Source organism: Poecilia mexicana, unplaced genomic scaffold, assembly GCF_051168715.1.
Source record: "Poecilia mexicana isolate PSO_F unplaced genomic scaffold, ASM5116871v1 scaffold_9, whole genome shotgun sequence".
NCBI classification, from domain to species: domain Eukaryota; kingdom Metazoa; phylum Chordata; class Actinopteri; order Cyprinodontiformes; family Poeciliidae; genus Poecilia; species Poecilia mexicana.
This window is the reverse complement of record NW_028263378.1, coordinates 18,377,650-18,487,907: the sequence shown is the minus strand read 5'-3', so window position 1 is coordinate 18,487,907 and position 110,258 is coordinate 18,377,650. Positions and strand designations below refer to the sequence as shown.

Sequence of the window (110,258 nt, the reverse complement as noted above, 5' to 3'; positions counted from 1 at the left end):
CTAACCCACCGTCTGGCCCTCTGGCCTTTGGTGCAGCGTGTTCAATAATGCAGGGCTAGGAGTAAGCAGCAGTGCTGTAGAGCTGGAGAGCTGGAGAAGGAATGACCAGGATGAATTCATAATGTTCCCGAACATCATTTGACTCCTGCTTTGCAAAAAGGATGAGGATGAGGGGGCGGGAGAGGACTGAGGAAAAATGAAATCTGAAGCCAAGATGTCCGGAAAAATTAACAAACTGACAGCTGAAAATATGATTTTAAGTAAAAAAGAAACATAACAACAATAACAACACTACTTTCTCTTTTGTGTCGCCCAGTCCGTTGGAGGGAGTTTGTGTGTGGGCTTTTAAAATCAAACCAACCATGTACATTAAATATCATGGCCAAAAAGAAGCAATTTCCTCTTACTGAGGTGAGAGAGGAGGCTTTAGTTGGAGCTCACTGACCTCACAGCTGGGTTGAGCAGCGGGGAGACTTTTGGGTAAAGAATGCCGAGCATCGCCTGATGCTTTTTCAGACTGACCAAAGACCCGCAAGGCCTTAATAACTACCATTATGCAGGAATTTCACAGCAGCAGACTGACTAATGGAATTTGTAATCACCATGTTTTAACACTGTGGTGGGAGACATGTGCTCTTTTAGATACATTTGAATCGGACTGGTTTGCTAGCTCTGAATAAAAGGTTTAATCAACTTTATGTGGATTTAGTAGTTGTGATTGATTTTCATAGGAGTAAAATAGCTCATTTATGAGATCTCAGCTCTATTTAATCACTGAATGGCTGCAGCCACTGGATCCGCCTTGAAATAATTTATATTGCTATAAATATCTAAATTCAGTCTCTGCTGTATTCATCTTATACCTCCATTCGCTCTTCAAACACATATAACTTCTATCCAAATCATTTATTCATGCTCTTTATTCCTCTTGTATTAATTTACTATAAGTCAGTTTTCATTCAGCTTATTATTGCTCTTTTCAAATAAACTCATTAACTGGATCTGTTGTTGAGTAGTCCTTTAGCCAGAACAGCAATGTAACGCAGTCTCAGCACGTGCCACGATATATTTAAAGGTTTTTCCAGTGAAAGAAGGAAAAGTCATCTTCCATCATATGTAAACAGTCAAAATAAGATTTTGCCTCAAAAAGCAAAGATCCAGGTATGTGCTTGGTACTAAAGGTCACCTTCTCTGTTGTCTTCCAAGCAATAAAATGGATTCAGGTAAAAAATATATATATTCTTACAAAATATCTTCTGAGATGTGTTGGTTATTTGTTAACCAACAAACCGTTTACAGTGCACAATATTAATGTTTTACATTATATTTCTTGTTTCCTTTTCTTCACTAGTAATAATAAACTTCAACACCCATTTCCACATTACTATCCATCACTTAGATGAAGACAACTAAAGTATAAAGTGTGTTAAACAGGATAAATTAACAGTCTTTAAAGAACTCTCGTCTGCTGCTTAACTTATATCTCACCTAATGTCTGAAGCTGGTAAGACAGTGTCCTTATCCAGAGTGAGACATGTCCTGTAACAACATGGGCTGACAGGCCACTCAGCAAGGAAGACACCTTTCCTTCAAAAGAAACATAAAAATCCAGGTTGCTGTTTGCAAATGCACACAGTGACAATGACCTCCACTTTTGGAGACATATGGTCTGTTGAAACTAATGTAATACTATTTGTCCATAACAACCATCATTATGTTTGGGGGGAAAATGAGGATGCTACTACCATCCTAACTTTGAAGTATGGGGGTAGCAGCATCATGTTATGGGGATGTTTTCCTGCAGGGGAAACTGGTCCACCTCATAAACAACATTGTGTAAAAAGACATCAGCCAGGGAGTTAAAGCGTGCAGATTGGTCTTACAAATGTACAATAAGCCTAAGGCTGCAGCCAAAGTGGTCATAAAGTGGCTTAATGACAACAAAGTTAATGGTTTGGTGTGGCCATCACAAAGCCCTGACCTCAGTCCTATGGAGAAGTGATGGGAAGACCTGAAAAGGCCTACAAATCTGACTTACGCCAACTTTGCTTGGAGGAATGAACCAAAACTCCAATAAATTATTGTGAGAAGCTTGAGAAAGCTAACCTAAAAATTGTTCTCAATAAGCTTTATAACATTTAGCAAACTGAAATAATTTTGGTAATACTAACTGACCTAAAACGAGCGACGTTTGGTCAGATTTAACTTGAGACGGTGAGAAAAATAGGCATATATGTTATTTTTTTAATTTGTATGTAGACTCCTGGTTTCAACTGCATAAACCCAGGAACCTCTTGTTGCAAGGTGACAGTGCCAACAACTACTCCACTGTTCAGCCCTGATATTCAATAGGTACATTAAAATAACATTTAAGCACAGTACTTGAGCAGAGTACCACTAGGGTAATTTTCATCACTGCCTCTGGAGATAAATATATATATATATATATATATATATATATATATATATATATATATATATATATATATATATATATATATATATGAAAACACTAATCTGCATTTCTGTGCTGCACTATTCAAAACACTGAGCCTCTGTTGAACCAACCAATAAAAAAAAAACATCTGAGGGTTGATTCTTCAGTGTATGCCATCATACTCAGGCTTTCTTGCGGCATTGTTACAGCATGCACGCATCTGTATAATGATACACCCAAGTACAACATTATGCAATGCACCACATACTGGATGTCTTCGGTGCGCTTGATAAGCGTACACCCCCACCCAAAGCCCTTCCCTACCAGCCTCTCTTTTGTTTATCTGCCTCTTTGATGTACTCCAACTTAGATTCCTTTAAAAACAGACACGAGCTGCAGGTGTCAAAGGGAGTGTTAGGAGCGTGGTACACCGTGTTCCTGCTCTTCTTTAGGTTGGGAAAGGTAAATGCATTAAAGTCAGGAGAGAGGCACCGGTATATGCACATAATGAACATCCAGAGAGCACTGATGGCATCCACCTACACCTTCCAATCCACCTCTGCACTCAAGCAAATTTGGAGAGAGGAAAACAAGTGACATGATATGTACAATGGCGCCATCTGCTGTTCACTACATCCTACTGCAAATGTCTACCATCCAACCTTTCATTAGCTAAACACCTTTGTCCTTGCAGGGTGGTGAAGGGGTCTGGTGCTTCTCTCCAGCGGTCATTGGGTAGGAGACAGGCTGAATCCTGGGTAGGGTTATGGTTAGGATACAACTATACCCAGTTGTCCACCACAAAGCATATAATTAAATATATATTTGACCCTTACTATCACTATAGCAAGGGTCATACATACAACTGGTGGTATCAATATTACTCTGCACATTAAACCATACAGTTTTGTCATAACTTATCTTAGAACAGTTTTTGTACATTCAAAATTTATGAAATTATGGCATCAATTTATCACACTGACAACTTTTCATTGGGTTCTGCAAAAATAAAAAAAAGATGCTGTACAGTTTCATGTCAGTAAGTTAGATATAGTTGAGAAGTTATTTTTTTAGTAGTTAAGTTCAAGCAAGAAATTATATGGATTTATCTCAGGTAAAAGGGTATTTTTAACAATTTTCTTTATGCTTTAATGTTGATGATTATGGCACACAGATAAAAAACCCCCTCAAATTTAACTTCTCACAAACTAAATTACATAGGACCAATAAAAAAGGATTATTATTACAGAGTAACTAGCCTCGTCATAAGTGTGTCCAGGTACTGTACTGTATATGCAATCAATATTTAGTCAGATCTCTTTTGCATAAATTATTGCATAATGTACTGTGACAAGGACGGGATCAACTTCTAGCTCTGAGATGTTCAAAAATCATAGATTGCGACAGATTGCTATCTTCAACTCATCTGTTATTGAGTCTTGTGTCTTTAGTCTTTCACTCAAGAACTATGCAAAGGTCAGGCCAGTTTACTGACTGATCAAGCAAAGTTATACGGTGCTTTTTACTTTGTGGATAGTTTTGGAAGAGTGAGTATGTTCCAAGTACTGCTGGAAAATGAAATCAGCATTTCCACAAAGCTTCTTTGTAAAGGGAAGCATGATGTGCTCTAAAATTTCTTGGTAGACAGCACTGCTGACTTTAGACTTGATTTAAAACAGAAGACCAAGTCCAGATGGCATGGCTCTTAAAATGCTTGTGAAAACTTTATGCTGGAACTCAAGCAATTTGGGTTATGCAGTGTTTTCCAGTGCATGTTTACATTGGCCCAGGTGAGACACTTTTGATGTTGCCTCTGGTTCAGATGTGGCTTCCCTCAATAAATGTCACACCATCTTGTGGACTAGTCTGTGTCTGTGTGGTTTTTTTTTGAGTCTGGTGGGGTTGCTTTTGAAGCCCAGCTGCCAAGTGCAGTCCATGGCGTTTGAGTTTGCTTTAAACTCTCACAAATTAACTTTGTTTCAAAATCCTTTTAAGGCATTGACTATCTTGTTGCTTGAGTTACTTTTGAATATTCTTCCTTCAGCATCACTTTCCAAAATTATACTTGGAAACAGAATTATTTAAACAGCCACCTTCTTTAGCAATGCTATTTTCTGATTTAATCCATCACCTGTCAGGTCAACAGTCTAAAACTACAGGTTATGACAAAACAATTCAATATTAAAATCTTTTTGTTATTAGCAGTTTCTGATTTTCAGATTTTTGAGTTTTTAGTAAGTCCTAATCATCAAAATTGACAAAAACAATGTATTGAATGTATAATTCTTTTTATTTAGTTTGTATAATATATACATTTCATAAAACTAATCAACCTCTCTACAATATTCTGATTCATTAGGATCCACCTGTATATTTTGACAAGTTGATATTTTAAGTATGTGTTATTGCTGAAGTAACTATTTCTGAGCACATAAACTGTACAGACAGCTCCACCTGCTGTTTAGACTTTATTTAGAAGTGAGATGTTAGTAAAACTCAATGTACTACTTTTCTTGGAGTCTTTTAATGTGTTATCCCTTTGAAAAGTACTTTAGAGCAGCTGCATGCTTTTATCATTAACAAGGAAAAGTGTATTCTTTGAGAGGTTTGACGAGTATATTGGCTCTTTACACAAACATACACAGATAACTTCACATTCTTGTTTTCTGCCTTCTGTCTATCTTTTTTATTTGGTACATGTGTTTACGAGTAGTCATATTATCTTTCATTATAGTATATGTGACAACAGTCAAGCCCAGTATGAAGACACAAGGAGACATCAACACCTGTACCAGATATGATCATTCAGAGACAAATAAAGTCTGGGCAACAAAAAGAAACAAAATGAAATAAAAGCTCATTAACAGGAGAGAGTGAGGGATGGCTTTCAGAGTTTTACTGTGTCTTCAAATCTTTCCATAAGGCTTGCAATAGGTGTCTAAAGCATCTTTCTGTGTAGGTAAGCAAAGGGGGATGTCCAGGTCTAACAGTTTGACAATTTTCCTAACAAATACTATGCTGTGGGGACCAATTCCTGCTTATGGGGCCCAAAGCCCAGATATCATAGGAAGAATTACTGTTCTTGAGAAAGGGGTTTGGTCTAGGAATAAGCTATGAATTGGGTTTATGTTAAGCTTAGGGTTAGGCATGTACTGATACTGGTTAGGTTTGGGGAAGGGATACAGTTACACTATAGAAATGAATGAAAAATTAATGGAAGTCAATGCAAAGTCTTTGTGTAGCTAGAAATAAATAATATGTGTATGTGCATATGTGTGTGTGTGTGTTGTTTCTGCTTGTTGACGAACAACCCTGAATAATCTTATTTGCAACATTCTTAAATCCACAGTGGACCAGCAAGTCAAAGAAAAAAAATGGTGGTTGCTTCCTGCTGTTATGTAGCTTTGAACCCACCAGATGTCAGTTATTTTCTTTATCTGTCACATTTTCAAAAGCACATGGTAATAATTTGTTTCCACGGAAAACAAATCATGTCTGAATATAAGAGCTGATTTACTCAAACAAAGGAGAGAAAAAAAAAAAGGATTCAGAAACATCAGCTGAAGTTTCCCAGCAGGAAGAATTTATGTGCACAGAGAAGCCAGATATTGACTCAAGTCTGCCGCTTAGTCATCTTCACTCAGTGTCTAATTGTCTGTGAGCTTTGACCCGACTTCCATTTCGTCTGAATGGCCACAAACTCCAATAAATGTGGAATTTAACTCTTTCGGGTGGAGACTATCCCCCTCTGTCTAGTTAGCGAGATGTATAACTAAAAGGTAATAAAGGTTGTACAGTTACTGATTAATGTATATTTTACATTGAGCAAATCTTGAAAAGGACTTTTATGTAATTAAAATCTGAAAACACAGCAGAGAAACAGATTTGTATTCCTGAAATCTCGCGATGTAATATTTCTCCAGCAGAAGCCTTTGATTTCATTCAGATTCTACATCAATAAAAATGGTTGTTTACTAAGCACAGTTAGGTCAAGTCTCTCATCTCTGTTGTCAATATGCAGCACCAAGGTTGAACATGTTTCTGTGTGTGACTTTTGACCTTAAGAATCAACAATATAATGAGGCCTTTCTTGAAAGTGGTTCCACATAATCCCCCTGGTGGTTGTTCTCTGATCTGCCAGATGAAAATACATGCAAGAGCAAATAGTAGAGTGAAAACCAAGCATACAGTTGTAATTGAAATTTTCTCACTCTTGTTCATTTTCTTCTTGAATTGGGCAAGTAAGCTGTGAGGGAGTCATTTATCTAATCTGTTTGAGTATAGTTCTTCATTCCTGGTAAATCTAGTTATTTGTCTGTTATGTCCATATGGTAAAAAATGTGGTAAAGTGGAGTTTACAAATCTCATGATTACAATTTTTGTGAGAGAGTTAGTGAGTTACACTGAAGTGTTTTTTAGATTGATGATATAAAGTTGTAATTGTATTGCACATTTTTGTTTTCAGGGACTACTGTTGTCTTTGATGATAAGAGTTTTCATAGCTCCTGTCTTTGGAAAGAAAAACAAAGCAGTTCTGCACAGTTGACCTGTCAAAGACCTGAAGCATAACCAAAGATAATCCGTGTGAGATTTCACTCAAAATAAAGATAGCACCGCTGTCATCCCCCACTGTCTGAGACTCACGCTGTGTATTCCCTTGTCGTTTTCCACTTTTCTTCCAAACCCTCTACAGAGTAAAGAAAGTGTGCGATGCAAAAGGGCACAGAAGGATGAGAAAAGGCTTTTTCTGCCCAAATCAGCAGAGTATAAATGCAGTTTCTATCTGCTTTTTTTTTTTTTTTTTGCTCATCTTATGAAGTTGTTTTTCCATGTTTCCAGAAAACTCTGGAGCTCCACAGTTCATGTAAATTCTCAAAACATGAGCATATCATCAGGCACACACATGGGAAATCAAATGCTACCCTTCAGTCTCTGCTGCTTCCTTCCTCAGTTTGAAAAATGTGCACAGGAGCCTCTCAACAGTGTGAAATTACTCCCCTGGGTGGGCAGAGAAAAGGCAGTCAGCCAAAGAATGTCACCTGGATTCCTCTCGGTGTTCCCTCATTTGTCATGACTCTGCTGCAGGAGCCAGGCACAAGCCTTCAGAAATGTCATTTCATTTTTTTTGTGGTGAACCATAAACTCTTGTTGCTGATGCCATGTTTTTTTCTCTCTTTTTTTTTGTCATGCTGAGAAACAATCTTGTACCCTTCAGGGTTGCTTTTCAATTATTCTCTTTTATTGCTCAGAACTTAAGAGTTTGTAAGACCAGGTCTTTGCTCAATTGCTTGAATTAACTTTGAAATAGCACCAATTACTTGGGGTTTGTTCTCTGTGTGGCCCAACCGTGAAGTACAGAGTGTGCATATTTTCGCCATTTTGTTTCAGGAAAAAATAACAAAATCTAAATTCAGCCATTTAAGGTTTTAATGATGAGAAAATAAAAATTGATTTTGCGGCTGACAGTCTGATTGCTTTGAATCCTGGCCACACACAGGAAAGATGGTCATTAGATGCACATATGAGCCAGAGGAAGGTCTGTCTTTGAACCATGTGCAATTATTAGGACCTAGGCACTTCCTTAGGGAAGCATTATGTATTCAATGTGAACATGTGTAATACCAGCCACCCATCAAGATGATCTATGGCTGTATTATTATTACTATTACAATATTTGAGTCAATAAACTCTGACTATCACTAACCAGCAACTTTTAACAAGCCTACAAAAGGCAATTATTAAAACACAGCATGGTTCTGTTTGATGTGACAAACAAAATGACAGACAAAATTAGCACAAGGATTTTAAAAAAAGAAAGTTATTCAGGAAAGAACACCTTACCGGATCCTGGACAAAATTTCACATGTTACTTTATATCATAAATATTTTTTTTTCTGCTTATCGAAATGTTCTATTTTTGATGGAATTGTTTTGGGAATGCTTGTCCATTTGTTTTGTTATTTTCTAGAACCCATGTAGTTTGTTTTAATCATTATTACAATCCTATTTCAGTGGATTTTGAGGGGGGGAAAAAAGAAACGTTCAATGCATTCAACACACATTACATCCACTTTTCATAACAATCACTAACATTGGTATGCGCGATATTTATTTGGGTTGACAAACATATGTTAAAGCCATGCAGAAATCTGTTTGCCCCCTCTAAAAACTAGCCCCAGTTTTTGTGAATCGGGGAATGTGTCAGTCTTTAAGCCTAGTCAAGCTTTCTGTGGGTGTTTTGTTGGCTGACACGTCTGCGATCCATCTTCTGTCCTCACCCAGATGCTGATAGGCCACAAGTTACACTGGGAATTTGCTCAAGGAATTACAGGGGCGTTCAGGCCAGAATACTTAACAAAAAAAAAAAAAAATGCCACGTGTCAGCTGTGAGAGATGCATCCAATTTTTTGTTTTTGGTTGAGAACAGAATATTTTATGAAGATAAAAAAGTAAATTTATGATTTTTAACATCTTGAGAATTGTAAGTAATTACTACTATTTGCATAAATGCATCATGTGAGTTTGTCATTTAAACAGACACAGAAGGATGACTAAAGAGAAACAGATTGTTTTGAAGGGAGGGGGAAAAATGTCGAGCCTGTTAAATAAAAAAAAAAGAAAAGTAACTCATGTTTATCCAACAAATAACACAGCGTAGGTTTCCATGACATTGTTTCATAAAGACATAAATCCAATGCACGAGAGCAGACAGCAAATTATCAAATCAAAACAAAAGATTGGTTGTTTGACTAATAAAGTGTAATATTGTTTCCACTACAAAACGTTTGAGTTATAGGTCCGTAAAGACTACAACATACATTATAAGGAACATGGCTGTCTGTGTCATAACTGGAGGGAGGATAATGCATCACCTATTTTGCACCTCAGAACCTTTAAATATGTCACTGGCGCATTTTATTACCATGCAAATGGGGAAAATAAAACATCTGTTCTTATTTTTGTTATACATTATTTGTGGATACTTTGTAGAAAAAGGCTCAGCTACAGTGAATAGATTTAGCATTTTTAGCATTTTGCAGAATATATTAAACAAAAAATGTCCATAATTCCAAACAAATATTTGGGTATTCAGCTGCATAATAAATAGTTCATGAGACCAATGATCTGCTTGGAAGTGTAATGCAGCTTTCATTCCAGCACGAGTGAAAGGACCACTGGCCAGGAACAACACATGAAGTATTTTGCTTTATTCTACATTATTCGCTCAACCGTCGCAGGATGGAAGAGTTTACTGATGGTACTCTGTTTATTAGTGACGGGAAGTTACAGCGCAAAGTCAAAATAAGTCCAAGTAGCCCTGGACGAATTTTAGTCATAATGGGTCGCAAAAAGCACCTTCAAAGGAAAACTCAAAGATTACTGTCAAAATGAAAGTCTTACTCTTTTAATGGGACAGATTGTTAAAGTTGCCACATTTTGATAAAAATGTTGATCTAGTGTCGGCCGCAGAGGTACAACGTTGGGCAACGTTTTGTGTCATGATATTCAAGTTGACCTGGCTGCTTGGGGTCTTGATCAACAGTCAGACAGCTGCAGTATATACATTAGCCATGGATAATAAAATATTCCAAAGGAAATGACACAGCCGTCATGTTGCAATATGTATGAGAAATCCCCCCAAGAGAGGCGAGGGAAAGATTTATGACATATTTTAATGTGTGTCATTTTGGTGGATGCCATACTTGCACTCTCACAGATGATTTACTGGAAAAAACATTTACATGTTGCTAACATTTGACTGAAATAATACTTATTAATACAAATCACATTTACATGGCTACAGTTTTTCTGCTATTAAGCCTTTATACAAATTAAAGTTTGTAGAAACATTCTAACTTTTTAAGATTAATGTTAGACAGTCTGTTGAAATGAAGCGTCAAACTTAAAAGGTCTACAAGTGAGATTGAGTTGAATTTTGGGAAGTCTCGAGTCGTCTCGAGTTGTTTGATGCAATGCATTTTTTATTTTTTGCACTGTTATAGAAGAAAACATTAAAATTTCAAAATCTGTATCACTGTAGTGGCTTAGATGAGAAATGTCTGGTAGCATATCAAGTGTTTAGCATTTCCCTGCTTACTTAAACGATCCTGTTGATAGCTGTCTGGAAGCTGCCACAGTGGGGGTCGGACTGTTTGCTCTGCTCTATTTGTGTGAGAAGTTCCTGTTTGAACTGTGCTGTGTACTCTTTCCTCTGCTTTAGGTTTTTTTTCTACCTTATAATCCACTAAGTAATCACTATTTCTAGCTTCTGTGCTGCTAAGAGTGGCAACAAATCTGTTTGACACATTCTCTTAAAAAAGTCCTTTATGTTACAAAACCAATATGTTCATCTGAGATCTGCAGATGACAAAAGTAGACATTAAGTCAGTATTTATATATGAAAGTGTCTGGGACTTGAAAGGTTCTTTTTTATTTCAGAAAACTAAATAAAGCAATGTTTTCACATTGCTGCATCAGAAAATGTTAAAGAGTAGATCATGATTCATTTATATATCATGCTGGTGCAACAAACAAATCTTATATAGGATTAGTCTTTAAGTTAATTTATTGTACAGAATCAGATGAAGTATAAATTGCACACTTGTGGTTTAGTTATATTTTCCAACAGCTTCAAATGGGAAATGCACCATTTAAGAAAATCCAGAGTATTTAAGGTGAGAGATGAAGAATTGTGGGAGAATACATAGAGTTTTTCATTAGCTTGCATTGTATGTAGTTACATAATGGAAACAAAGGGAGAGCAATGAGCTTGTGAGAGATGCTACTGGATTGTCAGATTCAACTTGCAGATAAATCCTAGAACCACTGGAGACCGCTAATACAGACATGAGAGTTAATTGGTATAAAGTATTTATTTGCAACTCCTCATGCTGATATTGTCAAAAGCTTATCAGACCTAAATCCCCAAGGAGCAACAGCTGAATAAGTATTTCATGTTGCCGTTAGCAGCTTGATGATTTACGAAACATGTGGGACTCCTCGAGGATAAGTGGTAACAAATGTTTTAGTCCTCTAACTTTTGTAACAATGGAACAGTGTTGAGGTGAATCACTTGCAGAAGTGCGGCAGAGCTGTTTCTTTCAATGCCAACACTTTCATTTTTAAAGTATCCTGAAGAAAATGTAAGATTAGTTGCAAAACAGGGTGCTTTTCTTTTTGCCTCAATCCCTCCCAAATCTACATAAAATACCAAACCAATAGCTTCAAGTGATAAGTCCTTAATAACTTGTATGACATTTTCTAACATAAATAATATTTATAATGCATGTTCAAATAAGAAATTGCAAAAGATCCTTGTTTCACATCATCTCTTATCTGAGAAAAGGTGCAAATATCACAACTATAAGGGCAGATGATTATAAAAAGACTCCTAGACTTTACAATTTGACTGAGATTTGCTAAGATCTATTTTACGCAAAGTAAATTGGATGCATCTTGAAGATTATTCAACAAATGCTAATATAGAAGAGACAGACACAAGTGTTGGCTCTGTCTATGCTGAATCATGTGAACGCTCCACAGTACAGGAGGCAAAGTGACCCAGACTCCCCCCTTGGCAGCTGTGAAGACAAGTATCCTTCCTCTCATCGCTGTGGATGTGAAATAAATAAAACACATCTGCTGATTATGTAGACCATTTAAGCTCAACATGCTAAAATCTGTTTGAGTAAGTTTGTTTTGACGAAGTAGTGAAAAAACTAGTGAAAATCAATTAACCATAGACAAAATTATGAGACGGAAAGAAACTGTTACATAAACCTTAATGTTTTGGTTTTTATGGCGTCTGCTATTGATTTTCTGAACAGATTAAATGCCATCAACTAAAATGTTTCCAACAGTCAGGGAAGACATACTTGATTACAAACAACTAATTTGCACTTCCAAAAGTGCCTGTTAGCAGTATTTTAACGATCTTAGCTACTTGGAAAAGGTTAGCAATTAGATTCTGGATGACTTACAAGAGCGAAAGAACTTTACAGAAGAATTGTGCTTCTCAGGTCCAGATTTTATTTAGCCGGTAAGATTGCACCCAAATAGAAAAATGACTGAATTATGACAAGAGAAGTTCAACTGGTGAAGAAAGGTGCAAAGCACCCAAAAAAAGTGGTAGAAATACCTCGTAAAATGGAATTAACTGAGACAATGGGCTGCCACTAGTTTAGTCAGGCTGACCTGGTGTCAAGAAGGGCAGAGAAACAGGCATTTAGGTCCAAGGAAAATATTAAGGACTGTCCAGCTTCAGCAGGATGTTTCAGAATTGCAGAGAACTGGAACAGTTACTGTATTTATTGAAGGCCTATCCAGACTGTTTGGTACATGTGGAAAAAGTCAATTTTCTTTTATCCAAATACTTAATTTAGCCTAAAACAATCAAAAGAATAGACATAAAACGGAAATAAAACTTCCTACAAGAGTAACTTCGTTTAACAGTCCAAGAGCAATTTGGTGATGTTTTCTCCAGCAAAGTGGAAGATCATGTTACAGTCAGAGCAAGACTGAAATCTCATTTTTTGAGCTACTCAGCAAAGACAAATTGCCAAAATACTGATAGGAACATCAAAAAAGCGTTTCAACAACATATGGTTTTAGTTGCTGACAAGGCAGAAAGAATTAATCCATTGATTCATTTGAATCAATGGATTAAATGAAACAATATTTAACATCCCACTTTTTCCAAAAAGGTAAGTAAAATCTTATGAATATCTTTTTTACATTATTACTTGTTTTACACAATTTTATTATATTTTTAAAACACCTATGTCATTTCTAATAGAGAAGAATTTTTTTGTTGAAAGAATTCTATGGAAGCATATTGCTGTCATATAGGAAATACATATTAGAACACTATTGTGTTAAAGCGTGATTGTATGTTGTACAAAGATGATAATATATTGTACAAATGTGATGATGTAAGACTGGAAGACTGAAGACTGAAGTGATTGTTTTCTTCTTTGCAGAACTATTGTGTTTATGATCCTTCTCAGAGTGCACATACTACGTTATTTTATCCACAATGCGCAGCGGCATCAGTATCTCACCATATTTTGACCAAGCATAAAGTAAAACTTGACCACCTCCTGTCATTGTACTACCCTTCGTCATAGATGCACTAAAATCATACTACTGCCACCTACTGGATGAAATGATCACATTTAATCAATATAGTATTTGCGTTTTTGCAATGCAAGAATTATGTTTGTACCATATTAATTTTCGCATTTAAACAATATAACATCACATTTATGTAATACAATTATTAAGTTTGTATAAAATTATTATAATGTTTAAGCAATAACAATATGCTTGTGCAATATACTTATCACATTTGTACAATATATTATTATATTTTAATGTGATAGTGTTCATAAATGTATTTTTCCTCCGTAGAAGCAATACAAATCCCTAAAAATCTAAATCTGCCAAGGGTATGAATAATTTTCTGCTTCAGGACAGTGAAGCAGTAAAGTTTGCATTGAATCAATTATCTGCCAGTTTAAATGAAATGGCCACAACTGTATTTGCTTTCAGAAATATTTTATAAAGACTACAAAACAACATCCCTGTGAACTCAGGGCTGGATTGGGACCAAAACATAAAAAGGTGACAAGTCAATCCAATGTTGAAGGAAATTGCTTGAAGGTATTACATAGTTGAAAGAGTGTCGCGCATCATAGATTGAGGTTGTAGAAGTGCATATGGCTAATGAATATAGCATATAGCTCGGATATGCTCAGGTTCCTCACAGCCAGGAACAGAATAATATGGGTATCAATTTAATTAGTATTAGGTATGAAGGAGGTTTATAATGTATATCAACCACATATTCAAATGTGTGACTAAATGTAACATTGTTATATAACAAATGTTTAATCTTTAAACTTTTTACCTTAAACAATGTATGAAACACTATAGCACTGGGAAACTGCATTGCACAGGAAATGGCTTTAAATGGTAAAAAATGGGGATTAAAATTTCTGCTTGGATAAAGTATAGTCTAAGACGTTAAATTAAATAATTTTGATCTGTGGTGAAGAAAAATCTTCACTAAAGTTGTTTTTAGTAGCCCAAGTAATGCAAAAAACAGACTTCAGTATTTTGAATTTCTCTGCTCTTCTCAAACATTTTTTTCACCTTAAGAGCTTCGATAATGTGCTTGGCATCAAACTAAGACAAATTTGTCATGACAGTGGGTTTTGGTCACGGTACCGAAAGTTGGTGGGAAAGGCTGAGGAACAGACTGGAAACAGATGGATGTTCAATAGCCAATGAGTTTTATTTCTGGCTGGATAGAAACTTTGCATGATGTCCAATCTTTGGGACTTGTGTTTTAATCTTTGGGAGTTTTTCTTTTTAAGCAAAAACCTCAAAGGAGAGAGTAACTACTGACGTTGAGAGTTTGACTCTTTTTGACAGCGACCATCATTGCTCTGGAGGGATTTCTAAATGAATTCTGTCAGACGACTACATGTGATAGCAAGTCCTGAAGACAGTTTATGCAATTATTTATTAGTTTTGCAAATTTTATTTAATCTCATCTAATCTGGAATAAATTTATAGAAAAATACAGGAAAGAATGAAAGCAACACTGCAGTTTTTGATGAGGGTATAACAATGTAATATATTGTAAAGCTCAAAAAAGTTTATTTTACTTAATTAACCCCTGCTCCTTCTTTCAAGCTGCACGGAAAGCTAAAAGTTGAATAATCACAATGATGAAACTATTGAATGATAAGGTTTGTGCAACTGATATACTGAATTTTGGAGTTCTTACAGTTTGAAGTGAGTTGAATAGTAGCACTTTTATTTGCCACAAGTTGATCACAAAGTTCTCTTTGGTAAACCATGATTCCCATAAATCTTGTTGTACAAGATTTGGGCCAAACCGCAAATGTCGGTCACCACTCCTAGAGTCTGGGAGGTTGTTGTACTTGATGGCAAAGAGAATGGTCATTGGGGAAGGCTGGATGGGGCACAGATGGAGGAAAGTTTAAGCGAATGGGCAAGAACAGTATCTAGATGCAACACATAATGACTTGCTTGAATCACAGCTGAGCTGGATTCTGAACTGCTCCATGCTGAACTGTTTTGGACTTGATTGCTGGATAAATCCTGGATCAGAATTTAGTGATGTCAATTGTTACTCTTTGGGACGATGTCCTTTCCTGTCAGAGAGAATAAATTCAAAAACTCTGACAGAACTAGAAATGTGTTTGCTTTAAGCTGGCCACAAACACAGCCTCAACAAATGTTAGAGAAAGGACATCATTTTCATTTGTGCGTTCAAAGGAGACAAAAGCCCGTTGTGCAGTACAGGACTATCGCTGCTGCTGAACATGGGAAAGGAAATAACTGTAACCAATTTAAAGGCTTCCATTAAACCCATATGTTTCTTGTGCTTGAATCCAAGGGGACCTCAGTGGAAAACAGAAGCAGCTGGGCACTGTCCTATGACACAATCACCAAGTCCATTTAAGAGTTAGGGAACAGAGGGCTGGTGGGGGGTTGCCTTCCTGTCTGGGTTGTTTCTTGCCTTAGAAATGTGGGGTGGTCCCGATCCTGAAACCTCGACCCCCATAGCTCTGCACTGTTCTCAGCACTGGGACAAGCTAAATGCTGTTCAGACAATGTTTACACTCTGCATGTAGACAGACAGGAGGTTTATACATAATCTACCGAGACATAAAGACAATTTATGTGGTGATACCCACAAAAACAAATCCCTCCAAACAATGCTTAGTCAGTCATTTGGGAGGATGTATTTAGGATATCCTGCTGAACTTTGAGTCATTATTCTGTCTTTGAACATTAACAAGTCAAAACAGTTTATGAACACTTAGGGTGTTGTCTTCTGTAAAGGGCATCATAGTTTCTGAATCAGTGACCTTCGACCATTATGCTTAACCTCGGAGTGACCACAGCATCATGACTTATACACTGTGGGAAATGTGCTTGTGAAGTATTTCTTTTTTTAAACTTAAAGATAGAAACTTTGCTTTGTGCAGTATGGGGTTTTCGATGTAACGTTAAATTATTTGATTTTTCTTGCTGCTCATGTTGCTGCCATTTAATTCCATTTATTTTCCTTTGTATTGCAAAGTTCTTAAATTCTGTCCAATAAAGAGTGCTCAGTATGTAAAATAGCATGCCTTGCGTGGGAATTTAAATCAACTTGTGGCTTGGAGAAAGAGACAAGTGTGGATGATTACTCAGGCAATGCTGGGGGATTAATAGGGTTTACAACCCTTACTCCATCCAAGGATTATTCCCCGTCAAACAGGGGTCTGTTGAGAGGAGGATGGAACAAATTCATTCTTCTCCCACTTCTTCTCCCTTTCCACACTGCTTACCAACCACACAAAGGACCCTCTGTGGGAGAAGATGGTGTGTGGTAGAGGTAGGGGGTTGGGCAGGGACTTGGTCATAGAGGGGTCCATTTTGGATGGGATTGCACTGCTAAACAAATAAGTTACCAGTAACACACACCTGCTTCTCCAAGGCAAACAACTTCTTAGACAGTTTTTCAATGTTCCATTAGTTGACAATAACCCTTACAGACTTAAAATATAATTAACTGATTACAATGTACAAGCTGGTATTAGTTCTTGCTCCACATGTGTATTTAAATAGCACTTTTCTAGTCAGATGATTTACACCAGTGCCACATTGTATCTACAAACACAACAACACCAACATGGAGACTGGTGGGTTAATCGAATTGACAACTTTGCTAATGCAGGACGACTTCTCTACCTACTGACCCACAGTCATGGGATGACCACTAAAAGTCATTACTTCAAAAGCAACAAAAAAGTTAATTACATTTGCAATTAAAGTAAGGAACAATTCCTTTGATGTTTGATACACATACTGTGGTCTGATTAAACTGAAATTTCATCATGAAACATCTGTAGCTAATAGCTTCGGTTAAAACCCTTCCTAACTTTCTTCTTCAACTACTGTCCAATTTATATTATTTGCTGTTATTTCAACTGCTAACTATATGTTTGTTTATTCCTCTCCATACTACACCTGGCCTGGCATTCTCCTTGGCCGTGATTCCTTCCTGGGGGAGAGCATTGACTGAGATAACGCAGCCAAAAACTAAACATTCTCTCTCCCTCTGCTGCTCTTATTACTTTCATGAAAATAGAAAGTACTTCTGCATAAGTTGATCTGTTTCTTTCAGTGTATCTGCGCGTACTGTACAGGTTCTGCTGGAGGTTTCTTCCTGTTAAAGAGGAGTTTTTCCTCTCCACTGTCACTACGTGTTTCCACTGTGGTGCCACAAGGCAAGCGAATGTCACTGTGTGCTCATCCAGGAGGTGTAAATGTAACCCACATAAAATGGGGATGCCTCTTTAAGAAACGGAGGTTAGGGAAGCTAGGTGGTCTACCTAGCCCAGGGGCCACCAACGCGGTGCCCGCGGGCCCCCTATCGCCCGCGGGCCCCCTATCGCCCGCGGGCCCCCTATCGCCCGCGGGCCCCCTATCGCCCGCGGGCCCCTTGTTAGTTGCCCGCGGGGCAAGTTCTAAAAATAGCCATTGTCATTAGGGAGCATTGCCAAATAAATTATTTAATTTAATATTTTTACATTGAAGTAGTAAAATTTGTTTATATTCAGAATTTTAAAAAAAGCTAATTATTAAAAACATTTAAATGTAAATTTTTATGCATAAATGTTATCGGAGGGCAGCAGCGCCTGCAGTCCTGCTGCTCCCTCTCTGCCGACCTTAGAGCAGAGAGCAGCTCTAATGTTTTTGTTTTTTTTTTACTTGAAGTAAAACAAAAAAAAGAAGAAGAATTTCTGAAAATTTAATTATCGAACCCTCTTTGCAATTAACAAAATTGTGGAGAAAAAAATATATATATTAAGTGTCAAAACATATTGTACGTGGCGCACATCTGAGTCTGTGGGGGTCAAAGGGCACCCAAAGCTTAAATCTTATTGGTCCGTTTGCTATTTGGCGGTTTGGCGCTTTTTCTGTAAGCTAAAACTGAATGAGCGCAGTTTGAACCTCCCGTAGTTCTAGGAGCGGTTCGGATGCCGGTTGAGCTTTTTACCGTGTTCGGTTCTGACGGGTCGCCGGTTCTGAGCTTCTTTGATGTTTCCCGAACCGGAGAGTTAGCGGGTCACCCGTTAGCTGACATCTGCCGCTCCTACTTAGCATCGCGCTAAGACTGCGGGTTAAACAATTTAATCTAGTTAAAACGTTTCCTAAAAGAGTAAAAACTGAACAAACATTGTTGCTTCACCTTCTCCTCCTCTGGACGTCTGACACCAGAACCGGGGATCAACATCCTCCTCTTTCCGTGGATCACAGGTCAGCTTTGCTTCCATGTCTTTATTTGTATTTAGCATCGTTTGTGTTAAAAAAAGGCTTCGCTGCTTTAGTGGTTTAAGTTTGCGCTGGTTTTGTGCGATGCGCACATGATGCGCTCTTACAGGTCAGGTGCAGGGATCGTTTTGTGCTACCTTACAATCTGTCGGACATTTTTTTCTCGACATCTGGTGTCAGCCAGCAGATGTCTCTGCACAATTTGTTAATAGTAAAGAGGGTTGGATAAAAATATACAATAACTTTTCTTTTTTTATTTAAAGGAAAATCTCACAGTGCGTCCAACAGCTGCAATAATCCGGACTGTCAGTCACTTGTGGGAAATTTAGAATCGCACAGAAAAGCTAAGAAAGGGAATCAAACTTAAAACTGAACTAAGAACTTCTGATCACATAATAAATTAACCATAGCTGCCATGGTAATAATTACTGATAACTATTGTGAATACTCCCTAACATTAATATGATTAGACGGCATGTATTATTGTTATAAAGGGTGAGCCAAGGAAAGTAGCCCTTCGTGTTGCTCTGGACCCGTGAAGTAGCTCCCAGGCTGCAAAAGGTTGGTGACCCCTGACCTAGCCAATAGGAAGTTTAGTTTCCAGTGAGTTTAAACCAATCAGAATTCCGACTGCCGCTGCAGGACCCGCCCTTCCGCCGCATTGAGTGTGTAAGCGAGAGAGATCCGGAAACGATTAAGCTGGGCAGCGTGAGAGTCTCTGTTTTAAAACAGGTGTACGACTCTAAACAAACGCTTTCCCAGATCATCCGACTTCTAAGCTGGACGCGTGAAGTGAGAAAAAAAAGAAAAGGAAAGACAAGTTCACTTTTTCTGCTGAACACCGTTAGAGCTGACTCGTTAGCTCTAACGGCCAACGGCTACTAGTTTAGCCCTAACGGCTACTAGGCTAACGGTTTAAGTTCATCTTGTTCTCCGTTCAGTTGAAGGTAAAACCTAATTTATATTATATTTTTACTTTGTTCACAATGAAAGCTCATATTATCAAGGTTAAAGCAAGGAAAATATGCCTTATTACACTATCTAGTGCCTCACGGGTCCGGACTGAGAGCCACCATATTGTTGTCCCTAACGTGTCGCATTGAGATCGGTGAGCATATTCTGTGCCTTTCATTTGGGTTTTTGTTCTGTTTATCACATTTTTGTTGAATAATATTGTTTATCGGAACTATTTGATTATTAAAATGTAAACTTTTACTGATTTTGGATAAAATGTAATGTTTAATATTGTTTGAAGAAATGCTTTTGTAATTTACAGTAATTGATGTCAAATATACAGAAACATGATTTAAGGATTAAAGCTAGAACAGCTTAATAAAATCCTATGATTCTGCTGGTCCTGTCTGTTGACAGGTCAGGTTTTTTTGTTTATGCTGGATTGTTCCTGAGGTTGGATTCCTCCTGTGACTTCGATGGCGAGCCTTCCCACCTGGACTTAGAAAGAACTGGATTCCTGGATTCCTTCTTTTCCATTTGGAGTCCTGCTGCACCCCGCGGTGTGGTAGGCCGGTACCACTCACATCTTCACACACAGTTGGTTATGAGTGAGACCACTGACTGACATTTTTCTTTTTATTGTTTAATCCTGGAATTTCTTATCTCACCTTTTGGACTGGTTTTTATTTGGTACTTTGTAACAAACTGCTGTGTAGGAAATTCTCCTCATGTGAATGGTGTCGAGTTGAACTTAATTGGAACTGGAATTGATTGATCTGTTGCCTATTACGATTTAGAATTCAGATTACCAGGGTGCACCCAAAAGATTCAAAACTGAGAACTAGCACTTGGCCAAGTATTTGTATTATTTTTTTGTATTTTATTGTGTGTAATTTTATTTTCATAATTGTGTGTCTTGTATAACTGTTTGTTAATTTCATGGTTTATGTCACTAAAGCCAGTTGTTTTTTTTAAATTCATTTAACTGCCTTTGTGTGTCATTTAAACAATCCACCATGCTCCGATAGTCGAACCTATTGGCCCATTCATCTAATATATAAAATACCCTTCTCATCTGTGTTACATAAATGCTTAAAGGCAATGGCTTGATGCAATCTGCCGGGTTTCCTTAGACAGAAAACTTTTTAAACCAATTTGAATATTTCACTGATCTTAGTCTACTGTTTGATAACCAAGATTAATTGTATGTGATTTGCAATTGAACTGAAAGGACTGAAAGCCTTCCACACACTCTGCAGTGTGTGGAAGGCTAGCATCAGTTTTACACTCTTCTTGGCTGACTAAAGGGGTTTTATGCCTAATCAAATAAAGATGAAGGAACTGGTTTTGAGTAATTACTGATCTTTAGCAAATACAAGTCTTGAAAAATGTTCCGCAGTTTATTTTGAAGCTTTTTGTCATTCTGCATGTGATTATTCCATCAGTTTTTCACTTGTGGAAATTTAAACTGCCATTTATGTCCCACAGGTCTTCACGTTAATAAAATTCAGTTTTTATAATTTTTCTTTATGAGCGACTTGGGAAACATCTGCCGTATTTTACTTGAAATGAATCTTCATTTGCCTCCTACACAGCCCCCTTTGTAAGGCAGGTTATGGTTCATCTTTCTAATTCACATTACTTCCTGCTTAAGGAACAAAAACATATAATTTTACTTTTTATATATATTTTTTGTTTGCTGCACTTTCAGTAAGGACACCATCTGCTTCAAATCTGCAAACAATTGTAAAAAAAAAAAAAAAGAAAAAGCCTGCTTTCTTTCTGAACTAGAAACAGATATGGCTTCTTAAGACCATGATGTATTAGTTTATTCACTCTCACAAAGGAGCATAATGGTGTTTCTGAGTTGTGTGCCAAATACAAACATCATAGCAGAAATCTAATTTGATTTCTGTTACGCACAATGCCAGGTGGCTGAAGGACTCCACCCATGTCCTTGGAGGAATCTCCTAGTTGGGAGCCTGAAACCTCTCCAAACTGCAAGACTTTCTAACAGAATCTTAAATCAGTCAAATACAACAAAAACTCAAGACTTTTATACTTGCTTCTGGGTTAATCGTTAAACTGTTGAGGGTACAATAATTCACCTCGTGTGTAGCAGTCTTCTCAGTATTTCTTTGGGCTCAATTCTTTAATATCTCAATTGCATTTGGATGTTGCATTTTCTTGTTACCTAGTTTTAAACCACAATCCATCAGCATAAGGTGGCATTTGTTTGTAGACCATGTGTTTTACCTCAACTCTATGTAACTGTTTTTGAGTACAATATCTTACATTATTGTCAATGATTTTGCAAAAAGAAAAAAAGAAAAAAAAGAAGCAGAAAAGTAAAGACAGTGCAAGCTATTAAGAGAGACTGTAATGACTCATTTCAAGTCACTCTATTAAACTTAACAGTTTTTGCGCTTTTACTAGAAGAAAACTCGTTGCAGGTTGGATTCCCATAAATGATCTCCACTGAGCACACTCATTTCTCAGTGCAACTGTAAATTTCTCTTTCTGGGCCAATGTGGGCTATAAAAGCAACCCAAAGGGAAATTTGTGGGCTTTGAACACATACAGTAATTTTGTCAAGTTTCCATGGATCCCTTTTGTTTACCTACATGTACAGTGTCTTGCAAAAGGTATCCATATTTTTTTAATGATTTTTATATTTTTGAATGGATTGCATGTGATAAGCCAACCCAAATTTGGGCAGAAAAACAGAATATGTTATTAGTTCATTTATTTATTAATTTTACAATTAAAACTCAGAGGTCTGGCATACATAGGTATTCAGTTCCATTGGTTATTCTCCTAGTAATAGTTGAAACCGAAGTCATCTGATAAGTAAAAGGAGTCCACCTTTGCGTGTTGTATTTCCCTGAGTTTGTTTTTATTCTTAGAGTGAACAAGTGGTATCACAAAAACCAAGAGTCAAAGAAGACAGGTTTACTTTGAACTCACTATTACCACTGAAACATAGATTAGACATTATCATGGTGTGGGGAAAGTTTTCTTGAGTACGATCAGAGAAGTTGTAATATTTGATGAAAAAATAAGTCGCACGGGGGCGACTGGGGCAACTGGAGCGCAATGGTTAGCCCATAGATAGAGGCTACAGACCTCAACATGTCTCCAGTTTGAGTCCTGTCCTCAGTTTCTTTGCCTCATGTCTTTCCGCATGAGGCAGAAAGTAATATGCCTCTTTCTTGTCAGATTACTTTTGAATAAGTGTCAATAGTGGCAAACATAGTCTTAACAGAGGAAAACATGTTAGAAGTTGCAAAACACTTGAGACAGGGACGATTCACTTCCGTCAACAAAATGACCCCAGAGGTCGTACGCTATTGCAGTTTTCACATTTTTGTCTTTTGTTATACACACTGTTTGTTTTTCTCAATCCCGTGCTATTTCACTTCAAAGTAGTGTGATTTTTGCATAAGCCATAAAATGTCAAGAAGATTTTGTGAGGTTTGTGGTTATATGTGACAAAATCTGATAAAGAAAAATGCATCTAAATACTTTTCTAAGGAACCCTTCAGTCACCCCTACAGTGAACCACCACATTTAAAGCAAAAGAAATTATTATGAAAGTTTTATAAATTGTCCAACTGTTCCAATTGTGTTATGGTGGCATGTCTTTCTGAGCCCCTTGCAGCTGTTGCCGATATGGGAGTTGTATGCCCACGGACCCCCTGGTGATAGCTTGGCAGCAAGCAGCCAGATCAGAGCCAGATGGATGCAGAAGGAAGAAAGTGTGACCCAGAAACACATGTCTGACAGCACAATACATAGTTTGACTTATCTTGTGAAAATATTTAAAGGTCTTCACTAAATATTTAGGCTGACTATAAGTTTACAGGCGTAACTTTTACCGTTTTACTTTCATGTAGAGTTGTAGTCATTGCTAGGATAAAGCTATGATATAATACACTTCATGTGGTTACACAGCTGTCAAAATAATTTTGTTCCAGAAAACATATTTTTCCAGACTTCACATCTATTTGGCCGCAACACAAAACTCGGGCTATTCCTTCTTCTGCTGACGAGAGACTGGTTTGGAGAATCCTGGTTTGTTCAAAACAGGGTGAATAAGAAAAGCAGCAGAATGAAGGAAAATAATCCAGTTTTAGGAAATGCTTACTTCTTGCCCAAGCAGACAAACTGGAGAGTTTTAATAGCAAAGCTAGTGTAGGTAAGTTTTTTGTTCTCAAGGCCATTATTCAAAATGGAGCCTTTGAATAATACATTGCCAAGAGTCTCTAAGCTGCTTTACTGCCTGTCAGTTTTTTTGGATGACCATGTCTCTTAGTTTGCAGTTTTGCCATAACATTTATATTTTCGGATGACTGACTGAATGATACTCTCCTTTATAAGTTGTTGAAAGCTTTGCATATCATGCTTGAACTTTACCCTCCTTCAAACTTCTCGAAAATTTCTGCCTTATTCTGGTGTGAGCCTCGGTATTAATGATGCTGTTGACAGAGTCCTTCACAGAGGAGCTGCAAAATAAAATTGCACACAGATTCGCTTCATTAAATACAAATTTGACTTTTGAAGGGATTCTTTTTTTTTTTTTTTTACGACATGACAGTAGCTTAAATAGAGTTGGATATGTGTCAAACTCTGAATATTGTATTTGTAAATAAATAAAAAGATAAATGAATAAAAGCATGTGTAATTTGTCTACCACCTCACAGTCATGCTCTGAACTGTGTTAGTCTATGACATGAAGCCGCAAAAATCACATTAAGGATTGCAGCTGCAAGATGTCAAAATGTGGACATTTTTAAGAGGTGGGGATAGTTTTGCAAAGCACCATTGATATTCACCTAATATTTCTAATTTTTTTGGCCTGTAAGAAAAAAAAAGTAAATTTTTTTGTGAAAATCATAATCATAGTCTTAATCCAGTGTTTGGCTTTTGTTTTTAAATACAGTTTAATAAGGGTGGTATACATAGACATCCTGTCCTACTAGACTAATGCGCCTAAGATTAAAAACATAGAAAATTGTCAACATAATCATAAAGACACAAATGGTCTGGCCTACTAATCTCTTCTTGTTTCTAATCCCACCAAGACCCTGTAAAGTCCCCTTTGCTAAGCTTGATGCTTAATTACCAGGAGCAAACAGGCCTGTGTCTCTACTTCATCCTCAGAAATGTTTCCAAGTTCATTTACGTGTGGTTCTGTTGCCTTTAACGAGAAACACATGTTTGGCAGTGGCTGAAGTGAAATGTGTTTAACATCTGATGACTTGTGCTCTTTCAGTTCTGACTTTTTCCTGTCCACTGTAATATGGGAGTTTATATATGAGGACTCCCAGTGGCCTTGACAGTCACTTCAGATGCTTCACGGCGTCACAGCCATTCAGCATTCGAGGCCCCAAAGAGCTGATGTATGTTAACAAGAATTATACCACCTGGCCTGAGGCGGGAAACTGAGCCAGCAAGAAAGCCAGCTGTGAATGTGCTCATGTCCTTGAAACTTGGCCCCACCAAAACAAGCAAGACACAAACCCAAGACTCTCACACCCACTAGGACTTCAGACCTGCTTAGATTTGCACAGTCATAACCACACCCTTATCATAACCATATCCTTACGGGTAATGCATACATAATGTTGCTGTTTTGTATTTATAGCTTTATTTTTGCTCCAGCTACATGTTTTATGTTTCTGTATGTTATCTGTTCTAGAGAGAGCTAACATATATAAAAAGTATCAGGGATGATTTCTGCCTTCCTGATGTAGATAATCTGAAGGGCACAGCACAGGAACAATTTAAACATTCTGCAATATTATTTCACAGTAACTGGACATGAATATCTTTCGTCACATGATTTCTAGCTGCTTTAGACTTGGTGTTATGATTGGTTTGGGATTTAAACCTAACCTCTAGGTCAACCATCTGACACACTATCCCAGTTCCTGCCATTGGACTTTCTTTACTTTTTCTTTAGGATAAAAATAGCTGGATCTGTGCTTCTGTATTTAGGCTTCTTAAACCCTCAATAAGTCACAGCAAATAGCTGCTGACACTGAGCTAAGTCCTGCTGGATGCTTTTCCTGTTATAGGAGAGTTCAAAGATCACACTGCAATAGGACAACTTCTTTTGTTTATCTCATTGGGAATCATCAGACCAGGACATCATCAAGGAGATAAGGCCAGGGGGACACTTGGTGGTCAAGCCTTGTGTTCTGGGGCTGGACAGCTCACATCCCTCATGGCAGTGAGAAACACCTCCATATGGCCCTCAATATATATGGTTGACTCCTCAGTGAGGGGTCAAGGTGGGGTTTGTTGCAAACTGAATGTAAGCATAAGGATGGAAATGCTGATTCTAAATGTCTGAATCCAGCTTTTCAGACATGGAAAAGCGCCGCATTCAAACACAAATCTGCCCACCAGCTTGTCTGTCTTTCTCAGGCCCATGGAGTAAAAACAATCTGAGCAGTGTTGTTACATCAGCTTGTTAGCAGTTGGCTGATAATCAGAAGCATTATCTAACATTTCATCACTCACATGCAATCAGAAGAAAACATACATTATGGGATATGGCTGAGCCAAAATCCAACAAAGTTATCAAACTATGAGCACAATGTAGAACTGATTTGACAATTTTTTGTGTGTGTTCAAGTACAATTGACAAATTCTGTCACGTTCAGATACAAGGGTTATCTAATATGTTTTATTGATGGTTCTGCTATACTGAACTCCTTGAAGTGGGACATTGTCTATTTGTCTTTTATTTCTTTTATCAAACCAAAATTGTAAAGCAAGATGTCAATTAATTTCAACACATTTTGGCCAGATTATGTTATTTTAACATGATCAGTTGCTAGAAGGGAAGGAAAAGATAATTTGAACAACACTTACAACAAAACTGCCAAAGGCTGCACTGCTTTCGATATCCCTCAGAAATCCAGATGCAGTAGACAAAGTCTGGCACATTCCCTTCACTGTCAAGCATGAGCGTTGTTCAGCCATGTACACTGTCCATGTGGCAGTCTTGTTGAGCTGTGACATTGATTGGGCCCTTTAGTTTTGCCCCTCTACCCGGAATTTGAGAATCTAACCGCTAAGTGTGGACATACATGTTTATGGAGAATGCACCATGAGTCATGCTGTCATCTGCTCTCGGACCAAAGTACTGACAGATGGGGCAGAGAGAACATAGAGTAAAAGAGAAGAAAAATAATTTAGATTGTCCCAGCCATCATAACTTCAGTATGGTGAAGTGCAGAGAAGCAGAATCAGTACACTGTTCCTTATGCAGCATTGCCCTCTGTCAGAGACCACTGCATGGGCAAAATCTACAGCCAAGACCACACATGCCAAAATGCTCATGCATGGCTGCAAGTCTATGGTCTATATTCCCAGTTCAAGTTTGTCTTTCTTGGCAATTGGTGTCTTTGCTTAGGCTCTACATGGTCAGAGAGAATATAAAAAGAAACATGGTCACATAATTTACTATTAGTGTACTGATTTAATATTGCTACCTTCCTAAAATGACGTCTTAAGTAATTTGTTTTGCCATAAGTAGATCTTTATTTTAGGAAGGTGGTGAATTATGTTCTTGGTCCAAGATGTCCGTGAATGAAGATGGTAGAAGGAGAAAAAAAAAGAAAGGAGAATTAAGTGAAAACAATCAATAAAATAATCATCTTTAAGACAAAAGTACAACTTTCAGGATTAATTTTAATTATCACTTTTATGATGCTCTGACTCTGAAGGGTTTGAGTGTATATTTAAATACTTTTCAATGATACTTTTCAGTTCTATTCACCATAGTTGTTCACACAAACAAGAAACTGGTACCTATCTCCAGAGGTCAAAGGGTGAGAGGCATGGCACGCTCTGTTAAGGTCACCAATCCATTGCAGGTCGACATAGAGATGTCAACATGCAGGCCTCAATGAAGACATTTTAATTATACTGAAAGAATACAAGATCAATAATAAATAGCTACAGCTGATTGTTATATTAATCTTTTGAATCTTAATGTTTTAAGTGCAAGTGTCAATAAATCAATCCTAATTACAGGGTTCTGTGAGCAGATAAGTGTGTTGAAAGTGGGTGAAACTCAAACTGAAAAGAATGGACATCTCTGTTGTGTGTGTTAGCATCTAAACATATGCAGGGATTTCTCTTCTTAAAGCTGTAAATTACCATTTAAAACTGTAGTATGTAGCTTTTATAAGTAGTACGTTTTTTTTATACGTTTTTTAAAAGTGTCGCTATGTCTTGACAGTATAATATGAGACAAAAATCTGTGAAAACAAAAAAGCTCCTCTGCCTCCCTGTCGTTCTCCACCCATCTGCAGAAATACACCTCTCAGTCAAAAAAAAAAACACAATGACAACTATAAAGATAATCAAAAACACAATTAATGGTGCTGTTAGTAATTTAAAACCAATATTGCATTACATGATACTTTTACCTCTGTTCTCTCTCCATATCAGTGGAGTAGGCAAAAGAGTTTAATAGGCTCCTAAATTAAACCTCTCAATTGCGTCGGGTCTTCCTTTTAGAAATTAAGTAACTGATATTGTCACAGTTAACGTGCAAAAGTTGAAATTTCCATATGTTGATATCAATAACTTTTGTGAGAGGCTTTTGGTTTAATAGTAAAAACACTGACCTGGAGGTTGCAAAAAATATTTCATGCAAACTAATTCAGACCAGAGAGCAAAATTTGGTGTGAATAACAGATTGCTTTTATCACCTAACTATATTTACTTTTACGCAAGAACTTTTCAAGGTTTATTATTTTTGCATGCCTATGACTTTGGACCATGTTCAGCTGGTTCACAATGTGTAGCTGTTTCTCTGCTTCTCCAAGGGGGAAAGGAGGGGATTTTTTTCATACAAGACTTGCCAAAAGGGAGCCGGTAAAGAGCTATGCAGGGTGATGGGCTGAGGAGAGGAGGAGTGGTCTCTACCATGCTAGGCTACAATAAAAGGCATTGGTCTGGACCTCCGAGGAGCCCAAAATTTCCAGTAGCAGTACAGACAGCTGCTGCAGAAAAAGAAACAGGTAGATAAAATAGAAAAATTATTTTCAGAAAATTTGATTTTTTTAAAGTACATCTTAAGATTTTTTTTAAAAACTTTTTTTTTTTTTTTTTTACTTTGCAATAACTGAGGACAATAGAGATAAAATGATAAGCCTCCTGTGCATCACAATGATTTCCCTGGCCCTGGCTGGCAGTGCATATGGTCAAACTGCAACTCCTGCCCCCCTTATATCAGGTGAGTTTAACATGACACAGACATTTTGCAAATGCAATGGCTTTGTTTTAATTGTACATATTTCATGTATTTATAGTTGTACTAAAAAGAAAATAAAGAGGAAGTGCAGGCAGATGAGAAATCTCTGTAAAATGGTACCACACTATAAGCTTGTGTAACAACATGGCCATTGTAGCAGCGTGTAACAGATTAGTCTCTGGGGTAACCCACACACCCACACATACTGTGACTCACCATTGACTCACTGACTTGCATACAGACCAGCACGGTACCCAGTGGCTGGTGAATAAATTATCCTGTCATTCAATGCAACAATTGTCATTCTGCTGCATGAGAATTTCTCTGCTAATACCAGGTATTGAACCTTAAGTTGATGTCCGAAACTGAGCTAGTGGAGGTTGTTATTTTTGGTCATAATTTTGTCTATTTTTATTTGACCATATTCACCATATTTTATCATTTGCTGTAGACAAATGATATGGGTAAATAAATAAATAAATATATGTGTTCAAAACAGGTGGCTGGTCATTCTGCCTCTTTGTCACTTTGCACCATGGTAATTTTGGAGCAAATTTATAGGAGAAATTTAGAACTTAGAATCATTTTCAGGGGATTTCTTGTATTGTCTTTGACAATTGATTTTAAATTAAAAAGTCTATAATCTGCTGACCATCCACAGCATGGAAATGTAGATTTGGGACTCCAGTAATTAATACGTATAAGCAATGAGCTCACTTTTATTGTGTTTTGCATGGGAGTCAATTGTCCCAGATGGTGATCAGGACAAAAAATATATATATATATATTCATTTTAAGAAAACAGTATTTAATTAAATTTAATTTTTGAATTAAGACTTGAGCACTGTGTGACCATTTCATCTCATAATACATGCCAGGGTTCATTACATAGGTGAGAGTAGTTTCTTTATGAGTAGATGTGCTAGAGTTAAAATGGCAACATTTATGTTTGTAGTGGAGGAACAAATTGACAGGCGTCGAACTAACTAGGATGCAGAAATGTGTAAATCACTCCTCCTTGCAGGAAGACACCTTGAGTTTACAGATGAAACTCTGAGCTACAAAACTGGGCAACTACTTTTGTTCTGCAAAGAGAAACAGGGGAAGTCAGAAACTCCCTTTTGCTGTATAGGCTGAGTGAAATTCAATGCTTCTTTAGCAGCCAGCAAGCTGACTCAGTAAGTGGGAAACTAAGGATTTCTCAGTTGTCTGTCTTCCAAGCAGTAGCGGAGAAGGCCACCCTGTCGACAGAAGAGTTCCACTCTTTAAGGGGATTAGGCCTTTTTTTTAATCCACTTTAAATTTCTTTCACAGGCCTGTGATGTCATAGCATTTTGTGCATGTGCATACGTCTGCCTAAATATTATTAAATGACTCCTAGTTCTTTATTGTGCAACAGCAGTTGCTCTTCTGAAGCCAGCTCGGTAAGTAATCTGTGGGCCATATTATTCGTAGTAAGAGCTCCCTGTCTGTTCATTGGGGTGTTGTCTGCTTCCTCACACCCTCTGACTCACAGCAGCATTGGGCTTTTTTTTTGGAAAAGAGCCATGGCAACAGGCAGCCTGACAAGAGTAGAGGGAAGATTATCAAACCACAGCCAAATGTATAGAGTCCAGGGCTGAATGCTAGCCAGATGACTATGTCTTTCCCTGTGAGGTAATAGTCTGTTAAGTGTAATGCTTACTGTAGCTTTTGGTTACCGAGCCACGGCCCAGTTGCCGGGACTCGGTGGGAAAAAACGGGCTTGGCTGGAACTGGGCTTTGGGTGGGTTGGATTTTGTGTTTAGGCTCAGAAATGAGACGATGGAGCCACATTTAATGTTCTGCATTTATATTCATTTGATTGCACTGAAATTCTACAACCCACTCCAATAAACGTTGACTGCACATGTGAGCTCATGATCACGCATGTTGTGCACATAGAGACACCATGTTTGCGCTCGCTGTGCAGGACAGAACACAGGAAACACTTTATTGAAATTAGTGGGGAGGAGTTGGCCTTCTGTGTTTGTCCCAGCTGTGCTTGTTAATAATCCTTTCTCCGCTCGAGCACAAATTGGCTGGCAGCAGAGGACAGCAAAGCTCTGGGAAGTTGTAAGTCATCTCATGAGTTGCTCCTCTGACAAAAGGGTGTGGCACACTGCACACATACTCTCATTAACACATAAAGATGTGTGATCTACAAACTTGGATGCTTTTTTTTTTTAAAGGGGGGATTTTGGGCCAGATTTGGTCATTCTTCTCCAAAATGAAAACATTGCAGCTTTAGAATACAGAAAAAAGAGTTTGACTTGGAACTTTGCAATGTCGGTAATATAGAGCTTAGCGTTGCAAAGAAACAGATGGTTCCAATTATGCGCTAATGCAACCTTTTTACAGAGTGAAAGAGAATTGTGCTTGGTAATAAAATGCGAGTAGGTCTTGATTACTTTATTCCTACACACATTAGTTCACTTAGTTCTTTGCTGTGTTTTCATTAGCATCTACATCTTTTTAAAAAAAGGTCTACTGACTACACATTTCTATCTGAAATAAAAACCATTTACGACTGCAATTGACTTTAGAGGGTTAGATCTAAAGTGCGTCGGCGAAAGAACGGCTACACTTCTCCTGCGAGAAGAATGAAGGCAAACCCTACAGGCTGTTGCTCTACAAGCAAAACGTGCCTCGCGTGATCAGAGTAGCATTCTCTGCAGGGGTGACCTTGGTAGCAGCAGAGAGTGTGGAATTACTTTTAACGTCCCAGTCTCTGTCTGCTACCAAAGCCTCAAAGACATAACTCCCCTTCAGCCTGCTTCGACGGTGGGGAAAGTAAGTCCTAAAACACATCGAGTTTTTCTCCGTAAATATAGTTTTAACGGGGACTCCTGACATGAAACTCAAACCAGATGCCAGTGTCAACCACCATAACCACCATACTTATAAAGAAACCACCAGAATTTGATCTATAAATTAAAATACACTATGTGTACAAAAGTGAAAGAATATAAGGAATAATTGTTGAAAACACTTACTGAAATTTCTAAAATACTACAGCTTTAAAATGTCTTGAGAATACCATGTTGAGAAAGCTGCCATATGCATTGTTGAAATTAGATTTATGCCCATTCTTACGAATAAATTTTCCGTGTTAGGTGTTACAAATAGAGTAAGCAATAATGAAAAAAAGCAATAAACATTATATTTGTGAGATGTCATCATCAAACATCATCAAATACATCAAATACATTGATAAGTATTCCAGTTGACATTAATTAAACATGTGGGGTTTTAGCCTCCATTTAAAGGAACTCAGTGTTTCAGCAGTTTCGCAGTTTTCTGGGAGTTTGTTCCAGATTAGTCAAGTATAAACATAGGCTAGAATCAGAAGAGCTGTCTGGAAGGTTAATAATCACAACAATGTATTTTGGTGCTAAGCATTCAGGGATTTACAAACTAACAAAAGTATTTTAAAGTCTCCTCTCTGAACTATGGGGATCCAGTATATACTTTAGAACTGGCGGGATGTGCTCTATTTTCCTAGTTTTACTGAGAAAGCGATCAAAGCCCCATATGGCCTTCGGCAAGCCCCGTTTTAAATCATCATTCTGCCTTGTTTCATTTTCAGATTCTTACCAATAATGTCCTAGCATATTTCTCAATTCATCATTCTTTCAGTTATATTAAGTGTACCAGTAAAATGAGCTTTTTTTTTTTGCCTATTTTTCTTTGCATACAATTATGTTTCCACCTTTATTTCTATTCACATTTGGGAACAATGTTCAATGCCATTAACTCTATAAAGATGTGTGAAACGTTCTGTTTTGGTCTCATCTCACCAGACAGAATTCACCCAGTTCTTTGTTGGGCTGTGCAACTGTTCTGCAACAACATTTAAGCAAGTCTTATCTTGCTCTTTCTTGTGGAGTTTCATGCAATGTGTTTATGTGAAGAAATGCTGGAGTGCATTGCTTATTGTTTACAAAAAAAAAGAGGCCAGACCTTTCTGAGACTCTCTTCAAGTGGTTCTCAGACCTCAGACGACTCTTCTTACTCTTCTTTTGATCCCTCTGCCAGAGGTCTTGCGAGGAACACTGAGTTTTTGGTGGTTTATGTTGAAATTATGTTGTTTAAATTTTCTATTTCCCCAATGTGACTTACTTAGACATTTAGAAATATAATAATACATCTGTAACCAACAGCTAATTAATTGACTAATCTTTTATTATCTTGTGGATTGCTTAGTGTGAAAATGTCACGCTAATAAAAAATCTATTTACTTAGAAATAAGTTAATGAGGGTGTCAATATATTTTTTTTCCAGAATTATGCCTAAAAGGTACTTTTAAACTTGTATGACTGCAGTAGAGTATGTTTTCACTCCAGTCTAAGACTCACATTAGTGGTACTACAATGCTGCTCACATCTCATGTTTCAGACTTATAAACCAGATGTAGAAGCTGGTTTTCTGATCTGGACTGAACAGTGCTTCAACTAACACAGTACAAAGAAGTCCTTTGTCTTCTCTCATTTCATTTCTCTTGGCAGAAAAGTTGGTGGCATCACATTAGGCGAGGTGATGCTAACTAACGTCATTTTTTTCGTAAAGCTTTGATGAGCCAGTTAGTTATTCTGGATTGCTCGGGTCTTCAGTCACTCCACGTGCCACGGCTACCCATGCAGAGAATTTAGGAGGCAGGAGGAGTTGAGTCATTTCTAACTTGCAAAAAGGCCAAAAGCGATCTTCGTCCAGCTTGTAAACATTGGACTTCTTTGAAAAACACCAGTAATAAGCAGCTGCAAGGCTCTTCATAGCTCATAAAATACTTGGCATCTTGCAGACTACTTGGAAGGTCTTGCAGTTTGGTCAAAGAAGCAGCTACTAATTAACACAAGCTTAGAATGAAAAAAAGTTTTAAAATGTGATAAGCTGGATTGCCTGAGATGTATTTTTTTTCATCAGTGCTTTTGCCTGAATCTTGTAAAGTTGCATTTATTACCACAGATCTCAAATGTCACATTTGTATGACTATACTGGAGTAGATTAATTGTATTATGATAGATTATATGTGAGTTTCAATTCAAGAGATGAGACTGAAATTCAGGACAGACATAAAAACAAGAACAAGGAATAAAATTTTGACAAACATGCGATAGGCATACACTTAAGAATGAAAATATGAAAAAGAGAAATATCTTTTTCGCCTAAGAGAGAGAGATAACATGAAGGAAAGCAAGGTTAATGAGACCCATGTGAAACACATCAAGGCTGCCAAACGGTCAGAAAGCTGCAGAAATAAAAACAAACAGTAATACAAAACATAAAAAGCTAGCAAAGTTTGGATGTGGGGTATTTTGGACGTTTATTCCTATAACTTGGTCTGCATGTGTGTGTATGCTGAGAAAAGGTTTTGAATTGAGCAGAGCGTAAGGCAGACAGCCAGTAACTTCTTTTCTTTCCTGTGATACCCAGGAGGACAAGGTTCCTTTCGCTGTGAAGAGCCAGTGAGACAGTATTCCAGCCATGGTTTTGGTACAAAACATCAAGACAGATTCTGGCATCTTCAAGCAGAAACAGAGAACAAAACTAATCAGACACAGACACGATTTGTGTGTGGGTGTATACGTGAATTGGGAGTTTAGGGGTGTAGGTTGGGTTGGGTTGGGTTGGCAGGAGGATCAGGCTGGTAAGAAGAGGGATGTCAAATCATTTTGTAAATGTATTGATGCAGTGAATCCTTTTCCCAGAAAATAATAAAACCTGCCATTTTACAGATAGGTGCTGTTTGTACCAAAGATCAGAAAAACTAGACAAACACAATTATTACAATCAACACAGCATGCACAGATCTAGCATCTTTCTTGGATTTGCAAGACTGAATAACACAGCCTTATGTGCATATAATTGTTTGAGGTGGAGTGGAGTCAGAGGTCCATGACATCCGTTCATCTGTTGTTTGTAATATCTTGGGTTCGGACAACACTTGCTGGCTGGGGTCTTCTTTAGTAAGCAAGCCCTGTGAGGTCTAAACAGCAAGGCCAAGGAGATTATGGGAACCCATGGTGAGACAAAGATGACACATGATTTGGGGTTTAAGGAGTGGCGTTGGTTGGACAGTGAGGATTTGGAAGCAGTGTCCCGAGGAAAGGATTTCTGTTCTTCATTAGATGTTTAATACACTTAACAAAAATCAGATGGAGTGCATGAAAGGAAAGGTTTTCATTTTGAAAGCTAATGCTGAGGAAACAAAAGCTTGCACTTGCCAAAGCCGACAGCCTCGGGAAGGAGAAGGAAGAAGAGGATTGATTCCAGGCACTACAGACTGCCTGAAACCCAATAAAACTTACACTGCAGAATTTGATACTTATGGGCAGGAGAAGTCTTCAAACATGTGCACTGCATGGATCTATATTTTTATCTTTCAACAACTGACAGTGTGTTTGTGAAGTACCAGGCAAAAGCTTTTCTCTCAAACTTTTTCACGTTTTGTGACATTACAATCACAAACTTACTGGGATTTTTACGTGACAGATGAAAGCAAAGTCCATGAAGTGCATGTAAAATGAAAGCAGAATAATACAAGGAAATTCAATGTTATATATCCAATATATATATTCAAAGTTTTGCCTGTATTTGATTTAATATTTTGTATGACCCCTGCAAGTCTTAAGTAGTATAGGTCTCTATCAACTTTAAAGGGTAAATGTATGTAAAAATCAAATTTTCTTAGCTTTACATCATGATATGATGTTATTCTCTCATCAAAAACATATGTGCTGCTTTGCTTTATCAAAGCTTTTATTGAGAAGTCCTCTAATCTCCTGTGGGGGTCTCGGGGGGGAGGGGATCGAGCACCGCCTTCGAGGCACAGCTCCTCCTTTGAGTTACAGTTTCCAAGATTCCAAACTTCTGTATTACAGTGCACACAAATCCACTCAGTTCATTCAGACTAGCCAGCAGCAATTAGCAAACAGCTTGTGGAACTGCGCATCTTGCAAAGATCACTGTACTAGGTTACCTCTCAGTGAAACACTGGTGAAAACGTTGCAAAAAGGGTTACACCTTTTTATCTCTGATTAAAGGTGTCCTTGCACAGCCCTTCAGTTCAGATAGATGATCATGTTTGTGGCTGATTTGGTCATTTGTACCATACACTCTATTTTAAATTATGGTTAAACACAGGCTTGGTGAGATGCTTTAAACTCCTCCACAGATTGGCGTAGTTTTTGATTTAACAGTGTTCACAGTGCAGTTGCATTTACACTTTAAAAGTCATAGTATCATAAACATATATTGGTTTACTTTGTATGTTTTCCTCTTTTTTAGTCACGACTGATTTGGGTGGAAACGTCACCCTGCCCTGCAAGCTTCAGGCAGAGGAAAGCCTTTTCTTTGGAAGTCTGAAAGTCACATGGATCAAAGTGGGAGAAGACCAATCCCAAAATGAGGATGTGCTTGTATACATGGGTTTACTACACAAGAGGACTTATGGAAACTTTGAAAACCGTGCCTTTTTGTCAGACATAGAAAATGGTGACGCCTCCTTGATGTTAATTGACGTCTCTATGGATGACATGGGAAGGTACCGCTGTGAGGTCATGGATGGGATGGAAGACATCATACAAGATGTAATCTTAGAGGTTAAAAATGGTCTCACTGAAGGTAAGTATTGTTTTAATTCACTTAATCACCAGTAAATAAATGGCTATTCTGTTTATGATTTATAATGCACGTCTAGAATACGGACTTAAATCTGACTGTAGGGTTATGTCTCTTTTCTACACCATACATTTGCTCTAGGTTTTAGCTTTAATGTAAAACTGGTGTACATGGAAAAAAAACAAAAAAACAAAGGCAATACACTTAACTTGGATTTTGAGTTCAAAAGTTAGAGGTTCCTGAGAACCACTCACTTTCAACATGGCTGTCTAAAGCATAAACAAAAATTATATCTGCAGTAACTTCCCCCTAGGCTTCTTCCAGTCTTTCATTAAATCAGAGGTGCACATACTGCAGCCTCTACAACTGAACATATTGGTGTAACTTTTATGTATGCATTTTTATGCATAAGATGCAGAGTCATACATTCTCCAATTTACATTTTCAATAGCATTATCACTCCAAGCAAAATAATGAGTAAACCCAATGCAACTCTTGATGTTTCAATTTCAACTCCAAGTTTCTGATTTGCAACTGTAAACTCAAAATCCATTCTGTCTGCACTGCACATAAAAAAGTAAAGGTAAAAAGCTAATACACTTCTATCAGAGTATCTATTTTTTAGAATATTTCTACAAAGTTTGAAGGCATAAAATGAAGAAATACAGTGTAACTGGTTTATGTCATCTGTCATAGTAAGTCTGGCAAGTGGCCACCACATTCTAACCAAATCCCACTGGCTAACTAGCTTCCAATTGGAACATGGCTTTGTGCAACGTAACGTTATTCTCAGATTTAACTCCAACCTCACAAGGACAATGGAACAAAGCAACAGCTAAATGGGGTTTGAAGTCATTCCCAGATTTGAATGAAGACTCCCAAGCCAATTTAAACATAGGACTGCTAACGTAGAGGAACTGATGTCTTTGTCTTTCCTTGATTGTTTTGGACAATTAAAAACAGACTTTTAGACCAAAATAATATCGAAGCAAAACCCATTTTAAATCAACTTACTATTCTTGTACTTTGACCCAGCTGACAAAAGTAATTTAACAAGTATACCTCCAGTGTGCGATGAAGCATGCTAATATTGGGCCAAATAGCCAATCTCATATTTCCCTCAGTAGTATTGTCACTGTGTTGGATGTACAATTATATTGTATATTCTGCTACAGCATTTTCTATGTCTTTTAGGTGTTGTTTTCCCGTACTCTCCCCATCATGGGCGCTACAACCTGAATTTTGATGATGCTGTGCAGACCTGCGAAAGTCAGGATGCTGTAATTGCCTCGTTTGATCAGCTGCTGGCGGCCTGGAAAGGCGGTCTGGACTGGTGTAATGCTGGTTGGCTGAATGACGGCACAGTACAGTATCCAATCACCAAACCCAGACAACCCTGCGGCGGCGTCAACAGCCGACCTGGTCTCAGAAACTATGGCTTCAGAAACAAGCAGATGAGCCGCTTTGATGTGTTCTGTTTTGCTTCCAAACTCCAAGGTAGGCTATTTTTCTCCATTTTATTTTCAAGTTACAGTATAAGCTTTATATATTAAATTTCAGTTCTCATCTTTCCTCTTAAGGCATGCATCTACATTAAAGGAAGTTTTTTTTTGTTCTGCTGTCTCTGCTACCAGGTCGTTTCTATTGGTTGGTCCAGCCAGAAAGGCTGAGCTTTGACGAGGCTGTGCAGGCGTGCCGAGATGACGATGCAGAGATTGCGAAGGTTGGCCAGATGTACGCTGCCTGGAAGCTTGAGGGCTACGATCGCTGTGATGCTGGCTGGTTGGCTGACGGAAGCGTGCGCTACCCTATTTCCAGGCCCCGCAAGAACTGCAGTCCCACAGAGGCTGCAGTGCGCTTTGTTGGATTCCCAGACAAAAAGGTTAAGTCTTATGGTGTCTACTGCTTCAAGGCTGAAAAGTGAGAGAATGTAAAACATGCAGGTAAACCACAGACACCAAAGAGCAGCAACAACAGCCATAAAAAAATAAATTTTAAAGCAGATTAATTTGGATTTTAACTAGTCCAAATTTCTTACCTTTCTGATGCCATAATAGATGCTATGCTAGTGTTATGCAATTTAAATCAATATGCAATAAACAGAACAAAACAAGCAATTAGGGTATATTTTCTGTTTATTTCTATCTGTTCACTCTTCTAAACAGTCTTGACTAAGACTGTTTAGTCAATTGAAAATGTATGTCCTCCACAAAATGTGTAATGTTCAAGGTTTGGCTGCAATTATGCTCAAAGAATGTGTGCTGCTTTCAAGTGTGTCTTGAGCAATGCTATTTTTAATTTTGTATAAGCATACATATCAACAAAATAAATTGATTTCAGTGAGATAAACATAACAAGACTACAGCTGTTGAGCTATTGGTTCACAGATGACTCCAAGAAGGAACCAGTTAGATCCATTGCCAGGTTTGAAGCTGTTTTCTCATATACATTAACATACATGTATTTACAAAACCTCAAAAATGTATCTTTGACCAGAAAAGCTGTGAGCAAGTCAACTGCAAAGAGATTCGATGGATGTTTCTTCTTTTTTATATATATTTTCTGCATTTCAGTTTGATTAGGAAGAAATTACAAATATCCAGATGTTATAATGTTTAACCTCAATGCATTGTTTCCATTATCTAACATAAGGATTTTACCTTTTTTTTAACATTTGTCCTTTTTTTGATAACTTTACACTGTTTCTTGAAAAGAAATAGTACAAATTCTAGACTTACTTGCAGATTTTTCTTTTCTATTATATTAAGATTTTGCTTTTTCCTACTCATTGTGCAAGAAAAGTGCGTATAATCCTCCTTTGATCTGATATAGAAATAAACTTAAAACACCTAACTGTGTGATAAATGTAGCAGTCAGTAGTTATTAAAATATGTAGTTGTCATTAAGAGAAGTGAAAATGTTTATCTTTTTTTTCTTTTTACTTTTTTTTTATAACTTTGATTACTGAAATATACTTATAGCAGATGTTTATTTGCTCACAATTTGACATACAAAATATGAAGGTATTTTTGTATGACACCATGTACCGTTTCACAATGTTGCAATTAAAAATAAAAACACAACTGTTAAAAATGCTTTTTCCTGGGTTTCCTTGACTGAAAAATATATTTACATGTCTTAAGTTGGAATGCAGAAATTAGATGGTTGTACATGTGATGTACATTTTTATTTGCAAAAAGGATTCAGACTTTAAATATTGTCACATTGAAAACACAAAGTCCAATATGAGAAAGAGCAACACAAAGTGGTGTTGAACTGTGAATGGAGGAAAATTGTTCAAATATCACCAATAAAAACACAAAAAGTGGGATAATATTTGTATCTCTCGCCTTTTAGTTTGATAGTTTGATTTGAAAATGTACCACCACCAATTAATTGCATTCTGAAGTTAATTAGCAGTTAGTAGTGAGTCGTAATGAGAGAAGAACCCTAAAGGTCTGTGGCCATTCTGGAGAAGCTGCAGCTCAATTTGTAGAACCTGTTAACAAATAACATTCACACAATAAAATGCATTATGGATTCCTGTGATAAAGTCACAAAATCTGAATATGTTGTAGTGTAAAAAGTGTGCCAAATACTACAGACTTTTAAAAAATGTTTTTAAAAAGTGTTTTGAAAAAGTATTTTGAAATTATTTAGAAAATACTTACAGCTTTTGTATACATGTAAGATTACTGTCATCTAGTTTGAGAAGACGAGTGAATAATGATGAAATGCAAGAGTAAAACAACTTTTTGTTTTTATTTAAATGCGTCCCTTGGAATCGATCAACAAAATGTGTTGCAAGCTTTTCAGCTAGCCTGCTGAAGCAGCACTTCCCAAAATGTAATGATGAATGACACAGTATTGACATGTCAGATGAGGCTTTTATCTGTGTTGCATGAGTGCATTTCCTTTCTAAAAGAAAATCGGAAATCTTGATAAACCCCAAAGAGTCTTGCGCAGGTTAAGGAGTGTAAGATTTTCCACTGTGACATCAGCATTTAATGACACCAATACCAGTCTAATACTCTCTCAGGAACCTTGGAGAAGTTTTTGATCACAAGTCAAGGCTTGTTGGGTAGCAAACTGAGCTTTTAAAGTGATAAACATCTGTTAACTTATGCACAGTTTGCGTCAACCGGTTAAATGTTAATTCAGCAGTAACAGTGTGCTGTGCCAGAAAAGAAACTGAAAACCTAAAAATTGCTTTGTTTATCTTTATTGAAGATAATGCTTTTCTGTCCCACTGAGGTAATTCTAATTCCTCTCTGTATAGAAAAGATCATGGATTTTAACCTTCTTCTGAAATACAATTTGATTTAAATGAGACTGAATTGCTGTAAAAAAAAAAAAACTACAGTTTATGTTCAAATAAAAGTTAAATCCCTATGTGCTGTGCAAGCAGAGAAGAAGCCCAATGATTTCAGTCAAATAGCACCACCTGGTGGTGAAACCTCTGCAGGGCCCGCATATATCTAATTCATATTTCAAGAAGGCAGTAAGACACTGTAAAAAAGTGGATACCATCAATGTTAAAACACAATGTAAATGACCAAACTAAATGTCATACATCCATATATTTATTTGGTTCTTTGGTGAGTTAAAGCAGGAAAAACAGTTTAATCTTTTTTAAAATAAAACTAATTCACAAACATCTCATACATTCACATTGTAAAGTAGAAAACAAAAACAACAAGTTGTTATATAAATATAAAATGATATTATGTGCACAATAGGGCAAAACGCACTTAAACATTCACAGGCAGACCAAATAAAGCAACATTGCTCGAATAGAACTGTTGCAGAGACACAGCCATTCACATGTAAAAGTAGATTTTGTCACTATTTCAGAACAAAAAGTATTGCTTATCATGCCCTCCATGTCTCTTGGTTCACTGTGGTAGTAAGAGATGCTAAAGGACATATGAACTGATTAAACTGCATAAAATGAGTACATTTCTGTCTTTATTGCGTAGACATTGTGAGCATGTCTTGTCTTCTGTTGAACATACACATAAAGAGAGCACTGCTGGGACCAGTGACACCAACACATTTCACTTGTCAGTATAAAACACACGAGGAGATAAAAAGCAGCTTGAAAATAAATTATTTGTATCTCTTCCACCGCAACAGCTTTAGTGTTCAAGTCTCTGAGTGTTTCACAAAAATACATTCTCTCAACGGCTGATTTGATGTGCAGCAAAAGCAGTGAGGCACAGTAAAAAAAAAAAAAAAAAAGTAAAAGAGAACTTTAAAATAAAATAAAAATTTATGGTAAAACACAACCAAAACACATGAAGAAAAAAAAAAGATTATTTTACATGTGTTCCAATTAACAACAGAACAGTAATGTAAACATGCCGTACCAAAGGATTGTGAGCTGAATAGAAATCCAGGCTGCTTGAGCTACACATGGTGGTTTTTCACTCATTTTGAAATAGACTGACATCAGTTTCTGTCTGTGTTTAAAGGTTTTTGTCAATAGGTACTCAGAGAGGAACCTTTCAAAACTATATCATACAAAAGTCAGGCCAGTAATATTTGAAAGATTCTGCTGATACATACGTGTACATAAATGTTGCTTGTAAGAAGAAAGCAGGGAAAGCTGGTAGTTCGAACCTTTGAAAGCTGCCACCAAATAGATTTTCTCTGGTGAGAAAAAGGCTATTTGTTGTTATTACCTGTGAAAATACTTTCAAACAATATTTTTCAAGCCTTTTTAGTCTGTTTGTAAAGAAAAAAAGTTTTTTATATTAAAAAAAAAACAAACAAAAAAAACGTTTGCACTGTACGAATTAATAGCCCTATTTGCAATGTGATTGAGAAAACATATTTATGCATATGCATTCATGCATTCCAGCATTAAACAGGACGACAAAATTAATTATTTTTATGTGACATCAGCTGTATTATGTTCTTTCTATATATGCTGGACACTTGCATTGGCTTCAATTAGCACAGTTTATGCATCAGACAGCAACAATGAATGTTTCATATAATTAGTCAACATAAAATATAAAATAAAGAACATAAAAGAATATCAAAGTAGACAGCTCATTGTGCTTCCAGAAGCCAGCTGAAAGAGTTTGTCCTCACTGTGAATGTAGCAGTCTCTCTTGAAACGAATCATCAGGTAAAATTATTTCAAAGGCACTTTATAAGATATTATCGTCATTGCAAATACAAGAAACTTGCGGTTTATCCTCTCGGTTTCTGTTGATGAGCTTTTTTTTAATGCACTTTTTTGTTTTCTGGTCTTCCTTTCTTACAACCATCAAGCAAGTGTTCTTGATTTCTCTTGGTTGCTTTGTTTTGTCCTCTTTTGTGCTGTCCTGTCTCTCCTTCCCCTGTTGCGCTGAAGGTGGTGGCGCAAGGACTCATCCTGCCATTTTTTGAAATTATTGATACTGTAGAGAGCGTGGGGTTGATGTCTCCTCATGAAGGACCTCTGGTAGCTCGACGCTGAAAGAGAAAATGTTTGAAATTGTCTGAAAATAAGACAATTTTGAAATCTTGAGCAAAATGTTTCATTTGCAGGAATAACAGTTATACATACGGCTTATACAGGAGATTTTAGGTGTATCCCACCGTCCATCGCCACGGCAGCGGATGGTTGGAACATGTCTCTGAATGAACCCATTTCGACACTGGTACCTCACCAGGGTGTTGATTTCATACCTCTCACGCTTTCTACCAAAGGTACGTGCATTTTCAACCACAGGGGGCTGGCTGCAGGCCACTGGAAGAACAAAGGGTGACATGACTTCAACAAGGAAACAATCAAGGAAAATAAGTGTATGTAACATATTTTTAAAAATCCTTGCAGCATAAGGATGTAGTCTGTGCAAATAAATGCACATAGATAACCACACACAGATGGTTATCAGTCCACTGGTGCATCTCAATAAATTAGTAAATGTTTTAGAGGTGCACCTGGAAAGCTGAAAAGAATCAATGTTTTGTTATGTGGGTAGCAAGAAGATTATGTATTACTTTTTTTGCTTTCTGGAAATCAAACTCAATGACATGATACATTATTGTTTTTGTTTGTTAGCAAGTTGTGTGATATAAAAGGTTTTCTTTCATTACCTGTGCCTTTCTTGCATGTGAAGGTTAGGTGATAGTTGCACGGGACATCGTTCCACTGGCCACCCTCGTGCCAAATCATCACCACACAGTCTTCTCCAGACGAGAAGAAGCTGTCAGGCTGGTTGGGCCTCCAGTTTTCATATTGCTGAAAATTGAACATAGAGTCTCACGTTTAACATCCCAGGATCTACAAGCCAGTGCTAAAAATTTTGCTCTGTGATTGCACATTTAATCCCAAATGTCATGTAAAAAGTGTGTTCTCCAAAAGAAAGACAGCATGCTGTCTTTATGTACCTAATGTAACCGTATGAGAAGGAGTAGGTTTGTTTAGTAAAAAACACAGCTTGATACCCACCAAGATTGCAGATATATGATTATAAACAGGCATGCACACTCTTTTCACCAACAAAAACTGTCCTTTCTAAGCAGTAGTGTGTAGCCACTGCAATTTGATCAATGTCCACAAGAGGGGGAAGATGGATCTCTCTGGGTAAACTCAGTGTTAACTTGAGCCTCCTAGACTTAGCACCGCCAGATTGAGGAAAAGGAAACTAAGAACGTCTAAAAAGAACTTTGAGGTTGTTTGCTTTACAAATTTGGCACAATGTATATAAAAAATAAAAAAAAATAAAAATGTTGGACTTACAACCACATTTCATCACATTGTGACTTTATCTCCATGGTATGTTTGGCATCCATGTTATTGCACTATACATGTATTTTTGTGAACACTTTTCATCATGTGTACCCCTGCCAACAAAAAGCACTATGTGTGCATATGAGTGTCCATGCAGTATACACACAGCTGTGAAGCTAAGGGCCATTCAGGCTGCAGTTGATACTAACTGTAGTCTTTCAGCATGTCCAAGGTTCAAACACTTTCTTCAAAGCTGTGACGACCCCCCCACCTTTCACACAATCTCCTGCCATCATCCCTCTAGGCTCTGGTGCTCTGTCATTATGGTTAACAAACATACTCTGACTTCCTGCTCTGCTCACCTCAAACCAACAAATGGTTGACCCGTCAACTGCCTGACAAGACTGTATCTCAATTAAAATATTCAAACTGCACAACCTGATCTAAACATGTATTCTAAGATATTTCAACAAGTATCTTTTCTGTGCTCTTTCTTAGCATTACTAGATTTGCTCTAAGCTTTTCACCAGTAAGTGCAATTTCACAGTTTAAAAATATCCTATTTATTTGGATTCAGTTGAGTTGACCACCCACCTAAACCCTTGGGGTGATTTGAGACAGTTTTTTTTTTTTTCAACCTAAAGTTGAGCACAGGTGCTGTCCATCTGTGTGTCTGTTTGGTGGCCCTTCCCCCATGTGACTGCCTGCTTGCTGGGTTCTCTCAGGAGGGAGAAAGGATAAAGAGGAACCATAAAAGTCCACGCCTGCCAGACCCCTTCACACAACCTCATTCACAGCCTCATCACCTCTAAATTGGTCACTGTTTACCCATTAACCCTTAGGCTTTCTTTCAGCTTCCTCTGCACCTCTACTTTTGTGGGATCATCATAGTAGTCCACACTACATTGATGGAGACAGTAACTAGGTTTTATTCTGTAAAGTATCTGGAACTGCAGCAAAAATGCAATATGCTGAATAATTCCCATACAAAAATTAAAATGTCCACTTATTTTTGATCTGTTTCTATAAAGGAAGCCCAATTTTAGTATAATACATTGTGTGAATTGCAACTCACAAAATGTAAAACATTACAACATGAATACTTTTGTAACACACTGATTAAGCTGTTTTGTAAAACAGTGCTTTCATGAAAGATAAGCAGCCTTCCTTGCCTATAGTATATTTATAACTTACGCTTTCCCAGTTTGCCTTATTGGACCAACTGATTTCCACAGAGTAGACTTACACTCGTTATGTGATTTAGAGGTGCCTTACAGCCTAATCTACATCAGGTTTATTACCAGAATAGTCACAGGGGTGTAGGGATACAAGGTGGAGGAGAGTGAGAGTCACGAGAGGGGAACCAGAGCTCACTTAAAGGAGCAACTCTCCGTAGATCACAGCCTCCGTCATCACTTCCAAATATTTACTCTGCCATGTTTAGGGAGAATGATATATGTCAGAAGGCAGTGTCTTACCACAGGGCTGCCATCAGTCCAGCGGAAGTCGTTGTCAAACATCTTATCATTCAGGCCAACCCACTGGTAATCCTGTCCAAGACCTGCAATTTAGGATGAAAAAACAGCTGATTACAATTTTGTACTTTTTAGTTTTCAGAATGTGCAGTTACAAAATGTAAAAAAGAAAATAAAGATATCACAGGCATTTTTAGAGTCCGTTTTATTTCCTGCACCATACGTTCTTCTACGGTTTGGAGTTTTTTTGTGAACTTGTCAAATACCTGCTGTTGTTTCCCTTTTCTCATGAACAGCAAACATTATGAGGAAGCAAAGCATGTTCTTGGACTTATGGACTTTTGAAAAAAAAAAAAAAAATGTTACTTACGGTTGACAAACTGTTGTTCTTCGTGGGAAAGGATGCTGGTGAGATGAGCTCCCTGAATGCGGCACTCTCGCTCTGCAGAGTCCCAACCTTTCCTCTGGGGGAAGAATTTGTAGCAATGGCCCTGAAACTTGTGCCAACCATAGTCACATGTTTCAGTATCTGATGGCAGAGAAGATGAGATGGAGTTTTCGTGTGCAGGAACCATAGGATTTATAACTTAATTTGCCTTTCAACAAAACACCAATCTCTCTTAGAACTTGAAAACATGAAAACATTTGTAACAATGCATCATTTTACAAAGAGGAAAGTATAGATAAAACCAATTATGGCCATTCAAGAATCAAGTTGTCCCTGATACTGTTTGTAAGTTAAAATAAACTCTGTTAGGCAGTGGTGAAGAGAAATAGGAAGTGAACTATTCAAGCCAAGTGTGAATAACCTCGTATAAACTGAAACAAGCATGCCATGTGATCTCTATCAAAGTATTTCTTTACAAGTCCTATATGAAAAATCACAAATATTGATTACAACTTAGCCTTAAAGATCAGCTCGTGTTGCAAGTGTTGAGTTGTCAATAGAGTTTTGGATAGAGAGAGTTGAAACCAGAAGTTTACATACATCAGTAATAATATTTTTCTTAAAAATTCTGTCTCTCATTGGCATTTAGCAAATTGAACAAATTTAATTAATCCTAATTGACCTAAAACAGGAAAGGCTTATTATGATTTCAATGCATTATTTGTCTTTTTATATAGTGTATGTAAACTTCTGGTTTCAACTGTATAATTAATGTAAACCAAAGACATGATTTGTAAAATATATTCCTGCATCTGTTTTCCTTGGCAAAATCTCTAGCCAGTTTTTGGCATAATTTTTATCCATTTTGGAAAAAAGACAAAACATTACATATTATATTTCACATGATAGAAAATTTGTCACACTTTTTCCTGATAAATTCCTTTTGGAAAATGAGATTGTCTTCTTTATATTTTTTATTTTTATGAGAATATTAAGAACATAAGTATTTTCAGTGAATCTCAGTTTAAATGCAACTGATTGAATCTGTAAATCCAAAATGACCAAAGGCTGAAATTAAATAAAACTGTTTTGAATCAAAACATTAGTTTAATGGTTTCCACAATTCATTCATGCAACCAGGTTATTGCACTCTTTTCAGTTTTTTGTATTTTTTTGTATTACCTCATCCACAGATTAGTTTCTTTTTCACTTAGATTCTACATGATTTATATCACATTACAAATGTAAAAGGCTTGCGAATTAACAATCATGACTTGAATTATTCCTCTCCCAAAAACTTGTAATTTTGACAGAGATTTGTGTACTTTTGCATTACTCTGCACATATTTCTCAATATTTCACTTACTGAAACAACAACAAAACCCCCAAAGGTATTACAAGCATACTTTGTTGTTATTTCATGTTGTTCCATCTTTCATTTGGCAACATATCTCCATACAGCTGAGTCTGGGTACATAATATGGGTGGGAATCAAGGAGGGCCTATCCACACAAAATTTAGGGTGTAGGCTAGTTAGGAGAAATCTGTCATAGACGTTTTCTTCGTTTTTTTCCTTTGTCTGACATCTGTTGTGAAGATTTATATGGAAATCCACCGTGTTGAAAAAGTCAAAATTTTGCTTTCCATGTTTACTAAGTGAGGAAAAATCATACAGTGAGCCTCAAAGTGGTAATTATCTAAAGTAGTCATCACCTACCCTACCAATTGGTACCCGGCCGCACAAGCAACAAATAAATATTTCCGTTTTATGCTTTATCTGAGTCTGGAGGATCTTTTATTTTGAAAATCCTTTTATCGGATTCTCTCGGTTACGTCTTGCGCGCCAACATTGTGCCCACAAGCAGCAAAATGAGTAAGAAACAGATCAGTTGTCTTTTTAAAGGAAAAGGCTCAGAGAAGGGACTGGAGAATGGATTTATCCCTGTAGGTGATTCCCACAGTCCAAGCCCACTCTGGACGATATGCGGCAACAGGTGTTCTGTCTGTCATACCTCGTCAATCCAGCATTCCTCGTGGTAATGTGCATGCGCACATCAATGTTACGTTTCTTATAAATCCGTCATAACTATAGAAGTTTAATTTTGTGTGTTTTAATCCTCAGAAGTTTAAGGTAAAAAAAATAAATAAATAAGAAAAATCTAGTTATTTCCACGCAGTGTCTAGAAAGAGATGTTGTTCTGCTTGTTGACTAACAGCTTCAGTCAGCATCCAACGTTATTCATGTGCTTTTTTTTTAGGACGTATTCAGCATCCAGCGTTATTCATGCTTTTTTTTAGGACGTATTCCATGCAGTTTTCTAAAGAAATATTTAAATATTTAAAAAGCAGATTAGCTATGGGGACAAAATATCCCGCGGGAGACCAACTTTGTAGCCAAACAGTATTTGTAGTAGTGATGCTAAACGGGACTAATGTCTTGTTTACAGTATGGTAACGATATTGGAAACAGCAAAAGTAATTTGTGTTAATATGCTTGATTAACATTGCAGCTTAATTAAATAAAATTTACCGTAAACGTCTTAGAAACATAACTCACAGGTATGACGGATTTATAAGAAATCTGCTGAGTAAGCAGTATGTGACGTAACATCGATGTGCGCATTACCATCAAGTATGCTGGATTGACGGGTATTACAGATAGTCACAACACCGGCTCGCTAATGGGGCAATGAACCATTCAAACTGCTTCGCCACGTAGAGACCAAGCAGGCTGTGCATAAGCAACACTTTGGGTGTCCTTGTCTCCCATCACTCTGAGATGGGACCGTCTCGTTGCAGAGAAACATGCTCAGGGCTCCCATTAATTTGTCGTATCATGAGTTAAAATTTTCATGCAAGTAAAATGTTTGTTTTTGTGGTGCATCTGTATCTTATTTTGAAGGTGTAAAGGTTGAGAGTAGAAGAGTAGAGCTTGTTAGTTTTAAATCTGGTTCACACGGCACAATTTAGGAATTGTCAGCCGATTTCCCAAACCTCTATCACCTCACAGAGCTGATAAAAGTACATCATTTTGTGTAGTAGCAGTTTCAACCTCAGTTTCTGTAGTAGCAAATGCAAACAATATCAACTATCTGACACCGAAGGGAGGTAATAGATTAGCAATCATCATACACAACAAAACATGAGTCGGCATTGTTTACCATTGGTCAGTGGTAGATCTAGAATTAGACTGACTTAATTTCTGGTTCGTTCATATGGTATTAGGTATTAGTTAGTTCATATGGTTTTAGTTTGGTATGACCGTATAAAGAAGCTGTTCAAAAATTAATTAATCCATCATGTCATATAAACCTCAATAAACACAACAATATGAGGAAGTTGCATTTCTAATAAACTGACTTTGTTAGGAAGGGGAAAACCAATACAAAATGAACTTACCTTCCTCACAGTAAAGCCCAGAGTAGCTTGGGAGACACACACATGTAAAGGAAGCCAGCCCATCAACACATGTGCCTCCATTACGGCATGGATTTGACTGGCACTCATCAATGTCTGTGGAACAACACAGTCAAAACAACAAGAGTAAAAATTTCCAGTTTATGTGATAGAAAATTTCTAGTATTGATCAATGTCATACCCGTTTCACACTGATGACCAGTGTACCCCGGAGAACAGCTACATGAATAGATGCTGCCACTCTTGAAGCAAGATCCTCCATTCAGACAAATGTTCTCCTTACATGAATACATTCCTGTTGAGTAAAAATTATAAAGATTTAGGCAAAGTTCTACGAGCATAAATACTTTGCTGTATTGATAAAAAAATAATAATAAAAGGTACCAGAAAAGTCCACAGTCTCGCCAACAACTGTGTGGCCCACATCCAGTCTTATTTGGACAGAGGGGGTTGTTCCTTCTTCTATTGCTGGGTCTCTTCCATTAAGGAATGGAGATGTTGACATTTTCCTGTCATGTTTTTCTTCTTCCTCGGAAAAGGGTGATGGTTGTGTGGCTAAAGATGTACCTAATTGTACCTGGTTTGGTGATTGTGTTGTTGATGTTGTTAATTCTCCATGGGTACTTGTGGTAGTTTCTTCATCACCTGTACTGATATCAGTTGTACTGATTGTTCCCCCTAAGGTGCTTTCAAGGTTAATCAATTCTATCTTTGATATTGTTGTAGCAGTGGCCTTGAATACAGTCTGGGAAGACTCACTTGTAGATGCTTTGGACATTGTGGAAATATCCAGTTCACTAGTGTGTGATTTTGCGGTTTCATTGTACTGAGAAACAGATTCAAGTAGTGTTTGGTTCCCTGCACCACTGACTGGGGCATGATGATCATTGTCAGGGTAAAAGCTATTCTGTGTGGATGGTGGTTTTCCAATGTTTGCATCAGAAATTAGTTTTGGGGGAGCTGTCACATGACTTGCCAAACCATAATCAACCTGACTCACAGAATAATTACCAGGATGAAAACTGGTTGATTCTTCAACCAGAAGTTTTTCATGATTTGTGGACATAGGGTAAACTGTAGCTTGTGATGATTTTTCAGAGAAATTCTCTGGTTTTGGGTGGTGTGTGTTTGTGATCTCTGATCTCACTTGTTCAAATGATTTCTGAGCTGTTACTACAGGGGAAACAGTTGAGTGGAATTTAATTATATAGTCAGATGAAGCTGAAGTATCTTTGAGAGTAGGGTTAGAGGAAACAAGTTTACTTGAAACTCCAGTTACTGAAGATACTTTAGTTTTTGTTGATGAAGTCATTGATCTGTTTTGATCAATTCCAGCAGAAAAAGTAGTAATTTGGGCTGTATGTCCACCAAGGCTTTCTTTAGAATTTGAATGTGCAGACTCAGTAGTAGCTTGAGTTGATAACAAAAAAGATCTTGAGAGGTCAGTGACTGAAACTGGGTCTGGAGTTACTGGTGAAGGAGTAAAAAAAGGAGAATTGACAGTCCCTGAGTTTTCCGGTTCTTCTATTAAGTCCATCTCTTGTGTCATTGTAATTGCTGAATCAACTTCAACTTCCTCTGTCTGGACAGTTGGGTAAAATGGAGAGGAGGAAACTACAGATACAGTATCAAAATTAATGAACATATTATCTTTTGTGCTGACTTTGGAGGTGGAACTTTCTTGCCTCAAATTATATGTGACTCCAGAAAACAGTTTGTCTTCATCTTTTGTGTCCTCCGTGAATTGAATGGATGCACTGCTTGATGGTTCAGATGCATGCAAGACCATAGTAGGCATTTGTTTAGCTTGGTCAGTCTCAGTTTGGTCGTGACTTGGCATAACAATCACAACCTGTTGTTCTTTGTTACTGTGATATATAATACCAGGAGATGGTGTGGATGTTGATTTTTTATTAGTGTCACTGCTAGAACTATTAACTGTGTGATCATTTATAACATACTCTGCTCTGTAAGATGATTGTGTTGCTTTGTCTTCTATTGCCACTCCATCTTTATTTGGACTGTTTGTTCTTGAATTTGGATGTTTTATTGGTTCAAAACTGAGGGGGTTTTCTGTATTTGAGAAATGTTCAACCCCTTTTTGGGAAACTTGCTCATCAAACGTTTTAATTGAAACAAAGGTTTCAGTTTTATCTGACATGTCTCCAAATGTGGGATTGTTGGTTATCGCTGGGTTTGAGGTAAATATATCAAAAGTTTGGTCAGCTATACTCCTATTATCTGTTAAAGTAAAGCCTGAATATGATTTTGATTTTTGAGTTGTTAGTTGTGATGTACTAGACGCCTGTAAAGGAGGAAATGTATTTCCTGGAGATAAGCTTTTAAGAGTCGCTGAGCCATGACTTGAACTGTCTTTTTCCTTATACACTGACACTGAAGAAACTGAGTGAATAGTGCTGCTCAAAGAAAACTCAACTGGTTTTTCAGTCACAGGGATAGAAGATGTTGCCAATTCTAAAACTAATGTTGAGGGAGGGAGGGTAATTGTGACAGAGCCAGTAGAATCAGGGATCTGGGAATGTTTCAAATCAATAATAGATCTGGTATTAAAAAGAGAATTAGAAACTGGTTGAAATGTTGCCTCACTGGGGTTAGCATCAGAAGAAACACTTCCAATGCCCAGATCAGCAAAGTTAGTCTCTCTGTTTGTCATGTGTGGGGCTAAGGTTGAGGAGAACATTTTTTTGTCAGAAAGACTTGTTAATGATCGACTCTCAGTCTCATCTATCTCAGCCTCATCTGTTGCAACAAAAAAATCATTGTGAGATTTTGTGGTCAGTTCGGTGTGCTTTGCATCTGTTAAGTTTACTGGAGTGATTGCCAGGGCAGATGTTTCAACAAAGGGTTGCTGAGCTTCTGTTTGCATTTCAAGAACTGTGTCATCTATGTTCGCAGATCCTTCGAATCCTGAAGACTCTGTATCATTGAAATCATCAGTCTCTGGTGATGTCACCTCTTCATTGGTAAAAGAAAAGTTAGGTTCATTAGTGGACAATCTTGTAGTGACTTCAAATGATGACATGAGTGAAACCACTCCATCAGACTCAGATGCTGTCTGAGGCATGGCATTTTGGCTTTCATCTGTTACTGTAGGCATAGTAGTTTTACTCTGCAAAGGAGTAGAGACACCTAAAGAAACAACTGTTTTAGAAGTATCAATTGTTTCAGCTTTTCTTGATGTCAAAAAGGACATGTTAAAAACAGATGGAGTGATCAGAGAAAGCATTGATGGGCTCATGGGTTTACCGTCAGAGACAGCAGATGTTGGGAATGCAGTAACTATTGTCACATCTGACTTGTCAGGAAAAGCAGTAGAGCCTTCTCCAGAAGTTTCGGGATCTGTGCTTATTTGAATCGTCATAGTTTCAGGAGATTGTGTTGTCTCACTGATGATATCAGATGAAGATAATTCTGTAACAGTAGAGACTGTTGGGGACATGTCAATGGTTTGGCCTCTTGTAAAGCCTCCATCTACTGTAGAAGTAGGAGATGAACTTTCTGTTCTGCCTGTTACTGTGGAAAATGAAGGTCTCGTTGTCTGAACTGTTTGATCACTGTCTTCATCCTTAGGTAGAAGATCTGTTGTCTTCTCGGTGGTGAACATTGAAGAGCCAGTCGAAGATGCAATGTCTCTGCTAGACATTTCACTTGTTGGTTTACTTGTCCTATCTTCTCTTGTAATTGGAGATTTTGAACTTTCCTCTGGAACTGCTGATGTTTCCTGCAACTTCACTGTGGCAAGAGTCTGATATGTTTCAGATGACACTGATGTTGGTTCCTGTGTGCTGTGGAGCGCTGAAGCTGAAGAAACATCTGTTTTGGAAGTATCACTTGTTTCGGTTTTTCTTGATGTTGAGACGGACAGGATATTGAAAGCAGAAGAGCCAGCCGTGGTTGTAGTGATGGTTGTGTCAGTAGACTTAGTGATGTTTTCACCAGAAGTACTTTGTCCTGTTCTCACAGAGGCAGACTCTGATTCAGGAGATATTGTTACTGTTGTTGTGTCAATACTGTAGAGACTTGAAGATACACCAATAACGCGTATAGATGATGAGAACAAGTCTGTGCTCGTAGTTCCAGAACCGTCCATATCTTCTGTAGTAGCACCAGCACTTTTCTCTGCATGTTCAGTGAGTGATGAAACTGAGGGGAAAGTTCTTTGTTCTGTTGAAATGCTACCAACTTGTTCTGTTGTTGTGGTCTCTGGACTAATTAATGAGGTACCTGTTGTAGATGTCATGTATTTGCTGGACATTTCTCCGGGGTGTCCACTAGTAGATGGATTTGTGCTCCCTTTATCTGTAATGGTGGAACTTGACGTTTCAAATGAAGTTGCAGATTTTGCTTGAGAATGGGATGCGGTAAAAGTTTGTTCTGTTTCAGGAGATGCCGGTGTTGGTTTTTCTGTACTACGGAGTAAGACGGCTGGGGTAACAGCAGATTTGGACGCATCACTTGTTTCAGATGTGTATGATACTGAAGGTGACTTTGTGCCGATTGTTGGATAAACTGCTGTTGTCTTCATTGACGCGTCAGTGACATTAGGATGTGTTTGTCCTGCACTTCCTGGATCTGTGACAATGGGCTTTGAAGCTGTGTCAGGTTGAATACTTGATCCACTAATAATAGGAACGGACTCCACCAATGGAAACATCGTATTTATTTCATCATTCTGATCATGTGGAGTTGTGGATGATGAGACAGATGGAGTAATCTGGGAAAGCGTTGATGGGCTCATGGGTTTACCGTCAGAGACAGCAGATGTTGGGAATGCAGTAACTATTGTCACATCTGACTTGTCAGGAAAAGCAGTAGAGCCTTCTCCAGAAGTTTCGGGATCTGTGCTTATTTGAATCGTCATAGTTTCAGGAGATTGTGTTGTCTCACTGATGTTATCGGATGAAGATAATTCTGTAGCAGTAGAGACTGTTGGGGACATGTCAATGGTTTGGCCTCTTGTAAAGCCTCCATCTACAGGAGAAGCAGGAGATGAACTTTCTGTTCTGCCTGTTACTGTGGAAAATGAAGGTCTCGTTGTCTGACCTGTTTGATCACTGTCTTCATCCTTAGGTAGAAGATCTGTTGTCTTCTCGGTGGTGAACATTGAAGAGCCAGTCGAAGATGCAATGTCTCTGCTAGACATTTCACTTGTTGGTTTACTTGTCCTATCTTCTCTTGTAATTGGAGATTTTGAACTTTCCTCTGGAACTGCTGATGTTTCCTGCAACTTCACTGTGGCAAGAGTCTGATATGTTTCAGATGACACTGATGTTGGTTCCTGTGTGCTGTGGAGCGCTGAAGCTGAAGAAACATCTGTTTTGGAAGTATCACTTGTTTCGGTTTTTCTTGATGTTGAGACGGACAGGATATTGAAAGCAGAAGAGCCAGCCGTGGTTGTAGTGATGGTTGTGTCAGTAGACTTAGTGATGTTTTCACCAGAAGTACTTTGTCCTGTTCTCACAGAGGCAGACTCTGATTCAGGAGATATTGTTACTGTTGTTGTGTCAATACTGTAGAGACTTGAAGATACACCAATAACGCGTATAGATGATGAGAACAAGTCTGTGCTCGTAGTTCCAGAACCGTCCATATCTTCTGTAGTAGCACCAGCACTTTTCTCTGCATGTTCAGTGAGTGATGAAACTGAGGGGAAAGTTCTTTGTTCTGTTGAAATGCTACCAACTTGTTCTGTTGTTGTTGTCTCTGGACTAATTAATGAGGTACCTGTTGTAGATGTCATGTATTTGCTGGACATTTCTCCGGGGTGTCCACTAGTAGATGGATTTGTGCTCCCTTTATCTGTAATGGTGGAACTTGACGTTTCAAATGAAGTTGCAGATTTTGCTTGAGAATGGGATGCGGTAAAAGTTTGTTCTGTTTCAGGAGATGCAGGTGTTGGTTTTTCTGTACTACGGAGTAAGACGGCTGGGGTAACAGCAGATTTGGACGCATCACTTGTTTCAGATGTGTATGATACTGAAGGTGACTTTGTGCCGATTGTTGGATAAACTGCTGTTGTCTTCATTGACGCGTCAGTGACATTAGGATGTGTTTGTCCTGCACTTCCTGGATCTGTGACAGTGGGCTTTGAAGCTGTGTCAGGTTGAATACTTGATCCACTAATAATAGGAACGGACTCCACCAATGGAAACATCGTATTTATTTCATCATTCTGATCATGTGGAGTTGTGGATGATGAGACAGATGGAGTAATCTGGGAAAGCGTTGATGGGCTCATGGGTTTACCGTCAGAGACAGCAGATGTTGGGAATGCAGTAACTATTGTCACATCTGACTTGTCAGGAAAAGCAGTAGAGCCTTCTCCAGAAGTTTCGGGATCTGTGCTTATTTGAATCGTCATAGTTTCAGGAGATTGTGTTGTCTCACTGATGTTATCGGATGAAGATAATTCTGTAGCAGTAGAGACTGTTGGGGACATGTCAATGGTTTGGCCTCTTGTAAAGCCTCCATCTACAGGAGAAGCAGGAGATGAACTTTCTGTTCTGCCTGTTACTGTGGAAAATGAAGGTCTCGTTGTCTGACCTGTTTGATCACTGTCTTCATCCTTAGGTAGAAGATCTGTTGTCTTCTCGGTGGTGAACATTGAAGAGCCAGTCGAAGATGCAATGTCTCTGCTAGACATTTCACTTGTTGGTTTACTTGTCCTATCTTCTCTTGTAATTGGAGATTTTGAACTTTCCTCTGGAACTGCTGATGTTTCCTGCAACTTCACTGTGGCAAGAGTCTGATATGTTTCAGATGACACTGATGTTGGTTCCTGTGTGCTGTGGAGCGCTGAAGCTGAAGAAACATCTGTTTTGGAAGTATCACTTGTTTCGGTTTTTCTTGATGTTGAGACGGACAGGATATTGAAAGCAGAAGAGCCAGCCGTGGTTGTAGTGATGGTTGTGTCAGTAGACTTAGTGATGTTTTCACCAGAAGTACTTTGTCCTGTTCTCACAGAGGCAGACTCTGATTCAGGAGATATTGTTACTGTTGTTGTGTCAATACTGTAGAGACTTGAAGATACACCAATAACGCGTATAGATGATGAGAACAAGTCTGTGCTCGTAGTTCCAGAACCGTCCATATCTTCTGTAGTAGCACCAGCACTTTTCTCTGCATGTTCAGTGAGTGATGAAACTGAGGGGAAAGTTCTTTGTTCTGTTGAAATGCTACCAACTTGTTCTGTTGTTGTTGTCTCTGGACTAATTAATGAGGTACCTGTTGTAGATGTCATGTATTTGCTGGACATTTCTCCGGGGTGTCCACTAGTAGATGGATTTGTGCTCCCTTTATCTGTAATGGTGGAACTTGACGTTTCAAATGAAGTTGCAGATTTTGCTTGAGAATGGGATGCGGTAAAAGTTTGTTCTGTTTCAGGAGATGCAGGTGTTGGTTTTTCTGTACTACGGAGTAAGACGGCTGGGGTAACAGCAGATTTGGACGCATCACTTGTTTCAGATGTGTATGATACTGAAGGTGACTTTGTGCCGATTGTTGGATAAACTGCTGTTGTCTTCATTGACGCGTCAGTGACATTAGGATGTGTTTGTCCTGCACTTCCTGGATCTGTGACAGTGGGCTTTGAAGCTGTGTCAGGTTGAATACTTGATCCACTAATAATAGGAACGGACTCCACCAATGGAAACATCGTATTTATTTCATCATTCTGATCATGTGGAGTTGCGGATGATGAGACAGATGGAGTAATCTGGGAAAGCGTTGATGGGCTCATGGGTTTACCGTCAGAGACAGCAGATGTTGGGAATGCAGTAACTATTGTCACATCTGACTTGTCAGGAAAAGCAGTAGAGCCTTCTCCAGAAGTTTCGGGATCTGTGCTTATTTGAATCGTCATAGTTTCAGGAGATTGTGTTGTCTCACTGATGTTATCGGATGAAGATAATTCTGTAGCAGTAGAGACTGTTGGGGACATGTCAATGGTTTGGCCTCTTGTAAAGCCTCCATCTACAGGAGAAGCAGGAGATGAACTTTCTGTTCTGCCTGTTACTGTGGAAAATGAAGGTCTCGTTGTCTGACCTGTTTGATCACTGTCTTCATCCTTAGGTAGAAGATCTGTTGTCTTCTCGGTGGTGAACATTGAAGAGCCAGTCGAAGATGCAATGTCTCTGCTAGACATTTCACTTGTTGGTTTACTTGTCCTATCTTCTCTTGTAATTGGAGATTTTGAACTTTCCTCTGGAACTGCTGATGTTTCCTGCAACTTCACTGTGGCAAGAGTCTGATATGTTTCAGATGACACTGATGTTGGTTCCTGTGTGCTGTGGAGCGCTGAAGCTGAAGAAACATCTGTTTTGGAAGTATCACTTGTTTCGGTTTTTCTTGATGTTGAGACGGACAGGATATTGAAAGCAGAAGAGCCAGCCGTGGTTGTAGTGATGGTTGTGTCAGTAGACTTAGTGATGTTTTCACCAGAAGTACTTTGTCCTGTTCTCACAGAGGCAGACTCTGATTCAGGAGATATTGTTACTGTTGTTGTGTCAATACTGTAGAGACTTGAAGATACACCAATAACGCGTATAGATGATGAGAACAAGTCTGTGCTCGTAGTTCCAGAACCGTCCATATCTTCTGTAGTAGCACCAGCACTTTTCTCTGCATGTTCAGTGAGTGATGAAACTGAGGGGAAAGTTCTTTGTTCTGTTGAAATGCTACCAACTTGTTCTGTTGTTGTTGTCTCTGGACTAATTAATGAGGTACCTGTTGTAGATGTCATGTATTTGCTGGACATTTCTCCGGGGTGTCCACTAGTAGATGGATTTGTGCTCCCTTTATCTGTAATGGTGGAACTTGACGTTTCAAATGAAGTTGCAGATTTTGCTTGAGAATGGGATGCGGTAAAAGTTTGTTCTGTTTCAGGAGATGCAGGTGTTGGTTTTTCTGTACTACGGAGTAAGACGGCTGGGGTAACAGCAGATTTGGACGCATCACTTGTTTCAGATGTGTATGATACTGAAGGTGACTTTGTGCCGATTGTTGGATAAACTGCTGTTGTCTTCATTGACGCGTCAGTGACATTAGGATGTGTTTGTCCTGCACTTCCTGGATCTGTGACAGTGGGCTTTGAAGCTGTGTCAGGTTGAATACTTGATCCACTAATAATAGGAACGGACTCCACCAATGGAAACATCGTATTTATTTCATCATTCTGATCATGTGGAGTTGTGGATGATGAGACAGATGGAGTAATCTGGGAAAGCGTTGATGGGCTCATGGGTTTACCGTCAGAGACAGCAGATGTTGGGAATGCAGTAACTATTGTCACATCTGACTTGTCAGGAAAAGCAGTAGAGCCTTCTCCAGAAGTTTCGGGATCTGTGCTTATTTGAATCGTCATAGTTTCAGGAGATTGTGTTGTCTCACTGATGTTATCGGATGAAGATAATTCTGTAGCAGTAGAGACTGTTGGGGACATGTCAATGGTTTGGCCTCTTGTAAAGCCTCCATCTACAGGAGAAGCAGGAGATGAACTTTCTGTTCTGCCTGTTACTGTGGAAAATGAAGGTCTCGTTGTCTGACCTGTTTGATCACTGTCTTCATCCTTAGGTAGAAGATCTGTTGTCTTCTCGGTGGTGAACATTGAAGAGCCAGTCGAAGATGCAATGTCTCTGCTAGACATTTCACTTGTTGGTTTACTTGTCCTATCTTCTCTTGTAATTGGAGATTTTGAACTTTCCTCTGGAACTGCTGATGTTTCCTGCAACTTCACTGTGGCAAGAGTCTGATATGTTTCAGATGACACTGATGTTGGTTCCTGTGTGCTGTGGAGCGCTGAAGCTGAAGAAACATCTGTTTTGGAAGTATCACTTGTTTCGGTTTTTCTTGATGTTGAGACGGACAGGATATTGAAAGCAGAAGAGCCAGCCGTGGTTGTAGTGATGGTTGTGTCAGTAGACTTAGTGATGTTTTCACCAGAAGTACTTTGTCCTGTTCTCACAGAGGCAGACTCTGATTCAGGAGATATTGTTACTGTTGTTGTGTCAATACTGTAGAGACTTGAAGATACACCAATAACGCGTATAGATGATGAGAACAAGTCTGTGCTCGTAGTTCCAGAACCGTCCATATCTTCTGTAGTAGCACCAGCACTTTTCTCTGCATGTTCAGTGAGTGATGAAACTGAGGGGAAAGTTCTTTGTTCTGTTGAAATGCTACCAACTTGTTCTGTTGTTGTTGTCTCTGGACTAATTAATGAGGTACCTGTTGTAGATGTCATGTATTTGCTGGACATTTCTCCGGGGTGTCCACTAGTAGATGGATTTGTGCTCCCTTTATCTGTAATGGTGGAACTTGACGTTTCAAATGAAGTTGCAGATTTTGCTTGAGAATGGGATGCGGTAAAAGTTTGTTCTGTTTCAGGAGATGCAGGTGTTGGTTTTTCTGTACTACGGAGTAAGACGGCTGGGGTAACAGCAGATTTGGACGCATCACTTGTTTCAGATGTGTATGATACTGAAGGTGACTTTGTGCCGATTGTTGGATAAACTGCTGTTGTCTTCATTGACGCGTCAGTGACATTAGGATGTGTTTGTCCTGCACTTCCTGGATCTGTGACAGTGGGCTTTGAAGCTGTGTCAGGTTGAATACTTGATCCACTAATAATAGGAACGGACTCCACCAATGGAAACATCGTATTTATTTCATCATTCTGATCATGTGGAGTTGCGGATGATGAGACAGATGGAGTAATCTGGGAAAGCGTTGATGGGCTCATGGGTTTACCGTCAGAGACAGCAGATGTTGGGAATGCAGTAACTATTGTCACATCTGACTTGTCAGGAAAAGCAGTAGAGCCTTCTCCAGAAGTTTCGGGATCTGTGCTTATTTGAATCGTCATAGTTTCAGGAGATTGTGTTGTCTCACTGATGTTATCGGATGAAGATAATTCTGTAGCAGTAGAGACTGTTGGGGACATGTCAATGGTTTGGCCTCTTGTAAAGCCTCCATCTACAGGAGAAGCAGGAGATGAACTTTCTGTTCTGCCTGTTACTGTGGAAAATGAAGGTCTCGTTGTCTGACCTGTTTGATCACTGTCTTCATCCTTAGGTAGAAGATCTGTTGTCTTCTCGGTGGTGAACATTGAAGAGCCAGTCGAAGATGCAATGTCTCTGCTAGACATTTCACTTGTTGGTTTACTTGTCCTATCTTCTCTTGTAATTGGAGATTTTGAACTTTCCTCTGGAACTGCTGATGTTTCCTGCAACTTCACTGTGGCAAGAGTCTGATATGTTTCAGATGACACTGATGTTGGTTCCTGTGTGCTGTGGAGCGCTGAAGCTGAAGAAACATCTGTTTTGGAAGTATCACTTGTTTCGGTTTTTCTTGATGTTGAGACGGACAGGATATTGAAAGCAGAAGAGCCAGCCGTGGTTGTAGTGATGGTTGTGTCAGTAGACTTAGTGATGTTTTCACCAGAAGTACTTTGTCCTGTTCTCACAGAGGCAGACTCTGATTCAGGAGATATTGTTACTGTTGTTGTGTCAATACTGTAGAGACTTGAAGATACACCAATAACGCGTATAGATGATGAGAACAAGTCTGTGCTCGTAGTTCCAGAACCGTCCATATCTTCTGTAGTAGCACCAGCACTTTTCTCTGCATGTTCAGTGAGTGATGAAACTGAGGGGAAAGTTCTTTGTTCTGTTGAAATGCTACCAACTTGTTCTGTTGTTGTTGTCTCTGGACTAATTAATGAGGTACCTGTTGTAGATGTCATGTATTTGCTGGACATTTCTCCGGGGTGTCCACTAGTAGATGGATTTGTGCTCCCTTTATCTGTAATGGTGGAACTTGACGTTTCAAATGAAGTTGCAGATTTTGCTTGAGAATGGGATGCGGTAAAAGTTTGTTCTGTTTCAGGAGATGCAGGTGTTGGTTTTTCTGTACTACGGAGTAAGACGGCTGGGGTAACAGCAGATTTGGACGCATCACTTGTTTCAGATGTGTATGATACTGAAGGTGACTTTGTGCCGATTGTTGGATAAACTGCTGTTGTCTTCATTGACGCGTCAGTGACATTAGGATGTGTTTGTCCTGCACTTCCTGGATCTGTGACAGTGGGCTTTGAAGCTGTGTCAGGTTGAATACTTGATCCACTAATAATAGGAACGGACTCCACCAATGGAAACATCGTATTTATTTCATCATTCTGATCATGTGGAGTTGTGGATGATGAGACAGATGGAGTAATCTGGGAAAGCGTTGATGGGCTCATGGGTTTACCGTCAGAGACAGCAGATGTTGGGAATGCAGTAACTATTGTCACATCTGACTTGTCAGGAAAAGCAGTAGAGCCTTCTCCAGAAGTTTCGGGATCTGTGCTTATTTGAATCGTCATAGTTTCAGGAGATTGTGTTGTCTCACTGATGTTATCGGATGAAGATAATTCTGTAGCAGTAGAGACTGTTGGGGACATGTCAATGGTTTGGCCTCTTGTAAAGCCTCCATCTACAGGAGAAGCAGGAGATGAACTTTCTGTTCTGCCTGTTACTGTGGAAAATGAAGGTCTCGTTGTCTGACCTGTTTGATCACTGTCTTCATCCTTAGGTAGAAGATCTGTTGTCTTCTCGGTGGTGAACATTGAAGAGCCAGTCGAAGATGCAATGTCTCTGCTAGACATTTCACTTGTTGGTTTACTTGTCCTATCTTCTCTTGTAATTGGAGATTTTGAACTTTCCTCTGGAACTGCTGATGTTTCCTGCAACTTCACTGTGGCAAGAGTCTGATATGTTTCAGATGACACTGATGTTGGTTCCTGTGTGCTGTGGAGCGCTGAAGCTGAAGAAACATCTGTTTTGGAAGTATCACTTGTTTCGGTTTTTCTTGATGTTGAGACGGACAGGATATTGAAAGCAGAAGAGCCAGCCGTGGTTGTAGTGATGGTTGTGTCAGTAGACTTAGTGATGTTTTCACCAGAAGTACTTTGTCCTGTTCTCACAGAGGCAGACTCTGATTCAGGAGATATTGTTACTGTTGTTGTGTCAATACTGTAGAGACTTGAAGATACACCAATAACGCGTATAGATGATGAGAACAAGTCTGTGCTCGTAGTTCCAGAACCGTCCATATCTTCTGTAGTAGCACCAGCACTTTTCTCTGCATGTTCAGTGAGTGATGAAACTGAGGGGAAAGTTCTTTGTTCTGTTGAAATGCTACCAACTTGTTCTGTTGTTGTTGTCTCTGGACTAATTAATGAGGTACCTGTTGTAGATGTCATGTATTTGCTGGACATTTCTCCGGGGTGTCCACTAGTAGATGGATTTGTGCTCCCTTTATCTGTAATGGTGGAACTTGACGTTTCAAATGAAGTTGCAGATTTTGCTTGAGAATGGGATGCGGTAAAAGTTTGTTCTGTTTCAGGAGATGCAGGTGTTGGTTTTTCTGTACTACGGAGTAAGACGGCTGGGGTAACAGCAGATTTGGACGCATCACTTGTTTCAGATGTGTATGATACTGAAGGTGACTTTGTGCCGATTGTTGGATAAACTGCTGTTGTCTTCATTGACGCGTCAGTGACATTAGGATGTGTTTGTCCTGCACTTCCTGGATCTGTGACAGTGGGCTTTGAAGCTGTGTCAGGTTGAATACTTGATCCACTAATAATAGGAACGGACTCCACCAATGGAAACATCGTATTTATTTCATCATTCTGATCATGTGGAGTTGCGGATGATGAGACAGATGGAGTAATCTGGGAAAGCGTTGATGGGCTCATGGGTTTACCGTCAGAGACAGCAGATGTTGGGAATGCAGTAACTATTGTCACATCTGACTTGTCAGGAAAAGCAGTAGAGCCTTCTCCAGAAGTTTCGGGATCTGTGCTTATTTGAATCGTCATAGTTTCAGGAGATTGTGTTGTCTCACTGATGTTATCGGATGAAGATAATTCTGTAGCAGTAGAGACTGTTGGGGACATGTCAATGGTTTGGCCTCTTGTAAAGCCTCCATCTACAGGAGAAGCAGGAGATGAACTTTCTGTTCTGCCTGTTACTGTGGAAAATGAAGGTCTCGTTGTCTGACCTGTTTGATCACTGTCTTCATCCTTAGGTAGAAGATCTGTTGTCTTCTCGGTGGTGAACATTGAAGAGCCAGTCGAAGATGCAATGTCTCTGCTAGACATTTCACTTGTTGGTTTACTTGTCCTATCTTCTCTTGTAATTGGAGATTTTGAACTTTCCTCTGGAACTGCTGATGTTTCCTGCAACTTCACTGTGGCAAGAGTCTGATATGTTTCAGATGACACTGATGTTGGTTCCTGTGTGCTGTGGAGCGCTGAAGCTGAAGAAACATCTGTTTTGGAAGTATCACTTGTTTCGGTTTTTCTTGATGTTGAGACGGACAGGATATTGAAAGCAGAAGAGCCAGCCGTGGTTGTAGTGATGGTTGTGTCAGTAGACTTAGTGATGTTTTCACCAGAAGTACTTTGTCCTGTTCTCACAGAGGCAGACTCTGATTCAGGAGATATTGTTACTGTTGTTGTGTCAATACTGTAGAGACTTGAAGATACACCAATAACGCGTATAGATGATGAGAACAAGTCTGTGCTCGTAGTTCCAGAACCGTCCATATCTTCTGTAGTAGCACCAGCACTTTTCTCTGCATGTTCAGTGAGTGATGAAACTGAGGGGAAAGTTCTTTGTTCTGTTGAAATGCTACCAACTTGTTCTGTTGTTGTTGTCTCTGGACTAATTAATGAGGTACCTGTTGTAGATGTCATGTATTTGCTGGACATTTCTCCGGGGTGTCCACTAGTAGATGGATTTGTGCTCCCTTTATCTGTAATGGTGGAACTTGACGTTTCAAATGAAGTTGCAGATTTTGCTTGAGAATGGGATGCGGTAAAAGTTTGTTCTGTTTCAGGAGATGCAGGTGTTGGTTTTTCTGTACTACGGAGTAAGACGGCTGGGGTAACAGCAGATTTGGACGCATCACTTGTTTCAGATGTGTATGATACTGAAGGTGACTTTGTGCCGATTGTTGGATAAACTGCTGTTGTCTTCATTGACGCGTCAGTGACATTAGGATGTGTTTGTCCTGCACTTCCTGGATCTGTGACAGTGGGCTTTGAAGCTGTGTCAGGTTGAATACTTGATCCACTAATAATAGGAACGGACTCCACCAATGGAAACATCGTATTTATTTCATCATTCTGATCATGTGGAGTTGCGGATGATGAGACAGATGGAGTAATCTGGGAAAGCGTTGATGGGCTCATGGGTTTACCGTCAGAGACAGCAGATGTTGGGAATGCAGTAACTATTGTCACATCTGACTTGTCAGGAAAAGCAGTAGAGCCTTCTCCAGAAGTTTCGGGATCTGTGCTTATTTGAATCGTCATAGTTTCAGGAGATTGTGTTGTCTCACTGATGTTATCGGATGAAGATAATTCTGTAGCAGTAGAGACTGTTGGGGACATGTCAATGGTTTGGCCTCTTGTAAAGCCTCCATCTACAGGAGAAGCAGGAGATGAACTTTCTGTTCTGCCTGTTACTGTGGAAAATGAAGGTCTCGTTGTCTGACCTGTTTGATCACTGTCTTCATCCTTAGGTAGAAGATCTGTTGTCTTCTCGGTGGTGAACATTGAAGAGCCAGTCGAAGATGCAATGTCTCTGCTAGACATTTCACTTGTTGGTTTACTTGTCCTATCTTCTCTTGTAATTGGAGATTTTGAACTTTCCTCTGGAACTGCTGATGTTTCCTGCAACTTCACTGTGGCAAGAGTCTGATATGTTTCAGATGACACTGATGTTGGTTCCTGTGTGCTGTGGAGCGCTGAAGCTGAAGAAACATCTGTTTTGGAAGTATCACTTGTTTCGGTTTTTCTTGATGTTGAGACGGACAGGATATTGAAAGCAGAAGAGCCAGCCGTGGTTGTAGTGATGGTTGTGTCAGTAGACTTAGTGATGTTTTCACCAGAAGTACTTTGTCCTGTTCTCACAGAGGCAGACTCTGATTCAGGAGATATTGTTACTGTTGTTGTGTCAATACTGTAGAGACTTGAAGATACACCAATAACGCGTATAGATGATGAGAACAAGTCTGTGCTCGTAGTTCCAGAACCGTCCATATCTTCTGTAGTAGCACCAGCACTTTTCTCTGCATGTTCAGTGAGTGATGAAACTGAGGGGAAAGTTCTTTGTTCTGTTGAAATGCTACCAACTTGTTCTGTTGTTGTTGTCTCTGGACTAATTAATGAGGTACCTGTTGTAGATGTCATGTATTTGCTGGACATTTCTCCGGGGTGTCCACTAGTAGATGGATTTGTGCTCCCTTTATCTGTAATGGTGGAACTTGACGTTTCAAATGAAGTTGCAGATTTTGCTTGAGAATGGGATGCGGTAAAAGTTTGTTCTGTTTCAGGAGATGCAGGTGTTGGTTTTTCTGTACTACGGAGTAAGACGGCTGGGGTAACAGCAGATTTGGACGCATCACTTGTTTCAGATGTGTATGATACTGAAGGTGACTTTGTGCCGATTGTTGGATAAACTGCTGTTGTCTTCATTGACGCGTCAGTGACATTAGGATGTGTTTGTCCTGCACTTCCTGGATCTGTGACAGTGGGCTTTGAAGCTGTGTCAGGTTGAATACTTGATCCACTAATAATAGGAACGGACTCCACCAATGGAAACATCGTATTTATTTCATCATTCTGATCATGTGGAGTTGCGGATGATGAGACAGATGGAGTAATCTGGGAAAGCGTTGATGGGCTCATGGGTTTACCGTCAGAGACAGCAGATGTTGGGAATGCAGTAACTATTGTCACATCTGACTTGTCAGGAAAAGCAGTAGAGCCTTCTCCAGAAGTTTCGGGATCTGTGCTTATTTGAATCGTCATAGTTTCAGGAGATTGTGTTGTCTCACTGATGTTATCGGATGAAGATAATTCTGTAGCAGTAGAGACTGTTGGGGACATGTCAATGGTTTGGCCTCTTGTAAAGCCTCCATCTACAGGAGAAGCAGGAGATGAACTTTCTGTTCTGCCTGTTACTGTGGAAAATGAAGGTCTCGTTGTCTGACCTGTTTGATCACTGTCTTCATCCTTAGGTAGAAGATCTGTTGTCTTCTCGGTGGTGAACATTGAAGAGCCAGTCGAAGATGCAATGTCTCTGCTAGACATTTCACTTGTTGGTTTACTTGTCCTATCTTCTCTTGTAATTGGAGATTTTGAACTTTCCTCTGGAACTGCTGATGTTTCCTGCAACTTCACTGTGGCAAGAGTCTGATATGTTTCAGATGACACTGATGTTGGTTCCTGTGTGCTGTGGAGCGCTGAAGCTGAAGAAACATCTGTTTTGGAAGTATCACTTGTTTCGGTTTTTCTTGATGTTGAGACGGACAGGATATTGAAAGCAGAAGAGCCAGCCGTGGTTGTAGTGATGGTTGTGTCAGTAGACTTAGTGATGTTTTCACCAGAAGTACTTTGTCCTGTTCTCACAGAGGCAGACTCTGATTCAGGAGATATTGTTACTGTTGTTGTGTCAATACTGTAGAGACTTGAAGATACACCAATAACGCGTATAGATGATGAGAACAAGTCTGTGCTCGTAGTTCCAGAACCGTCCATATCTTCTGTAGTAGCACCAGCACTTTTCTCTGCATGTTCAGTGAGTGATGAAACTGAGGGGAAAGTTCTTTGTTCTGTTGAAATGCTACCAACTTGTTCTGTTGTTGTTGTCTCTGGACTAATTAATGAGGTACCTGTTGTAGATGTCATGTATTTGCTGGACATTTCTCCGGGGTGTCCACTAGTAGATGGATTTGTGCTCCCTTTATCTGTAATGGTGGAACTTGACGTTTCAAATGAAGTTGCAGATTTTGCTTGAGAATGGGATGCGGTAAAAGTTTGTTCTGTTTCAGGAGATGCAGGTGTTGGTTTTTCTGTACTACGGAGTAAGACGGCTGGGGTAACAGCAGATTTGGACGCATCACTTGTTTCAGATGTGTATGATACTGAAGGTGACTTTGTGCCGATTGTTGGATAAACTGCTGTTGTCTTCATTGACGCGTCAGTGACATTAGGATGTGTTTGTCCTGCACTTCCTGGATCTGTGACAGTGGGCTTTGAAGCTGTGTCAGGTTGAATACTTGATCCACTAATAATAGGAACGGACTCCACCAATGGAAACATCGTATTTATTTCATCATTCTGATCATGTGGAGTTGCGGATGATGAGACAGATGGAGTAATCTGGGAAAGCGTTGATGGGCTCATGGGTTTACCGTCAGAGACAGCAGATGTTGGGAATGCAGTAACTATTGTCACATCTGACTTGTCAGGAAAAGCAGTAGAGCCTTCTCCAGAAGTTTCGGGATCTGTGCTTATTTGAATCGTCATAGTTTCAGGAGATTGTGTTGTCTCACTGATGTTATCGGATGAAGATAATTCTGTAGCAGTAGAGACTGTTGGGGACATGTCAATGGTTTGGCCTCTTGTAAAGCCTCCATCTACAGGAGAAGCAGGAGATGAACTTTCTGTTCTGCCTGTTACTGTGGAAAATGAAGGTCTCGTTGTCTGACCTGTTTGATCACTGTCTTCATCCTTAGGTAGAAGATCTGTTGTCTTCTCGGTGGTGAACATTGAAGAGCCAGTCGAAGATGCAATGTCTCTGCTAGACATTTCACTTGTTGGTTTACTTGTCCTATCTTCTCTTGTAATTGGAGATTTTGAACTTTCCTCTGGAACTGCTGATGTTTCCTGCAACTTCACTGTGGCAAGAGTCTGATATGTTTCAGATGACACTGATGTTGGTTCCTGTGTGCTGTGGAGCGCTGAAGCTGAAGAAACATCTGTTTTGGAAGTATCACTTGTTTCGGTTTTTCTTGATGTTGAGACGGACAGGATATTGAAAGCAGAAGAGCCAGCCGTGGTTGTAGTGATGGTTGTGTCAGTAGACTTAGTGATGTTTTCACCAGAAGTACTTTGTCCTGTTCTCACAGAGGCAGACTCTGATTCAGGAGATATTGTTACTGTTGTTGTGTCAATACTGTAGAGACTTGAAGATACACCAATAACGCGTATAGATGATGAGAACAAGTCTGTGCTCGTAGTTCCAGAACCGTCCATATCTTCTGTAGTAGCACCAGCACTTTTCTCTGCATGTTCAGTGAGTGATGAAACTGAGGGGAAAGTTCTTTGTTCTGTTGAAATGCTACCAACTTGTTCTGTTGTTGTTGTCTCTGGACTAATTAATGAGGTACCTGTTGTAGATGTCATGTATTTGCTGGACATTTCTCCGGGGTGTCCACTAGTAGATGGATTTGTGCTCCCTTTATCTGTAATGGTGGAACTTGACGTTTCAAATGAAGTTGCAGATTTTGCTTGAGAATGGGATGCGGTAAAAGTTTGTTCTGTTTCAGGAGATGCAGGTGTTGGTTTTTCTGTACTACGGAGTAAGACGGCTGGGGTAACAGCAGATTTGGACGCATCACTTGTTTCAGATGTGTATGATACTGAAGGTGACTTTGTGCCGATTGTTGGATAAACTGCTGTTGTCTTCATTGACGCGTCAGTGACATTAGGATGTGTTTGTCCTGCACTTCCTGGATCTGTGACAGTGGGCTTTGAAGCTGTGTCAGGTTGAATACTTGATCCACTAATAATAGGAACGGACTCCACCAATGGAAACATCGTATTTATTTCATCATTCTGATCATGTGGAGTTGTGGATGATGAGACAGATGGAGTAATCTGGGAAAGCGTTGATGGGCTCATGGGTTTACCGTCAGAGACAGCAGATGTTGGGAATGCAGTAACTATTGTCACATCTGACTTGTCAGGAAAAGCAGTAGAGCCTTCTCCAGAAGTTTCGGGATCTGTGCTTATTTGAATCGTCATAGTTTCAGGAGATTGTGTTGTCTCACTGATGTTATCGGATGAAGATAATTCTGTAGCAGTAGAGACTGTTGGGGACATGTCAATGGTTTGGCCTCTTGTAAAGCCTCCATCTACAGGAGAAGCAGGAGATGAACTTTCTGTTCTGCCTGTTACTGTGGAAAATGAAGGTCTCGTTGTCTGACCTGTTTGATCACTGTCTTCATCCTTAGGTAGAAGATCTGTTGTCTTCTCGGTGGTGAACATTGAAGAGCCAGTCGAAGATGCAATGTCTCTGCTAGACATTTCACTTGTTGGTTTACTTGTCCTATCTTCTCTTGTAATTGGAGATTTTGAACTTTCCTCTGGAACTGCTGATGTTTCCTGCAACTTCACTGTGGCAAGAGTCTGATATGTTTCAGATGACACTGATGTTGGTTCCTGTGTGCTGTGGAGCGCTGAAGCTGAAGAAACATCTGTTTTGGAAGTATCACTTGTTTCGGTTTTTCTTGATGTTGAGACGGACAGGATATTGAAAGCAGAAGAGCCAGCCGTGGTTGTAGTGATGGTTGTGTCAGTAGACTTAGTGATGTTTTCACCAGAAGTACTTTGTCCTGTTCTCACAGAGGCAGACTCTGATTCAGGAGATATTGTTACTGTTGTTGTGTCAATACTGTAGAGACTTGAAGATACACCAATAACGCGTATAGATGATGAGAACAAGTCTGTGCTCGTAGTTCCAGAACCGTCCATATCTTCTGTAGTAGCACCAGCACTTTTCTCTGCATGTTCAGTGAGTGATGAAACTGAGGGGAAAGTTCTTTGTTCTGTTGAAATGCTACCAACTTGTTCTGTTGTTGTTGTCTCTGGACTAATTAATGAGGTACCTGTTGTAGATGTCATGTATTTGCTGGACATTTCTCCGGGGTGTCCACTAGTAGATGGATTTGTGCTCCCTTTATCTGTAATGGTGGAACTTGACGTTTCAAATGAAGTTGCAGATTTTGCTTGAGAATGGGATGCGGTAAAAGTTTGTTCTGTTTCAGGAGATGCAGGTGTTGGTTTTTCTGTACTACGGAGTAAGACGGCTGGGGTAACAGCAGATTTGGACGCATCACTTGTTTCAGATGTGTATGATACTGAAGGTGACTTTGTGCCGATTGTTGGATAAACTGCTGTTGTCTTCATTGACGCGTCAGTGACATTAGGATGTGTTTGTCCTGCACTTCCTGGATCTGTGACAGTGGGCTTTGAAGCTGTGTCAGGTTGAATACTTGATCCACTAATAATAGGAACGGACTCCACCAATGGAAACATCGTATTTATTTCATCATTCTGATCATGTGGAGTTGTGGATGATGAGACAGATGGAGTAATCTGGGAAAGCGTTGATGGGCTCATGGGTTTACCGTCAGAGACAGCAGATGTTGGGAATGCAGTAACTATTGTCACATCTGACTTGTCAGGAAAAGCAGTAGAGCCTTCTCCAGAAGTTTCGGGATCTGTGCTTATTTGAATCGTCATAGTTTCAGGAGATTGTGTTGTCTCACTGATGTTATCGGATGAAGATAATTCTGTAGCAGTAGAGACTGTTGGGGACATGTCAATGGTTTGGCCTCTTGTAAAGCCTCCATCTACAGGAGAAGCAGGAGATGAACTTTCTGTTCTGCCTGTTACTGTGGAAAATGAAGGTCTCGTTGTCTGACCTGTTTGATCACTGTCTTCATCCTTAGGTAGAAGATCTGTTGTCTTCTCGGTTGTGAACATTGAAGAGCCAGTCGAAGATGCAATGTCTCTGCTAGACATTTCACTTGTTGGTTTACTTGTCCTATCTTCTCTTGTAATTGGAGATTTTGAACTTTCCTCTGGAACTGCTGATGTTTCCAGCAACTTCACTGTGGCAAGAGTCTGATATGTTTCAGATGACACTGATGTTGGTTCCTGTGTGCTGTGGAGCGCTGAAGCTGAAGAAACATCTGTTTTGGAAGTATCACTTGTTTCGGTTTTTCTTGATGTTGAGACGGACAGGATATTGAAAGCAGAAGAGCCAGCCGTGGTTGTAGTGATGGTTGTGTCAGTAGACTTAGTGATGTTTTCACCAGAAGTACTTTGTCCTGTTCTCACAGAGGCAGACTCTGATTCAGGAGATATTGTTACTGTTGTTGTGTCAATACTGTAGAGACTTGAAGATACACCAATAACGCGTATAGATGATGAGAACAAGTCTGTGCTCGTAGTTCCAGAACCGTCCATATCTTCTGTAGTAGCACCAGCACTTTTCTCTGCATGTTCAGTGAGTGATGAAACTGAGGGGAAAGTTCTTTGTTCTGTTGAAATGCTACCAACTTGTTCTGTTGTTGTTGTCTCTGGACTAATTAATGAGGTACCTGTTGTAGATGTCATGTATTTGCTGGACATTTCTCCGGGGTGTCCACTAGTAGATGGATTTGTGCTCCCTTTATCTGTAATGGTGGAACTTGACGTTTCAAATGAAGTTGCAGATTTTGCTTGAGAATGGGATGCGGTAAAAGTTTGTTCTGTTTCAGGAGATGCAGGTGTTGGTTTTTCTGTACTACGGAGTAAGACGGCTGGGGTAACAGCAGATTTGGACGCATCACTTGTTTCAGATGTGTATGATACTGAAGGTGACTTTGTGCCGATTGTTGGATAAACTGCTGTTGTCTTCATTGACGCGTCAGTGACATTAGGATGTGTTTGTCCTGCACTTCCTGGATCTGTGACAGTGGGCTTTGAAGCTGTGTCAGGTTGAATACTTGATCCACTAATAATAGGAACGGACTCCACCATTGGAAACATCGTATTTATTTCATCATTCTGATCATGTGGAGTTGTGGATGATGAGACAGATGGAGTAATCTGGGAAAGCGTTGATGGGCTCATGGGTTTACCGTCAGAGACAGCAGATGTTGGGAATGCAGTAACTATTGTCACATCTGACTTGTCAGAAAAAGCAGTAGAGCCTTCTCCAGAAGTTTCGGGATCTGTGCTTATTTGAATCGTCATAGTTTCAGGAGATTGTGTTGTCTCACTGATGTTATCGGATGAAGATAATTCTGTAGCAGTAGAGACTGTTGGGGACATGTCAATGGTTTGGCCTCTTGTAAAGCCTCCATCTACAGGAGAAGCAGGAGATGAACTTTCTGTTCTGCCTGTTACTGTGGAAAATGAAGGTCTCGTTGTCTGACCTGTTTGATCACTGTCTTCATCCTTAGGTAGAAGATCTGTTGTCTTCTCGGTTGTGAACATTGAAGAGCCAGTCGAAGATGCAATGTCTCTGCTAGACATTTCACTTGTTGGTTTACTTGTCCTATCTTCTCTTGTAATTGGAGATTTTGAACTTTCCTCTGGAACTGCTGATGTTTCCAGCAACTTCACTGTGGCAAGAGTCTGATATGTTTCAGATGACACTGATGTTGGTTCCTGTGTGCTGTGGAGCGCTGAAGCTGAAGAAACATCTGTTTTGGAAGTATCACTTGTTTCGGTTTTTCTTGATGTTGAGACGGACAGGATATTGAAAGCAGAAGAGCCAGCCGTGGTTGTAGTGATGGTTGTGTCAGTAGACTTAGTGATGTTTTCACCAGAAGTACTTTGTCCTGTTCTCACAGAGGCAGACTCTGATTCAGGAGATATTGTTACTGTTGTTGTGTCAATACTGTAGAGACTTGAAGATACACCAATAACGCGTATAGATGATGAGAACAAGTCTGTGCTCGTAGTTCCAGAACCGTCCATATCTTCTGTAGTAGCACCAGCACTTTTCTCTGCATGTTCAGTGAGTGATGAAACTGAGGGGAAAGTTCTTTGTTCTGTTGAAATGCTACCAACTTGTTCTGTTGTTGTTGTCTCTGGACTAATTAATGAGGTACCTGTTGTAGATGTCATGTATTTGCTGGACATTTCTCCGGGGTGTCCACTAGTAGATGGATTTGTGCTCCCTTTATCTGTAATGGTGGAACTTGACGTTTCAAATGAAGTTGCAGATTTTGCTTGAGAATGGGATGCGGTAAAAGTTTGTTCTGTTTCAGGAGATGCAGGTGTTGGTTTTTCTGTACTACGGAGTAAGACGGCTGGGGTAACAGCAGATTTGGACGCATCACTTGTTTCAGATGTGTATGATACTGAAGGTGACTTTGTGCCGATTGTTGGATAAACTGCTGTTGTCTTCATTGACGCGTCAGTGACATTAGGATGTGTTTGTCCTGCACTTCCTGGATCTGTGACAGTGGGCTTTGAAGCTGTGTCAGGTTGAATACTTGATCCACTAATAATAGGAACGGACTCCACCAATGGAAACATCGTATTTATTTCATCATTCTGATCATGTGGAGTTGTGGATGATGAGACAGATGGAGTAATCTGGGAAAGCGTTGATGGGCTCATGGGTTTACCGTCAGAGACAGCAGATGTTGGGAATGCAGTAACTATTGTCACATCTGACTTGTCAGGAAAAGCAGTAGAGCCTTCTCCAGAAGTTTCGGGATCTGTGCTTATTTGAATCGTCATAGTTTCAGGAGATTGTGTTGTCTCACTGATGTTATCGGATGAAGATAATTCTGTAGCAGTAGAGACTGTTGGGGACATGTCAATGGTTTGGCCTCTTGTAAAGCCTCCATCTACAGGAGAAGCAGGAGATGAACTTTCTGTTCTGCCTGTTACTGTGGAAAATGAAGGTCTCGTTGTCTGACCTGTTTGATCACTGTCTTCATCCTTAGGTAGAAGATCTGTTGTCTTCTCGGTTGTGAACATTGAAGAGCCAGTCGAAGATGCAATGTCTCTGCTAGACATTTCACTTGTTGGTTTACTTGTCCTATCTTCTCTTGTAATTGGAGATTTTGAACTTTCCTCTGGAACTGCTGATGTTTCCTGCAACTTCACTGTGGCAAGAGTCTGATATGTTTCAGATGACACTGATGTTGGTTCCTGTGTGCTGTGGAGCGCTGAAGCTGAAGAAACATCTGTTTTGGAAGTATCACTTGTTTCGGTTTTTCTTGATGTTGAGACGGACAGGATATTGAAAGCAGAAGAGCCAGCCGTGGTTGTAGTGATGGTTGTGTCAGTAGACTTAGTGATGTTTTCACCAGAAGTACTTTGTCCTGTTCTCACAGAGGCAGACTCTGATTCAGGAGATATTGTTACTGTTGTTGTGTCAATACTGTAGAGACTTGAAGATACACCAATAACGCGTATAGATGATGAGAACAAGTCTGTGCTCGTAGTTCCAGAACCGTCCATATCTTCTGTAGTAGCACCAGCACTTTTCTCTGCATGTTCAGTGAGTGATGAAACTGAGGGGAAAGTTCTTTGTTCTGTTGAAATGCTACCAACTTGTTCTGTTGTTGTTGTCTCTGGACTAATTAATGAGGTACCTGTTGTAGATGTCATGTATTTGCTGGACATTTCTCCGGGGTGTCCACTAGTAGATGGATTTGTGCTCCCTTTATCTGTAATGGTGGAACTTGACGTTTCAAATGAAGTTGCAGATTTTGCTTGAGAATGGGATGCGGTAAAAGTTTGTTCTGTTTCAGGAGATGCAGGTGTTGGTTTTTCTGTACTACGGAGTAAGACGGCTGGGGTAACAGCAGATTTGGACGCATCACTTGTTTCAGATGTGTATGATACTGAAGGTGACTTTGTGCCGATTGTTGGATAAACTGCTGTTGTCTTCATTGACGCGTCAGTGACATTAGGATGTGTTTGTCCTGCACTTCCTGGATCTGTGACAGTGGGCTTTGAAGCTGTGTCAGGTTGAATACTTGATCCACTAATAATAGGAACGGACTCCACCATTGGAAACATCGTATTTATTTCATCATTCTGATCATGTGGAGTTGTGGATGATGAGACAGATGGAGTAATCTGGGAAAGCGTTGATGGGCTCATGGGTTTACCGTCAGAGACAGCAGATGTTGGGAATGCAGTAACTATTGTCACATCTGACTTGTCAGAAAAAGCAGTAGAGCCTTCTCCAGAAGTTTCGGGATCTGTGCTTATTTGAATCGTCATAGTTTCAGGAGATTGTGTTGTCTCACTGATGTTATCGGATGAAGATAATTCTGTAGCAGTAGAGACTGTTGGGGACATGTCAATGGTTTGGCCTCTTGTAAAGCCTCCATCTACAGGAGAAGCAGGAGATGAACTTTCTGTTCTGCCTGTTACTGTGGAAAATGAAGGTCTCGTTGTCTGACCTGTTTGATCACTGTCTTCATCCTTAGGTAGAAGATCTGTTGTCTTCTCGGTTGTGAACATTGAAGAGCCAGTCGAAGATGCAATGTCTCTGCTAGACATTTCACTTGTTGGTTTACTTGTCCTATCTTCTCTTGTAATTGGAGATTTTGAACTTTCCTCTGGAACTGCTGATGTTTCCAGCAACTTCACTGTGGCAAGAGTCTGATATGTTTCAGATGACACTGATGTTGGTTCCTGTGTGCTGTGGAGCGCTGAAGCTGAAGAAACATCTGTTTTGGAAGTATCACTTGTTTCGGTTTTTCTTGATGTTGAGACGGACAGGATATTGAAAGCAGAAGAGCCAGCCGTGGTTGTAGTGATGGTTGTGTCAGTAGACTTAGTGATATTTTCACCAGAAGTACTTTGTCCTGTTCTCACAGAGGCAGACTCTGATTCAGGAGATATTGTTACTGTTGTTGTGTCAATACTGTAGAGACTTGAAGATACACCAATAACGCGTATAGATGATGAGAACAAGTCTGTGCTCGTAGTTCCAGAACCGTCCATATCTTCTGTAGTAGCACCAGCACTTTTCTCTGCATGTTCAGTGAGTGATGAAACTGAGGGGAAAGTTCTTTGTTCTGTTGAAATGCTACCAACTTGTTCTGTTGTTGTTGTCTCTGGACTAATTAATGAGGTACCTGTTGTAGATGTCATGTATTTGCTGGACATTTCTCCGGGGTGTCCACTAGTAGATGGATTTGTGCTCCCTTTATCTGTAATGGTGGAACTTGACGTTTCAAATGAAGTTGCAGATTTTGCTTGAGAATGGGATGCGGTAAAAGTTTGTTCTGTTTCAGGAGATGCAGGTGTTGGTTTTTCTGTACTACGGAGTAAGACGGCTGGGGTAACAGCAGATTTGGACGCATCACTTGTTTCAGATGTGTATGATACTGAAGGTGACTTTGTGCCGATTGTTGGATAAACTGCTGTTGTCTTCATTGACGCGTCAGTGACATTAGGATGTGTTTGTCCTGCACTTCCTGGATCTGTGACAGTGGGCTTTGAAGCTGTGTCAGGTTGAATACTTGATCCACTAATAATAGGAACGGACTCCACCATTGGAAACATCGTATTTATTTCATCATTCTGATCATGTGGAGTTGTGGATGATGAGACAGATGGAGTAATCTGGGAAAGCGTTGATGGGCTCATGGGTTTACCGTCAGAGACAGCAGATGTTGGGAATGCAGTAACTATTGTCACATCTGACTTGTCAGAAAAAGCAGTAGAGCCTTCTCCAGAAGTTTCGGGATCTGTGCTTATTTGAATCGTCATAGTTTCAGGAGATTGTGTTGTCTCACTGATGTTATCGGATGAAGATAATTCTGTAGCAGTAGAGACTGTTGGGGACATGTCAATGGTTTGGCCTCTTGTAAAGCCTCCATCTACAGGAGAAGCAGGAGATGAACTTTCTGTTCTGCCTGTTACTGTGGAAAATGAAGGTCTCGTTGTCTGACCTGTTTGATCACTGTCTTCATCCTTAGGTAGAAGATCTGTTGTCTTCTCGGTTGTGAACATTGAAGAGCCAGTCGAAGATGCAATGTCTCTGCTAGACATTTCACTTGTTGGTTTACTTGTCCTATCTTCTCTTGTAATTGGAGATTTTGAACTTTCCTCTGGAACTGCTGATGTTTCCAGCAACTTCACTGTGGCAAGAGTCTGATATGTTTCAGATGACACTGATGTTGGTTCCTGTGTGCTGTGGAGCGCTGAAGCTGAAGAAACATCTGTTTTGGAAGTATCACTTGTTTCGGTTTTTCTTGATGTTGAGACGGACAGGATATTGAAAGCAGAAGAGCCAGCCGTGGTTGTAGTGATGGTTGTGTCAGTAGACTTAGTGATGTTTTCACCAGAAGTACTTTGTCCTGTTCTCACAGAGGCAGACTCTGATTCAGGAGATATTGTTACTGTTGTTGTGTCAATACTGTAGAGACTTGAAGATACACCAATAACGCGTATAGATGATGAGAACAAGTCTGTGCTCGTAGTTCCAGAACCGTCCATATCTTCTGTAGTAGCACCAGCACTTTTCTCTGCATGTTCAGTGAGTGATGAAACTGAGGGGAAAGTTCTTTGTTCTGTTGAAATGCTACCAACTTGTTCTGTTGTTGTTGTCTCTGGACTAATTAATGAGGTACCTGTTGTAGATGTCATGTATTTGCTGGACATTTCTCCGGGGTGTCCACTAGTAGATGGATTTGTGCTCCCTTTATCTGTAATGGTGGAACTTGACGTTTCAAATGAAGTTGCAGATTTTGCTTGAGAATGGGATGCGGTAAAAGTTTGTTCTGTTTCAGGAGATGCAGGTGTTGGTTTTTCTGTACTACGGAGTAAGACGGCTGGGGTAACAGCAGATTTGGACGCATCACTTGTTTCAGATGTGTATGATACTGAAGGTGACTTTGTGCCGATTGTTGGATAAACTGCTGTTGTCTTCATTGACGCGTCAGTGACATTAGGATGTGTTTGTCCTGCACTTCCTGGATCTGTGACAGTGGGCTTTGAAGCTGTGTCAGGTTGAATACTTGATCCACTAATAATAGGAACGGACTCCACCAATGGAAACATCGTATTTATTTCATCATTCTGATCATGTGGAGTTGTGGATGATGAGACAGATGGAGTAATCTGGGAAAGCGTTGATGGGCTCATGGGTTTACCGTCAGAGACAGCAGATGTTGGGAATGCAGTAACTATTGTCACATCTGACTTGTCAGGAAAAGCAGTAGAGCCTTCTCCAGAAGTTTCGGGATCTGTGCTTATTTGAATCGTCATAGTTTCAGGAGATTGTGTTGTCTCACTGATGTTATCGGATGAAGATAATTCTGTAGCAGTAGAGACTGTTGGGGACATGTCAATGGTTTGGCCTCTTGTAAAGCCTCCATCTACAGGAGAAGCAGGAGATGAACTTTCTGTTCTGCCTGTTACTGTGGAAAATGAAGGTCTCGTTGTCTGACCTGTTTGATCACTGTCTTCATCCTTAGGTAGAAGATCTGTTGTCTTCTCGGTGGTGAACATTGAAGAGCCAGTCGAAGATGCAATGTCTCTGCTAGACATTTCACTTGTTGGTTTACTTGTCCTATCTTCTCTTGTAATTGGAGATTTTGAACTTTCCTCTGGAACTGCTGATGTTTCCTGCAACTTCACTGTGGCAAGAGTCTGATATGTTTCAGATGACACTGATGTTGGTTCCTGTGTGCTGTGGAGCGCTGAAGCTGAAGAAACATCTGTTTTGGAAGTATCACTTGTTTCGGTTTTTCTTGATGTTGAGACGGACAGGATATTGAAAGCAGAAGAGCCAGCCGTGGTTGTAGTGATGGTTGTGTCAGTAGACTTAGTGATGTTTTCACCAGAAGTACTTTGTCCTGTTCTCACAGAGGCAGACTCTGATTCAGGAGATATTGTTACTGTTGTTGTGTCAATACTGTAGAGACTTGAAGATACACCAATAACGCGTATAGATGATGAGAACAAGTCTGTGCTCGTAGTTCCAGAACCGTCCATATCTTCTGTAGTAGCACCAGCACTTTTCTCTGCATGTTCAGTGAGTGATGAAACTGAGGGGAAAGTTCTTTGTTCTGTTGAAATGCTACCAACTTGTTCTGTTGTTGTTGTCTCTGGACTAATTAATGAGGTACCTGTTGTAGATGTCATGTATTTGCTGGACATTTCTCCGGGGTGTCCACTAGTAGATGGATTTGTGCTCCCTTTATCTGTAATGGTGGAACTTGACGTTTCAAATGAAGTTGCAGATTTTGCTTGAGAATGGGATGCGGTAAAAGTTTGTTCTGTTTCAGGAGATGCAGGTGTTGGTTTTTCTGTACTACGGAGTAAGACGGCTGGGGTAACAGCAGATTTGGACGCATCACTTGTTTCAGATGTGTATGATACTGAAGGTGACTTTGTGCCGATTGTTGGATAAACTGCTGTTGTCTTCATTGACGCGTCAGTGACATTAGGATGTGTTTGTCCTGCACTTCCTGGATCTGTGACAGTGGGCTTTGAAGCTGTGTCAGGTTGAATACTTGATCCACTAATCATAGGAACGGACTCCACCAATGGAAACATCGTATTTATTTCATCATTCTGATCATGTGGAGTTGTGGATGATGAGACAGATGGAGTAATCTGGGAAAGCGTTGATGGGCTCATGGGTTTACCGTCAGAGACAGCAGATGTTGGGAATGCAGTAACTATTGTCACATCTGACTTGTCAGGAAAAGCAGTAGAGCCTTCTCCAGAAGTTTCGGGATCTGTGCTTATTTGAATCGTCATAGTTTCAGGAGATTGTGTTGTCTCACTGATGTTATCGGATGAAGATAATTCTGTAGCAGTAGAGACTGTTGGGGACATGTCAATGGTTTGGCCTCTTGTAAAGCCTCCATCTACAGGAGAAGCAGGAGATGAACTTTCTGTTCTGCCTGTTACTGTGGAAAATGAAGGTCTCGTTGTCTGACCTGTTTGATCACTGTCTTCATCCTTAGGTAGAAGATCTGTTGTCTTCTCGGTGGTGAACATTGAAGAGCCAGTCGAAGATGCAATGTCTCTGCTAGACATTTCACTTGTTGGTTTACTTGTCCTATCTTCTCTTGTAATTGGAGATTTTGAACTTTCCTCTGGAACTGCTGATGTTTCCAGCAACTTCACTGTGGCAAGAGTCTGATATGTTTCAGATGACACTGATGTTGGTTCCTGTGTGCTGTGGAGCGCTGAAGCTGAAGAAACATCTGTTTTGGAAGTATCACTTGTTTCGGTTTTTCTTGATGTTGAGACGGACAGGATATTGAAAGCAGAAGAGCCAGCCGTGGTTGTAGTGATGGTTGTGTCAGTAGACTTAGTGATGTTTTCGCCAGAAGTACTTTGTCCTGTTCTCACAGAGGCAGACTCTGATTCAGGAGATATTGTTACTGTTGTTGTGTCAATACTGTAGAGACTTGAAGATACACCAATAACGCGTATAGATGATGAGAACAAGTCTGTGCTCGTAGTTCCAGAACCGTCCATATCTTCTGTAGTAGCACCAGCACTTTTCTCTGCATGTTCAGTGAGTGATGAAACTGAGGGGAAAGTTCTTTGTTCTGTTGAAATGCTACCAACTTGTTCTGTTGTTGTTGTCTCTGGACTAATTAATGAGGTACCTGTTGTAGATGTCATGTATTTGCTGGACATTTCTCCGGGGTGTCCACTAGTAGATGGATTTGTGCTCCCTTTATCTGTAATGGTGGAACTTGACGTTTCAAATGAAGTTGCAGATTTTGCTTGAGAATGGGATGCGGTAAAAGTTTGTTCTGTTTCAGGAGATGCAGGTGTTGGTTTTTCTGTACTACGGAGTAAGACGGCTGGGGTAACAGCAGATTTGGACGCATCACTTGTTTCAGATGTGTATGATACTGAAGGTGACTTTGTGCCGATTGTTGGATAAACTGCTGTTGTCTTCATTGACGCGTCAGTGACATTAGGATGTGTTTGTCCTGCACTTCCTGGATCTGTGACAGTGGGCTTTGAAGCTGTGTCAGGTTGAATACTTGATCCACTAATCATAGGAACGGACTCCACCAATGGAAACATCGTATTTATTTCATCATTCTGATCATGTGGAGTTGTGGATGATGAGACAGATGGAGTAATCTGGGAAAGCGTTGATGGGCTCATGGGTTTACCGTCAGAGACAGCAGATGTTGGGAATGCAGTAACTATTGTCACATCTGACTTGTCAGGAAAAGCAGTAGAGCCTTCTCCAGAAGTTTCGGGATCTGTGCTTATTTGAATCGTCATAGTTTCAGGAGATTGTGTTGTCTCACTGATGTTATCGGATGAAGATAATTCTGTAGCAGTAGAGACTGTTGGGGACATGTCAATGGTTTGGCCTCTTGTAAAGCCTCCATCTACAGGAGAAGCAGGAGATGAACTTTCTGTTCTGCCTGTTACTGTGGAAAATGAAGGTCTCGTTGTCTGACCTGTTTGATCACTGTCTTCATCCTTAGGTAGAAGATCTGTTGTCTTCTCGGTGGTGAACATTGAAGAGCCAGTCGAAGATGCAATGTCTCTGCTAGACATTTCACTTGTTGGTTTACTTGTCCTATCTTCTCTTGTAATTGGAGATTTTGAACTTTCCTCTGGAACTGCTGATGTTTCCAGCAACTTCACTGTGGCAAGAGTCTGATATGTTTCAGATGACACTGATGTTGGTTCCTGTGTGCTGTGGAGCGCTGAAGCTGAAGAAACATCTGTTTTGGAAGTATCACTTGTTTCGGTTTTTCTTGATGTTGAGACGGACAGGATATTGAAAGCAGAAGAGCCAGCCGTGGTTGTAGTGATGGTTGTGTCAGTAGACTTAGTGATGTTTTCACCAGAAGTACTTTGTCCTGTTCTCACAGAGGCAGACTCTGATTCAGGAGATATTGTTACTGTTGTTGTGTCAATACTGTAGAGACTTGAAGATACACCAATAACGCGTATAGATGATGAGAACAAGTCTGTGCTCGTAGTTCCAGAACCGTCCATATCTTCTGTAGTAGCACCAGCACTTTTCTCTGCATGTTCAGTGAGTGATGAAACTGAGGGGAAAGTTCTTTGTTCTGTTGAAATGCTACCAACTTGTTCTGTTGTTGTTGTCTCTGGACTAATTAATGAGGTACCTGTTGTAGATGTCATGTATTTGCTGGACATTTCTCCGGGGTGTCCACTAGTAGATGGATTTGTGCTCCCTTTATCTGTAATGGTGGAACTTGACGTTTCAAATGAAGTTGCAGATTTTGCTTGAGAATGGGATGCGGTAAAAGTTTGTTCTGTTTCAGGAGATGCAGGTGTTGGTTTTTCTGTACTACGGAGTAAGACGGCTGGGGTAACAGCAGATTTGGACGCATCACTTGTTTCAGATGTGTATGATACTGAAGGTGACTTTGTGCCGATTGTTGGATAAACTGCTGTTGTCTTCATTGACGCGTCAGTGACATTAGGATGTGTTTGTCCTGCACTTCCTGGATCTGTGACAGTGGGCTTTGAAGCTGTGTCAGGTTGAATACTTGATCCACTAATCATAGGAACGGACTCCACCAATGGAAACATCGTATTTATTTCATCATTCTGATCATGTGGAGTTGTGGATGATGAGACAGATGGAGTAATCTGGGAAAGCGTTGATGGGCTCATGGGTTTACCGTCAGAGACAGCAGATGTTGGGAATGCAGTAACTATTGTCACATCTGACTTGTCAGGAAAAGCAGTAGAGCCTTCTCCAGAAGTTTCGGGATCTGTGCTTATTTGAATCGTCATAGTTTCAGGAGATTGTGTTGTCTCACTGATGTTATCGGATGAAGATAATTCTGTAGCAGTAGAGACTGTTGGGGACATGTCAATGGTTTGGCCTCTTGTAAAGCCTCCATCTACAGGAGAAGCAGGAGATGAACTTTCTGTTCTGCCTGTTACTGTGGAAAATGAAGGTCTCGTTGTCTGACCTGTTTGATCACTGTCTTCATCCTTAGGTAGAAGATCTGTTGTCTTCTCGGTGGTGAACATTGAAGAGCCAGTCGAAGATGCAATGTCTCTGCTAGACATTTCACTTGTTGGTTTACTTGTCCTATCTTCTCTTGTAATTGGAGATTTTGAACTTTCCTCTGGAACTGCTGATGTTTCCAGCAACTTCACTGTGGCAAGAGTCTGATATGTTTCAGATGACACTGATGTTGGTTCCTGTGTGCTGTGGAGCGCTGAAGCTGAAGAAACATCTGTTTTGGAAGTATCACTTGTTTCGGTTTTTCTTGATGTTGAGACGGACAGGATATTGAAAGCAGAAGAGCCAGCCGTGGTTGTAGTGATGGTTGTGTCAGTAGACTTAGTGATGTTTTCACCAGAAGTACTTTGTCCTGTTCTCACAGAGGCAGACTCTGATTCAGGAGATATTGTTACTGTTGTTGTGTCAATACTGTAGAGACTTGAAGATACACCAATAACGCGTATAGATGATGAGAACAAGTCTGTGCTCGTAGTTCCAGAACCGTCCATATCTTCTGTAGTAGCACCAGCACTTTTCTCTGCATGTTCAGTGAGTGATGAAACTGAGGGGAAAGTTCTTTGTTCTGTTGAAATGCTACCAACTTGTTCTGTTGTTGTTGTCTCTGGACTAATTAATGAGGTACCTGTTGTAGATGTCATGTATTTGCTGGACATTTCTCCGGGGTGTCCACTAGTAGATGGATTTGTGCTCCCTTTATCTGTAATGGTGGAACTTGACGTTTCAAATGAAGTTGCAGATTTTGCTTGAGAATGGGATGCGGTAAAAGTTTGTTCTGTTTCAGGAGATGCAGGTGTTGGTTTTTCTGTACTACGGAGTAAGACGGCTGGGGTAACAGCAGATTTGGACGCATCACTTGTTTCAGATGTGTATGATACTGAAGGTGACTTTGTGCCGATTGTTGGATAAACTGCTGTTGTCTTCATTGACGCGTCAGTGACATTAGGATGTGTTTGTCCTGCACTTCCTGGATCTGTGACAGTGGGCTTTGAAGCTGTGTCAGGTTGAATACTTGATCCACTAATAATAGGAACGGACTCCACCAATGGAAACATCGTATTTATTTCATCATTCTGATCATGTGGAGTTGTGGATGATGAGACAGATGGAGTAATCTGGGAAAGCGTTGATGGGCTCATGGGTTTACCGTCAGAGACAGCAGATGTTGGGAATGCAGTAACTATTGTCACATCTGACTTGTCAGGAAAAGCAGTAGAGCCTTCTCCAGAAGTTTCGGGATCTGTGCTTATTTGAATCGTCATAGTTTCAGGAGATTGTGTTGTCTCACTGATGTTATCGGATGAAGATAATTCTGTAGCAGTAGAGACTGTTGGGGACATGTCAATGGTTTGGCCTCTTGTAAAGCCTCCATCTACAGGAGAAGCAGGAGATGAACTTTCTGTTCTGCCTGTTACTGTGGAAAATGAAGGTCTCGTTGTCTGACCTGTTTGATCACTGTCTTCATCCTTAGGTAGAAGATCTGTTGTCTTCTCGGTGGTGAACATTGAAGAGCCAGTCGAAGATGCAATGTCTCTGCTAGACATTTCACTTGTTGGTTTACTTGTCCTATCTTCTCTTGTAATTGGAGATTTTGAACTTTCCTCTGGAACTGCTGATGTTTCCTGCAACTTCACTGTGGCAAGAGTCTGATATGTTTCAGATGACACTGATGTTGGTTCCTGTGTGCTGTGGAGCGCTGAAGCTGAAGAAACATCTGTTTTGGAAGTATCACTTGTTTCGGTTTTTCTTGATGTTGAGACGGACAGGATATTGAAAGCAGAAGAGCCAGCCGTGGTTGTAGTGATGGTTGTGTCAGTAGACTTAGTGATGTTTTCACCAGAAGTACTTTGTCCTGTTCTCACAGAGGCAGACTCTGATTCAGGAGATATTGTTACTGTTGTTGTGTCAATACTGTAGAGACTTGAAGATACACCAATAACACGTATAGATGATGAGAACAAGTCTGTGCTCGTAGTTCCAGAACCGTCCATATCTTCTGTAGTAGCACCAGCACTTTTCTCTGCATGTTCAGTGAGTGATGAAACTGAGGGGAAAGTTCTTTGTTCTGTTGAAATGCTACCAACTTGTTCTGTTGTTGTGGTCTGTGGACTAATTAATGAGGTACCTGTTGTAGATGTCATGTATTTGCTGGACATTTCTCCGGGGTGTCCACTAGTAGATGGATTTGTGCTCCCTTTATCTGTAATGGTGGAACTTGACGTTTCAAATGAAGTTGCAGATTTTGCTTGAGAATGGGATGCGGTAAAAGTTTGTTCTGTTTCAGGAGATGCAGGTGTTGGTTTTTCTGTACTACGGAGTAAGACGGCTGGGGTAACAGCAGATTTGGACGCATCACTTGTTTCAGATGTGTATGATACTGAAGGTGACTTTGTGCCGATTGTTGGATAAACTGCTGTTGTCTTCATTGACGCGTCAGTGACATTAGGATGTGTTTGTCCTGCACTTCCTGGATCTGTGACAATGAGCTTTGAAGCTGTGTCAGGTTGAATACTTGATCCACTAATAATAGGAACGGACTCCACCAATGGAAACATCGTATTTATTTCATCATTCTGATCATGTGGAGTTGTGGATGATGAGACAGATGGAGTAATCTGGGAAAGCGTTGATGGGCTCATGGGTTTACCGTCAGAGACAGCAGATGTTGGGAATGCAGTAACTATTGTCACATCTGACTTGTCAGGAAAAGCAGTAGAGCCTTCTCCAGAAGTTTCGGGATCTGTGCTTATTTGAATCGTCATAGTTTCAGGAGATTGTGTTGTCTCACTGATGTTATCGGATGAAGATAATTCTGTAGCAGTAGAGACTGTTGGGGACATGTCAATGGTTTGGCCTCTTGTAAAGCCTCCATCTACAGGAGAAGCAGGAGATGAACTTTCTGTTCTGCCTGTTACTGTGGAAATTGAAGGTCTCGTTGTCTGACCTGTTTGATCACTGTCTTCATCCTTAGGTAGAAGATCTGTTGTCTTCTCGGTGGTGAACATTGAAGAGCCAGTCGAAGATGCAATGTCTCTGCTAGACATTTCACTTGTTGGTTTACTTGTCCTATCTTCTCTTGTAATTGGAGATTTTGAACTTTCCTCTGGAACTGCTGATCTTTCCAGCAACTTCACTGTGGCAAGAGTCTGATATGTTTCAGATGACACTGATGTTGGTTCCTGTGTGCTGTGGAGCGCTGAAGCTGAAGAAACATCTGTTTTGGAAGTATCACTTGTTTCGGTTTTTCTTGATGTTGAGACGGACAGGATATTGAAAGCAGAAGAGCCAGCCGTGGTTGTAGTGATGGTTGTGTCAGTAGACTTAGTGATGTTTTCACCAGAAGTACTTTGTCCTGTTCTCACAGAGGCAGACTCTGATTCAGGAGATATTGTTACTGTTGTTGTGTCAATACTGTAGAGACTTGAAGATACACCAATAACGCGTATAGATGATGAGAACAAGTCTGTGCTCGTAGTTCCAGAACCGTCCATATCTTCTGTAGTAGCACCAGCACTTTTCTCTGCATGTTCAGTGAGTGATGAAACTGAGGGGAAAGTTCTTTGTTCTGTTGAAATGCTACCAACTTGTTCTGTTGTTGTTGTCTCTGGACTAATTAATGAGGTACCTGTTGTAGATGTCATGTATTTGCTGGACATTTCTCCGGGGTGTCCACTAGTAGATGGATTTGTGCTCCCTTTATCTGTAATGGTGGAACTTGACGTTTCAAATGAAGTTGCAGATTTTGCTTGAGAATGGGATGCGGTAAAAGTTTGTTCTGTTTCAGGAGATGCAGGTGTTGGTTTTTCTGTACTACGGAGTAAGACGGCTGTGGTAACAGCAGATTTGGACGCATCACTTGTTTCAGATGTGTATGATACTGAAGGTGACTTTGTGCCGATTGTTGGATAAACTGCTGTTGTCTTCATTGACGCGTCAGTGACATTAGGATGTGTTTGTCCTGCACTTCCTGGATCTGTGACAGTGGGCTTTGAAGCTGTGTCAGGTTGAATACTTGATCCACTAATAATAGGAACGGACTCCACCAATGGAAACATCGTATTTATTTCATCATTCTGATCATGTGGAGTTGTGGATGATGAGACAGATGGAGTAATCTGGGAAAGCGTTGATGGGCTCATGGGTTTACCGTCAGAGACAGCAGATGTTGGGAATGCAGTAACTATTGTCACATCTGACTTGTCAGGAAAAGCAGTAGAGCCTTCTCCAGAAGTTTCGGGATCTGTGCTTATTTGAATCGTCATAGTTTCAGGAGATTGTGTTGTCTCACTGATGTTATCGGATGAAGATAATTCTGTAGCAGTAGAGACTGTTGGGGACATGTCAATGGTTTGGCCTCTTGTAAAGCCTCCATCTACAGGAGAAGCAGGAGATGAACTTTCTGTTCTGCCTGTTACTGTGGAAAATGAAGGTCTCGTTGTCTGACCTGTTTGATCACTGTCTTCATCCTTAGGTAGAAGATCTGTTGTCTTCTCGGTGGTGAACATTGAAGAGCCAGTCGAAGATGCAATGTCTCTGCTAGACATTTCACTTGTTGGTTTACTTGTCCTATCTTCTCTTGTAATTGGAGATTTTGAACTTTCCTCTGGAACTGCTGATGTTTCCTGCAACTTCACTGTGGCAAGAGTCTGATATGTTTCAGATGACATTGATGTTGGTTCCTGTGTGCTGTGGAGCGCTGAAGCTGAAGAAACATCTGTTTTGGAAGTATCACTTGTTTCGGTTTTTCTTGATGTTGAGACGGACAGGATATTGAAAGCAGAAGAGCCAGCCGTGGTTGTAGTGATGGTTGTGTCAGTAGACGTAGTGATGTTTTCACCAGAAGTACTTTGTCCTGTTCTCACAGAGGCAGACTCTGATTCAGGAGATATTGTTACTGTTGTTGTGTCAATACTGTAGAGACTTGAAGATACACCAATAACGCGTATAGATGATGAGAACAAGTCTGTGCTCGTAGTTCCAGAACCGTCCATATCTTCTGTAGTAGCACCAGCACTTTTCTCTGCATGTTCAGTGAGTGATGAAACTGAGGGGAAAGTTCTTTGTTCTGTTGAAATGCTACCAACTTGTTCTGTTGTTGTTGTCTCTGGACTAATTAATGAGGTACCTGTTGTAGATGTCATGTATTTGCTGGACATTTCTCCGGGGTGTCCACTAGTAGATGGATTTGTGCTCCCTTTATCTGTAATGGTGGAACTTGACGTTTCAAATGAAGTTGCAGATTTTGCTTGAGAATGGGATGCGGTAAAAGTTTGTTCTGTTTCAGGAGATGCAGGTGTTGGTTTTTCTGTACTACGGAGTAAGACGGCTGTGGTAACAGCAGATTTGGACGCATCACTTGTTTCAGATGTGTATGATACTGAAGGTGACTTTGTGCCGATTGTTGGATAAACTGCTGTTGTCTTCATTGACGCGTCAGTGACATTAGGATGTGTTTGTCCTGCACTTCCTGGATCTGTGACAGTGGGCTTTGAAGCTGTGTCAGGTTGAATACTTGATCCACTAATAATAGGAACGGACTCCACCAATGGAAACATCGTATTTATTTCATCATTCTGATCATGTGGAGTTGTGGATGATGAGACAGATGGAGTAATCTGGGAAAGCGTTGATGGGCTCATGGGTTTACCGTCAGAGACAGCAGATGTTGGGAATGCAGTAACTATTGTCACATCTGACTTGTCAGGAAAAGCAGTAGAGCCTTCTCCAGAAGTTTCGGGATCTGTGCTTATTTGAATCGTCATAGTTTCAGGAGATTGTGTTGTCTCACTGATGTTATCGGATGAAGATAATTCTGTAGCAGTAGAGACTGTTGGGGACATGTCAATGGTTTGGCCTCTTGTAAAGCCTCCATCTACAGGAGAAGCAGGAGATGAACTTTCTGTTCTGCCTGTTACTGTGGAAAATGAAGGTCTCGTTGTCTGACCTGTTTGATCACTGTCTTCATCCTTAGGTAGAAGATCTGTTGTCTTCTCGGTGGTGAACATTGAAGAGCCAGTCGAAGATGCAATGTCTCTGCTAGACATTTCACTTGTTGGTTTACTTGTCCTATCTTCTCTTGTAATTGGAGATTTTGAACTTTCCTCTGGAACTGCTGATGTTTCCTGCAACTTCACTGTGGCAAGAGTCTGATATGTTTCAGATGACATTGATGTTGGTTCCTGTGTGCTGTGGAGCGCTGAAGCTGAAGAAACATCTGTTTTGGAAGTATCACTTGTTTCGGTTTTTCTTGATGTTGAGACGGACAGGATATTGAAAGCAGAAGAGCCAGCCGTGGTTGTAGTGATGGTTGTGTCAGTAGACGTAGTGATGTTTTCACCAGAAGTACTTTGTCCTGTTCTCACAGAGGCAGACTCTGATTCAGGAGATATTGTTACTGTTGTTGTGTCAATACTGTAGAGACTTGAAGATACACCAATAACACGTATAGATGATGAGAACAAGTCTGTGCTCGTAGTTCCAGAACCGTCCATATCTTCTGTAGTAGCACCAGCACTTTTCTCTGCATGTTCAGTGAGTGATGAAACTGAGGGGAAAGTTCTTTGTTCTGTTGAAATGCTACCAACTTGTTCTGTTGTTGTTGTCTCTGGACTAATTAATGAGGTACCTGTTGTAGATGTCATGTATTTGCTGGACATTTCTCCGGGGTGTCCACTAGTAGATGGATTTGTGCTCCCTTTATCTGTAATGGTGGAACTTGACGTTTCAAATGAAGTTGCAGATTTTGCTTGAGAATGGGATGCGGTAAAAGTTTGTTCTGTTTCAGGAGATGCAGGTGTTGGTTTTTCTGTACTACGGAGTAAGACGGCTGGGGTAACAGCAGATTTGGACGCATCACTTGTTTCAGATGTGTATGATACTGAAGGTGACTTTGTGCCGATTGTTGGATAAACTGCTGTTGTCTTCATTGACGCGTCAGTGACATTAGGATGTGTTTGTCCTGCACTTCCTGGATCTGTGACAGTGGGCTTTGAAGCTGTGTCAGGTTGAATACTTGATCCACTAATAATAGAAACGGACTCCACCATTGGAAACATCGTATTTATTTCATCATTGAGATCATGTGGAGTTGTGGATGATGAGACAGATGGAGTAAACTGGGAAAGCGTTGATGGGCTCATGGGTTTACCGTCAGAGACAGCAGATGTTGGGAATGCAGTAACTATTGTCACATCTGACTTGTCAGGAAAAGCAGTAGAGCCTTCTCCAGAAGTTTCGGGATCTGTGCTTATTTGAATCGTCATAGTTTCAGGAGATTGTGTTGTCTCACTGATATCGGATGAAGATAATTCTGTAGCAGTAGAGACTGTTAGGGACATGTCAATGGTTTGGCCTCTTGTAAAGCCTCCATCTACAGGAGAAGCAGGAGATGAACTTTCTGTTCTGCCTGTTACTGTGGAAAATGAAGGTCTCGTTGTCTGACCTGTTTGATCACTGTCTTCATCTTTAGGTAGAAGATCTGCTGTCTTCTCGGTGGTGAACATTGAAGAGCCAGTCGAAGATGCAATGTCTCTGCTAGACATTTCACTTGTTGGTTTACTTGTCCTATCTTCTCTTGTAATTGGAGATTTTGAACTTTCCTCTGGAACTGCTGATGTTTCCTGCAACTTCACTGTGGCAAGAGTCTGATATGTTTCAGATGACACTGATGTTGGTTCCTGTGTGCTGTGGAGCGCTGAAGCTGAAGAAACATCTGTTTTGGAAGTATCACTTGTTTCGGTTTTTCTTGATGTTGAGACGGACAGGATATTGAAAGCAGAAGAGCCAGCCGTGGTTGTAGTGATGGTTGTGTCAGTAGACTTAGTGATATTTTCACCAGAAGTACTTTGTCCTGTTCTCACAGAGGCAGACTCTGATTCAGGAGATATTGTTACTGTTGTTGTGTCAATACTGTAGAGACTTGAAGATACACCAATAACGCGTATAGATGATGAGAACAAGTCTGTGCTCGTAGTTCCAGAACCGTCCATATCTTCTGTAGTAGCACCAGCACTTTTCTCTGCATGTTCAGTGAGTGATGAAACTGAGGGGAAAGTTCTTTGTTCTGTTGAAATGCTACCAACTTGTTCTGTTGTTGTTGTCTCTGGACTAATTAATGAGGTACCTGTTGTAGATGTCATGTATTTGCTGGACATTTCTCCGGGGTGTCCACTAGTAGATGGATTTGTGCTCCCTTTATCTGTAATGGTGGAACTTGACGTTTCAAATGAAGTTGCAGATTTTGCTTGAGAATGGGATGCGGTAAAAGTTTGTTCTGTTTCAGGAGATGCAGGTGTTGGTTTTTCTGTACTACGGAGTAAGACGGCTGGGGTAACAGCAGATTTGGACGCATCACTTGTTTCAGATGTGTATGATACTGAAGGTGACTTTGTGCCGATTGTTGGATAAACTGCTGTTGTCTTCATTGACGCGTCAGTGACATTAGGATGTGTTTGTCCTGCACTTCCTGGATCTGTGACAATGGGCTTTGAAGCTGTGTCAGGTTGAATACTTGATCCACTAATAATAGGAACGGACTCCACAATTGGAAACATCGTATTTATTTCATCATTCTGATCATGTGGAGTTGTGGATGATGAGACAGATGGAGTAATCTGGGAAAGCGTTGATGGGCTCATGGGTTTACCGTCAGAGACAGCAGATGTTGGGAATGCAGTAACTATTGTCACATCTGACTTGTCAGGAAAAGCAGTAGAGCCTTCTCCAGAAGTTTCGGGATCTGTGCTTATTTGAATCGTCATAGTTTCAGGAGATTGTGTTGTCTCACTGATGTTATCGGATGAAGATAATTCTGTAGCAGTAGAGACTGTTGGGGACATGTCAATGGTTTGGCCTCTTGTAAAGCCTCCATCTACAGGAGAAGCAGGAGATGAACTTTCTGTTCTGCCTGTTACTGTGGAAAATGAAGGTCTCGTTGTCTGACCTGTTTGATCACTGTCTTCATCCTTAGGTAGAAGATCTGTTGTCTTCTCGGTGGTGAACATTGAAGAGCCAGTCGAAGATGCAATGTCTCTGCTAGACATTTCACTTGTTGGTTTACTTGTCCTATCTTCTTTTGTAATTGGAGATTTTGGACTTTCTTTTGGATCTGCTGATGTTTCCTGCAACTTCACTGTAGCAAGAGTCTGATATGTTTCAGATGACATCAATTTTGGTTCCTGTGTGCTGTGGAGCGCTGAAGCTGAAGAAACATCTGTTTTGGAAGTATCACTTGTTTCAGTTTTTCTTGATGTTGAGACGGACAGGATATTGAAAGCAGAAGGGCCAGCCGTGGTTGTAGTGATGGTTGTGTCAGTAGACTTAGTGATGTTTTCACCAGAAGTTATTTGTTCTGTTGAAATGCTACCAACTTGTTCTGTTGTTGTGGTCTCTGGACTAATTAATGAGGTACCTGTTGTAGATGCCATGTATTTGCTGGACATTTCTCCGGGGTGTCCACTAGTAGATGGATTTGTGCTCCCTTTATCTGTAATGGTGAAACTTGACGTTTCAAATGAAGTTGCAGATTTTGCTTGAGAATGGGATGCGGTAAAAGTTTGTTCTGTTTCAGGAGATGCAGGTGTTGGTTTTTCTGTACTACGGAGTAAGACGGCTGGGGTAACAGCAGATTTGGACGCATCACTTGTTTCAGATGTGTATGATACTGAAGGTGACTTTGTGCCGATTGTTGGATAAACTGCTGTTGTCTTCATTGACGCGTCAGTGACATTAGGATGTGTTTGTCCTGCACTTCCTGGATCTGTGACAATGGGCTTTGAAGCTGTGTCAGGTTGAATACTTGATCCACTAATAATAGGAACGGACTCCGCCATTGGAAACATTGTATTTATTTCATCATTCTGATCATGTGGAGTTGTGGATGATGAGACAGATGGAGTAATCTGGGAAAGCGTTGATGGGCTCATGGGTTTACCGTCAGAGACAGCAGATGTTGGGAATGCAGTAACTATTGTCACATCTGAATTGTCAGGAAAAGCAGTAGAGCCTTCTCCAGAAGTTTCGGGATCTGTGCTTATTTGAATCGTCATAGTTTCAGGAGATTGTGTTGTCTCACTGATGTTATCGGATGAAGATAATTCTGTAGCAGTAGAGACTGTTGGGGACATGTCAATGGTTTGGCCTCTTGTAAAGCCTCCATCTACAGGAGAAGCAGGAGATGAACTTTCTGTTCTGCCTGTTACTGTGGAAAATGAAGGTCTCGTTGTCTGACCTGTTTGACCACTGTCTTCATCCTTAGGTAGAAGATCTGTTGTCTTCTCGGTGGTGAACATTGAAGAGCCAGTCGAAGATGCAATGTCTCTGCTAGACATTTCACTTGTTGGTTTACTTGTCCTATCTTCTTTTGTAATTGGAGATTTTGGACTTTCCTCTGGAACATTAGAGACTGGTGTGTACACAATAGGCTGCTGAGAAGGGTCTGGACCTCCTCTCAAAATAACTGGCTCACCATCAGCTATGGATGGGATAGGACCGTCCAAGACATGTGGCACAGTTGCAGCCTGAGAAGTTTCTGTCATTTCAGCTGGAAAGAAAATGGATAGTAAGGAGCGCCTTTTAGTTAAATGAAACATACATTTCAAGTCACAGAAAAACAGAGATACATTCAATGTAGTCTAAGGTACACCAACATATAATTCGATATGAAGAGACAAACGCAGTGATTGTATTGTTTCCTATTATTTCTGCTTTCACTTTGCAATATAATGTAGCATCAATCGAAGATAAAAAAAAAAAAGAAAAAGCAAGTAGTTTTGAATCCAAAAGGAAATTAAGGGATTTAAAGATAGCCCCCATTTTTATCTTAAAATATGAATTCCTAACATTTTTAGGGGAGTAAATTTTGGCTTACATTTTTTTAAATTTAAATTGAGGACATAGTTTATTAATTTATGTTGTCGGTTTATCCTTAAGGGTGTAAATAAATACATTCTCAAAAATCAACAGTCTACTTCTGAAAATACTAAAGAGGAAGATTAAAATGCATATGCCATTATGGAAGATAGCCGGATAATCTCACACAATTTTTTATAGTTTATACGATGCTTAAAATTCTTAAAATAAATTTATCGCTTTCAGTAGCATATCTAAACCTAAAACAGTTTGGGTACATTTATTTGGTGGGAAATGTATATTTACGAAGTGACACATTTACCCACATCTCTGTTGTTAAAGTTGCAATAAATAATTTTTTTATAAAAATGTTTTAATTGTATTTTTGTTAAAACTGTTATTCTGACAGCATTTGAGACAGATATGTGAAGAACTCAAGCTCCTCTGCCTCATCCTCAGCAGATGTGGTCTTACTGCCTTCTGCAGAAATACACCACTCACAGTCAGAAGCAACCAATCACACCCGATGAATGCCTTTAACGTTTCACTGACACTCATGTATGTGTTGCTTACACTCACCCCCTTGTTCTCTTCTGTACTACAGGTTCTCTCACTGAACAGCTGAGCCTGTTGTGAATGTGCATGGCTCGAAAAAAAGGCCATAGCCTGATGATGTTTATGGTGGAGAAACAACCTGTGATGTTAGGTTATTTCTCCATCATTAGCACAGCTGTAGCAAACCATCAATCTCAAGCTTGATGCTTTGTGCTCTGGGGGGTGTGAGCAGCACCCATGCGAGGATGATTGACACTGCTGAGACATTCCTCCTTCCTCTGATTTGTTGTTTCTGACCAACAGCTTCGTATTTCTTCACAGACTAGTAGGACCACAGGGAGGAGGCAGAAGAGCTGTATTTTCTCACAGATTACCTTTCCATCAGGACATAGTGACCATTTAAACAAATATGCAAAATGATATTTCTATAAACGTTACCCATTGCAGCTTTACTACTTTGTACAATCTCTTTTTTGCTAAAAGATGAATCTTTTCTGATAAAACTCTGACAGGTTGTGAGCATATTAAGATACACAGTGCAGACTGACAGACACCTTGAGGATGTCCAATTCCACGGATGTACAATCCGTGGATTGGACATCTGTTGGTCCCGTGGTTGTGTGACCAAGGGACCAACCTTCCCCTGGTCACACAACCTGGCCCAGGAAAGGAGTGCAACATGTGGGAAAAATGTGTTTGGAGCCTTTACAATTAAACAGTATAGTTCTCAACATCATCCCCTTAGTCAGGGTAAAGTGGAGGGAAGTCAATATTTCTTACTCTTCACTGTCTTAGAGCGACTCTCAGGAGGAACATGGCAGGTGTCACAGTCCACAGTGGGGAAGCAGGGGTGTTGCCCCGAAACCACAGCAAAAAGTTAAAACCTTGCAGAAGCCTATGTCGGGTGAGTGCGACCCTGCTGGACCACGCACAGGCTACAAAGCCTGTGGTGTTCAAATGACTCCATTTCTTAAGATTGCAGGAAGGTTAAAAAATAAATATTTATGACTCAGTGCAATATTAAGGGGCAGGGGAATGGGTTGACCACTTGTCAGTTTAGGCAAAGAATGAACAACCATCCAACAAAAGTTTTCAGCTGGATGTCTTCTTTAGGACTGATCTTGAAAAACATTTGTCAGCCATTCTCTTAAATTATTCATAAGATTATCTTGAAGAACAGTGGCCAGTAGACAACATGAGGCTACCATATTTACAAATACACAAATCCTCCTAACCCTCCTTCACTCTCCTTATTTTCTTGCTATCTATGCCCTCAGTCCCATTGTCTCATCTCTGTTTTCCTCAAATGACAGTGTAAAAAGATTATCAGTTGTAAATGAGAACACCTGTAGCCTTTCAGCCATGTTGAAAGACACCTGTTACAAAGGCAGGTCACGCCTGGGAACTTTGGCAATTTCCTGGCCTTACTGACCCACTCAAACACATACTTGTTCTAACACTTAAACAAGCAGATGCATGCAAAGACGAAACTCATGCAGCCCTATCCCCTGGTCTGTCATTTTTTGCACCATCAACCCCTCTCCACAAAAGTCACCAAGGAAGCACCACTTGACCTGCGTAAAGTTCACCATAACACAACAATCTGGAGCAACACAACAAATGTGCTAAGTGATGTTTTTACACCCATAAAAAAATAAAATGATTTTCTTTAAACCCAAATGAGATTTTATTTTATTACAATGCAATACAAATACTTTTCAATGCTACCACAAATTTTTCTGCAAGTTTTTCCTATACACACTGGGAGGGCAGAAAGAGACTCAGAAAGTCTCATTCAATCACATGAGCAGTAAAAGTAGCTATAATCACTTCCTTTGGATAGACAGCCTCCAGCTGTTCTGACAAAAAGGGCAGGGACTGTGAGTTAGTGATGACATCACCTTATGAGGTGGTGTCCAGTCTAGGATGAAGACAGGCGTCTGTGTTTACTGCGCTTAAGGTGGTAGACTGCCAACACACTTTAGTTATTGCCAGGTTGGCTGTCAGTCACATGGTCACACTCAGTTAGGGGAATAATGTAAATGCATAGATGTAGTTAAACAACACAAAATAACCAGCATGCTTTTACGTGTACAACTATGAGTCATAATGTGACTATAAGTCACATGACTCATAGTCTTTCTTTTTTATTACTTTCATAATGGAAAAGTCATATATAATAATAGTTACTATTATTATGACATTCATAATGTTGAAGTCATACATGTTTTAGTTTGAAGTGTAAGTCATTGTGCCTAAGTAAGGCTCGCCTAGCATCTAGTGTAAGTTTTATTTATTTTGATGTTACATTTGATAAAACAAGGGCTTAAATATAAACTACTTTTGTCAGTGGTTTTTTGTTTCTTTTATGTCTGTATGGTACCAATGATTGCCACAAGAGTAGATGTAGAAACCAATAGTGTTAGGGGAAAAAAGCTTCAAAGAACTGAAAACTACTTTTTGGGGACCAGGTGTAGTGCATGGCAAGACAGCCCTCAAAAGAACATGGCAGGGGAATCTGCAGATAACTCCAAAGTCAGAAGATACTGATTTGATAAGATGTAATGACATCCGTGGGAAACAATTCCATCCACAAAGACTCCACACAACAATTCACAAGGTCCAAAGAATCTATTGCTATGAAGCCAGTACCAGAACCCACAGGGTACCCTAGATATTACATGCTATTTTCTCGACTGGTCAGAGCTAGTTCAGCAGCAAAAGAGGGGCGGTAACACTTTATTTGAAGGGGGTTGAATGAGACTGACATGACACTGTCATAAACATGACATAACACCTGTCATGAACATGAAAAAGCCTTCATGAATATTTATGACTGTTGTCATAAAGCGTCATTCGGTAAATTATGACACTTTTAATACAAAGTTGACATTATTCAAAATGTCTTTGTTATGACAACTTGACATTAAAAGTGTCATAATTTACCGAATGATGCTTTATGACAACAGTCATAAATATTCATGAAGACTTATTCATGTTCATGACATGTGTTATGTCATGTTTATGAAAGTGTCATGACAGTCTTATTCACCCCCCTTCAAATAAAGTGTTACCAGAGGGGCCTAGTCATTATGAATATTATCATGTGCCAAAACAACATAGGAAGCAAATCATCTATAGAAAATGCATTATTATGAATACAAACTGCATTTGTACAAGCACGTAACTGCAAATATTTCACTTAATTCCACTGGAGGAAAGAAATTATCTATGCAGAAGACCATATTCAAACCAAAGACAACTTTGTCACACATTGTATTACATCTCCCTCCTTATTTGTCCTATGTTTAAAAATGTAACAAAATGCAAATCTTACCTGAAGTATTCTGAATCTGTGCCTCCGTGACCACTGAATGTGTGACTTTGAGCGTGCTGGTTACAGCCGATGTCGTAGAAGACAATGTAAATCTCTCTGCCCCAAAGCTTCCCAAAGTGTCATTCGCTGTCAGCGTTTCTGCAGTATTTTCTGTTCTCTGATTGCTGGACTCACTGAGGTTGTGTTCAGCTGTTGACAATGCCACTCGACTCTCAACCGGGAACCTGGAAGCTACATTCGGAGCACCAGATGTAGCAAGAGAATCTGCTCCCTGTATTTTTTGTATTGTTTGCGTTTCAATGTCAAGGGTCTCTCTTACTTCTGTGGTGCTTATCTCATCTTCTGGCACAGTGTTATACCTAGAGGTAGTGCCACTTGTAGTTGGGGTTGATTTTCCCATGGCAGTTTGATCTATGATCTGTGGAAATGGCTGGGATGGTGGAGGAGCCTCGAGAAAAAAAACAGTTGCAATCCCATCATAATCTAATGATATTGGCAACTGGAAACCAGGAGTTGCGATGAATGGTGTTGATTCAGAGGAAATAAATGCTTCTTTCCTGGTCATTTCAGTAGATTCTGTAGGAGCATTTGTGATTTCAGAGGAAACATCTGTGATCATCCTATGGGTCACAATAGTTTTCTCTGTCTTCCCCTCTGCAAACCTGCCTGCTGTACTTAGAGAGTCATCTGGTAGAAGTACATCAGGTTTGATTGTGCTGATCTCAATCACCGAGTGGGAATCCGGATCTTCAAAGGATGCTGTGGAACCTGTGGTCTCTTTCGTCATGTGAATTTCAGTGATCTCTCCACCACGGGAAGGAACAGGTTCAGCAGTACCAAAGCTGTTAGAGTAATTTATGTCTATGTCGCTTATACCATCTTTATCATCAGGATCCTCTATTATTGTTGGTGCAACTGTTGTGATTAATTGAGCGTCTTGGTCAGGGGGAGTGGGCTGAGGAGGAGACATACTAACAGAGAACATTGATGTAACATATGTGGAAACATCATAGTCTGAAGACTTCTCTGTCTCTGCTGTTGTGTCGAATGATGTGGTGGCAACAGTGGTGGATCTGGTGGTGGTGGTAGTAATGACTTCTTGTACAGACACATCCACAAGGAAAGTCTGGTTGATTGTGTCTCTCCCTCCTGTAGAGTAGACAATAAAAAACGCAAAATATGTCAAAAAATATGAATTACTTTGGGAAAACCAGTAAATAAAATTGCATTGAATTTGATGACTAGCAATTGTAAGAGATTTTTCAGACTGTGTTGTCCTGCAAATGTAGCACTGATGTGATTTGAGTGTCTGTGACTGAAATGTGCACATAACAAGGCTTTTTTTTTCATTCACAGAGTAAATACTTCACATTGAAAATGTGTGAAACTATATTTATTTTTTAGAGTGGTGTAGCAGGGTTAAGTTCATAGTGTTGCTGCAATGCCATTTCAGTTGTTAGGAAACAAAGAGTAAATAACAGCAACAGATGGCATATGTTCACAACTTCTAATGTTTCCTAGAAACTTCAGTACAGACAACTCCCTCTGTTAACTCTTACTGCACTTTCCAACCAGTCATAAGAAGAAGCCATTTTTTTTTCTAAGCATAAAGAGCTAATAGCTCAAGACATTAAGTTTAAACTTTTAATCAGCTTCCATGTTCTTGAATGACATGACAACAGGATACAGAACAGATTCATAAGCACTATGAAAGTTTCTCCAAACATTTCCAGATTTGCCTAAAAGGGTCACAATGTGCGTAACAGAGGAATTAAGCTGTGTACATAGTTGAAGGGATCACGCCTTGTGGTTTTGTTACTGTTTCTTCATCTTTGCCATCCTCTGTTGGTTCTGTTACTATAATGTAGCTGTCTTATAATATGACTGCTTTCATTTTCTTCGGCTGAGTGTAGAGCAGCAAATACTGTATCAGATAAGTTAATGATAAGCATTTTACCAAGTCATTTAGTTCATAAATTATTTTCAAAAAGGGTCCTCTTCTTTCCTGCTCCTCTGTACTTCCAGACTCTTGCATTTACTCATACTAATAAAAACCAATCTAAAGCCACCCTTAGTTGCACTGACAGACTGCATAAAAGGCAGCTGTTGACCATTACGCATTAGCCCTTTGCCCATGAAACTACACCATATGTGACATAAGGCGTGAGACACATTTTCTGCTACAGGAAAATGAGGGTCTGCTCTCAGAAATATTGGATTGTATCACAAATGCATTTCAACTCTTCCTGTTATGGAGACCCTTGTTTATTTCAGGGGAATCCAAAGTCTACTTAGCAAATAATCGCTCCTTTTTCTCACTGCATCCAGCTCTGAGCTATGTGTTTTTCTGTTGTTTAATTGACATTGGCTTAGGTAATATTTTTCTACAGAGACCGTACTGCAGGTTGTAAAGACAGAGAGGACAGACATCCACCAAAAAGTGGCACTTAAAGCTCACTTGCACTAAGGTGTAAATACAACTTGGGTGAGAGAGCTGACATGACACACACAGAGCAGGAGGTGAGTGTGGCATGTTTGCGTGCCCTCTGAACTCCATGAAGACTTATCACTGCGAGAGTCAGCATGGCCCAAGAGGCATTAAATGACCAGGCAGTGGTCAGCTTATCTGTCCAGCCTTTCATTTGTGAAGATGGAAAGACCATGTCAAAGGTCACCAAGGATGACTGAATTTAGAAGTCCAGCAGTAGGTTTTGTCCATTATCCAAATGTCTGCTCAGATAACTACAAGTGAGAATGACAGAACCAAAACTGACAATGGAAATTAGAGATGAAAGCTGCAAGGGGAGGGTCGGTTAGTGTGTCTAAAAAGGCTGCAGCGTTGGGCACTTTTACTGCCCTTTCTAAGTTATTTCTATTGTCTATCTTTGGGTGTTGCCCTAGAAATTCTGAAACTATCACAGTTTTAGGGTTTTTATCATTCTGATATCATTTAGCATACCATAAAGGGGCATTATTATTGTGATGTTTAGTAAAGATCCAATTCTGAATTTGCTTTTGTTCTCATGATCATCTCTGTGTAAACCTAGGTCCCCTGTAACATAACTAGTTTAACCTGAACATTTTCACGTTAAACAGTTGGGTTTCATTTATTATGACTAAAATTACAATTAAATTAATATTTGTTTAACTAAGATATAATTTACACATGTGGACTTTTAAAAGGAAAAATAAACCTTAATTAGGACAACTGGAAGTAATGAAGCGTAATAAATTTAAACGACAGTTCCTTGACCTCAAACTCCTGAGAAATATCACTGGTCATTTTTTGTCAATTAGAAGAAATATTCTTTATGTAATTTTAGTCCATAGACCCCACTAGCATCTGAAACAAACAGCACAATGCCTATTAAAAATTAATCAAGCAGCTTTCTGATGTAGTTCCTGAAACACTTGAATGCCAGGCAAGGATGGCAAAAGGTAAAACAAATAAATGATAAGGCAATAATAGTAATCACAAATAGATAGACGTTTTCCCCACACTTGCATTTCAAAATGTATATAATGGTTGTATGCATCCATTGTGAAAAACAAAGTGTAGGAAATTGGAAATGAATAAAAGGACTAGAGTTCACAGCAGTCAGGTTTTGGTTTTGCTTGGATGTGTTATATGCTCACACTTTTTGAAAATATTTCACCAAGATTTTCAGATGTTGGGAGTGTGCATTACAACAGCTTCAGAGTAAATGTATCCATGTCCTCATTATACATTTTTATCAATAACATTCATCTTAATTGACTTGTATTAATTGTACATTAAAAAAAAAACATGTCTGCTTGTACTTTTTGCTTTGCCATGTAGAAAAAGATTTTTACTTGTCTTCAAGCTTCAGTATGTAACTTTATTTTTTATTTTTTTTACATATTTGTTGAAACTGTCACCATGTCGTGACAGAATAGTATGGGACAGATAATCGGAAAATAATGCATCCTCTGCTTTCTCCCATTGCTAACTAGAACCAACCAATCAGAGCCTGGAGGCAGGTCTTAGCGTAACTCAGGGAAGAAGTGAAAAAGTTTGATCTTTTCATGGATTATCTGTCTCATGTTATATTTTCACAACATAGTGACAGTTTTAACAAATATTACATTTACACTGCAACTTTAAACTGCCCTCTTAACTTTGAAAAGAAATGAATTATTCATATTTTTCTATTACTTGGTGTTTTATGACAAAGCGCATTAACCTAGCAAAATAAACAAAAGGGGGAAATGTTGAATGTTTTGTTCTGAGATAATTTTCTATGTCGTATGAACATTTGCTTCAGTGCTAAAATCTGATTATTCTGTCATTAAAACATGCACTGCACATTCAGTTTACATTTCAAGAATTCAAGCAAAATAGTTTGTCTTTTTTTACCTCTAAAGCAGTAAGCTCCAAACTTCATGAAAGGTTCTGGAAACCAGGTCTGATTTCTGTAGCGATACAGTGTCCTGACACCCATTAGGCCTCCGCCACACGGGATTCTAGGATGCACAACAGGGTGTCGCACACTCCCGTCAGAGAGCCAGCCATAGTCGCATCTGTCCAGTCCCATTCTCCAAGCAGCGTGGAGTTGGCCAGTGGACGCCAAGACAGCTTTGTATTTTTTGCACTCCTCGGTGGCCTCTAAAAAAGTTAGCTTACCCGCCGCAGGAGCATAAAAGACTTCACCTGAAAGAGAGAAAAATGAATGAAGACTTTATAAAAGCAAGGCACTTATACTTGTATAGTGCTTTATCTAGTCCGGACGTTCGACCAAATGAGGCCAGCAGTGAGACGGTTTAGGCAAAATAATGCAAAACTACACATACAAGAAAATGTAAAAAAAAAATAAAAATAAAAAATTACACAGAGACATGGAGCTAGAATCCTAAATAACCTATTCAGACAGTTTGTCAGTAAAAATAAAAAAATGTTGATTTGGGGCTTAGGTTCACGTTAAGGAGTAATTGCATTGTTTGACTTGTAATCAAACTGGTGTGTCACACAAGTCTGTTTAAATGTGGAACAAAAACCACAATCTCTGGGTAATACATTATGTGTTTTTGGCAGTATTCCGAAGACATTATCAACAATGATCACATGGTAATAAAGAAGGGTTTTGGTTTATTAATCCCAGTGTAGCATATGTCTTCGGTAGCTTAAACTGCAGACTTAGTGTGCTACCTCTATTTGTTTAATATATGTTTGCAAATCTTCATTAAATAATATTAAATACCATGCGCTCAAAAATCCCAGATAGAGGAGCAAATGCTGAGAGGTGATTGGAATTTATATTTGACAGCAGGGACATTAATCACAGTAAAATACTGTAGTGCAAGAACAGTATCAGACTAAACTAGTTGACGAAGAGAGAGGAAAAATTGCTGAGCAGTGCCAAAGACAGTTAAAAATCTAATTATCATACTTTTGTTGGGGACTTTTTTAAAAACCACTAAAGCCATTCTTTCATGTGAAGTTATTAGAAGCTTCTCTGCAATCGTCCTTTTACAAAATGTGAAGCTGATTATGCATGTACTATAAATTTAAATAAGTATTCCTATTAAAAAATACATGCATTACCATTGTGGTACAATAAGAGTTTTAGCTGAAGCCTTTTTAAACTCACGCTCTCAAAACTGCCCCAATAGCTTACCGTCAAGTTTATCGACGTAGCAGTATACGTCATAGGTCTCTGAAGGTTTTCTAACTCCATAAGTCCTAACACCAGGTATCATCTTAAGGTTTCCAAGGCAGCCGTTTCTTGGTCTGGTAATTGGGTATCTACAGAAAAAGGGTAAGTATTAAAAATCATAATGTCACAATGTGCATATCTCTTACATTTGCTGTATATGCATATGTTCATCATGTATATCAACAGTAGCGTTGAGTGATAAAGCTGACCTCACTGTCTGGTCAGCAATCCAGCCAGCATCACACTGGTCAAATCCATCTTCATAAGCTGCTTTCAGCTGGGAATAGGTAGCTATGCTTGCTCCAATATCTTTGCAAGTTTGGACAGCTTTCTCATAAGTTAAGGTGTACCTGCTGGTGCTCGCTCGATAGTGAAAAACAACACCTGGCAACAAATAAGTTACAAAAAGTAAGCACCATTCAAAGATGAGAGACAATCAAATATTGTATACGCAGCTGAAGACAGTCATCTGCAATTCGTTAGCATAAATCCAGGGTGGTAAATTCTGGCAAGTGTCTTGTAAAACACTCTCTGAGGGTAAAAAAAAAAAAAAAGAGTCTCTTAGCCTCTTTGGAAACAAGGAGGTTTGCAATAAGCCGAGAGGATATGTGAAATACTCACACTCTTCACCACAAATGAACAAGATAACTGCATGTGATGCCATGGCCCTGAAATCCCCATATTTGTGGACGGTAAACAGGCGTTTCAGATTTGATTGATGGTGTCAATTAACATTGCAAATTGTTGGAAAAGAGGTCAGGCAGATTGTAAACCAAAACTATCCCAGTTTCTCCCCACCCATGCTTCCACAAAAGTTATACAGTATCACCCACATTAATTTTCTAAAAGTCTATAAAATTAAAACAACTAAACAAGGTGAAGATATGTTATCACATGACCAGCACTAACACACACTGTTTGTTTGGTAATACTGGAGGGGGGGGGAATGACACAAAGTAATGACAAGACACCCATGAAATGATGTGCACCAAAGTTTGTATACAACATATGGAAGGTTGCCCATATTAAATCTTTGTTGACTGGGTTTAAAGCCATAAAGTATTGAATATTCCACTTTTTTTTTCACAGCCACAAACCTTAACATATTTTATAGGGAATTCATCACAAACTATCTCTTAAATCTTTTTTAAGCAAGGACAACTTAAAGTTGTAGTTACCTCTCTGTAACTACTAGGTAGCTGCAGCTATCAAAGCATTGCTCTCACATCCTGTTTACATCTCTATCACCACTTGTATTCCATTTCTCTTTTATTAACCTTTTTTTTAGCAATCCACTTCTGCTAATTTCGGTTTTCATCTAAATCATCTAATTCCATAACACAAAAACAAGGAAACTATAAACAGCTTACCGCTGACATCAAGGTTAACAATATCATGTGTGTCTTCGATGCCGTATGTGGCTTCACAACTGTAAGTCCCAGCATCACTAGCTCGCAGCTTCACCATAGTCAAGGAGGCGTCGCCGACATCCTCAGGGTGACTGGGCACCGACACACGGTTCCTGTAGATGGGGTTCATCTTGATGACCCCATTTTGCATCACCAGCACTGTAGACTTTTCCTGTCCTTTTATTTTGGTCCATTTGATTCGTAAGTAATCTTTGCCATAATTGGCTGTTCTATTTGTACCTATGAGTGGCGCTGATGTTGGGATTGTGGAGAAGAAGCAGGGAAGATTTACTTTCCCTGATAGGGATCCAGAGATTGGTTGGATTATTGATAATGTGTTGGATGCTGAAAGGCAAAAAAAAAAAAGGCAAAATAGTTAAGTACCTTTTACTTCCCATCCTATTATATTCTGTTTACTCTTTCCTCAGAACATAGAAGACAACACACACTGCCTCAGTTGCAATGAAAGGGTGTGACAACTACACCCATCTTAATAAAAAGAAAAAGAAAAAAACATGCATCATGTTTTGAAAGTGACTCTTGGAAAGTTGAACCTCATCTTTAAAATGATGGGTGTGGGAACAAATTCCCCACTGAGTGCAGTGCATGTACAATGTTTTAATGGAGTTCAACTATGTTGCTGAAACAAGGACACATGGCTAAGTCATTTCATGTTAGACCTGGTAAGATCTTGACATCTAATGCCCCCTCTTGGACAAACTAAGATTAGTCTAAACTAGAATGATGTCAATATGACAAACAATACAACATCAGACAATGTAAAAAGTTTATCTAAAAAAAAATGAAAAGTTTGAATGGGTAAACATTTTACTTGAAGTAATCTGTCTTAATTCCTTCATTAAGGATTAATCCAGATTATTTCAGGCTCATGCTAGCCAACAGGTCAAGATAAAGCTAACTTCTATTATTTTAAAACAATCTCAAAAAGTATTTACGGTTTGTTCAAACAGTATTTCATGACACTATTGGTACTGGGTGTTTTTTGTACATAGAATATGGTAATTATTTGCACAGGAAATACTCACCAATCACCAATGATCTTTCTGTGTGAAACAAGGACTGATGACTGAACATGCAAAACTATTTCAGTCACAGTAACTTTGATGTAAAAGTACCATAAAGTAGAAATCAACAAAATAATGTGACTTCTACAATATGTTTGCATTTTTCGCATTTTACTTTCATATGTACACTTTGCAAAGAAAGATTACTGATGATACACCACCTCCTAGTTTAATTTCTTGTGTAGATAATCATCAGTTTCTATCAATAACCACTCACTGCAAACTTAGAGACAGCTTAAATGTTCAAGAAATAAAATTAACATAAACTTTGACCATGAACATATTTTAAAATGGTAATCTCCAATTTTGTATGAGGGTTCAGTTAAACAATTAACTATTTAATATTTTCCTTTTACACCATATTGCCTTTTTTGTTGGGCACATACTCCATATGCCATGTAAAGATTCATTGCCTTACTAGTAAATACCCACTGAATGCAAACTTGATAATGGTCTAAATATTCATGAAATGGTATTCACATGAACCACTAATGTTTTAGATTCTGAAATTGTTGTAATACAGTAGAAGTCCTCTTTGCCCTTGACCTAAGTTGGACTAGCTAAAATAAAGGTGCCATGAGACTTATCAGCTGCAGGCCGATCCAGACTCTATCAGTGGCTTAAGAGAGCAGGAGTCAGGGCTCCTGGAGTTTTGATGGCCCTATCTCCATAAAAGTGTTTTTTTTGTTTCAACCCTGGTCCTTAAGGCACACTGCCCTGCATGTTTTAGAGATGTTTCCCTGATTTAACAAAGCTGGTCAGGATAATTGTAGTTCCCCAACAGCCTGTTAAGCAGTCACCAATTGAAATCATGTTTGCTGAAGCAGGGAAAGATCTAAAACCTGCAGGAGAGTGTGTCTTGAAGACCACGGTTGAAAAACACAACACTGTCCTAACACTGGGCTTAAAGAAAGATAAATATAAGGATAGTCCACTTTATACAAATCTTTATTTACATCCTTTGTTTTGTGATTTTTTTTTCTTTGTTCATACAGTCACATACAATCTGTTTGGGGGCCTTAATAATGTATTTGTGCTGATGAAGACATTTCTTGAAAACTTAAACTTTTTAGAAGCAATACAAGGTCTTACATCATGCTAAATCTGGGTCTGGCTACAGGCATATATGTTAACTCTTCATAGTTTTTAACAGACATTATGAATTGAATCGTTAGGTAAGTAATCCCTCAGCTACCATGACATAACCACTCATAGTGCAGAAGATCAAAGCAAAAGTTCATTCAATACTATATCTTACGTTAAAATTTTTCCTAACAACACAAAATTGCACAACTGCAATCACATTTATTCCATTGTTAACATGTATGAGCTCATGATTAAGCCTTGTGTTTTAAAAAGTGGGAATAAATGCCAGACTCAAATCAATAGCAGTAGGCTGTATCACACAAAGCTCTACAGAGAGGAACCAAATTACCATTTTTTCCTTTTTTGGAAGGTTTTTGATGGGGGAGGAAAAGAAGGAGTTGGCATTCACAAGGAACAATGTAGAGAATGCTTAGAAAACACTGGTGAATCAGCCCTAGAGGCATGAGTTTGTGTGCTTTAATAGAAGGCCATATTAGCATGTGTGATGTTAGCAGCTGTTCTGTCTTCTGACCAGTGGCATTTTCTAATATGGCACGGGTGTTGAACTGACAAAGTGTATAAACCAGCGCACTCATGTAACTATCACCTTTTCCCAAAATAAATAATAAAAATTGTCACACTGAACACATGTCAGTTTGTTGTTGACGCTTCATGTGTGTAGGTACACAGATAAATGAGTCCACTTTAAAAACACAAGATGAAGAATATTGGGATTTTGTGCGAATGCATGATCAAAGTACATAAAGAAAACAGACAGAAAAAACAAAAAGAGAACGGTGAACAGAAGAGTGCCCAATAGTAAGAGAAGAGGACTTACTTGTTGCATATGCAGCATCACACAGATAATATAACCAAAGGAGATGCTTAATATTTAGAATCATCTGAAAAAAGAAAAAAGAGAAAAATGTTACATTAGAAAACAATTTCTGAGTTGTTGAGTTTTTTTTGTCATTACGTATTTTCAGTGAAAGTCATTGAACATATTGGATTAAAAAATAAGTTAATACTAAAAATATGCATATAAAAATAGTATTACATAAAATGCCATTTTTTTTAATATGGTGAGAATGTGGAAAGCATCACTAGCTAACCCTTTTGTTAGACATTAGTCAGATGTTGTAGCTATACGCAGACAGAGTTTCGTGTTTTCACTGAACATGTGGGTGGTGAAGCTGAGAGGTAAAACTTCCTGTGAGGTCAAACCAGGAGTTTTGGAGACAGGAGGGCAGGAGCAGCAGGCCCCCTGCCCTCATTAGCACCCCACAGTATAAACACAAGGGGTCGGGTATCAGTAAGAGCTGAAAACTGTGGGAACCCTCTATCGGAAGACAATTAGCACTACTAAATCACCATCCCTATACAACAAGACAACAAGTCACTTAAACAGAAAAAAAACCAAATCTGTGGCTGTTTTTTTTTTTTTTTTTGAAGCCACTTATTGAAACAATGGGTTTCAGCTAGTTGAACTTGATTTTCTAGGAAATCCTAATAAGAATAATTGAAAGGAGAGCCCCTACTGCAGCCTGTTGCAGCATCACAGAGGGGTTTAATTGCTTACATATTTTTAAAGCCTGCGGCCCCTCATGCAGGGATGCTTCTCACTGTGAAGGACAGGCGCCTGACTGCCAACGTCATTTATATAGGAGCTGATTGTGAGAGTGCCAGTGCGCCATTTTCATTACTAGACCTCATTTAATGTGGAACAAAAAAGAAAAACGCGATGTCATTTATTATTATTATTACTTTAAAAAGCCCTGAAAGTGGATGATTTGATATTTTAAATTTACTGTCCTTAATCAGCGGGACAGAGAAGTTATCTGAGGACAGTATGCATGACCGGGTACATTTGTAACATGATAAGTTGTGTTATGCTTACTGATTTGCTTTTATCAGAACTATAATATCACAACGAAGTAACATGTTCAGAAAAGCATCTACAGAGATTAGAGGAGCCCAGTTTCTTACACTACGTTTTCAGGATATTCTAAAAAAAATTGGGGAAAATACTTACGTTTAAATTAATATTATTCCATTGAACAAAGAAAACTGTTTATAGATACTAAATCCTTAGATTGAGCTGATCCCAGCGCACCACATGCGTGCGTAAAACAGTGCCTGGATAGGTCCACTCCAAGTTGAGGCAGCAAAACTTCTTTTTCCTCTTCCCAGTGAGCCTGACTCCTCTCCTCAGATGATGCGCGGTCCTACTCCAGCGTGATCCTGGATCTGAGCGCATCGGCGGGAACCCGCAAATGTTGGCAAGAAACAAGTTCAACTTTGCCTAAGCCACGCTGCTATTTCGTCAAAGAGGAGGAGCTCATTTAAAAAGTGAATGAGACACCTTGTGGAGGAGGGACCAGTCTCCAATTGACCATGTGCAGGAGAGTGAAGCTGCTCCTCACTTAGTCAGACTGATGTGGCACAAATGGTCTCCCGCTGTAGGTTGTCCTTGTTTGATTAGGTGATCGCACTTCAATCCGAGCATGCAAGCAGCGCAAAAATACTTCCAGTGAAACATTGTTGTTTTTATATGCTTGTTTAAACTGCCTGAAATATGTCGCAATCAGTATGCTGAAATTCTCGTGCCATTTGGAAAGTCCGGCAGTTATAACCAAAGGGTGCGCACTGTAAACGGCGTGGTGCCGACATTTCTCTGGTTACATGTCGAGTCATAACATTCTGGTTGTTCCAATGCCACAGTCCTCCAGACCACCCCCGGCACTGCCGACGCTGGTAGAACCAAGACATGTGAACAATACAGATTTAGTTTATTTTATTTTGTCTCGTTTACATTAGTCTGCAGTACAAGTGAACGATCGGGAAAACGTGCTAATCAGCTGAAACTGATCGGCTAAGATGGGTAACCTTCTGCTTCACAGTGATTCACTGGAAACTGCGCTGTGCTTTTCCAAAAGGGGAGGAGGGGAGGCTGGGTCATCTTATCATGC

The 110,258-nt window shown here is 39.5% G+C and overlaps 4 protein-coding genes, 1 long non-coding RNA gene and 15 pseudogenes across 5 annotated transcripts; 2 read left to right on the top strand and 18 right to left on the bottom strand.

Moving 5' to 3' along the window:
- The first annotated feature begins 19,569 nt into the window (after window positions 1–19,569).
- Window positions 19,570–20,730, top strand: LOC148157702 (uncharacterized). Its single transcript, XR_015764197.1, has 3 exons — window positions 19,570–19,743; window positions 19,842–19,904; window positions 20,168–20,730. It is a non-coding gene; the product is annotated as an uncharacterized LOC148157702 (long non-coding RNA).
- A 7,955-nt stretch (window positions 20,731–28,685) lies between these two features.
- Window positions 28,686–39,760, top strand: hapln1a (hyaluronan and proteoglycan link protein 1a). Its single transcript, XM_014989133.2, has 4 exons — window positions 28,686–29,009; window positions 36,333–36,668; window positions 37,860–38,162; window positions 38,300–39,760. Exons 1-4 carry the CDS (start codon window positions 28,919–28,921, stop codon window positions 38,587–38,589), a joined length of 1,020 nt encoding a protein of 339 aa, XP_014844619.2. The 5' UTR covers window positions 28,686–28,918; the 3' UTR covers window positions 38,590–39,760.
- A 1,470-nt stretch (window positions 39,761–41,230) lies between these two features.
- vcana (versican a) lies at window positions 41,231–53,338 on the bottom strand. Its single transcript, XM_088008931.1, has 8 exons — window positions 50,059–53,338; window positions 49,856–49,969; window positions 49,657–49,770; window positions 46,240–46,398; window positions 45,873–45,955; window positions 43,758–43,902; window positions 43,225–43,407; window positions 41,231–43,130 (listed from the first exon to the last, which is right to left on the bottom strand). Exons 1-8 carry the CDS (start codon window positions 53,336–53,338, stop codon window positions 42,943–42,945), a joined length of 4,266 nt encoding a protein of 1,421 aa, XP_087865057.1. The 3' UTR covers window positions 41,231–42,942.
- Window positions 53,339–53,450: 112 nt separating this feature from the next.
- On the bottom strand, window positions 53,451–56,056 carry LOC148157701 (uncharacterized; annotated as a pseudogene).
- A 1,894-nt stretch (window positions 56,057–57,950) lies between these two features.
- On the bottom strand, window positions 57,951–59,338 carry LOC148157700 (uncharacterized; annotated as a pseudogene).
- A 1,612-nt stretch (window positions 59,339–60,950) lies between these two features.
- Window positions 60,951–62,353, bottom strand: LOC148157699 (uncharacterized; annotated as a pseudogene).
- Window positions 62,354–63,950: 1,597 nt separating this feature from the next.
- LOC148157698 (uncharacterized) lies at window positions 63,951–65,353 on the bottom strand (annotated as a pseudogene).
- A 97-nt stretch (window positions 65,354–65,450) lies between these two features.
- Window positions 65,451–66,838, bottom strand: LOC148157697 (uncharacterized; annotated as a pseudogene).
- Window positions 66,839–66,950: 112 nt separating this feature from the next.
- On the bottom strand, window positions 66,951–68,353 carry LOC148157696 (uncharacterized; annotated as a pseudogene).
- Window positions 68,354–69,950: 1,597 nt separating this feature from the next.
- On the bottom strand, window positions 69,951–71,338 carry LOC148157695 (uncharacterized; annotated as a pseudogene).
- Window positions 71,339–72,950: 1,612 nt separating this feature from the next.
- LOC148157694 (uncharacterized) lies at window positions 72,951–74,338 on the bottom strand (annotated as a pseudogene).
- A 112-nt stretch (window positions 74,339–74,450) lies between these two features.
- Window positions 74,451–75,853, bottom strand: LOC148157693 (uncharacterized; annotated as a pseudogene).
- Window positions 75,854–75,950: 97 nt separating this feature from the next.
- On the bottom strand, window positions 75,951–77,338 carry LOC148157692 (uncharacterized; annotated as a pseudogene).
- Window positions 77,339–77,360: 22 nt separating this feature from the next.
- On the bottom strand, window positions 77,361–78,853 carry LOC148157691 (uncharacterized). Its single transcript, XM_088008458.1, has 2 exons — window positions 77,429–78,853; window positions 77,361–77,369 (listed from the first exon to the last, which is right to left on the bottom strand). Exons 1-2 carry the CDS (start codon window positions 78,836–78,838, stop codon window positions 77,361–77,363), a joined length of 1,419 nt encoding a protein of 472 aa, XP_087864584.1. The 5' UTR covers window positions 78,839–78,853.
- A 4,597-nt stretch (window positions 78,854–83,450) lies between these two features.
- On the bottom strand, window positions 83,451–84,349 carry LOC148157690 (uncharacterized; annotated as a pseudogene).
- A 601-nt stretch (window positions 84,350–84,950) lies between these two features.
- On the bottom strand, window positions 84,951–85,849 carry LOC148157689 (uncharacterized; annotated as a pseudogene).
- Window positions 85,850–86,450: 601 nt separating this feature from the next.
- LOC148157688 (uncharacterized) lies at window positions 86,451–87,349 on the bottom strand (annotated as a pseudogene).
- A 601-nt stretch (window positions 87,350–87,950) lies between these two features.
- On the bottom strand, window positions 87,951–88,849 carry LOC148157687 (uncharacterized; annotated as a pseudogene).
- A 2,098-nt stretch (window positions 88,850–90,947) lies between these two features.
- Window positions 90,948–92,053, bottom strand: LOC148157686 (uncharacterized; annotated as a pseudogene).
- Window positions 92,054–98,005: 5,952 nt separating this feature from the next.
- LOC148157685 (uncharacterized) lies at window positions 98,006–109,886 on the bottom strand. The gene is made up of 7 exons (XM_088008932.1): window positions 109,322–109,886; window positions 108,128–108,191; window positions 105,080–105,463; window positions 103,919–104,093; window positions 103,671–103,798; window positions 102,413–102,706; window positions 98,006–99,183 (listed from the first exon to the last, which is right to left on the bottom strand). The coding sequence occupies exons 2-7, from the start codon at window positions 108,189–108,191 to the stop codon at window positions 98,006–98,008; spliced, it is 2,223 nt and encodes a 740-aa protein (XP_087865058.1). The 5' UTR covers window positions 109,322–109,886.
- Between the last annotated feature and the right edge of the window lie 372 nt (window positions 109,887–110,258).

Excerpts from the sequence above, each read along its gene's own strand:
- hapln1a (XM_014989133.2), top strand. The coding sequence starts at position 28,919 with ATGATAAGCCTCCTGTGCATCACAATGATTTCCCTGGCCCTGGCTGGC. Across the intron at positions 29,010-36,332 it reads TCCTGCCCCCCTTATATCAG|TCACGACTGATTTGGGTGGA; the intron begins GTGAGTTTAACA and ends CCTCTTTTTTAG. Across the intron at positions 36,669-37,859 it reads TAAAAATGGTCTCACTGAAG|GTGTTGTTTTCCCGTACTCT; the intron begins GTAAGTATTGTT and ends TATGTCTTTTAG.
- vcana (XM_088008931.1), bottom strand. The coding sequence starts at position 53,338 with ATGTCTAGCAGAGACATTGCATCTTCGACTGGCTCTTCAATGTTCACC. Across the intron at positions 49,970-50,058 it reads CGAGACTGTGGACTTTTCTG|GAATGTATTCATGTAAGGAG; the intron begins GTACCTTTTATT and ends TTTACTCAACAG. Across the intron at positions 46,399-49,656 it reads TGGGCTTTACTGTGAGGAAG|ATACTGAAACATGTGACTAT; the intron begins GTAAGTTCATTT and ends CTCTGCCATCAG.
- LOC148157691 (XM_088008458.1), bottom strand. The coding sequence starts at position 78,838 with ATGTCTAGCAGAGACATTGCATCTTCGACTGGCTCTTCAATGTTCACC.
- LOC148157685 (XM_088008932.1), bottom strand. The coding sequence starts at position 108,191 with ATGATTCTAAATATTAAGCATCTCCTTTGGTTATATTATCTGTGTGAT. Across the intron at positions 105,464-108,127 it reads TGATGCTGCATATGCAACAA|CATCCAACACATTATCAATA; the intron begins GTAAGTCCTCTT and ends TTTGCCTTTCAG. Across the intron at positions 102,707-103,670 it reads CTACGTCGATAAACTTGACG|GTGAAGTCTTTTATGCTCCT; the intron begins GTAAGCTATTGG and ends TCTCTCTTTCAG.